The 124,586-nt window shown below is 41.4% G+C and overlaps 5 protein-coding genes and 1 non-coding gene across 6 annotated transcripts; 4 read left to right on the top strand and 2 right to left on the bottom strand.

The window, feature by feature from the left end:
- Positions 1-10,393: 10,393 nt before the first annotated feature.
- On the bottom strand, positions 10,394-53,274 carry LOC139470858 (lisH domain-containing protein ARMC9-like). The gene is made up of 26 exons (XM_071253180.1): positions 53,191-53,274; positions 52,541-52,627; positions 51,094-51,219; positions 50,071-50,238; positions 48,855-49,004; positions 48,071-48,163; positions 46,937-46,967; positions 46,018-46,106; positions 44,198-44,272; positions 42,132-42,146; positions 32,994-33,118; positions 32,179-32,293; positions 31,325-31,420; positions 30,631-30,721; positions 28,933-29,056; positions 28,666-28,805; positions 26,405-26,481; positions 25,288-25,362; positions 24,562-24,652; positions 23,868-23,923; positions 23,357-23,488; positions 22,671-22,756; positions 21,880-22,001; positions 20,195-20,276; positions 19,182-19,354; positions 10,394-12,550 (listed from the first exon to the last, which is right to left on the bottom strand). Exons 2-26 carry the CDS (start codon positions 52,598-52,600, stop codon positions 12,489-12,491), a joined length of 2,454 nt encoding a protein of 817 aa, XP_071109281.1. The 5' UTR covers positions 52,601-52,627; positions 53,191-53,274; the 3' UTR covers positions 10,394-12,488.
- Positions 53,275-53,497: 223 nt separating this feature from the next.
- LOC139470733 (fumarate hydratase class I, aerobic-like) lies at positions 53,498-69,623 on the top strand. The gene is made up of 13 exons (XM_071253006.1): positions 53,498-53,533; positions 57,274-57,457; positions 58,107-58,234; positions 59,308-59,446; positions 60,022-60,122; positions 62,148-62,354; positions 63,303-63,429; positions 64,487-64,677; positions 64,887-64,997; positions 66,097-66,303; positions 67,341-67,460; positions 68,032-68,149; positions 68,851-69,623. Exons 2-13 carry the CDS (start codon positions 57,274-57,276, stop codon positions 68,949-68,951), a joined length of 1,734 nt encoding a protein of 577 aa, XP_071109107.1. The 5' UTR covers positions 53,498-53,533; the 3' UTR covers positions 68,952-69,623.
- Positions 69,624-79,597: 9,974 nt separating this feature from the next.
- LOC139470907 (large ribosomal subunit protein uL29m-like) lies at positions 79,598-90,694 on the bottom strand. The gene is made up of 4 exons (XM_071253234.1): positions 90,556-90,694; positions 85,362-85,471; positions 84,008-84,165; positions 79,598-79,959 (listed from the first exon to the last, which is right to left on the bottom strand). The coding sequence occupies exons 1-4, from the start codon at positions 90,681-90,683 to the stop codon at positions 79,627-79,629; spliced, it is 729 nt and encodes a 242-aa protein (XP_071109335.1). The 5' UTR covers positions 90,684-90,694; the 3' UTR covers positions 79,598-79,626.
- Positions 90,695-91,074: 380 nt separating this feature from the next.
- On the top strand, positions 91,075-102,058 carry LOC139470860 (prohibitin-2-like). Its single transcript, XM_071253182.1, has 8 exons — positions 91,075-91,290; positions 92,823-92,904; positions 93,806-93,885; positions 94,588-94,712; positions 96,162-96,347; positions 97,333-97,440; positions 99,516-99,593; positions 100,736-102,058. Exons 1-8 carry the CDS (start codon positions 91,161-91,163, stop codon positions 100,844-100,846), a joined length of 900 nt encoding a protein of 299 aa, XP_071109283.1. The 5' UTR covers positions 91,075-91,160; the 3' UTR covers positions 100,847-102,058.
- Positions 97,978-98,251, top strand: LOC139471091 (small nucleolar RNA U85). The gene has a single exon (XR_011653817.1). It is a non-coding gene; the product is annotated as a small nucleolar RNA U85 (small nucleolar RNA).
- An 18,425-nt stretch (positions 102,059-120,483) lies between the features above and the next one.
- LOC139470790 (ras-related protein Rap-2a-like) lies at positions 120,484-121,119 on the top strand. The gene has a single exon (XM_071253081.1). It carries the CDS (start codon positions 120,484-120,486, stop codon positions 121,117-121,119), a length of 636 nt encoding a protein of 211 aa, XP_071109182.1.
- The last annotated feature ends 3,467 nt before the right edge of the window (positions 121,120-124,586 follow it).

Here is a 124,586-nt window from a genome sequence, read left to right on the forward strand (position 1 = left end):
TGCAAAGTTACACCTCTTAGGCATGTCAGAAGCCTATGATCAAGGGTTCGAATTCCGTTTCGTCCTTATTATGAGTATTAGGTTTGTCAGCACCATACCCGTTTTCGTGGGTCTAAGACCTGCATCACTTCGGACTTTCCTTACACACCAAGCTGACATGCAGTGATATTAGTAAATGTTGTTAAGATCGGCGTTAAAATAACTCACTCACTTATTCAACTAGTAGTGAGTGAGTGAGTTGGGTTTAACATTATTCCAGTTATATCGCAGCGTGTCAGCTCATTGTGGGAGGAAAGCCCGAAGTGATGCAGGTCTTAGACGTTTAGCACTTCTGTGAAACCCACGAGCACGGGTATGGTGCTGACAAACTTAGAAACATAATCGGGGCGAACCGGGATTCGAACCCATTATCATAGGTTTCTGGTGTGCCCAAGGGACGCACTTCTGCACAGCGAATCGAGGCGCCTTAGGCCACCCGTGCCCCCCTATTCAACGTATGCTATCAGGCATAGACGAAGTGTGGCAGGAGAGTGTGTTGTAAGTTTATTTGTAGCGATTGTCAGTGGCTGCAAAGGGTCAGGAACGCTCCTATAATGCCAAGTGCCACAGCGGCCAGATTATAACAGGACGAGTGATTTACAGTTACCGACCTTGGTCGTTGTTCACAAACATGACAGACTTGATCATTCGAGAAGTTTCGGGATGGGATGTTTCTAGGCTGGCTGAACCTATATAAGAGCGACACGAGAGAGATCGAGGCCTGACTTGCGTCTTATGAACTTGTCAAGAGCGGATTGGATACCTACACTGAATTCTTATAGCTTCAAACACTTTTCCAGATACAAGACCGGAGAACGGGCCTCTTGAAGACATTTCAAAGTGACAAATTCTGGACTTTTGTGAGTGCACTGACATATACTGAGGGAAACAAATAAGGGAACACATGAAAATACAAGTGCTCCTTTATTGTTTTCCAGGTTTGTTCCCAAGCTATGAATGGCAAGTTATGGATGGCAAGCTATGGATGTCACTGTTGGTAAAAATCTGGGAATAAATAAAGGGACACTGCAATGAAATGCTGTTCCCTTATTTGTTTCCCTCAGTATATATTCTAAGTCATGTTAGTTGTTGCTGGTGTCTGTTTCTGATCCAGTGTATTGCCTGATGTGAATGTAAACTTAATAGTGTTCGTTAAACACAATTTGATAATTACACATTGGTGTATATGGTAGGTCCCTTGAGGTGAGGTGTTCCAAAACTGAAATAGGTCATTCACCAGTCTGGTGAAACTTTATGACGTGAACAGATGGGGTATAATAAGCGTGGCGAAATTGGGATTCGAACCCAAGATCAGAGGATACTGGGACGTCTAAGGGACATAACTCTTCAAAACGAATTGCGGTCTCTTATACTATTGGAACACCCATTCCCCTGCACAACTGTCCCTTTAACAAACTGAGACCGGGGGTAGCCTGATGGTTAAGGCGTTCACTCGTCACGCCGAAGACGTGGGTTTGATTCTCTACATAGATACAAAATATGAAGCCCGTTTCTTGTACTTCTTGGGATGTTGCTCGAATATTGCTTTAGGCGGCGTAAAACCAGTCAGTCACTTACTCACTTACTCTTGGGCAAACAAGTGCATCTGATCTAGAAACCTGTCGCCATGCATCCCAATTTCACCCCGCTTATGATACTTGCAATTTGAGTGTACAGTCTGATATATTTAAAATATAAACGTTGATTACTTTCTCTGACATGTTTAATTGTTATTATTATTACTATTATTATTATTATTATTATTACTAATATTGCTTCTACTACTACTACTACTACTACTACTACTACTACTACTACTACTACTACTTGGGGCGGTCGGGTAGCCTTGTGGTTAAAGCGTTTGCTCGTCACGCCGAAGACCCGGGTTCGATTCCCGACCTGGTACAATAAGTGAAGCCCATTTCCTGTGTCCCCCGCCGTGATATTGCTGGAATATTGCTAAAAGCGGCGTAAAACCATACTCACTCACTCACTCACTCACTCACTCACTCACTCACTCACTCACTCACTCACTCACTCACTCACTCACTCACTCACTCACTCACTCACTCACTCACTGCTACTACTACTGCTGCTGCTGCTGCTACTTCTACTACTACGGAAAGTATCTGAATCAGCCACGCCAATTCAAGCCATTCATATCATAAATGTCTTGACCATAGTTTTTTCAGTGAATGAGTGACCCACAATCATAGGTTTCTGGCTTGCCCAAGGGACGCAACTCTATCAGCAGTGGAGACTGATTTGACTTATTGAATACTGTATTGTATGTGGATGTCCCATCAAGGCGTCAACAGTGTATAAAGTGCCCTCGCGAGGTGCGAGCGGTCCCTTCAATGTGTCTGCGTCAACACTTTAGAATACATTTTAAAAATCGGATCCGCCATTAATAGATACCATTGCTGGGATCATCCATACAAAATTTCAGCATCAAATAGTGTTTGTTTCTTTTGCGTGGGCGTGGACGTTGGCGTGGGCGTGGGCGTGGACGTGGGCGTGCATTCGTTTGTTCTAGGCTCTAGGTAACAATCACTTACTTTGTTATGCAAATTGTGGCGGGATATACTTTTTCACGAATACTTTGTGATGTCGCTGATTTTCAGGGATCCATCCATATAATGTTTCCCGCTATTTTGCCTTTCATACCAAATGGGGACGGTCGGGTAGCCTAGTGGTTAAAGCGTTCGCTCGTCACGTCGAAAACCCGGGTTCGATTCCCGACATGGGTACAATGTGTGAAGCCCATTTCTGGTGTCCCCCGCAGTGATATTGCTGGAATATTGCTAAAAGCGGCGTAAAACCATACTCACTCACTCATGCCCAATGGAATCTGTTTCGTCGGAAACTCGAGACTGGTTGTTCTGTCGTTGACCAGTTTGACATACAACTCTTCCTGATGTTTCTATTCAAGAACAAATACAAGTCATATGGTGATAGTTGCCTAGAAATCTGCTTCACTACGCCCAGTGCTGTGGCCGGTGTGCACAGCAACACGACACACATTGTATTACTACTATTCACCGTTCATTTTGATTATTTTCTCTAAAGAGCTTTCCAGTTTACTTCTAAACGTTCGTCAACAAAGAACTCCCAATAATCCTGACCCTTTGAGTGGACAGTCGGCGAATGTGTAATCAAGTATTTACACTGCTTGAAATAGAATGATACGTTTACCCATATCAATACGTTTCACCCATATGATACGTTTACTCATTGCTATCTCCCCGAAGGTCTAACGGTTTAACGCCGATTTTAACAGTATTCCAGTTATATCAGCTTAATGTGGGAGGAAAGACCGAAGTGATGCAGGTCTAAGACGTTTACCACTTCGGTGAAACCCACGAGCACGGGTATGGTGCTGACAAACCTAGAAATATAGTCGGGGCGAACCGGGATTCGAACCCACAATCATAGATTCTAGCGTGCCCAAGGGACGCAACTCTTCACAGCGAATCGCGGCGCCTTAGACGACTGGGCCACCCGTGCCCCATACAGCTTAGAAGAAAAACACACGCACGCACGCACGCACGCACACACACATCAAAAGCATGCTCCCTAGGTTGACAATATCATGAGAGTTGTCTGTCAAACAAATGGATGGGACGGGTGATATTTGATTAGAGGAATGTACCACTGACATAACGACAGCCGAACTCAAACTAACTCATCAATTAGGTAGGTTACCAAAATGAGTGAGTTATGTTTCAGCCTCTCAGCCCAAAGTGATGCAGGCCTTACATGGGTCCAAACTGACAAACAGAAACATAATTAGGGAGGACCTGGGAATCGAACCCACGATTATAGGTTTCTGGTACGTCTAAGGGACGTAACTCTGCACAATAAATGTTGAGACGACTGGGCCACCCGTGTCCTTTGTGAAAGACATGACTGGGATAAGACATATGTATAAAAAGATTGATACTTACAGTACAGAAGAACGGAAAGAGGTGAGGTGAGGTGAAATGGGGTTTAACATACGTCGCGTCCAAGTTTATTGCACATATAGAGCGACGTGCGTGCGAGCGTGCGTGTTTGTACTGGTCGTGACTGAGCCCACTGCATGAGATATCATGTGCAGTTTAACATGAATACCCCACTCAGACACAGTATACTGACCAGTCGTTGTTTTAGCCCCTTTGTGCCGAGTGACAGACAGGGTAACAACAAGTACCATCTTTTAACGACTTTTGGTATGACGCGGCCGGGGATCGAACCCCGGACCTTCCGCTCTCCGGGCAACGCTCTACCAATAGACTACGGAGGCGGTGTGATTCGTAAAGAAACAGAAATATTCATGAGATCTGTTAACCAGAATGAAGGCAGTTATTAATCCGACCATTCGTGCACCCAGGTATCATTCGTAGTCATTGATTTATACTATCGAATACCATATAGTGTGTGTTTGTTCTTAACCATAGGTGGGCACGGGTGACCCAGTCGTATAAGGCGCCACGATTCGCTGTGCAGAAGTGCGTCCCTTGGGCACGCCAGAAACCTATGATTGTGGGTTCGAATCCCGGTTCGCCCCGATTATGTTTCGAGCTTTGTCAGCACCATACCCGTGCTCGTGGGTTTCACCCAAGTGGTAAACGTCTTAGACCTGTATCACTTCGAGCTTTCCTCCCACATTAAGCTGACACGCCGTGATATAACTGGAATACTGTTAAAAGCGGCGTTAAACACAACTCACTCACTCTTAACCATATACTGAAATCGTGAATGCAAATGGTAGAGCGTCCGCCCGGAGAGGAAGGACGGTGCTTCGATCACCGGCCGCGTCATACCAAAATACATTAAAAGATCGGCATTAATGGGCTAAAACAAGGACTGGTTGGCTCGGAGTTAGTATACTGCGTCTGAGAAGGGTATTAATGTTAAACTGTGGCATGGTGTCTCAGTGGGCTAGCACTATAAAATAGACATAAGTCCGGACACACGCACGCGCACACACACACGCACGCGCGCGCGCACACACTCACGCACGCACACACACACACACACACACACACACACACACACACACACACACACACACACACACACACACACACACACACACACGCGCGAGCGCGCGCGCACACACACACACACACACACGTGGCTAGATCAGTGAAATAATCTTGAACGCGACCTAGTACAAGCGCGCGCGCGCACACACACACTCACGTCGCTATATAATAAATGAAATAATCGTGATCGCTACGTTCAAACCCATTTCACCACACCACCATGAAAACCTCTGGAAATAATGTCAGTAAAATATAAGTCAGTGAATAGTCGTCTTCCAGTCTCGCATGTTGAATGATTTCATCGTACTGTTATCTGGTTGGTTTGTTGTTCAACGCCGCACTCAGCAATATTCCAGCTATATGACGGCTGACTGTAAGTAAACGAGTCTGGACTAGTCAATCTAGTGACTGACATCATGAGCATCGATCCACGCAATTGGGATACGATGACATGCATCAACCAAGTCACCGAGCCTGACCATACGATCCCGTCAGTCGCCTCTTACAAGCCTAGTCATCGTACTGTCATCTGAACGACTCCAACTCAAATCCCGAACTCAACGATCAACTATCACCAATTCTCCTTAATCTCACCAATGTTTATTTCCAACACCATCGACAAAACATCCGATAAACACTTTTTAACAAATCTCGACCAGGTCGAACAAGCACCATGCAGACCAATGTCACTGGTGATTTCATATCAACTATTTCCAATAATTGAGGCGACAGGCCGAACTAAAATCAACCACCCCCTTCAATAGGACAAAGGATTAAGAAAGAATTCTCTTAATCCCCCGTGGTCAATGACAATGGATTATACAGGTATTTTAACGTGAAATAAGGCCAACTAGAAGAGGTCATCCCAAAGTTAGCCCTAAGCAAGCTTTGATTTAGAGGTCGCGCATTGTCAACAGTTGGACAAGATCTTGGCACCGTCTGTGAAGCCGAACATTAGATTTATCTGTTTGAGCTTTTGTGGAGATTATTTTAGCAATAATGCGGTTCGCCTGGATTTTTCTTAACTCGTTTTTACCTTTAACAAATGGCAGTATTCCAGGTATGTAATATATCTTTTAATAATTTGGTCACTTTCTCAAATGTTTGCCATGGGTAAAGGAGACTATGGGCTAAGACAACAGGGTTACCTGGGCCCCTGAATTAGGAGATAAACCACGATCACACACATTTATACCAACTGAACACATTTCACCATCAAAGTTGCAGCTTAAAGTTTGGAAGTTTGGAAAAGAAACAAAAATATTCATGTCGTGTTCACCATAAAGAAGTAAATTATTAATTATCAGACCACTAATGTATTCAATATTGATAATTCATATGCATTTATTAATGATATCGGATATTATATATTGTTTCTGAGTTCTTCTCCATCCATTCTACTTTATGTAGTTTATTTTCGCAATAATATGGTTGACCTGGAATCTTATTAGTTCATTCATGCATTTTACATATGGCAATATTGCCATCTAATACATATTTAATGAAATTAATTTATTTGGTAACTTTCTCAAATGTTTAACAGGTGCAAAGGAAACTGTGGTTCTGATTTGATAAATCGAGAATCTCACCCGAGTGTCTTTTCATATCAAATATATCAACACTCGTTGATAGAAGTGTGAAAAATCCGAGGCTCCCCGAGGATTTTTTCCACATTTATCAACGAGTGTTGATATATTTGATATCAAAAGACACGAGGGTGAGATTTTATTTATCAAATCAGAACCACATTTTCCTTTGCACCTGTCAACCATTTGAAAAAGTAATTCTTCCAACTTTTTCAGTTTGTAGACAGTAATTAGCAGTGTCTAGAGTGTAAAAAGTACTGCTTACAGATTCAGTAGCAGAGCCATTAGTGATGTCATATGATTGTGACATCATGGTAACCAATGACGTCACAATGGTCTGCAAAGCATTGTGATGCAATTTCATTGCAGCGATATCTACAGTGTATAGTCATGAAAAAACTGAGTGGTCTTTAACTTCATTTGAGTAGTATAGTGTTTAAAAAGTAGGGCACTTCCGTGTGTTTTTGCTGCACAGCGAAGTAGGCATGCTCAGAAGTTCCTGTTCTGAGCGTGGGTTACTATGGTTAATGCTGAGTCATTGCGGATCTGCAACTCATGGAAGTTAAAGACCACTCAGTTTTTTCATGACTATAGTTAATCTTTAACTTCTTTTGAGTAGCATACATTCAACAGTACTTAGCTGTTTTAGCTTTCACCTATGATTGACACATGTAGTTGTGTAGCAATGTGTTATCATAACTATTTAGTTATTGTTTTCATTTATCATCCAAAACTGGCTCCCATAGAAGATATGGCTTTGGTGAAATCAAGCAATATCTACATTGTAGATATTGCTGCAATGAAATTGAATCACAATGCTTTGCAGACCATTGTGACATCATTGGATACCATGATGTCACAATCAAATGACATCACAATGGCTCTGCCACTGAAGCTGTTAGCAGTACTTTTTACACTTAAGACACTGCTTATTACAGTCTACAAACTAAAAAAAGTTGGAAGAATGATGTTGGATGATAAATAAAATCTTACACTTGTGTCTTTTGATATCAAATATGTCAACACTTGTTGATAAAAGTGCAAAAACTCCTTGGCAAGCCATGAAGTCTTTCCACTTTTATAAACGAGTGTTGATACATTTGATATCAAAAGATAGAGGCTGAGATTCTCTATTTGTCCAAAATCCAGATATCTCATTGACAGCAATATATATTTAGATACAAATCTTGTTACAGGTGAGATGAGGTAAAAGGGGGTTAACAATGTGTTCAAGATTATTGCGCTAATATTGGGATGTGTGTGGTGTAGGTGTCTCTGTACTAGTCCACACAATACTGGTTTTATTGCTAACCTACTGAGATACCCCACTCAGACATGGTATACTGATTCTCTAAGTCGACCAGTCTTTGTTTTCTTCCCTCAATGCTGAGCGCCTAATCTGTCTTACAGACCTTGATACAAATATATAAATCAAACACAGCCCATGCAAGTCTATAATGTTTGGCAAGTCTAGATCACTGCAGTATCTGAAAATGAAGAGAGTCACTGGGCTCCTTTTTATTATATTTTTATTAAGATAACTGAACAACTGTTTTTTTTCTGTACGATATGTTCATTTCAGAGAGAAGATGTTAATCTACTGAGTGCCAGGCAGGGTAACAAAAAGTACCATCATTCAACGACTTATGGTATGAGGATCAAACCACCAACTTTCCATTCCCCGCGCAGGTGCTCTGTACATTTGACCACGAAGCGACTGTTCAGGACCCGTGAAGATTCCGGGGTAGAATGGGTCTTCAGCAACCCATGCTTGCCGTAAAAGGCGACTACTCTTGCCGTAAGATGTGACTAACAGCATCGGGTGGTCAGGCTTGCTGACCTGGTTGATGCATGTCATCGTATCCCAATTGCGTGGATCGATGCTCATGATGTCAATCACTGGATTGTCTGGTCCAGACTTGATTATTTACAGACTGCTGTCATATAGCTGGATTATTGCTGAGTGCGATGTTAAACAACAAAAAAAAAAAACTGTTTCAGAGAGATGAAAATTCTCCATGACTGCTCATGTCACTAGGATTTCCTGCCATTTTTTATCCCCAAAAAGTCTACAAATTAAATAGCAAGATGGAGATAGAACACAGATATGGTAATGTTATTCAATGAATTTATTACATGAATTATAGGCATGATTCATAATCCATCCATTGCTTGAAAATGTTCACACAAAGTCATCAGTGGACAATACAATAACATTATGCAAAATAACAGTCAAAAACACATGGAGATCGGCTGCCAACAGAAGGGGTCCCTGAACAGCTGGAGAAGCCGGTGGCCTTGAAATACATCATATGACACAATACCATTCATGATATCCATAATCAAACTATCTTATATCTCAAACGTGGTGCGCATGTGGCATGGCTTAAGAATATATAAAATAAATTATACAGTAAAATATGTGAATTGTTTGATAGACATTACTTCGAAGTTGACGGATGACAAAGTAGACACAATTTATGGATAACAACTTCTTTAATACTGTGAAGGCGACGTTTTGGTATAGATCCTTATACCATTGTCAAACAAGATCTATACCGAAACGTCGCCTTCGGAAATGGTCGCTACGTTTCGGTATAGATCTTGTTTGACAATGGTATAAGGATCTATACCAAAACGTCGCCTTTACAGAATTAAAGAGGTTGTTTTTTCAAAAATTGTGTCTACTTGGTAAAATATGTTATAAACGAACACGCTTGACAGATATAACAACCATTTTTTTCGGTTCCGGACATTTGCTTATAATGAACTCTGGTTATAACAAACTCAAATGGTCCCTTTCAGTTTGTTATAACCGTAGTTCACTGTAGTTTGAAATAATAGTCAAAACAAAATAAACTGCAAATATAGAGCATGCAAATCTCTAAAACACAGTGTCATGGACAGACTCACAACAGCAAACAATAGTGCTTCTAAATCAGGTCTGGCAAACTTAGAAATCTTGTTAAATAAGAATTTCTTGAACATCCAGACTTTCTGATTTTCAAATTCCCATCTGAGACTTTTCAATTTAATGAGCACAATACTTACATATACCATACCATACTGGCATCACCAAAAAGAAAATAAGATTAAAAAACAGTTGGATGGAATGTTTTGTGACCTCATATACACAGAATGTCCTTCAACAGAGGATACCATATTATCAAATTTCCAATACACCACAAACCCAAGGAACCTAACGCCTGTAGTTCTATCTAGCAGGAGTGCATGTGTGTGTGATCGCTATTGACACTGTCACTCATCGTTCAATCCTGGAGTGAGTGAGTGAGTGTGAGTGAGTGAGTGAGCGAGCGAGCGAGCGAGTTTGGTTTTACGCCGCTTTTAGCAATATTCCAGCAATATCATGGCGGGGGACACCAGAAATGGGCTTCACACATTGTACCCATGTCGGGAATTGAACATCTTTAACCACCAGGCTACCCGACTGCCCTTCTGGAGCCAGATGTTTTGTATTTCATAACATGTATAACAGAAACTGTTATGAGATGGATGTTTAGGTGAGCGTCAACAATTATATTTGGCGTTTATTAGCCCAACAACTGCACTTCGAAGTACAAACAACTGGTAACAGTCAGGCAACAATGTTTCTTATTTTTCTGTTTATGGATTTGAACGTTGAGAGCCAAAATCCACATGCAGAAAAAAACATTGCATATTCTTATTTGACTAAATGCTCTATCATATATGAATTATAAAAAAAAAGAAGTACATTTAAAAAATGAATCAAATAAAAGTGTGCCGGATGGCTGAGTAAAAAGGCACGTACATATCACAACATGCACAATATCACAAATGCCTCTATATTTACACCACATACATAAACATTGATAATGGAATCAGTACTGGCTAGCATTCTATCATGCTAGGACTGTAGTCTCAAGACTGTATCATACTTTACTGACCCCCCATTTTCTGTAACATTATTACAGTCCCTGAATTATGTTCAAATTTACAACTTTATTATTTGAAAAAATATAGAACTGTGTCATGTTTTCAAACTCACCATCCCACTCCTCTCTTAATCTCACCAGCCCCACCTCCCCTTTAATAAATGACCAGTCTCGTACCACGCTTATTCAGTTTCAAATAAAATTATTAATCTTTGCAATATTAATTAGAACATTTGCAGGTTTGGGACTTCTGACAACAGTACATGTATTGGTAGGACTAAAATATGTCCAAGAAGCTGATTATATGTTTTTTCTTAGTTTTCAACATGAACAGAGTCTTTGACCCTTTGACCTTCAAAGAAGATGTATACAGTCATGTTTAATTAAGAAGATTGCCAATATGTCAGCCATATTAGATTTAAAATAAATTTTCACCAATATCTTAAACGTTTCTGTAGATTGATAATTTGATATTGCATATGACCCCAAAAGGTTCTTATCCTTCTTTTTCCTTTTGTTTGTATATTTTGACCAATCGGGCCAAGCTAACATGCAAGCAAAACATCCTTCAACAATAACACACAGAGTGGCCTCAGACAACAAGGCTGGCAAAAGCCATGACAACACACCTTGCCTATGATTTGGAAGCGTAACAGTAGTTATCAATTGACGTTACCATTGCAGTTGGATACAGGCACATGCATCAGAAAATCTTATCCCAATTCCACAAGCACCTACAATATTATTACATACATTTAAAGACAAAAGTATAAGATAAAAATGGCAAAATATTCTCAAAACATTGTCATATTCAACGGCTCTATTAAGTTTCTGGTAGTAACAAATCTTAATGTAAGCTGCATTCCATCTGCCCCGCATAACACTTCTGTTTTGATTGACAATATACGCTTCATTGATATGCAAAAATTGGGTGAAACAGGTAGTGATTTCAAGATAGATCCAGAAGTTTTAAAAGAGGGCTCCAAACTAAAATACTAAACTTTTTTAATGTGTCTGTGTGGTTTTGATGGAGAATTCATGAACAGGTTTACTCGCAACTGGCAAAAACTGGGAGGAACCTCTGATCTGTCTGTCTAAATACCTGTCTGGAAGTAATCCATCGTCAATATTTCATGGGTTTGTACACACCCTTTATGAATACAGCTGCTCTGTGGTGTACTGGTGACACAGGCCGAATCAGCCAAGGGAGAAACTATTTGGTTTTCAATTACCGTATTCGACGTAACAAGCGCCGAGAGCGCTCTAAAAATTAGAAATAGGGGGCTGCTATTAGAATATTATTTTGGTGGAAAAAACAGAGTTGAAAGATAAATTTCGTGGTTTATGCTGACAGCCTGAAATATTTATGTACGACATATATTTTTCCAGAATTAAATGCCCATAATTAAGGGTGCATATAACACACAGGTGCATATTATATGCAAATAAATAAGTCTTGTGTACATTGATCAATGGGAAGGGGTGCTAATTGGGATTGTTCCCTCGTCAATATATTAGCAAATATCGCTGTTGGCGCTTATTAGAGCGGGGCGCTTATTACGTCAAAAATGGTATGATAAGAATGCATCATGTGTTTCCGTTTTGTAAAAATCATATATTAGAAATAAAATAAACACATTTATTACACAATGTATGTATTTAGTTATATTACTTAAACGATACGGATATACAGTTGACCAATAATTTCTAGGTAGCATATTTAGTGTCCAGGCCACCCAGCCCTGGATAAATAAATCTCCTTCCATGAGGATCTGTACGAAGTACATAAAACAGATTGTCACATATCACAGCTGATAACGGTCACTATTTACACAGAACTGATAGATCCTTGACAGCCATGACACGGCGCCATGACACAGAGGCAGCTTGGCGGCAGAGCTACACAATGGTGCAGCGTTTCACCTGTTCTGTAGACTGTTGCTTGGCCGGCCCGTGGATACTTTCCTGGGACTTGAGCCACCTGCAATGCAAGGGAGACAACTCTTACAACATTGCAGTGGGATTACGTGTCCAAACCAATCTCGTGACCTGTAATGGGATGTCCTCAGATCTTTGTTCAGCAATAGCGAGAACTAAGATCTGACTTTAATGAGATTGGTGTTCAGACCAATATTCTTACCTCTCTTATGGATAACCATGGTCAATATGCCAAGAGGTAGGATGAAAAATGATATAAAAATGCTGTCAGGCTTGAGACTAATAAATGTATTCTTTTTAAATAAATGTTTTTCACAAAAACAAACTAATGTTCAAAAAGTCATAGTTTCAATTCAAGACAGCCATTTAAAATTTAATATTGTTGTTTACATTTGTTTAATTAAGGTACATCTATGAAAAAATACAACATTGATGATAAACCTCTTGATCTGACTAAATGCCTGGTATTCATATAAAAATTATATAAAAAGAATATGTCAAATCCACATTGCACCTGACAACAGGCAAACTGAAGCTCTTATTGAATTGTGAAAGTCTGCACCATGGAAGACAAAAGGACATAGCTTTATTGACTGACTGATTACAGTGTTAACATGATGAAAATAATTGCTGAAAGATTCAGTCCAAGTTCCTGCATTGGTTTTACAGAGTCCACCCCATTGAAAGAAGAAACACTGACAAGTGTTGGGAACGGGTTAAAAAATCCTTGGTTTAAAAAAGAAATGATCTTGACTGAGAAGAGAATTGTCATTAAACATTCTTTGTCAGTATATTTCATAACATCAACAAATAATACTCAAATATTTCTAAATTTTGAGGCAGGAAGCATTTCATATATCTTTTTTTATTTGAAACAACTTTTTTACATTTTTCACATGAAGTGTTAATATTTGGTAGACCTAAGAATGTGGAGTCATTCATCAAGATAAGAAGACAGGAAACATATGTAGAATCTCTCTATCTGGAGTGAGAGTATGGTTTTACGCCGCTTCTAGCAATATTCCTGCAATATCACAGCGGGGGACACCAGAAATGGGGTTCACACATTGTACCCATGTGGGGAATCAAACCCGGGTCTTCGGCGTGGCAAGCGAACGCTTTAACCACTAGGCTACCCGACCGCCCCCTCTTTGTCTGGAGAGTTTGGGTAATAATGAACTTATCATATTTATTTCAGCCTTACATATGCTTTTTATGAACCCAAATATGTTTGCCCTTGTAGGTAATAATATAGAAAATGTAGGATATGGAAACACACTCAGCTATTTATTATACTCTGCAAAACAAAACTTCCAGTAAGAAACACTGCAATGACTGTTGTCAGCCTGTTGTGTTTTTATATGTGATACTCAACTTATTATCACAAATAAATTCAATAAAATGAATGAACAAGTATGATAGGAAATTAAATTACAGATTTCATGATATATTCAATAATTGCTTGGTTGGAAACAGTAAACAATCGATCATCAATTAATTTGAACAACACCATCAATATCACTTAATCAAACCTTGCATATATGTCAAGACAAATCTCCTTATTTGCTGAGGGAGAAAAAGCGCTGCTTTGAATAGTATTTCAAGTTTATCACAGCATGTCACAAGAGGTAGCCATTAATGTTTACTCCTTTGATGAAATCCTAAAGCACAGGTATGATGACAGATCAAGAATCACACATAATCGGGGTGAATCTGGGATTCAAACCAATAAACAGAGGATCAGGACATGGCCAAGGGAGGCAACTGTGCCTCCCATCTTGTTGTGAAGAAACCATAGAAACATACATGTGACACCAAAGAGAAGCATTTGTTCAATCTTACAGAGATAGTGAGTGGATGAGTGAGTTGGGTTTAACACCGCTTTTAACTGTATTCCAGTTATATCGTGGCATGTCAGCTTAATGTGGGAGGAAAGCCCGAAGTGATGCAGGTCTCAGACGTTTACCACTACGGTGAAACCCACGAGCACGGGTATTACAGAGATAGGATATGCATACTAAGGGAATGATAGTTCATGTTTTGTTTGTTTGTTGTTTAATGCTGTGATCAGCCAAGTTTTAGCAATATGACTGCTGTCTGTAAATAATTAGCCTGGACCAGACTATCCAGTGATTGACATCATGAGCATCCATCTATGCAATTGGGAGACAATGATACCCATCATCAAGGTGAGACCAGCCAATCCCGTCAGTCGCCTCTTGTGACAAGCATGGGTTGCTGAAGACCAATTCTGGCCTGAAATCCCTCTGGGGCTGATAGTTCATGTACAGTGTCAAAAGAAAGATCGTGTGACAACAATCATAGTCTACAGACACCATAAATTGCTAGAAATGGTGAACAAAATTATCATTATCAAAATTAAAAAAATATACCATAAATGTACAGTAAGTGAATTATGTCAATTTGAAAATGTAAAATGGTGAATCAGAAACAGGTACAGCTAATCTGGGAAGTTGTGGCCCATTAGACCACTGGGTGCCCCAATAATTGCACACACACAAAGAAACCACATATCACTTATAAACTGAAATTTACATTAAGGAAATCAACTGAAAGCACAAAACAGGTTTTTGAAACAAAAGCAATATTGTGGGGAGATAGCGAGATTGATACATGGTGTAAAAACAAAAATATGAATTCAGCTATTAATTTCAAAATATTGTCTTTCAGTTAGGGAGCAAAGGAGTAATTAATACTTTGAGAAATATGGTAGTTCTGTTAACAAAAGATATTCAACCAGAGGCAAGATATTAGGAACAAAACTGCATGGTGAAGGTGAAGGTGAAATTGGGTTTAACGTCACGTCCAAGATTATTGCACTTATATAGCGACGTGCATGCACGTGTATGTGTGTGTGTGTGTGTGTGTGTGGACTGATGCCGATTTATAGTGCCAGCCCACTGAGATACTATGCCCCGGTTTAACATGAATACCCCATTCAGACACAGTATACTGACTCTGAGCCGACCAGTCCTTGTTTTAGCCCCTTAATGCCGAGCGCCAGACAGGGTAACAACAAGTACCATCTTTAAACGTCTTTTGGTATGACGCGGCCGGGGATAGAACCCTGGACCTTCCGCTCTCCGGGCGGACGCTCTACCACTAGACCACGGAGGCAAACAAAACTGCATGCAGTCTGTTTTACTTTATGTTGAATCAGTTCTGTTGTTAATAATATTTGAGGTTGTTACTTCACTGAACAGATTTAGCCAACCAAATATCTCCCATTCCATGTGATATAAGGTCCTGATATTTTACTGAAACACTTTGTTTCATAAGACTGGATGATGTCAAAGCCACACTTTATGACTTGTTCTACGGATCCGCGGCCTGTAAATTTTGTTGAAATTAAAATATTTTTACAGGATAAGCTTTTTTATATCCCGCCGATAAGTTGATAGCATATCGCACCCAAAAATATTTTCTAAACAAGGACCCATTGAGGTTAACATATATTCGGAGTCAAAATAAAGTTTGTTGCTGTTCCTCAAATTTATAGGATGCATAGATGCACAACAATATTCCCAGTTTGACTCGTCAGGTTTGCATTGCTTAAAGGGCGATCGGGTAGCCTAGTGGTTAAAGCGTTAGCTCGTCACACCAAAGACCCGGGTTCGATTTCCGACATGGGTACAATGTGTGAAGCCCATTTCTGGTGTCCCCCGCTGTGATATTGCTGGAATATTGCTAAAAGCGGCGTAAAACTATACTCACTCACTGACACTGCATTCCTACAGCAACAACAGTGTTGCAGGCTCTCGTCCCACATTAAACATTTTATATTTTTTTTTACACCAGACTACCTGTAATGGAGTAGAAAAGTACAAATATATTGAATTGGTTTATCCTCTTTTTCTCTTTTCTAACCTTCCGACAGACATATTTCTGTAAAAAAAACTGTTAGGCCACACTTTTTTAATATTATGTTTCAGTGATTTATTCCAGGTTTTCAACACAAGGCCGGTCAAAATAAAAAGAGTAAAAAAAAACAAAATAGCTATGTCAATCATAATTTTTTTTTTATGAACGTCATATTGCTAAGGAGTCTTCCTGAATCATTAAGAGTGATGTAGACATGGAATTTATATATAATTGTAGGATATTCTTAAAAGGGGCGTTAATCTCTGACAATTCACCAGGACTGGTTCTTGCGTTTGTTATTGTGTTTTTTTCCATGGATACCCGGATGAAATCCCAGAAATCTCAACTAGTTCGTGAACTTTGCTGTGCCAACTGTAAGCGCATTTGTCACTTTTATTGATAGCATAAGGGTGTACCATCACATTGATCAACAAAATGAAATACAGTTTTGTCTTGGAAATAATAAGGAAATGTAGGTAACTTTAGGGTAGCATCGGCAATGGTGACTAAGTTTTGATAAGTCACTTGCTTGGTATCCTTTTCGTTTACACTATTTAGACATGTGACACAATCTAAATATTTCACCTCAGCATTGCTTATTTTATCGGGTTTATATGTTATAGTCAGTGTGCCAAATGACTAAAATTCTACCACTAATTATACCAAATTATGACAAATACACATGTGGGGCTATACTACGAAACATAGGTGACAACAAAGGTGTAGTAATCTTATTATCCATGCAATCCGAAAGGTGAAAATGTTTCACTGCAGGGATACTTTAACAGTCAGGGGTATTTCATAATAACGACAACCAATGAGCTTGCACTTTTTGTTTTGTCTGTTTGTTTAGGTTGAAGAAATTAATCAACATGAGCCCTTTGTAGTATCAAATCTTCATAGATCACGGGTAACCAGTCAGTGTTCAGAAATGCGTGTAGATATTGCCTCAAAGTTTATTTACGCTGTCCTTACAGACGGTAGCCCAGTCTCTTGTCACAATCAGCTGCGTTACCGAGCTAATCGAATCACGGCAGCTAGTGAGCCCTTGTGGGCTGTGTTAGACAGCCGGGAGAAGACAGAGATTAGTGCCCCTGGGGAATGTCCACCTCTTACGAGTATTGAGCCTATTCTTAATAAGGATTCTCAAATCTTCACAGCATACAGTATAGAGGCCTACCGATATTCCTAATGGGAATTCTCAAATATTCACAGCATAGAGTATTGAGGCCTATTCTTAACGGGAATTCCCAAATCTTCACAGCATAGAGTATTGAGGCCTATCATAAATGGGAATTCCCAAATCTTCACAGCATAGAGTATTGAGGTCTATTCTTAAAGGGAATTCCCAAATCTTCACAGTATAGAGTATTGAGGCCTATTCTTAATGACAATTCCCAAATCTTCACAGCATGAAGTATTTAGGCCTATTCTTAATGGTAATTTCCAAATCTTCACAGCATAGAGTATAGAGGCCTATTCTTAATGGCAATTCCCAAACCTTCACAGCATGGAGTATACATGCCTATTTTACCTCAGAATCTCTATGGGTGACCAGCATGGGTTATTGACCTGACAATGTCCTAGGTATTCTACCTCATGGGTTAACCAAGGCCAAGTTCTGTATGGGAATTCCAACCCGAGTTTAAAAAATGCCCAAGATGTGAGAAGCCACCATGGATGTTTGTCTTAAAAGTGTGTGTTCACAGAACCAAGGTTGCAGGGACCATGTATACTAAGACACAAAAAGACTCAGCAGTGTGGACAGCCATCAGTCTCCATACTCACCTTCACACATCCAGTGATAACTATCAGGCTAGGAAACAAACAGGTTGAAATACATGAAGCAAACGTCGCAGTAGAAGGCTTTCTCTAAAGAAACTACTCATAAATATTTGTGCATACACATTTAGGCTTGAAAAATATATTTATTTATATTTATTTTTGCAGATTTTCTCGTTCAATGTACCACGTGACAAAATGCAAAATAAAGCACATACGAGGGCTGGCTGAAAAGTTCTGCACCTAACTACGAAGGAAGTAAAGTGCACCGGTAACAGCTTCAAGCACAAGCTTACACACTATCACAGGGGACATAACAGACCTGACTCTGTATTTAAGGAAGTAAGTAAAACCTGCTTCTACACAGTGTCTGAAATGTTGATACTCCCAACAAGCCAAGCAAGTTAGTGCCCAGTAAATATTATTAACTCATCTTGCAAGTTGGAGGCCATTTTTCTCAAATATACTTTGCTCAATACAAGTTGTTGTATTGTTTGCTTGTTGTTTAATGCCGCACTCAGCAATATTCCAGCTCTATGACGGAAGTCTGTACATAAATCGAGTCTGGACCAGACAATCCAGTGATTGACATCATGAGCATTGATTTATACCATTGGGATATGATGACATGGATCAACCCAGTCAGCGAGCCTGACCACCTGATCCTGCTAGTCGCCTTTTACAACAAGCATAGTCGCTTTTTACGGCCTGCATGGGTTGCTGAAGACCTATTCTACCCCGGATCTTCTCCGGTGACTAAGAGCTTTATATCCACTAAGGTAGCTACTTCACTTGAGTAAATTAGTCACATATTTAAAACTGATTCGAAATTTTCAGTGTAGCAATGAAATTAACCACTAGACAGTTGAGCAGTCAGGAATAAATTTCACCTATCCCTAGAGAATTGTTACTAGCCACGGGATAGCAGGCAGGTTATTTTGGACACCTATTCTACAATTAGATTTTTGTTTTTACCAAACAGGGATGCATATTTAGTTCAAGTGACTTACCAGTTTTCCCTGCCGAACTAGGTCGGGGCCCTGACTCAGAATATTGGGGCTGAGGGGGGTTCTTGGAGATAGAACTTTTACTTGAGCCAGACGAGGGACGCTTCAGGTTGTCGGGGCCCGGTGTCCGTGGTATGCGAGGACGGGAACCAAATGCACTTGCATACTCATTGACACTGAAAACATCATCATCCCATAGTAATCTCACTTGACAAGTTTCTTAGGCTATGTCCAATGTAATCACTTTCACATTTGATCTCATAAACTCAAAAATAAACAATTAATATTTATGATATTACAGGTACGGTATTTGACATAATAAGCGCCCATGGCGATATATGCTAATATATTTACCAGTGAACAATCCCAATTAGCACCCCTTCTGATTGATCAATGTACACAAGACTTATTTATTCTTGTAAAATAAGCACTCGTGTGTTATATGCACAATTAATTTTGGCAATTAAATTTGGGAAAATATATCTGTAGTGTATAATACGGACAGACTTTCTTTTGTATCATTTCAGGCTGTCAGCATAAACCACAAAATTTACGATCTTTCAACTCTATTTCTAATTTTGAGAGCGCCTTGGGTGCTTATTACGTCGTATACGTTATATTTCATTCCATTAACAACAGCCTCCTTTCACAAGTCTCACATAGCCTGATTGTCAATGTTAGCTGTCATGGTCACATCACAGATTACATGATTTAATACAACATACTGACAGAAATTAATAAGGGGACAACCACAGAGAGAAGCATTTGCTTTGCATAACATATTTCTTCCCTAAAGAAAACAAGCGATAGTTTGGCAAATATACCAACAAATCAAACTTCTTTTGAAAATATAACCTATTCTTATTAACAGAGCACAAATCAATATTTTGCTAGAATGCATTATGTTCCCTTATTTTTGTTCATCAGTATATGAACATTTTATGACAACTCATAAATCATAAACATACAATCAACCTAATACATCAATAGGGTGGCATTGTTCCATGTGTACCTACTTTGCACCTGTGCCAAGTTTCTCCATTGCTTTAGTTGATGGCCTGAGGTGTCGGTCACTAGCCTGACTTGATGTACGCCGGCCTGGGAAAACAATCAACGTTTAGAGAAGACTAAATAAGTTTCTTTTGTTTGTTTGTTGTTTAACGCCACACTCAGCAATATTCCAGCTATATGACAGCAGTCTGTTATTAATCGAGTCTGGACCAGACAATCAGGTGATTGACATCATGAGCATCCATCCACACTGGGATACGATGACATGCATCAACAAGTCAGCAAGTCTGACCACCCGATCCTGTCAGTCAGCTCCTCTGACAAGCATAGTCGCCTCTTATAGCAAGCATGGGTTACTGAAGACCTATTCTACCCCTGATCTTCACGGGTAAGTAAGTTTCTGATAGTTTGAATGATTCAAAGCCGTTGCCTGGTTATTATATGATTGGTCAGCCAATATAAATATGTGGTTTATTCATTGTATAATTGTTTCAGTGGCATATTTTTTCAAATAGGAGTCAGGATGGCGTTTTCTCTATTTCTAATACAGGCTAGACGCCATGGGGTTTCCAGGTGAGAATGGATCCCCAACAACGTATGATGTTTATAAATGATGACTTAAATAGATTCGGTGGTCCTGTACAGTAACTGGGTTGATCGTACCCCGACAGCATGGGTGGTTGCTCACAATATCGATCACTGGTTTGTTTGGTCCAGACTCGATTTTATTCATAGGCCGATGTGATATAGCTGGAATATTGCTGAGTGCAGCGTTAAACAACAAACACATACACATATTCAGGCCCGATCAGCTTTTTATCTCATTTACTGGTTTTCTTTGTCAATATGCCATGAGACTTGATGAAAAGTTGTATGATTATTTACCAGCGTGTCATGTCCCTTCTATGTCTTTCCTACTGACCAATCAGAATCCATATCTCATATAACTTGCATTTGCTTCAAACAAAATGGCGGCGCCAAGTCACGACGATCTGATCGATAATCAAAATCTCTATTGTAATGAAACAGGGCTTACCTCGCAAAGTGCATCAAATCACTTTACTTGAGCACCTTGATTAAAAACATGAAAAGATTTCGAAAATATCGGTCGATGACCAATTGACGGAACACATACTCTGCAAATACTGCAGACGACCAAAAATCTGCTGGGCAGTCAGCATGTTGTTTATGAACCTAACGTCAAGTTCATTACACGATTTTGATTGGACTATGCATAGACTCGTTAGTTCAGCCAAAATATAACTCCACAATTCCTGTCTAGTTAAGCAAGGGTGGAAACTGGACTTTTACTGTCAGTTAACTCCCTTGCCTTGGACGATGGCTGTGGATTACGTGTTACAATGTGTGACCTTGGCGATTATGGGTTGTTACTCAAGAAGACAACCATGTGTTTGTCTGACAACACACGATTATTAACCGGGCAGTGAATATGACTTGAATATGATGTATAACACTTTCCTGTCACCTTATTTCTGTTTATTGGTTAACGCGGCACCCAGGAATGTTCCCGTTATATGACAGTGGTCAGTAAATAATGAAGTCTAGACCAGGCAATCCAGTGATTGATATTGGGAGCAACCATCCATGTCATCGGGGTACAATGACACAGCCAGGTCACCGAGTCTGACCACCCGATCTATTCAGTTGTCAGAGTAGATTGTGTACCTACCGCTCTCCTGCGAGTTTGGTCGACTGCCGCTGCGTGTAGGTGGTCGTACTGTGATATCTTTACTTCCTGTGCTCGGCCTGCTGGGATTGTTGCGTGACTGAGGCCTATCACCTCCCCCCGTACTATACCAAGGGAGACAACCACATATTCACAATGACACAACTGTCAGTGGAACATACAAATGCAACTTTATTCAAATTCAGGGAACATGAATTCAATGTATGCTAACAAAAAAAATAATTCTCATATGTTTATGAATTTTTAATAATCATGAGAATCTTATTCTGAAAACAATTTTTGAAATGCACAGCATAACCAACCAAAAGGATAATATTACAAGCTCCAACAGTACCTAAACGAAATGCTTGAGTAAGAGTTATCTAAACTATAAACACAAATCAAATTTACACTGGTACATTCCCTATTTCCTAGCCACAAATCATAGTGAGACTCTAGTCAAACGACAAGTCAACAAAACTATCATAATAGAAATCTTAGGAAACTTTCGCTATATTTGAACAAATATATCACTTATTTACCATATCCATATTTTCGTTAAGATGTTAATTAGCCATTGTTGAAATCCTTATCTTTTCTTCTTTCGATGCAACATTTCAGTGCATACTAGGACCATTATTAAGCAAGCATTAATCAACTTATAGTCTTATAGTTACCCTGTTCTAAAATGCCTTATAATTATGAACCACTTAAATGTCTGATAAAGTCTCGCTTTAGTCTATCAACACATCATGCCACTCTCACACACTTGGTCTACACACTGAGTGACTCACCGTGGTGCAGTGTTTTCCGCAGCTCGTCTCTGACTGGGCGTGGCTGGGCGTGTAAGGGGCTCGTGCATTGATACTCGGTCTGTATGCTGCAGGAACAGATGAGTTGATGAGTTCCCATACATGGTACCTAGTAGGGCTGTTACGATTCACTCTCATATTCGGTGAATCGAACCGTAACCATTCATGAATTGAATTCGTTATTCCTGGCCACTAGAATTGAATATTTATGAATATGCTTTCGTGTATATTTACATACCCTGTACATAAAAATATCCATAACAACATATTATATGCTGGATTTCTTTCAATGACAACACTCTGTCTACCTCTCCCTGGTAGTATCCACACAACATTGACTCCATGGCCTTATACCAGACTACATTATACACCCAACTCACCCTCTTCCTGCTGGAGCTGTCTGCCTCTCCCTGGTAATCGCGACACAACATGGACTCCATGGCCTTATACCTGACTACATTATACACCCAACTCACCCTCTTCCTGCTGGAGCTGTCTGCCTCACCCTGGTAGTCCCCACACAACATGGACTCCATGGCCTTATACCAGACTACATTATACATCCAACTCACCCTCTTCCTGCTGGAGCTGTCTACCTCTCCCTGGTAGTCCCCACACAACATGTACTCCATGGACTCATACCTGACTACATTATACACCTAACTCACCCTCTTCCTGCTGGAGCTGTCTGCCTCTCCCTGGTAATCGCGACACAACATGGACTCCCCGGCCAGTTCACCAGGCTGGGGTCTGATCATCTCCTCCTTGTCCAAATCAGCTTCCAGAGCATCTTGGTCCTCCTGGCAAAATACAATGAATACCATAAGTTAGGTTTGACCATCATTGACTTTACCAGTCTCCGGAAAACACTATTTGTTTTGTTTGTTTGTTTGTTGTTTAACACCACAATATTTCAGAATTATGAAGGGGGTCTGTCAATAATCAGGTCTGGATCAGACAATCCAGTGATTGACATCATGAGCATAGGTCCACGCAATTGGGATACGATGACATGCATCAATCAAGTCAGCGAGCCTGACCACCCAAGACCTGTTAGTCGCCTCTTCCAAGCATAGTCACCTTTTACGGCAAGCATGGGTTGCTGAAGACCTATTCTAACCCGGATCTTCAAGGGTCCCAGAGAACATTATACTTCACAGACTCTACTTTGTTGCTTACCTCCTCATCATCATCTTCTTCCTCATCATCAGACTCATACTCATCACCAGCTTCATCTGTAGTAAGAAACATCAAGAGACTCTGAATCTTATGTTTTGTTGTTGTTTAACACCACTATTCCAGCTATATGATGGTGGCCTCAAAATAATTAGGTCTGGATCAGACAATCCTATGACCACACAGTCTACACAGTGACAATGAGATGTAACTAATATACTGTACAAAAGAGCGTTAAACCGAATTCCTTCTCTACAAAACATTAACACTTGTTACAAAATTGTCAGCTGATCACAAGCTAATAATCAGGGAGAATCTGGGATCCTGGCATTACTAACTGTGTAAAGCATAGTACAGCGACTGGGACACCTATGTCCTGTAAATGGTCCTGTTCCAAACAGTAATATTGGCTAAAAGACAATCGTCGACAAACTTTAACACAGACTTACGACAGTCATAGTTCAAAGATAATCATGACTCCAATACCTTAATATAGACATAGCATTATACTTTAACATAGACAGTAATAGCACAGATATCGCTTTGAGGAATGGAGAACTGGGCTTATCAGGGCCCTGTTCGACAAAGTGATCTTAGCACTAAGATGGTTGTAACTCCCATACTTTAACATATGCTTACGATGCAAAGATTTCTGTTTACGATGTAGAAGACTCCTTGGTAACAAATGGTGACTTACTTGAGTTTAATTGTTTAATGATGAACTCTATCTGCCTGTTCATGTCTTGTTGGCCATCTTTTATAAAACATCTCAGAATTTCTTCCATATCCTGAAACAAATGTGTCTGGGCATGAAGAAAGAGAAACTATCTAGGCATACATATCAGTGCTGATGTCTGTTTGTTCTTTAATACCGCACACAGCAATATTCCAGGCAAATGACACTCGTCTGTTAATAACAGAGTTTGAACAAGACAATCCAGTGACTGACATCATGAGCATCGACCTACTCAATCGGAATACGATGACTTGCATCAACCAGCCACCTGATCCTGCTTGTCGCCTGTTATGACAAGCATAGGTTGCTGAGAACCAATTCTAAGCAGGGCCCACTTGCACAAAGCGATCTTAGCGCTAAGATGATCGTAACTCCCATACTTTAACATAGGCTTACAATAGTCTTAGCGCTAAGATCGCTTTGTGCAATTGGGCCCTAGGCCTTCACAGGGACAACTTAACAATAAACTCAAGTATTCTTAAAGTACTAAATCAATATGTTTTAATGCACTGATTTAAAAAAAAGGACTTTTCAACATCAACTCTTAAATTCAAGTACTTTTCAAGATTTCTGAGAACCATGACAAAACATTGGTTTCTACTCAGCCACTGCATGTCACTAAAATGACATACCATGCTAGGTCTTTTTACAGATAGTAATATACTCCTATTCCTTGCACGGACATACCATAGCTTTAGCTTCTTCTCTGATGGAGGGAATAGCCAGGATGCTGTACAAGGCACCATTCACATAGGGCAGAATCTACAAGGAAACACAAGTTAACACTTACACATTTATATTTATTGGGGGTCAGCTAGAGATTTCACTTATTTTGGTTTACCGGTTAAACAATATTTCAGTTATTCCCCGGCATATCAGTTTGGGGTGGGAAAAGTCCAAAGTGATACAGATATCAGACATTGACCAGTTTGGTGAAACTCGGGGCATGGCTGACGAACATAGAAACACAATCAGGGTAATCGGTAATATGAATCCACGATTCAAGGTTTCTGTCATGTCTAAGGGATGCAAGTCCACACAGCAATTGTGGCACCTTAGGCACCTGGGCTACCATGACTCTTTATCAATTGGTGATGACAAAAGTCAGTGAGTATGGTTTTACGTCGAGAGAGTGACTATGGTTTTACACCGCTTGTAGCAATATTCCAGCAATATCACAGCGGGGCACACCAGAAATGGGCTTCAGATATTCTACTCATGTTGGGAATCGAACCCAGGTCGACGGTGTGACGAGTGAACACCTTAACCACTAGGCTACCCCCACCGCCCGCCATCATGAAAATAAGTGAGCTTATAAAACCTATATGAAAACCATATAATAATGATTCCTGGATTGACAACGTATTGCAGTATGAAGTTACATGTATTTGTGGAGGTCCATGACAAAATGTTGCACTGAGCATGGAAGAAAGTTAATGCAAAAAAGGCACAAATGAATTATAATGATCCTTATTGACTATTTGGATGCGTATTGCTACATAAGATAGTTCTGTGTCTTTACTTCTGCTGGACTCAGACAGACAATCTGAGACTACAAGTACAAGCAACGATCCACGTCATCAGGGCATGGTGACACCCAATCAACCATGAGACCGTACTTGACCACTTAAAGTCTGCTATGAAGACCAGACTAGGTTGTCAGGAACCAATTCTAACCTGGAATGCCCAGTGGGTCAGTCTACACGAGGATCTAGACGACCTTTATAACACACATTCATGTATCATTTCAGACAAAACAACTGAAAATGTAGGCCTAGGTGGTTGCACTATGTATTTATTTCACCTCTGTGTTGTCATGGCCCAGGAGATCACTGAGGACTTTCAGAGTCTGACGAGCATTTTTCGCACATCTCTTCTTTCCTAAAAATATACAAAAATATAAAAAATATCATAAAGAGAGTGTATGTCAGAATTCAAGAACCAAAATTTATTGTTGATTTGAACTGATAATAATGACATGATCTGCTTCCACACATATCACCAAGTCACTTAAAGAGTTTAGGAGTCATACATTGTGTATTTTCAGATTTGCGTTTATTGTTTAATGCTGCAGACATATAAATAGTCAAGCTTGACCACCTGATCCATTTAAATTCATTTTCAATGAGTGGTTTATGTTACCGTATTCGACATAATAAGAGTCCAGGGCGCGCTCAAAATTAGAAAAGGGGGGTTCTTATTAGAATATTATTTTGGTGAAAAACAACAGAGTTGAAAGATCTTCTTACATTTCCTGGTTTCTGCTGACAGCTTGAAATGTTTATATACGACAGATATATTTTTCCAGAATTTAATTTCCCATAATTAAGGGTGCATAAAACATACGTATTATACAAGACTAAAAATGTCTTGTGTACATTGCTCAATCGGAAGGGGTGCTAATTGAGATTGTTCACTAGCCAATATACCAGCAAATATCGCCATGGGCGCTTATTAGAGCGGGGCGCTACATGTCAAATACGGTATGTGCAATGATCATAAGGGTAAATGCAACCAATCCAGTCAGCAAGTCTGACCCCCTGATTCACTGAGTCGCCTCTTACAACCAGCATAGGTTGCTGGGGACCTATTTCAAGCTGGAATCCCCACAGAGCCGATCAGCATATGAAACTTGCTACAAATTCAACCCCTGAGTCACCACAGATCCGGTCAGATAGGGAACTGGGGACCAATTCTACCCCTGAATCATCACAGATCCGGTCAGACAGGAACTGGGGACAAATTCCACCCCTGAAGCACCACAGATCCGGTCAGATAAGGAAGTGGGGACCAATTCTACACCTGAATCACATCAGATCCGGTCAGATTGGACCTGGGGACCAATTCTACCCCTGAATCATCACAGATCCGGTCAGACAGGAACTGGGGACCAATTCTACCCCTGAATCATCACAGATCCGGTCAGACAGGAACTGGGGACCAATTCTACCCCTGAGTCACCACAGATCCGGTCAGACAGGTACTGGGGACCAATTCTACCCCTGAATCATCACAGATCCGGTCAGATAGGAACTGGGAACCAATTCTACCCCTGAAGCACCACAGATCCGGTCAGACAGGGAACGGGGGACCAATTCTTCCCTTGAATCATCACAGATCCGGTCAGACAGGGAACTGGGGACCAATTCTACCCCTGAATCATCACAGATCTGGTCAGACAGGGAACTGGGGACCAATTCTACCCCTGAATCATCCCAGATCCGGTCAGACAGGGAACTGGGGACCAATTCTACCTTGGAATCCCTACAGAACAGATCAGCATAGGAAACTTTGGACCAATTCTACCCCTGAAGCACCATGTGGCCGATCTCAAAGGAAACTTGGGACAAATTCTATCTACCCTGACCAATACTACCTTGGAATCCCCGGAGGGCCGATCAGCATTGGAAACTGGGGAACAATATTCTACCCCTGAAGCACTGTGGGGCCGATCTGCACTGGAAACTTGGGACAAATTCTACCCCTGAATCACCACAGGGCTATCAGATTGGATACAAGAGACAAATTCTATCTATCCTGAATCACCAGAGGGCCTATCAGATTGGATACTTGGGACAAATTCTACCCCTTAATCACCATGTATCTGGTCAGATATGGAACTGGGGACCAATTCTACCAGAGGGCCTATCAGCATAGGAAACTGGGGGTCAAGTCTACCCCTTATTCATCAGGAAGCAGGGTTATGATCCTGGGTCATAATGGTATTGTAGCACTTACATGAACGTAACCCCTATACTTTAACATAGAATTAGAACAGTTGCAGCACTACAATTGCTTTGTGAAATGGGGTTTAGCGTGCCATTGTACAAAGCTATCTTAGCGCTAAGGTGATCGTAACTCTCATACCTTAACAGTCATAGCGCTAAGGTTGTTTTGTACAACGGCACCCAGGTCTTCAAGTTGACCTTCTTGTGTTGATATTTTGCTATTTCCATTCAAGTAGCATTTTGGGGGAAGCAAAATCCAAACAAGCTAAAATAACCATGAGCTGTATTGTATGAGATTTGTATTGTCCAAAATGAATACAACACTTGACGTAAGTACCGGAAGTTCGGAGACAGAGGTTCATGAGCAGGGCCACAGAGTACTCCAGGGTGTAGTCCGACAGGGAGTCGTTGTCCTCCAGCACCCCCACCAGCCACTCGATCACGCCCTTGTCTATCATGGCCGACTGCAGGGCACGCCTGCAGGAAGTACAGCGAAACAAATAAAAATCGCATTTTCGAAATAATGAGAGAGATACGTTAATGTTACCGATGACGTGGAATCAAGGAGGTTTCAGTGTATGAAGGCTGCTGTTACCATGGTTACCTGAGACTGAGTTTCTGCAAGGCTCCGAGAATCATCTCCCGGGTGAGGGAGTCCTTGTCTTCACTTCGCAGGTTGTCCATCAGGGATGGCATGAGTTCACTGTTCAACGCCAGGTACGAGCGTCCTGAAATCACGACAATATTACCTGTTTGGTATTGCTTGATTCCTTTTGTTATATACTTCAGCATGAAAGATTGAGTTTTATGAAGTTGAGAAAAATGATATTTTCATTGCAGTGAACATAACACTTTATATTTCACTGCAGTGAACATAACACTTGATATTTCACTGCAGTGAACATAACACTTTGATGGAACTATTGTCATACAAGAGTAACTTCCCCTTTAATTGTCTCCCTTTGTCATAAGTGACTAGCCCAGTCACAATTGTTCTTTTTACATTAAGTCCACATTCATGAGGCAAAATAACGATGGATGATAAATTTCGCCAAGGCTCGCTAAATACAATGTTTATTCCTAATGCAGGATATTTACCATCCCCAAACACACTCGCACGATAACCTCTATATCCCTGTCCCTCAATCAGAGAAACATGATATTTCACGAGACACATGAAATATCCTCTGTATCTTTCCATTTATCTAAGGCAACAGAGGGTGGATAGAGGCAGGATAGAGGCAGGATAGAAAACTAAGCAAACACATCAACACTACTCCTAGGATATATCAGGACCGTTTCACAGTAATTTAATCATGTGCATGGATTAGCATTAAGCTGAATGTTTGGAATAGTTTGAAACATAAGTCTATTGACATATCCTTCTGAAGTTGGGCATGGGTGGCCCAGTCGTCTAAAGCAACTCACTTCACTGTGCAGAGTTGCATCCCTTGGGCATGCCAGAAACCTATAATTGTGGGTTCTTCGCCCCGATTATGTTTCTGGATTTGTCAGCACGATACCTGTGCTTGTGGGTTTCACAAAGTGGTAAACGTCTGAGACCTGCATCACTTTGATGAGCATTCCTGCCACAATAAGCCTGATATAGCTCACTAACTCCTTGTGGAGCACGTATATTTTGCAGACAAGTATCTTATCTTTAGGTCATGTATCAATACAAAAAGAACATGTATCCTATTATGTATCATATCACAACCTTACTAATGAGTTAGGTATCATATCCTTACGACATGGATCACTACACTGCTAATCAGGGGATTTCAAACTAAGTGCTAGTGGTAAATTGGGAAGAGTGTGAAAAATTGGGATGGTTTGAAAGTTTTTATTTTGTTAAATACAGAGTGAATTTAACGCGTCATTCAATAGTAAAAGTTAGCCTTCAAGGCTTTATAATTTTGTTGATCATGTTATCAGTGAAATAGAAGTCACCTTCACAAGGTTAAACAATTTGGCAAACATGACATTTTTAATTCAGGTTGGGTAAGTTTTACAGACATTTGACCAGAGGCCTAAGATCGATTGATTGTTTGTTAGTTATTGACGCACTCAGAAATAATACAGCTATATGATAGCATTCTGTACCAGACAGTCTAGTGATTGACACCATGAGTATCGATCTATTCAATTAGGATACGAAGACTTACATCAACTAAGTCAGCGAGCATGACCACCAGATCCCGTTAGTCGCCTTTTACGACAAGAATGGACTGCTGTGAAGCAGTTCTAACCTGATCTCTGTTATGAAAGGAACATTGCTAGGAATGATAGAACTACAACTCACCAACTGACAGAGAAGCAAAGGCATTGAAGAGTCGAGCCGTGTACTGCTTCACGCTCTCGTTGTCTGATGTCAGCATATTCTCAACTGCTTGCTGGAATAAATACATGACGATATCATCATCTTCATGTGTCAACAGCAGGATGACATTATAAGTTTCTTTGAAGTCATTCTGCTTATCTTTTATTGATATTCACCATAAACTTAAACCAATTATGTGTGGAACAGTGTTTTTTGGGTGATATCCTTGAAATCTTATTTCTGATTGTAGAAGGTGGGGTTTAACGTTGTGTCCAAGATTATTGCACTTATATGGTGACGTGCATGCGTGTGCGTGTGCGTGTGCATGTGCGTCTGTGTGTGTGGCTGCTTGTACTACTCCAGGCTGATGCCAATTTATAGTGCCAATATATTCCGCTCTCTGCCCAGACGTTCTACCACTATACCATGGAGGCGGTCTCTGATACTAGAATATGCACCAATGGCTGAAAGACTGAAGACAAAATCCTATGATCACTACTGGGAATCTGGAATCAGTAGAATTCTGCTTAAATGTAAAATTGTTGAGCACACAAAGCAAATTTTCAAAATCAGTCAATAACTGCACATTTTTGGAGTTCACTACTGTGATAGTGCTGAAATATTGCTTAAAATCTCACTTAATCGTCATAACCACAATATTTTAGATACTACGTACCCTGTATGGCCCATCTTTAGCACACCCTAACAAGTCATGCTGTATATAGGCTGACATAATTACATCCCTCTGGTCAACTCGAGATCGGGTGAGCCTCTGTAAGAAAATGTAAACAATGTGATACAACAAATCATGGAATAGTATTGAGTGAAACAGTCACAGAGGTTCATGGTGTTACTGCTGTGTACATTATCATGATAATGCAGAGGTTTTTTCAATAAAGCTGTGTCTTTAGGAGAGTATTATATACAGAAAATGACTGAAACTGTACAAAATACTGTTTACATGTTAACCCTGGAAAAAGCATGTCAAACAATTATGTAATGTGACATTACTACTCAATGGAAAATAAAAGTTGTAAATAGCCTCATCTAGTACTCTTCATTTAAAAAACTTTAGCTCCATTGACATTTTGACCAAGTTTGTAAGATCTTGCTCCCCCAGCCAAGACTTAACCTGCAGTGAGACGATGCACGTTTTGTTTATAGCATCCCCCCCATCCCAAATTGCTCTTGTATGCCTCTTCAGAAGCCGATATTAAACCTCAAATCAGAAACTGCAGCAAATGTGTCAGTACAAATTCCGAACTTGGAATTTTTTTTTTCCCCAATTCATATAAAAATAGCTGGAATGATTGGTATGGCTTTGTAGAGCTGACTTGTATGTCACTGATAACAGAACCAATATAGGGGACAAGGCTTTAATGCTAAGTTTACATTAAAGCATTGAATGCAATGGTAAAATACCTCTGAGAAAATATGAATTCTAAAATAATCCCAGTTTTAAACACTATACTAAATTATTTCCCCAATTTGTCTGCAAGGGGGCACTTAGATTGGAATTCTAGTACTGACCCATCGGAGAGCCTGCAGAAGGAGGGCCTTCTTCCTATCGGGGCCGTCCACCAGGTCCTTCTTCAGTCGCTGGTAGTCCAGCCCGGCGTACGTCTCCGCCTCTCTTGCTGCATGTCTGGAATCAAGAAAAACAGGAATATGCATAAGGTGTGAAACCAAACAGGAATCGTTCCTGTGTTTGTCAGCCCTTAAAAACTTTGTGCTAGTCTGCTAACCCGAGAGAACTAAATTGTACCAAGATTGGTTGGTTTGTTGTTTTACAACGCACTCAGCAATATTCCAGCTATATGACAGCGGTCTGTTAATAATCGAGTCGAGTCTAGACCAAACATTCCAGTGATTTATATCATGACCATCGATCCACGCAATTGGGATCGATGACATGCATCAACCAAGTCAGTGAGCCTGACGACCCGATCCAGTTAGTCGCCTTTTACGACAAGCATAGTCACCCTTTACAGCAAACATGGGTTGTTGAAGACCTATTCTACCCTGGAATCTTCATGGATCTGTACCAAGAACAAGTAAATTCCAGTGAAGATAATCCTCACTGACAGGCAGCATTTGAGGGCTATAATTTTGAACCAGTTGTCGGGGCTTCAAATTGCTACAAATTGAAACTGAATAAAACTGATACCAAATGTAAACATAGTACACAGTTTTGTCTCATTTTATCAGGACCATCAACAAACTCTGAGGACTTGGTAAATAATGTTAACACTAGTCCTCTGGACTCGTCTTGATAAAAGTCTTCCTGAATTTCTAATGATGAGGGGTGCATTCCCCTCCCAACCCATCCACACATTCCTAATTACCTTGCTGGAATAACAGAAGCTCTCAACGCCTCGCCCGCTGTTCCTGGCCTGACGAGGTCGACAGAGGTCCTCATGTGAGCGCTGAACAGTCGGGTACACAGCTGCTGGAGGTACTCTGGTGTGATCTGAAACATACAGCGCCGTGACAGGGGGCATAACTCTGTAGTAGGGGGACACGGTGCTGCAGCAAGGGACATAACTCTGTAGTAGGGGGACATAGTACTGCAGCAAGGGACATAACTCTGTAGTAGGGGGACATAGTGCTCAAGCTCCTTCCCAGCGCGTGACACCTTCGTTACACTCTCGGTAACATCGCTGCCACCAGTGTGGGCGCGGCCATTACAAGAATCTTGAAATTTGCCCTCAAACCCCATATGTAGTAACGTTTATACTTTTGTTTATGTCTTTGGGAGTGCCATCATATTTCAATTTGAAAAGGTTTACGACTGACCATGTTTTCCAGATGAATTTACTTTGTTGTTTTGATAATCAGATTGGTTCGAGATTGCAGACTAACGGAAAATCAACCAACTTCTCCCTTACATTCTTACTATATCAATAACACGATAGTTTTAATGAAACAGAAATTCAAATTGACAAACGAAGAAAGTAATTTAGCAGCGATAAGTGTATTCGGCGTCACGACAGTCGTCACTTGTTTGTAAACATAACGGTCATTCGGTTGCGAGTTCAACTCCAAGCATGGTTGTGGCCATCTATTCACAGTGGGGAGTTTTGACTGGTGGCAGCGATAGTATAGAGAGCTCCGGGAACGTACTATCGCTGTGAGGAGCTTGCATAGTGCTGCAGCAAGGGACATAACTCTGTAGTAGGGGACACAAATTCTGTAGTAGAGGATACAACGCTGTCGTAGGGACACAGCCATATAGTAAAGGACACAATAACGTAGCAAAGGTCACATCTCTGTACTTGGGGACACCTCTGAAGTTCCTTTCCAGCATGTGACATCTTTATTACCCTACTGGTAACCTTGCTGCCACCAGTGCGCAAGCTGCCATTGCAAAAATATGAAAATTTCCCTTCTCACCCCAAATGTAGTGACACTGATATTATTGTTTATTACACGTTAATTGAGTTATGCGATTGAGTAAACAGTGTTTTTTCACACGTAGATTGATACAAAACAGCTGATTCTTGAACGGCGAATTTTTTTCCCCCCTTGAAACATGTCTTTAATATGATTATGGGTAATAAACAGAATAACCAACTCGGTACTTATCGCTAAAGCTCGGAACTTAAAACATTAATTTCACTCCTAACATATTGTCCATAATCACTCGTACCGAGTGGGTTATTCTATAAGTATGTCTTCGGAAATACCATTACAGAGAATTGGGAAAAGGTTTACGACTGATTTACCACTTCCCACATGAATTTATGTTCGTTTGTATAATAAGATTAGTACGAGATTGCAGACTTATGGAAAAGCACCATATTATATTCTTACTATACTAATTACATAAAGGTTGAAATAAAGTAGAAATTCAAATTATCAAACAAAGAAAATGATTTAATAATTATTAATGGGGGAAGAGTATTTGGTGTTACATCAGTCATCACTGGTTTGTAAACATAACGGTCAGTCTGTAGCGAGTTCAACTCCCTGCATGGTTGTCGCCACCTATCACACTGGGAAGCTATGACTGGTGGCAGCAATAGTATAGAGATCTCCGAGAATGGGCAATTGCTATGAGTGAGTGAGTTGGTTTTAATGCCGCTTTTAACAGTATTCCAGTTATATCACAGCGTGTCAGCTTAATGTGGGAGGAAAGCCCGAAGTGATGCAGGTCTCAGACGTTTACCACTTCGGTGAAACCCACGAGCATGGGTATGGTGCTGACAAACCTAGAAACATAATTGGGGCGAACCGGGATTCGAACCCACAATCATTTCTGGCGTGTCCAAGGGACGCTACTCTGCACAGCGAATCGCAGCGTCTTAGACGACTGGGCCACCCTTGCCCCTGCAATTGCTATGAGGACATAGGGGCCAAGGTCAAGTGAGGTCATGTGGCTTCATATTTTTCATTAAAAATTCCCCTAACATAAACGTATTGGCGCTTGAAAATCAAAACTTCCTTCCTGACAAATTGATACTATTGACTACAACGACATTAGTAATCACATTTAGGTTCTGCAGAGAAATATCATCCAACACTAGGTTAGCACGTTACATAGGAATATAAAATTAGTACCATGATATTTCGTGTTGATACGAGAGCACAATCTGGCCTCACAGTAATATGGGAATACATTAAACTTTGAAATTCATTGTGGAGAACAGAAAATTCACATACAGATTAATCTTTCAAGTATCCATCATGAAAATATATAAGCAAAAACAACTCCTACAAGAAAACAGTGCAACAGAATGGCTTGAAACTTTGCACTTTTTCAGACCTCATTTAGATTAATTCAATGTTGTTATTCAAAACATATTCCTTTTATGAACCTGAGCATTTTCTGGGACAATATATCTTTAAAACATTCATCCCCTGTCACACACACAAAACTCCACTCACCCACCCGACATCAAATATCTTTCCCTTAACATAAATCCAATGCGATTCTGAGCTACCAATGGGTGAAAGTGATTGGACAAGATGGTCCTCTCATATAATAAATGGAACCAATCACATTGTGTTTTATTAAAGTCTACACATGATTGACAGCTGCTTGAATTAATAAATAGTTGCCAAACCTCCAAACAAGTGAAATTCAAGGGACCATTATTTTGGTGTTTAATAAAATACATTCAAGGGTTTTACAGATGGTTGTTAAAAAATACAAGGGTTTTAAAAGTCATGTTCGAACCCTGATGTATACAGGAAGGCATTTTATGTGTGTATCCCATACTGGTTTTCACTACCATTTTGTAAAAGTATTCAGACTCACTCAAGGTCAGTTAAGTCATTCAAATAAGAGTGAGTGAGTATGGTTTTACGCCGCTTTTAGCAATATTCCAGCAATATCACGGCGGGGAACACCAGAAATGGGCTTCACACATTGTACCCATGTCGGGAATCGAACCCGGGTCTTCGGCGTGACGAGCGAACGCTTTAACCACTAGGCTACCCGACTGCCCCCATTCAAATAAAAGAGCAGCACATTAAATTCTTGATATGACAGTGTCAAGGACATTCTCACTAGGACAAAAGCAGGTTAGAATTGTATATATACATGTGCAACATATACTATCATGAAACCAACATATTCATCTGTTCATAACAAGGCCATTACTTCCATATCTGTTAGTTCACGGATCCACTGATCCTTTCCAAAATAGAGAAAAAATACACACTTGTTCAGTTTGTGGCAAATGTTTTTGAGTCTACCAGACCAAACTTAGCATCATTTCAGGTAGATTTCAGTGTCTTCATACAGACTGATATTAGCTGAGCTGGAGACTGATATTAGCTGAGCTGACTTGACAGAACAGACTTTTACTTGACTCGGTCTTTGAACAGTTGCACCCTGCTTATTTAGTTTGCACCAAAACATAACATATGCAAAATATTTCATAAAATATGAGGCTCAATACGCCAAAAGAAATCAAGGATGATTCTGTTCAGTCCTTGTCCATTAAAAAACACTTTGCCAAAATTTGTTCTCTTAGTCATCTGAGCAAAGCTGATATTTTCCAAACTGAAAGTGATAAAAAATCAAAAGTACATTGGTAGAGGCTGCCGTAAAAAATATGCGATCCTACGAACATAAAAGTAATGGCCAAAACATTCATGTCGCAGAGATAACCAGACGGATGATCTATCAGTAAAACATTTACAGTTTGTGTACAGGAACAGATGTGTCTAGTTACTGTTGACAAGAAGGAAATCGTTACTATGGTTACATCAGCATCTGTTAATGCAGTGACAAGGCAAATGCTAACGTTTGCGAGTTGTTCACAAGTGACTGTCATGTGATTTTTAGGTTGTGTCTGTTTTGACATTCAAAACATAATTTCAGCATGTAAAGCAGGCATAGTTTAAAAACAGGTGCCTAGAAAAACAGCTTTACTGATGTACTACAACAGGGGGATTGGGGAATGTGTGTTGATGTTTTACCAGTCCTGGCGCCACTGCATTCTCGTGGACACTAAGAACAGAACAAACTGTGAACAAACCATGTTCACTTTACGAGGAATGGAGAAAACCACCACTGGACTATACTTTCATACGAGTTAGTGAGTGAGTTGAGTTAGCACTGCTTTAAACAGTATTACAGTTATATAATGACAAGTTAGCATTATGCAGGAGGAAAGTCTGAAGTGATTCAGGTCTTAGACATTAACCATTTTGTTGAAAACCATGAGTATGGTTCAAGCCTAGAAACATAACCAGGGTACATCTGGGATTACCACCCATGATCATAGGATTCTTGCACACGGTGTGGTGTGGTGTTATGTTGTGTTGTGTTGTGGTGGTTGAGGCATGGTGTGGTGGTGTGTATGGTGGTGTGGTGTGGTGTGGTGTGGTGTGGTGTGGTGTGTTGTGGTGTGGCAGTGTGGTGGTGTGTTGTGTTGTGTTGTGTTGTGGTGTGGTGTGTTGTGTTGTGGTGTGGCAGTGTGGTGGTGTGGTGTGGTGTGGTGTGGTGTGGTGTGGTGTGGTGTGGTGTGTTATGGTGTGGTGTGGTGTGGTGTGGTGTGGTGTGGTGTGGTGTGGTGTGGCAGTGGTGTGGTGTGGTGTGGTTTGGTGTGGTGTGGTGTGGTGTGGTGTGGTGTGGTTTGGTGTGGTGTGGCGTGTTTGGTGTGGTGTGGCATGTGTGCTGGGTGTGGTGTGGTGTGGTGTGGTGTGGTGTGGTGTGGAGTGGCGTGTTTGGTGTGGTGTGGCATGTGTGCTGGGTGTGGTGTGGTGTGGTGTGGTTTGGTGTGGTGTGGCGTGTTTGGTGTGGTGTGGCATGTGTGCTGGGTGTGGTGTGGTGTGGTGTGGTGTGGTGTGGTGTGGTGTGGTGTGGTGTGGTGTGGTGTGGTGTGGCCTGGTATGTTGTGGTGTGGTGGTGTTGTGTTATGGTGTGGTGTGGTGTGTGTGGTGTGGTTTGGTGTGTAGTGGTGTGTAGTGGTGTGGTGTGATGTGGTGTGTTGTGGTGTGGTGGTGTGGTGGTGTGGTGGTGTTGTGGTTTTGGCGTGGCGTGGCGTGGTGATGCATCGTGATGCAACATGATGGTGCTGATGTGACGTGATACAATGCTAGTGACGGTGCTGATGTGGTGTCATACAATACTAGTGAATCTACTGATTTAAGACAGACAGCTTGAAATGTGCTGTGATATACACACAAACAACAGGTCTGGTGAGATTCTTCTATCTTCAAATTGTATATGCATAAATGCAGACACACCTTGTTAACTCGAACATCATTAACTCACAATAAGACGTAACATGACTGTCCCAGCACAATACATACCTCAAAAATGTGTCACAATACTCACACCAAAAGAAACGTGAACCATACAAACATATAGAATAGCATGTTCATTAAGAAGAGATGTTTCCAATGTGTACCAATTAATGACAAACCTAACAATCAATCAAGTGTTACCACAGCGTGTCTTTATTCTCATCACGATGTGCTGCACATGATTTCCAAACTTTACAAGCTAATCCTGCACAGGACAAATGGTGTACCTCGAGTCATGGATCACATGTGATACTTTCATGAGTATTGGTTCACACAACATACCAGTATGTTAGTTTGCGCATCAAATCAATCTTATATCGCTTGAATATGAGTAAGTCTTCATATTTCAATCTCATTAAAATCAGATCTTAGTTCTCGCTACCGCTAAACAAAGATCTGAGGACATCCCATTACGGGTCACGTCAGACCGACCTTGCGCGAACTTTGACCGACCATTGGAATGACCAATCAGAAGGCAGCTTTCTCGTGCTTTAAGGCACTAATTTCAAATTGGCGACTATACTTCGAAACATATTTTGACAAATACTCGATTACAAATTTGAAAGCTAAACATAAGAACATTCTGGAATAGCTAATACCGTATTCGACGTAATAAGCGCCCAGGGCGCTCTCAAAATTAGCAATAGGGAGCTCTTATTAGGATATTATTTTGAGTTGAAAGATCGTAACTTTCGTGGTTTATGCTGACAGCCTGAAATGTTTATATACGACAGACATATTTTTCCAGGATTTAATTGCCCATAATTAAGGGTGCATATGACATACGAGTGCGTATTATACACAAATAAATAAGTCTTGTGTACATTAAACAATTGGAAGGGATTCTAACTGAGATTGTTCATTAGCCAATATATTAGCAAATATCGCCGTGGGCGCTTATTAGAGCAGGGCGCTTATTACGTCGAATACGGTAGATGGTCTAGATTGTATGGATTCAGCTGTTAAACCCGTAACCATTGTTCGGAATACCCCGTTTAAAGTTTTTGAAATTGCATGATTAGAAATCACATTCCGACTGTCACTTTCATAATCTGGTAAGCGACGCTCTGATTGGTTGGATGAAAGGTCGTTCTGACGTGACCCCTAATGGGATGTCCTCAGATCTTTGTTTAGCGGCAGCGAGAACTATAAGGTCTGATTTTAATGAGATTGCTTCATATATTAACCAGCATGTAGGGTATTCACGTTTCTTTTGATGGTGAGTATATTACCACTGTGGTCTCAAACCTACAAACTACTGGACACAAATCCTAGCGTCCCCAGGACATTGAGTTAACAAGGCATGACTGTCGTGAAGAACTGACGCTTCAATGTCAAGCAAACAACTGAATGTAGCATTGATAACATGCAACACAATGAATCAATGCATTGAAAAAGCCAAAACATAGCATGCTTACTACATAACCTTCAGAAAAGCCTTCCCACAAGCTTAAAATATATTACAAATCCGTCCGTAGATTTTAAGCTTTGAATGCAAGGTCTATCATTCTATTTACAATTCAAGAAGGAATTTTACATCACAAACAAGAAGCCCCTTTAAAACAGCTTATCCCAGAGCTCCAGATAAGCTTTTGGTGTTGTGGGTATTTTACCCATGCATTTTAAAATCATTGGGTATCAGTAATTCTATCTGGGTATTCAAATTTCTGTTACCCACTAGTTTTTACACATGTGGGTATTTAAGTTAAATATTTAAACACACTATTCATCTAGTCGCTGCAAACTGGTGTTGTGGGTTTGAGAGCTTTATAGGACTAAAAACACACACGATACTTCCACAAGAAAGTGTGATGGCAAATGATCATGATGTAACTGTCATCGTGGAGTTTGGCAAGGTTGACGGAATGTCCGTATTAATTTCAAAATAAGTTGCTGATTTGCTAATAGAATATGCATGGTTACTTCACAATATTTTGATGATAGCCACAAGTTTTATTTTTGTAGCGTATCTGTAATGTTAGTTGCGTATTTGATACACTTGAATTTTATTTCACTGCATATTTCTGCCTTGCTGATGCGTATTTTACGCAGATACGCAGCTTATCTGGAGCTCTGTTATCCATAAATAGATCTCAATGTTGAAGAAGGACATTACGTTCAGTTGTTGAAGGACATTGTAAGAGTGGACAAGGCAATCAGGTCTTGCTGACAAGTCTCTCAGCTAAATACAATGATATATAAATATATATGTATTAGTTACTTCATTATGATTCCCAAACTGAAAGGCAATAGTTTTATTGGCATTACTAAAACATAACTGATCAAAACAATACCAAATCATATCAAACAAACATTTAGCACAATCAAAGAGCTGTAGTCATTTTGCAAAGTAGTTTACAAAATAAAGTACTACCATTTCTACTTGAATACAATTTCTAAAAGCCTATGTACAGCGAGTTAATTGTGCCAATAGATAAATACAATAAACAACAAACGTCATGGTTTGTGTAATTAGTTCCCAGATCCAGGACTGAATATATAGGGCTGGCTATCGATACAGATCATAGAGATCGATAATCGTTAACTTAATATCGATCAATTATCGATAAATAACGTAGAAGTATCTTTGGGCAAATACGCAAAAAAAAAATCCTAAAGAAATCAACATATTTCACTCCACTGGTGAGTTGTGACACATTTATTCAGGGATTACTTTGTGGACATTTGAGACATAACAGAAGGAGTTACTTTCCATCTTCAGCAATAAACAATGTTGACAATAACAAGTCCGTTTAGCTCAATCTAAACTTTATTTCATCACAATAGTTTATGTGAGGTATTATCGATGACACAAATTTTCATATCGATTATCGTTAATATTTCTTCCCTTCGATGATAATTCAGATGATAGATTTTTTTTTGCCAGCCCTACGATTATGAGAAATGTGCAACAAAATCAAAACATGAAAAAACAGCTGAGTTTCTTCCTTGAAAAGTCTGACAATTAACAGTAAATCCTCTGAAGATCAAATAGGAAATATCCAAGAGGCATTTTAGTTTTATTTCAATTTAGTATTTCAACAATACTTTTGAGATTTCTCCAAAATTTCTTTTATTTCTGATGCCTGATACCTTGATGTTTGATGTTTAACTTTATACCCGTGAAGATCTGGGGTAGAATAGCTCTTCAGCAACCCATACTTGCCGTAAAAGGCGACTATGCTTGTCGAAAAGGCGACTAATGGGATCGGGTGGTCAGGCTTGCTGACTTGGTTGATGCATGTCATTGATCCCAATTGTGTAGATCGATGCTCATGATGTCAATCACTGGATTGTCAGGCCCAGACTCCATTATTTATAGACCGCCGTCATATAGCTGGAATATTGGTGGGTGCGGCGTCAAACAAACAAACAAACAAAATTTAAATCTTTTCACCAGTTAAAGAAGGCCTAATGATTGATGACCGTTATAACCTTATACATAAAGAATTCAAATCTAATTGCAAATGAAAAAATACCGAGATCTAAATGCTAAATAACACACAAATATTAGTTCATGCAAAAATATCAATTGAATGTTGCAGAGAACATGAAGAAAGAAAAGATTTGAAATTGATGAGGTAAAAAATCTCAAACACATTCAGATGACAAACTGAAATATTCTGCAACTTTTCATACACACTGATTTTATTTAGTATATAACTGTGAAAGGCTAAGAGAACTAAGATGCTACAGCAGAGGTGTTGAGAGATCATACTTACTGTCTTGGAACTTTCCTGAAGAGTAATATTAGTACAATAGGCTCATCTCAGTCAATAAGTATTGTGCATTGTGTGCAGTTTGGCATAAAACAGGTGTGTCTAGCTGCAGAGTATTATCATAACATACTGGATTCATCCAGGGAACTGACCATTTAATAATTGGTGTCTGGGTGTCTGGGTGCTGGTGGGTAGAGCTGGGGGTGTCTGGGGGCTTGGGCAGGGTGTCTGGGGGTAGGTGGGGCTGGGGCTCGGGTGTCCTGGTGTGTGGGGGTTGGGGCTTGGGCTGGGTTTCTGAGGGCTTGGGCAAGGTGTCTGGGGCAGGTGGGGCTTGGGCTTGGGCTTGGGCTGGGGCTGGGGCAGGGGCAGGGGCAGGGGCAGGGGCAGGGGCAGGGGCAGGGGCAGGGCCCTGTTGGAGCTGTGGCAAGGGCTGGGGCAAGGACAGGGTGTCTGGGAGCTAATCTCATTAAAATCAGACCTTAATTCTCGCTATCGCTAAACAAAGATCTGAAGACATCCCATTAGGGGTCACGTCAGAACGACCTTTCATCTGACCAATCAGTGCGTCGCTTACCAGATCATGAAAGTGACAGTCGGAATGTGTCGGGATTAACGACTGAATCCTTGCAATCTAGACCATCTATTAGCCATTCCAAAACGTTCTTTTGCTTAGGTTTCAAATTTGTAATCGAGAATTTGTCAAAATAAGTTTCGAAGCGTACCGTAGTCGCCAATTTGAAATTAGTGCCGTAAAGCACAAGAAAGCTGCCTTCTGATTGGTCATTCCATTGGTTGGTCAAAGATCACGCAAGGTCGGTCTGACTTGGCCCGAAATGGGATGTCCTCAGATCTTTGTTTAGTGGTAGCGAGAACTAAGATCTGATTTTAATGAGATTGTCTGGGAGCTGGTTGGGCTGGGGCTAGGGCTGGGGCTGGGGCTTGGTCTGGGGCTGGGGCTGGGTGTCTGGGAGCTGGTTGGGCGGGGGTAGGGCTGGGTCTGGGTCTGGGGCTTGGTCTGGTTTTGGGTCTGGGTCTGGGTCTGGGTCTGGGTGTCTGGGAGCTGGTTGGGCGGGGGTAGGGCTGGGGCGAGGACAGGGTGTCTGGGTGCTGGTGGAGCTAGGGCTAGGGCATGTTGTCTGGGGTCGGGGTGCTGTGGGGCTGGATGTCTGATAGCTTGGGCAGGATGTCTGGGGGATGATTGGGCGGGAGTAGGGCTTGGGCGAGGACAGGGTGTCTGGGTGCTGGTGGAGCTAGGGCTAGGGCATGGGGCCGGGGTCTAGGTGCTGGTGGAGCTAGGGCTAGGGCATGGTGTCTGGGGTCTGGGTGCTGGTGGAGCTAGGGTTAGGGCATGGGGCCGGGGTCTTGGTGCTGGTGGAGCTAGGGCTAGGGCATGGTGTCTGGGGTCGGGGTCTGGGTGCTGTGGGGCTGGATGCCTGATAGCTTGGGCAGGATGTCTGGGGTCGGGGTCTTGGTATGGGTGCTGGTGTCTGGGGGTCTGAGAACTGGGGGTCTGGGTGTCTGGAATCTGGGGGCTGGTGGAACTTTTTATTTATATACAAATAATCCAAGACCTCTCCCAGAATATCAAATGGTCTGCTCCTAATCATTTCCATACACAAATTAAACAACTGGCGTCATGCACTTCAAGCTTAGAACATGCAAGCTGCATATGTCTTTTGATAATATTGATACAATCGAATTTATGGTAGAACTATTAAAGTGAATAAAGTTAATTGTTTTTGTTGGAACAAAATATGAAAAGCTTACATACCGTGCTATTCGTAAGTATTAGAATGATAACAATTGAGGCAAAGCATTATGCAATATCTACAAATAAATTCAAATAAATTCCACAACCTCATCTAAATGAACATTATGTTTTCTATTTCAAAATGTTAAAAATAATATCCATGTGCCCAATATGAGTAGTAAAAATCAACAATTAATATAATGCATAAAACAAGTGGTGTGTGTCACTGATCAAACAATTCAAAACATGCACAAGTCGTACTTCATTTGCTTATGAAATTATTTCTTCAATATTAGTCTTAAAGGCAGCAAATACTCACAGGTTTCCCCTGGACAGTTGACTCAAGGGCATCAACCAGATCGGCAGTTATTCCTATCAGGTTATGGTAGTCAGCCTGGAATATAGCATTAGTAGCTGCTGTAAATGATGAAATCAACACACCTCCCCTAACATCTTCCAGAGGCAAGGGAGTCACCTGACTGTAAAAGTCCAGTTTCCACCCTTGCTGAACGAGGCTGGAATTATGAAGTTAAATTTTGGCTGGACTAACGAGTCTATGCATTGTCCAATCAATATCGTGTAACGAAATAGACATCCATTTAGACAAAACATGGATTTCAACGTGTAGATTTCAGTCGACTGCAGGATTCGCAGACAGTTTGTACCGTTAACTGGGCATAGATATTTGATTGGTCATTAGGAGGGGGATAGACGGGATATAACTCATAATAGCCACTGGTGGTGCTATGATGGAGCCCAGAAATTCCAGCCTAGTTCGGCAAGGGTGAAAACTGGACTTTTACAGTCAGTTAACTCCCTTGCCTCTGGAAGGGAAGATGCTCCCTGAATAACCATAGTAACCTACCTCCACTACCACTATAGTGATCCTGACAATTACACATACGATATGTAATACATATAACTGGTACTTCTACTCTACAAAAGTCCCCAAGTTGAACATTGAAATCTCCATCTGAGAGCATGTGTACCCTTTAAATGCAGTAAGAAATAGATCATGGTAGCCTGTATTTAATTCTAGACCAGCCAAACTATTAGTTGTTTAGCCTTAGCAATTTATCCATGCCTTCAGCCTCCAGCAAGAGAAAGATCCATTCCTCTAGCAGAAGCAACTATCCATGCCTCTAGCAGAAGCAACTATCTATGCCTCCAGCAGAAGCAACTATCTATGCCTTCAGCAGAAGCAACTATCTATGCCTCTAGCAAAAGCAACTATCCATGCCTCTAGCAGAAGCAACTATCCATGCCTCTAGCAGAAGCAACTATCCATGCCTCTAGCAGAAGCAACTATCCATGCCTCTAGCAGAAGCAACTATCCATGCCTCCAGCAGAAGCAACTATCCATGCCTCTAGCATTAGCAACTATCCATGCCTCTAGCAGAAGCAACTATCAATGCCACCAGCATTAGCAACTATCAATGCCTCTAGCAGAAGCAACTATCAATGCCTCTAGCAGAAGCAACTATCCATGCCTCCAGCAAAAGCAACTGTCCATGCCTCTAGCAGAAGCAACTATCAATGCCACCAGCATTAGCAACTATCAATGCCTCTAGCAGAAGCAACTGTCCATGTCTCTAGCAGAAGCAACTATCCATGCCTCCAGCATAGGCAACTATCCATGCCACCAGCATTAGCAACTATCAATGCCTCTAGCAGAAGCAACTATCCATGCCTCCAGCAAAAGCAACTGTCCATGCCTCTAGCAGAAGCAACTATCAATGCCACCAGCATTAGCAACTATCCATGCCTCTAGCAGAAGCAACTGTCCACGCCTCCATCAGAAGCAACTATCCATGCCTCCAGCATAAACAACAATCCATTCTTTCAGCATAAGTAACTATCCATGCATTCAGGATAGGCAACTATCCATGCCTCCAGCATAGGCAACTACCCACGCCTCCAGCATAAACAACAATCCTTTCTTTCAGCATAAGCAACTATCCATGCCTCCAGCAAAGGCAACTATCCATGCCTCTAGCAAAGGCAACTATCCATGCCTCCTGCATATGATGACAATGAGATAGGTCACACACTGTTACCACCTGAGTGCTTGCAATAGGGTACTGTCTGTAAATGTGTCTTCCCAACAGGGAGTTAGAAGTTAGACACTGATGGCTTTACCTGAACCCTGCTGTGGCGTCTCATGTACGTGGAGGTCTTCTTCTCCGCATCTATCAGCTTCTGCTGCAGCATTGACATCTGATGTATACCTGCAATAATACACCAAAGCTGTATACTCCCCAAGGAGCTGAGATTTAGAGGTGTTATTTATAAGAAAATTTACTATTGACATGTCAACTCAAAAGAATCATGATATAATGATTAAAATAAAATTAATCACACTTTACACATACAGATAAACATTTAATATACCTATGACATAGACCTGCAATTAATAATTTTTTCTAAATATGAACTGGACTCATCCAAAACATATCTAAACTTGAATTTATGACCTCATTGTAAATCTTACCCAGCGTTAGAAATAGGCACTAGTCCTATAGTCCTTACCAGACTGCCCAATAGTAAAGGTATCCTAAAGACTAGTAGAATTTGGCCCATTTTAAGGGTTTTGCTATATGTTATCATTATAAGGACTAGTGGACAAAAACTGTTAGTTTCTAACCCTGTTACCATGGTAATCTTATTATATACAAACGTTTCTGTGGCAATGGAGTATTAATTCAGCATTCATATTCATGAATTTGTATCAATTCAGCAATGACATTGTGAGTGAGTGAGTGAGTGAGTATGGTTTTACAGTCTTGTAGCAATATTCCAGCAATATCAGGGAAACCAAAAATGGACTTCACATGTGGTCTCCATGTAGCGAATCCAACACGGACCTTCGTTGTGATGCAAGAACACCTTAACCACTAGGCTTAACCAATCCATCCCTGACACCACTAAGGAGTCTTGTGGGTAGAATGTGTGGCTACACGTTTGTGGCATTTCAGCCAGGATTTCAGTCAGTTTCAGCCAGGGTTGCAGCCAGTAAGGTTTAAAGCTACAGGTCTATGAGGAAAATGAGATAACTTACTTTTGCTTGAACCTGGACCACCTCCTCCCCTCTGCGGTATTGTCAAGGAATGGCACTCAATGTATTCTCTATTTCTATATTTCATCCCAAAAAATATCATTAGGGATGACATGTTCATGAATTGATGCAGGCCTCAGAGTGAGTGAGTATGGTTTCACGCCGCTTTAAACAATATTCCAGCAATATCACGGTGGGGGAAAGCAGAAATGGGCTTCACACATTGTACCCATGTCGGGAATCGAACCCAGGTCTTCAGCATGATGAGCGAACACTTTAACCACTAGGCTACCCGACCGCCACTGCAGGCCTCAGATGTTTACCATCTCGGTGTAACCCACAAGCTCGGGTATGGTGCTGACAAACCTAGCCGGTTGATTGGGTGAACTGGGATTTGAACCCACGATCATAGGCTTCTGGTGTCTCAAGGGTTACAACCCTGCACAGCGAATTGTGATGCCTCAGGCGCCCACCCCGCCCCCTCATTCTTGTACAACTTGACACACAGTTGAACCTGTAACTTGTCTATAAAAGAACATACTAAGTATCAACAATGTCCATGACACATGGAGACTCTTGAACAATATTTCTACAAGTCAGTATGTCAACATGACACCCCATAGATGAAACCCTCAAACACAGGCTTAGTTCTGACAGGCCAAGGAATAGGATCAGCGTAATTCTGACAGATCAAGGATTAAGATCAGAGTAATTCCGACAGATCAATGATTATGATAGGATAATTCTGACAGACCAAGGATTAGGATCAGGATAATTCTGACAGATCAAGGATTAGGATCAGGATAATTCTGACAGATCAAGGATTATGATCAGGGTAATTCTAACAAACCAATGATTCTGATCAGGGTAATTCTAACAGACCAAGGATTATGATCAGGGTAATTCTGACAGACCAAGGGTTATAATCAGGGTAATTCTAACAGACCAAGGATTATGATCAGGGTAATTCTGACAGACCAAGGGTTATGATCAGGGTAGTTCTGACAGATCAAGGATTGTGGGATTCAAACACAGAACCAGTGGGGCCAGGGTGCTAGTGGACACAGCTATGCACAGGCTATTGCAGAGTCTTACACAGCTGGCCTCCCATGGTATAGAGGACATTCTTAAGGATACATATAAATCGAACAGCCGTGGTTGTGGTGTGGAGTTTAAAGCTAACGTCAGGAATTTGTCCAGTCGAACTTCAAGGTCCTTCATCCAACTGTCCTGTAATGATAATAGTTGTTTGCTGTTAATAATCTCTTGTCTTAATCATCTGATATAGTAAGTCTTCCCAGCATATATGTAACTTCCTTTATAAACATTCTTTAAATACTTATTCAGTGAGTTTGGTTGGTTGGTTGTTTAACGCCGCACTCAGCAATATTCCAGCTATATGAAGGCGGTCTGTAAATAATCGAGTCTGAACCAGACAATCCATTGACTGATGTCATGAGCTTCGATCCACGCAATTGGGATACGATGACATGCATCAGCCAAGTCTGACCACCCGATCCCATTAGTCACCTTTTAAAGCAAGCATGGGTTGCTGAAGACCTATTCTACCCCGGATCTTCACGGGTCTATGAGTGAGTGAGTGAGAGAGTGAGTATGATTTTACGCAGCTGTTAGCAATATTCCAGCAATATCACAGCAGAGGAATACTGATTCAGACACAAAAATCCTGAACAGCTCAGAAAACAAAATACTCAATATGAGGTTGACTGAAACATAAGAAATGGTCATCAGTGGTCATCAGTGGTCATCAGTGGTTAAATCAAGTCTTATCACAAATCCTTTTATAAAAATCAAGTGAGGTAGATAATAAAATGTGAAATCTTGAACCACAAAAAGATCTATTCATAATCTTTAAAATTTAAAAACAAATATCACCTAAACAATGAAAGTCACAACTCACCGAAAAAAGTTCCTTGTATGAAGGGTGCTCCTTTGGTTTGGGGACAAACGGTAGGGCATAGAATGGCAGGAATTCTGTAGTCTGACTCAGAGTTGATCCTCTTGACTCAAGGTAGGTCTTGAACTCACCCATGTTCATTTCAACTTCAGACTAGGAACACAAACAGGAATTGTAACAATCAGAGAAATCTGGTGATGTAAGGGAGACAACTCTCTACCCCAGAAGTTCTTACTCTGTTGACACATGCATCAGATCGATGTTCTCGTCAGTTGTAAGTATAGTCTAGTTCATTTTCTCGAGGAAAGGGCGTTAACTGACTATAAAAGTCCAGTTTCCACTCTTGCCAAACTTGGCTGGATTCCAGAGCTACCGGACTTACGAGTCTATCCATAGCCCAATCAAAATCGTGTAACAAACTAGACATCCTGTTCATAAACATCATTATTAAGATGCAGATATTGGTCAACTGCAAAGCTTGTGTACTGTCAACTGGGTGTTGACAGACATTTCTCAAATGTTTACATGTTTCTAATCAAGGTGCTCAAGTGATTTGACGCACTTCACGAGGTAAGACCTGTTTTATTACAATATTGATTATCGAACAGATTGTCTTGCCTGGGCGGCACCATTTTGTTTGCAACATGGGATGGAAAAGGTGGAATCTGACTGGTCAGTAGGAGGGGCATAAAAGGGACATCACATGTAATAACCACTGGTGGTGCTACGATTGATAACAAAATTCCAGCCTCGTTTTGCAATGGTGGAAACTGGACTCTTAAAGTGAGTTAACTCCATTGCCTCAGGAAGATGGGTATTGTTACATTGTGGTAGCTATGCATGGTAGGTATGGTACTGTGTGAAAGTCACCGGAATAATCATGTGTCAGTTATATTAATGGATGCTCATGAATAACAGTAACTTCAAGAAGTGAGTTGATGTCCATCACTATCAAAACCGGACTAAGACCAATCCGGTAGCTCTGTCAATTCGGGACCAAATTTGTGGGTCCGAATTTACTATATTCATTTATCATAAAGTATAATCTGTCTAATCTGGACCTCCTTCACTCCAGAGAACAAACTGAAATTTGGGGACAAAGGACAAATTTTTCTCATGAAACTGATGCAACATAATCCAGATTAACTTTTCACACATATCACTTGCATGTCCAGTAAGCTTTTCACGTCTGTACTAACATATTTCAATGAAAGATTACCTGTGGACCTTTGTGCTTCATGGGATACACAGCAAAATAAATATTGAGGTAGAACTCCAATTTCTGGGCCACTGAGTCCTCATCCCGTATGGATGTTGGCAGGAATTCTGTCCACTGCTCAAAGAATATCCTCCGCTTTCCTTGGTGAAAGTGATCCATCATTTCATTCTGCAAAAACAAGTAGATGCAGGGAATTATCTAGACCTGCTCAAAGGCTAATATCTGGCCCCAAGTCTGCAAGATTTGTCAGTAAAAATTCCCAAATGGGCACTAAAGTATTCCTATTTCATGTAAATATACTTAAAAGTATTGTGATGGCTTGGTCGAGGTGACTCGTATTTCACTGATCACAGTAGCAACAAAGAGGAGTGAGTGAGTGAGTTGGGTTGAACGCAGCTTTTAACAGTATTCCAGTCATATCACGGCATGTCAGCTTACTGTGGGAGGAAAGCCCGAAGTGATGCAGGTCTCAGACGTTTACCACCTCGGTGAAACCCACGAGCACGGGTATGGTGCTGACAAACCTAAAAACATAATTGGGGTGAACTGAGAATCGAACCCACAATCATAGGTTTCTGGAGTGCCCAAAGGACGCAACTCTGCACAGCAAATCGCGGCGCCTTAGACGACTAGGCCAACAATGCAACCCCCAACAAAGAGGAAGAGGCTTAAGTTTACATCACCGTATTGAATGCAATGCTAACATACCTCTGAAAACAGGAACTCTAAAACACTTCAATTTTGAACAAAATTAGCCTGCCAAGGGGACTTAATTAGTCTGGAATCCTAGATAAAACCCGGACATTATGGTTTGGATAGTTAGCTACAACCAGCATCAGATATGTGACACATATCTGATGTTGACAAGGACATATATCATGTTCATCTGTGTTATTAAATAACTTGAAAAAATATTCAAGACATTATGGATGACTATCAGGCAATGTCCGAGAAAATGAGCTGATCTGAATCTCCATCCATATATGACAACACTAACACATACAGTTTCTTTCATTGACTTACTTGAACAGTTTGAAGTTTCTTGTTGGTCTTGGGTCTGACATCTTGTGTACTGATTGGTTTTCCCTTCTCACTGCACTCAGCTTCAAATGTGCTGACGGTTCTATCAAAATCTCCAAAACTCAGATACTGAAAGACAGGAGAGTAACAATGTATCTATCGATGTATTGCATTGTTTGCCGGGTTTTGCCTTACAACTGTACCAAATCAATAGTGAGTGAGTGAGTTGGGTTTAATGCCATTTGAGAATAATATTCCAGTTATATCACAGAGTTTCAGCTTGAAGTGGGAGGAAAGCCTTAAGTGATGCTGGTCTTACAATGTTTACAGCTTTGGTGAAACCCACATTGGCTGGCTGACAAACCTATAAATATAACTGGGGCGAACCAGGATTTGAGCCCATGATCAAAGGTTTCTTGCATGTCCAAGGAACTATAATATCTACAGGAAGTTAAAAATGCCAATAGAATTGTCGATTATATGTATAAAAATCGATAGTTTCAATAGTTGCATTATGTTATAAATATATAAAAAGTAATATGATAAGCACTCAATTGGATAACAAATACATACAGAAAAACTAGTGTAAATATTGATATTAACGCGAGCGTGAATTAAATGCAAAAAATGCAAGTGGTGCTTGCTCGCATTATTAAACATCGCGCTCAGCGCTAATAAGTGGTGCTATTTGGTGTGTGATTGGATTAACGTAAGGTTGGATTAAGATGAGGATTCTCCTGTAAACCCGACAGTGGACATTTTGTTTAGATATAAATCCACTGATGCTTGAGAGGAGGGGTTGTCGCATTCACATTTTTATCTAGGGGCCGGCAGTCGCATTCTTTTGGAGACGCATTAATTTCGATAGTTTCAATAGTTGCATTATGTTATAAATATATAAAAAGTAATATGATAAGCACTCAATTGGATAACAAATACATACAGAAAAACTAGTGTAAATATTGATATTAACGCGAGCGTGAATTAAATGCAAAAAATGCAAGTGGTGTTTGCTCGCATTATTAAACATCGCGCTCCGCGCTAATAAGCGGTGCTATTTGGTGTGTGATTGGATTAACGTAAGGTTGGATTAAGATGAGGATTCTCCTGTAAACCCGACAGTGGACATTTTGTTTAGATATAAATCCACTGATGCTTGAGAGGAGGGGTTGTCGCATTCACATTTTTATCTAGGGGCCGGCAGTCGCATTCTTTTGGAGACGCATTAATTTCACGTTTTACAGTATTTAACAAGTTATGAAAATTGAAGTTTCTATTTGTTCTATGGTTGCTGTGGGGGACCAAGGGGGACCAACAGTCAATACAAGACCCTGAAGCACAGTTCTCGGCAACATTTTACACAGGCAGGATGTCTTAAGGAATTACATTCATGATAATAACCCTGAAACAATGCTAAAATTGACATGACAAAGCTTGAAAGCTCCCTCACCTCTCTAATGATACCGTTCAGCTCTCCCTCAAAAGCCACAACTGACAAGTTTCCTGACATGTCTCGTCTGTATAACACGATCAACAGCTGAAATAAACATATTTGACACAGTTTAATGTTATAGTCACACCAAAGCAATATCGCTGTTATTACATTTACGAGATGCACATCCTAGGCATGTCCTTGTTGTATTGATTAATTCTTGATGTTGATACTGTATCAATACAAATAGATTAATATGGATACTATATTCATAATTCACTGCCATAGAAACATTTATTTTTGTTAAGACTACCATATTTAAGAAAGACAATAAGAACGCAGAAAATTCAATTATAAACATAAATGGATCAGACTCGACTAGTTCATATAATTTTAGATGATTAATGGCAGGTCTAGATAGGAAATTTATAGCTATAACAATATATCTTATATAGAAGTTGTGAGCTGATAATTTGGATACAAAAATTTCCAATCTATGACATCCTTAACATACACATAATCAAAAGTCTCATTTTTATTATGCATTCTGTCAGATTATGCGGGTCTGTGCTTGTGGCAACGGTACATTTTAGTATAATGATAAACTTCTGAGATCGTAGGTTCTCCGCGTTGTTTTTTCAATCCGACAACAATATTTGTCCACTTACACTTTACAGCAATTCATGTCAATCTGGTTAAATCCTCGTGATCGGCTTATATATCCGTCTGACAGCTGTTTACAAGAAACGCGCTCTTGGAATCCAATAAACATCATAAGACCGCAGTTAATGTTAATAGGGTCGGGGCAAATGTAATGTTGATTATTTTAATTATGTCATAGTTTAACACTGTCGAATCAGAAACGAAGTATATTATGATGAAATTAATTTTCAATATGTTTTGTATGATCACAATGACTTATTTATTTTTTGACTGACAGATTCCCATTTTGACCTTCACGTGGAGTTGCCTCCCTTCAATCAATTTTCGATCAAGGACAAGTGTGAGAAGGTAGTATGTTCAAGATTAATGTCAATAAGCAGATACGTTTAATGCAATCACAGAGGCGAGGTTTTCGTTGTAATAAGTCCGATGAAATACCATAAGTGCAATATGTTGCTTGTCTAATGACTTTTATAATGTTACAACTTGAAATTAAAAGAATCGGTAACGGCTTCTCTGCGTTATTATTCGCGACGATATTATCACATTAGGCCCTATGTTGTTATTGAAACATGTTTCAGAACCCAATCTTGGCCTACTGTATTCATTCATTTTTTTAGCAATTCAAAATTATTTTTGATTGCATAAGTAATATCACACGAAAGTAGTCCAAACGAACGAATGTCACCAAACAAATTAACTCACTAAGCATGATATGTTTACACCTTTAGAGTTCAAAGGGGGACTAACATTTCCCTTCTAAACCCCTGTCTAACACTGCATGCTAGGGCTTCCTCGCTGCCATGACTCGATTTGCTTGCTAACGCAATATAGCGTGACACATGACTCAGCTGTCATATATCTATACGCATTCCAGAACACTTATTGGTTACCTGTGATCTATGATGATTTTGATATTACAAGGGACGCATGTTAATTAATTTCTTCAACCTAAACACAAACCCCATGGAAGCTCATCGGTTGTTGTTATTTGGAAATAGCCCAGACTGTTATAGATGGATAAAAAAAAAGTATCCCCGCAGTGAAAGCAATTTCAGATTGCTTGGATAAGGGTGCAGGGTAAAACGGCACCTCAGCAAAACATAGTGATTTCTCTGGCGAACACGGCTACTATGTGTTGGGCGAAAACGGCACCTCCATTTTTAATAATGATAAGAAGGATTTTTGTAGTAATATATATGGTTTATTTACATGGTATTTGATGTATTTACATGTTATTGGATGTATGTGATGTATTTACACGGACAGGTAAGAAGTCCTCGGCTATCTGAAAATATGAATAAAAGTTAAAATACAATATTCGTTATGTTACTATATTGCGGTTATTCTGAGAATTTATACAATCGCATTAAGTAGTTTATTTTATTATTATTAGTACCTTGAAGTCCAATGCCTTTGGCTCTTTGGGGCGCAACAGTTCCTGGGTTCAGTTTGCCATGCGAATGAGGGTTGAGTGGTTTTGGCGTCCACCACCCTGGTCGGGGTTGACGAGTCTCTGTTGGGCATCTTCAACGATACTGGTGCCCGATTAGTAGATGTTTTCAACAGCTTGTTCCTTTACCTAAAACATAATACGTTCAAATCGCTATAACGCCTTGGATAATAAGATGACTGTGATTGATTTGGATCATATTTCTGTGTTTCATAGCTTGATATTTAATCATGTCCTGTCAATAGATTGATACTGTTAAAAATAAAAAAATTGATTTATCTGAGGCCCCCATTGCATATAGTTATTGTGTACTAAAAAATATCACATTATCAGATGTAACTGAACAAGAAGATAAAGTCATCAATATCCACCGCCTTTTTAAATATGTGCATATCAAACAATGTATGTCATTACTGTCGTATACATCATTTTACCCCCAAAAAGATTTGTGAATACAACTGACAGTATGACATATGACTAAAATGAAACCCTCATTTGAACCTTTGTTCAACTTGTTAATGCAAAATCTTAAAAAAAATACCTCAATTGCAAAACCCATCATTTCGGCACCTGCATAATTCAAAGAAATGAGAATCATTTTATGAGTTTGAAGTCTAACATGTTGCCATGGAAATGCAAAAGGGGAGTAGTGCACTTTACCGGGTGCACTGTTTCAGATCCAATTAGCGATGTGGGGGCTCGAACGCGCTTCGTTGGCTCACCAGCTTTGCTAATTAATGCGTTAAATAGCTGACCCTCTACCACTGGACCACAGGCACTATCACATGTAATCAGTGCTCGTTTAACGGGTCATTAGAATCCCCATTGACATGCATGCGTAATTCAGTAAACAATGAATTGCGCATGCGTGTGACGTCACGGTCCGCTCTCCCATTCATCTTTTCTTGAAACCACACCCGCAATTGTTTATGTCAACATGACCGACCAATGGGATTAACCGGATTAACGCTTGAAAAGGTAACCCTTGCCCAAAGCAAGCTAACCCTAATGACCGAAAACGGGTGTTGGATCGTAAAGACGTGTAAGTTTCCCTAAGATCGAAAAACTGGTGTTGGATCGTGAAGCGAGAGTCACCAGAGCGTGAGGCACGGTAACGGTATAACGAGACAGCGGTGGCACTATAGCGCGGTAATTGAGCGGATGGTAGAGCTCGGGCTGTGCCCGGTAAACTGCATTGTTGCCTGCAAAAGAAATAATTCCTGAGAACCACATTTGTATACAGCAAATATGTGTCCGCATTATTTTTGAAACAATGAAGTTCAGTTTATATACTCAAAACAGCCTTATTTTTCCGTTTCTAAATTGCATATAATACAACAATTACTTATCCCTTGTTTTCATCCATGTTTCATGATATAATCCTACAGCTGTGTTTTTTCCATCATTCACTTGATGCTCAGTTAATGAATTTATTGCCGGTATAATTTGTGGTAAAGGTTCCCATTTGCCATTTCTTGTGTCTGGGGTAATTTTTTAATCTAAGATTAGCTTATAAATCAAGGTCTGAAGTAGTGAATATATTACTTATTATGTTATATGCACATGGCAGCACAGCAAGAGAGGAATGATCAGTTGAGTTACAAAAAAATAGGATTAACTGAAAATACATTGATTGATTAATCACTGTTATCTTGAATAGTGGATATGTCAAAAGAAAGTGTTTATAGAAGAAGAAGAAAATCTGTTTAGTTGTTTGTCCCACAGTGCACAGTCACAAAGTTATAAAAGTGAATACAATGATGTACACTCCCTGGCCAACATGGCCTATGAGACATAAATTAAAACAGAAAAAAACACATTATAAGCACATAGTGCTAAAATAGCATATCAACACACTATATAACACTACTTTACATACATTTCCACATTCCCATCCACCCACACATCCGATCAGCCATCCATACCTCCACCCACTCACCCCGCCAACCCTACCCCCGCACCCAAACATCTTCCCAAACACCCACTCAGCCAACCACACACTCTCCCACACATCCACCCATACTCCCGCCCATTTACCCACCCTCATGCCTAAGCTCCCATCCATCCACCATTTTTGCAAGCTCCGACATTGATACAGTTTGGCCCTCACTCTATGGGTTCATACTCAAATGAACTCACACATAGTGAAAGTCAGTTACCGTATTCGACGTAATAAGCGTCCCGCTGTAATAAGCGCCCACAGCGATATTTGCTGAGATATTGGCTAGTGAACAATCCCACCCCTTCCGATTGATCAATGTACACAAGACTTATTTATTAGCGTATAATACACTCTCGTGTGTTATATGCACCCTTAATTATGGGCAATTAAATTCTGGATAAATATATCTGTCGTACATAAACATTTCAGGCTGTCACAATAAACCACAAAATATATCTTTCAACTGTTTGTTTTATTCTCACCAAAATAATATTCTGAAAAGAGCCCCCTATTTCCAATTTTGAGAGCGCCCTTGGCGCTTATTACGTCGAATACGGTATTAATAATAGAATGGAGAGACACTTGATAATCGAGGATGCAGTTTGGCCAAAATGTATAACCTGTTATTGAGTCTCATTCTCTCACTGAATTCCTACACTGAACAAGGTTTATCTATGGGCTGTTGGTTACTAGATGCTTGGGTCAGGGATGAGAGGTCGTGCCCTGCAAGGGGCGTGGCAAGTTATTCACAAGCACCTGCGACAGATACAGACAAGTGGCATACAAGCAGCAGCAGCTGCTGATGTCAAGCCATTCTTCTACCAGGACATCTTTGAACATGAGAAGAAAGCAGAAGTCCCGTGGAAAAAATTATCAGGTTTGTCTTTAAAAGTTTAACTGTTTTTATCAAGTTTGGTTAGAATTAATCTGCTTGGTAGTCAAGTTCAAAGAATGATCTGAGATTTGTTCATGAAACCAACACCAGTCCTCCTATGGTACCCAAGGATGGTATCCATTGAACAGGGTGGATTGAATTTATGTAAAATTAGACTAAAACTAAAAATGAATTCATTGTAAAGTTCTAGCAGTTAAAATTAATTAGTTTCTACAAGCTATACCAAATCATAAATACTTACACTTTACTTATATGACATAAACTCGCATTGACTAATTGAACAATTTCTCTTCCAAGTCTCTTTCAATTCCCTCCCTCAATTCCAGCTATATGACGGCAATCTGTAAGTAATCAAGTCTTGACCAGACAATCCAGTGATTAATCTGAAGAGCATTGATCCTTGCAATTGGGATATGATGACATGCTTCAACCAAGTCAGTGAGCCTGACCACCCGATCCCATTTGTCGCCTCTTAGGACAAGCATAGTCACCTTTTACGGCAAGCATGGGTTGCTGAAGACCTATTCTACCCCGGATCTTCAGGAGTCAATTCTCTTCCTGGGACATCTTCCTCTCTTCTTGAACATGTTATGCGAATTTGGTGACAATGCTATTTTTTTCATCTTCATAGGTGACAATGTTTCAACGTTTGATGTGAAGGGAAGAAAGGTTCTTCACGTAGAGCCTGCAGCCTTGACCTTGCTGGCTGAGACCGCCATGATTGACATTTCTCATCTCCTTCGACCCGGACATCTCCAGGTGAAACAGTGACATCAAGTTTCTGTTTCCTAACTTATTCCAATTTCTTTTTACACAGTTTTTAAACATTAGATGTGCAAGATGGGAATAGTGACAGGGAAAATATTAGACATGAGAGATGGATCTAGGAATCCAAACTAAACACGCTTTGTGGGCAAATTTGGAATTAATGTTGTTTTGTTCAACCCTTGGTGGGCCAATTTGGAATTCATGGTGTTTTTGTTCAACCCTTGGTGGGCCAATTTGGAATTAATGTGTGTTTTGTTCAACCCTTGGTGGGCAAATTTGGAATAAATGTTGTTTTGTTCAACCCTTGGTGGGCAAATTTGGAATTAATGGTTAAAGTGTTCAAAATTTGGATTTTTCTAAAGAACTTGTTTTCCTAACTTCATAGATATTTTATCATTGTGATATATTATTACATTAAATGCACTAATGTAAAACTAAGCAGTAAGGCAGCTTCCTTTTTTTGATTGGTCAGTTTACCAGTGAATTCACCTCCACAAAGCCAGAACATTAGTTATAACAATGGCATGAGTAAAGAAATCTTTTTGTTTCAATTGGGGAATTAGTAGCGACATTCGCTGCAGGGAATGAATATTGGTCCCTGAGTAGGCCCAGATAAAGCCCTGGGCAATGTCACTGTTGCAGCTATCTCCATGTTAAAGGTATGACGTGGGTACTTTGTTGTTATGATAGGTAGCCTGTATGTTTCAGTCTACTTATAATTACTGTGTTTTGACATGGGTGAGTGAGCGAGTGAGTTGGGTTTAACACCGCTTTTAACAGTATTCCAGTTATATCACGGCGTGTCAGCTTAATGTGGGAGGAAAGCCCGAAGTGGTGCAGGTCCTAGACATTTACCACTTCGGTGAAACACACGAGCATGGGTATGGTGCTGACAAACCTAGAAACATCATCGGGGCGATGTTTTGACGTGGACTGAAAACATCACTCATCAGCAGTGTACTTGGGCTGTCTGATTAAAATTTGATAGTTTACTCAATTGCTGTGCCTCTCTGCATGAAAATCACATAAACTAATGGTTAATTGTTTTGTTTTTTGTATCCTAGCAACTGTCAAATATCCTGAAAGATCCTGAAGCCTCCAGTAATGACAAGTTTGTAGCTCTTGAATTGTTGAAGAACGCAAATGTTGCTGCTGGGATGGTTCTGCCTGGTTGCCAGGATACGGGAACAGCTATCTGCATCGGTAGGTGAACGCTAAGAGGAACATCAGTTCGGTATCAACGAAAATAGCTGGGGATTCCATTGTGAAGTTTCGAAAAGCAATAACATTTGTTTACTAATGTCCTGACTCTGCTGATACTTTGAATCATTTGAAGATTTGAGTAGTTTGAATTAGTGTACTATTTGACTGTCATGTTTGCTATATACCAATCGAATAAGAGTAGCATTTGGAATGAAGTTGACAAGGTATAGTTGTGAAAGAGTTATCTCCCTTCCACCTGTGAAAGAGTTATCTCCCTTCACCAGTGAAAGAGTTATCTCCCTTCCACCATTGAACCCTCATGTATTTTTTCCTATTCTATGTGTTCTTTTTATTATTATAATTATTGTCGTTTGTATTTCATGATTTGAAAGGGGTTCTTAATTAGGTAAAACAGGTCTTGTAACCATGGTAACAGTAATTGGTAATTTCTATTCCTCTGTCAATCAAGTTGCCCTGTAAGATGAAATGGAACAAAATTGACAAGGTTGTCTTAGGACTTGTAGAAGGTTATGTTAAGGCATGATGCAGTGACATCTTTCAATATTTACCCCCAGGTAAGAAAGGTCAGTACGTGTGGACGGAGGGGAGGGATGAGGATGCTCTCTCCAGGGGAATCTACAACACGTACACCAAGAGGAACCTCAGGTATTCACAGGTAATATTTGTTTGTTTTATTTGTTGTTTAACTCTGCACCCACCAATATTCCAGCTGTAATCAGACAATCCGGTGGAGGATATTGCGAGAAACAGCCCAGGCTGGCAGGGTATGCTGTCACACTATTGACCAAGACACCGAGTCTGACCACCTGATCCTTTAACTCACATCTAACGACCAGCATGGGTTTCTAGGGACTGGTTTTTACCCGGAATCCGAAGGGGTTACATGTATTAACTGGCAGAGTGAGTGAGTTTGGTTTTACGCCGCTTTTAGCAATATTCCAGCAATATCACGGCAGGGGACACCAGAAATGGGCTTCATACATTGAACCCATGTCGGGAATCGAACCTAGGTCTTCGGCGTGACGAGTGAACGCTTTAACCACTAGGCTACCCGACCGCCCCAATAACTGGCAGAGGGATTTCTATGTGTAGGATTCAGGTGTCTGTTGAGTTTCTGTGGTAGAAATGGTTCTATCAAATTCACTTCTTTTGAGAGAGTTGAGCAATGTTTAGTTTGGCACTGCTTGAATAGTTCTGAAGGCAGCCTGATTGTGGATCTCTGACGTTGAGGTGGTACGTGACGATACATGTTCTACATGATAAGGACGTAATACAGTTGATCAACAGGGAAAATGAATTTATTCAGTATGTACAGGCTGTATTCATGTAATAATAATTGATTCAGGGATAAAAAGGTGTTTGTTTCAAGTTTGTCACAGGTGAGCCATAAAAATATTTAAGTGTGCCCTTTGTAAGAATTGTGCCAACAACTAGAATGTGTTGATCCATCTTCAACACAATGAGTGAGTGAGTGAGTGAGTGAGTGAGTGAGTGAGTGAGTGTGGTTTTATGCCGCTTTTAGCAATATTCCAGCAATATCACGGCGGGGGACACCAGAAATGGGCTTCACACATTGTACCTATGTCGGGAATCGAACCTAGGTCTTCGGCGTGACGATCGAACACTTAACCACTAGGCTACCCGACCGCCCCTCAACACAATGAGCTACTGGTTCAAATAAGCAGCCTCATAAAGGTTTTGATGGAATTTAAGCTCTGCTGGAACTGACGATTATATTTCTGTTAGCTAGTACACAGAGATTATTGACATTCAGACTTATTTTTTCAAATGGCCCTGGGGTATTCTTTTGGCAAAATGTCCTGAGAAGGTCAAAGGTCAAGGTCAAACTTTTTCAAAATATATTAAGGAATTTATCATTATGCTTGGTATATACCTTCTCTTGGATGGGGCCCTGTATTGGTCCAAATAAGTCCAAGGTCAAGGTCAGTTTACATGTTTTTGTGGCTGTATCTTTACAAGTCCTATCACAGAAAGTGTTGGTGCCATGTCCATCAAAGGTCAAGGTCATGTTTGAAGTTATCATTCACATGTAATTGTACAATCCTGTGACATGGATACTTGTTGGATCTAAAGAACTTGTCTTGATTAATGTCTGGCAGACATGTTTTGGGACTGGAAATACATGGAGGAACTTTAAGACATCGCAGGCTTTGAGGAAATCAGTGCAATTACTCCAGCTCCTTTCTTTTCCTCAATTTATGAATTAACAGGTTCAGGTTCATTTTCATGACCCGTGAAGATTCCGGGTTAGAATAGGTCTTCCGCAACCCATGCTTGCTGTAAAAGGCAACTATGCTTGTCGTAAAAGGCGACTAACAGGATCGGGTGGTCAGGCTCGCTGACTTGGTTGATGCATGTCATCGTGTCTCAATCGTGTCTAGATCGTTGCTCATGATGTCAGTCCCTGGATTGTCTGGTCCAGACTCCATTATTTATAGATGGCCGTCATATAGCTGGAATATTGCTGAGTGAGGCGTAAAACAACAAACCCACCAACCAATGTACAGAAGTTCATATATGGCACCATTAAGTGATAATTTTGTGTTAAAATCTATTACTTCTCAGTTTGCTATTTAACAGTCCCATTGATTCTGACCATGCTATTGGCACTCTAATACAAGGAATTGCATCCCCTGTACAAACATGAATATCTTCCTAGGTGGCGCCACTGGACATGTTTAACGAGGTCAACACCAAGACAAACCTGCCGGCCCAGATCGAGCTGTACGCCACTGACTCCTCTCAGTACGACTTCCTGTTTATGGCCAAGGGAGGAGGCTCAGCCAACAAGACCTTCCTCTATCAACAAACAAAAGCTTTGCTGAATCCTGAAAGACTTATGAAGTTTGTCGATGAAAAAATTAAGGTTAGTAATAAAAAAATGTAAGAACTGTACATATGCCCCAAGCCATTTTGATGTTGTTTCTCTTTCTTCACTTTTCAATGCATTTTTTTCTTTATTTGTGTGACAGTGTTCAAAGTGAGCAATCATATTTACCGTATTCAACGTTAGAAGCGCCCAGGGCGCTCTCAAAATTATAAGTTGGGGGCTCTTATTAGAATATTATTTTGGTGAAAAAAACAGAGTTGAAAGATAAATTTTGTGGTTTATGCTGACAGCCTGAAATGTTTATAAACGACAGATATAATTTTCCAGAATTTAATTGCCCATAATTAAGGGTGCATATTACACACGAGTGTGTATTATACACAAATAAATAAGTCTTGTGCTAATTGTGATTGTTCACTAGCCAATATATTAGCAAATATAGCTGTGGGCGCTTATCAGAGCAGGGTGCTTATTACGTCGAATATGGTACCTCATTAATTCTCACAAAACTATAAGTTTATGACAGATAATTTGGGTAGCAAAATATCTGGGTTTGGACCTCTACAAGCATGACAGGGGCACAGTGAGTAAAATCTTCTCTCTCTCTCCAGCTTTTGGTGTCTACATTTCACAACATGCCCTTTCTATGAATATTTCAAAGAAGGTCATACCATATTTTTCCAAAAAATTGTTTTATCGGGGTTTCAGCAGTCAAGGCCTTAGTTATGCTTTCAAAATGTTTCATGGTAGACATGTGGAGGACATTTGGGGTGGGTTTGGGTTGTAAAAATTTATTTAAAAGAAAGATTATTAAAGTTTCATGTTGCTTGAAGTGTTTTTCACGGGGTCCCAATTAGTCCCATGCTGATCTGCGTTGCGGGTTGGGCATTTCATCAGAAATTTGATGACAGTGTGTTTAACATGGTAATCCGAGGATTAAAAGACGCCTCCATTGCAAAATGTTATTTGCTATTCTTTGGTCAGACATTAGGTACAGCGGCCTGCCCTCCCTATCATCTGGCCATTGTTATCGGAGGAACGTCAGCAGAACTCACACTGAAAACAGTCAAGCTGGCCTCGACACGCTACCTGGACACACTGCCCTCATCAGGTGACCATACGTTATCCGAGACATTGTTCTGTCTGTCCGTGGGGACCGGGAACTTTGGGCAATAATCTTTTGGGGTTGACAAAAACCTGACTGCAGATTTGTTTTTATTATCAGAATAGAACATGTCAGTTAAATGTAGATGAGTGCAATTGAAGTAGTTTTAATGATTCCAACACCCAATTGTTTTGCTCTAATCTCAGTTTTATGTGTATGGAAGGCAGTATTTTATGTCTGGTATAGGCCTTGCTACAAGACAGAAGTGAACACACTTCCCTCAACAGGTTAATTCATTATCCACACAGGGGCGGTCGGGTAGCCTAGTGGTTAAAGCGTTCGCTCGTCAAGCCGAAGACCCGGGTTCGATTCCCGACATGGGTACAATGTGTGAAGCCCATTTCTGGTGTCCCCCCGCTGTGATATTACTGGAATATTGCTAAAAGCGGCGTAAAACCATACTCACTCACTCACTCATTATCCACACTCTTGGTGGGCTCACAAGTGAGTGAGTGAGTGAGTGGGTGGGTGAGTGAGTGAGTGAGTGATAAAGTGAGTGAGTGAGAGAGTGAGTCAGTGAGTTGAGTTAAATGCTGCTTTGAACAGTATTCAGGATATTTCACGGCATGTCAGCTTAATGTGAGAGGAAAGCCTAAAGCGATGCAGGTCTAGGAAGTTTACCACTTTGGTGAAACCCACGAACATGGGTATAGTGCTGACAAACCTAGAAACATATACGAGGAAAACTGGGATTCGAACCAATCATAGGTTCTGGTGTGCCCAAGGGACGCAACACTGTATTGTGAATTGTAATGCCTCAGACGACGTGGCCATCCGTGCCCCCTACAAATAAGTAAATAATATAACAGGATTAATTATTTCATACTTCATGGGTGTGGTGCTGACAAACCTAGAAAACTGGGATTCGGACCCACCATCATAGTTTTCTGACGTGCCCCAGTGACACAACTCTGCCTTAGACGATTGGTCCATCTGTGCCCCCCCAAATAAGTGAATATCATAACATGATTTATAATTCATTCATTTCCTTCTGATTAATCAGGCAATGACCATGGCCGAGCTTTCCGCGACCTTGAACTTGAGCAGCAAATCCACAAACTGACACAGAAAATGGGGATTGGGGCACAGTTTGGAGGCAAATATTTCTGTCACGATGTCCGAGTCATCCGCCTACCGAGACACGGAGCTTCCTGTCCTGTTGGTATTGGAGTGTCATGTTCAGCAGACAGACAGGTGAGCTTGTTAGTGATGGGGGTGGTTAGGTAGCTTAGTGGTTAAAGTATTTGCTTGTAACAGCTAAGACCTATGTTCAAATCCCCATTATTGTCCCTCCGTCTTGTTGTTGATGAAACCAGATTCAGTCAGATTCACTGAAGTAGCAAGTGATATTTCTCAGAAAGTTACATATATATCCTCTTTAAGAAATATTGTTTCTGCTTTAGGCTCTTGGCAAAATAACAGAAGGGGGAGTGTTTCTAGAACAGCTTGAGACGGATCCCATCAAGTACCTTCCAGAGGTTGAGACAAAGGACCTTGGAGGCGAGGTCGTGCAGGTAAGGTCAAGACATTGTATCAGACAGCTATACTCAAAAACAAAAGTAACTGTGATGACAAAAACCTGACACAACCTGACCTGACAAAAGACATTGCAATTTCCTTCTTCACTTAGGTGGCACGGGTGGCCAAGTCGTCTATGCGCCGTGATTCGCTGTGTATAGTTGCGTCCCTTGGACACGCCAGAAACCTGTGATTGCGGGGTAGCCCAGTGGCCTAAGGCTCCGCAATTCGCTGTGCATAGTTGCGTCCCTTGGGCACGCCAGAAACCTATGATTGTGGGTTCGAATCCCGGTTCGCCTCGATTATGTTTCTAGGTTTGTCAGCACCATGCGCGTGCTCGTGGGTTTCACCAAAGTGGTAAACGTCTGAGACCTGCGTCACTTCGGGCTTTCCTCCCACATTAAGCTGACACGCTGTGATATAACTGGAATACTGTTAAAAGCGGCATTAAACCCAACTCACTCACTCCTTCTTCACTTCGATCATCTAACATAGAACCCAAAACATGCCTACACCTGAAGCCCCTTGCTCTTTGTTACCAATCAGAGTTATCTGCCCTTCATCCCAGAAAGCCTTCTCATATCACAAAATGATACTAACAAAATTACCCCTGAGCCATACATGTACACCAAAACCATGGGACCACACTCTTATTTCACTTATTTAACAAAGAGTGAGTGAGTTGGGGTTAACGCTGCTTTTAACATTATTCCAGTTATATCACAGCGTGTCAGCTTAATGTGGGAGGAAAGCCCGAAGTGATGCAGGTCTAAGTAGTTTACCACTTCGTTGTAACCCAAGAGCGCGGGTATGGTGCTGACAAACCTAGAAACATAATTGGGCCAAACCAGTATTCGAACCCACAATCATAGGTTTCTGGCATGCCCAAGGGGCACAGCTGTTTGTGTGAAAACACAATTAGGAGTTTTTCCATAAATGATAAGATTAGTAGCAGTTTGGAGGATTGTCAAAAGTAATATAATTTTATAATTTTATTGTTTTTATGTTGTTTGGATTTTCATGTAACCAACTAATAACAAATAACTGACCTATTCCCCAATACTACCTTGCCCACATTGAATGCATGTGTTACAGGTGAATCTGAACCGACCAATGAGCGAGGTGCTGCAACAACTTGACCAGTATCCAATCAAAACTCGCCTGACTCTGACGGGGACGCTGGTGGTTGCGCGGGACATCGCCCACGCCAAGCTGCAGGAGAGGTTAGACAAGGGGGAAGAGATGCCGCAGTATATGAAGGATCACCCAGTCTACTACGCCGGTCCTGCCAAAACACCAAAAGTAAGGGGGGCAACTCTGGGATGTAAACCTTGTCAAAATTAGTAGCCATTGCATAGCGATTCTTTCATTGCATGTTGATCTGGGTTTGGAATATTGTGTATGACCCAGACATTTATATTGGATGTGTATGACCCAGGGATGTGCAAGCGGATCATTTGGGCAGACAGCAGCTGGTATACTGTGTATGACCCGGACAATTATATTGTATGTGTATGACCAAGGGATATGCAAGCAGATTGTTTGGGCTGACGATGAATTGTATACTGTGTATGACCCAGACATTTATATTGTATGTGTATGACCAAGGGATATGCAAGCAGATTGTTTGGGCTGACGATGAATTGTATACTGTGTATGACCCGGACATTTATATTGTATGTGTATGACCAAGGGATATGCAAGCAGATTGTTTGGGCTGACGATGAATTGTATACTGTGTATGACCCGGACATTTATATTGTATGTGTATGACCAAGGGATATGCAAGCAGATTGTTTGGGCTGATGATGAATTGTATACTGTGTATGACCCAGACATTTATATTGTATGTGTATGACCAAGGGATATGCAAGCAGATTGTTTGGGCTGACGATGAATTGTATACTGTGTATGACCCAGACATTTATATTGTATGTGTATGACCAAGGGATATGCAAGCAGATTGTTTGGGCTGATGATGAATTGTATACTGTGTATGACCCAGTCATGTATAATGGACTGCAGGATTTGTAAAAGGGGTGTACTGATCTTTTCATGTATTTAATCATGATTTGATGCAGTTCGCGAGGTAAGATGCGTTTTATTACAATATATATCTTGATCATCGATCAGATCGTCTTGATTCGGTGCCACCATTTTGTTTGAAACAAAAAGGGTGAGGGTCATGAAAAAATGTACTATAAATGGGAGGAGGGTCGGCAAAAGTATAATACAGTCCTGAGACCAATCCCAGGTATGTACAAGCAGACTGTTTAGGCTGACGGCAGCTGGAATATTGTGTATGACCAAGACATTTATGTTGTATGTGTTTGACCCAGGGATATGCAAGTGGATCGTTTGGGCCGACGACAGCAGGCAGAATGGACTCGTATGTGAACGCCTTCCAAGCTGCAGGGGGTAGCAAGGTTATGTTGGCCAAGGGCAACCGCAGCCGCCAGGTGAGCTATAGTGATCAACCTTGTTCAGATACTATTATCCTCTGTAAACCTCAAATCTTTAATGCTAAATTCAAAGTTTGATTCATAAAATAAACTTTTAGAAATTGAAAATTTAATCAATTTCAATGGAGATGAAGGGACAAACTCTCTAAGTTAAAACTGCTTTTTATCTAGCTCCTGGAAAAATGTAACAAAACTCCACGTCCACTCAGGTAACCAAACTCCCACGCAGGTAACCAAAATCCACGTCCACGCAGGAAATCAAACTCTACATCCACACAGGTAACCAAACTCCACATCCACACAGGTAACCAAACTCCATGTCCAGACAGGTAACCAAACTCCACATCCACACAGGTAACCAAACTCCACGCCCACACTGGTAACCAATCTCCATGTCCACACAGGGAACCAAACCCCATGTCCACACAGGTAACCAAACCCCCACACAGGTAACCAAACCCCATGTCCAAACAGGTAACCAAACTGCATGTCCACACAGGTAACCAAACTCCACGTCCACACAGGTAACAAACCCCCACACAGGTAACCAAACTCCATGTCCACACAGGTAACCAAAGCATGCAAGAGCCATGGAGGGTTCTACCTGGGATCCATCGGGGGTCCAGCAGCCATCTTGGCCGAGAACTGCATCAAGAATGTTGAAGTCCTGGAATATCCTGAACTTGGTAAGTCACTAACAGGGCCCCCTTCTATAAAACGATAGTCGTAAGTCTTCATAAGTAATAATCATTTTAACTCGATTAATGCTTTGTGGAGCCTTAGGCTTAATTCCACAAACAATCTTGGTGCTATGGGGAATGAAGTCTATGTTAATGTATAGGAGTTACCACATTTCTGCTCAATGACCGATATGTGATGCAACATTAAACTGACATGATGGAACTGAAACAATGTTCAAAATGGCTTTGGACCAAACGCACTAACTAGCTCTTTGGCATTTGATAAAAATTGTCCAAGCTCTTGTCAGTCAAAATGTAGAGAAAATACGAAACTGATACATTGGAAGACTGTGCTGCATGACCTGGTAGCCATTTTTAATCCAGGCCTAGAGGATGCAAACAGTGACATGTGTGAAGCCGACACACTGTCTCTAGGTGGTGAAGATAATCATTAGTTGCTTTCACCGTGAATAGCTGCAAGATTGCTGATGCAGCTTAAGCAATAATTAATCACTAATAAATTGTTGACTTGATATGCATTATAAAATTTGAGTTTTTGAAAGACTTCAGTGCAACTAGATAGGACTACCAACAGGCCAAATACTTTGAGGGCAGCATATTCTTTCTGTCCATGTGACATTTCCGGTCAAAGTTTGAGTGCATGTTTTCTAGTTCTCTGTCAGTGACCCAGCTCCGTTGTGTTGCAGGCATGGAGGCAATATGGCGGGTGGAGGTGGAGGATTTCCCAGCATTCATTGTGGTGGACAATAAAGGAAATGACTTTTTCCAGGAATGGCAGCTGGAGTAATGTGAAGGACACTCTGTGAAGTGGGATACTTTGTGGGTACTTTGTGGCGGATACTTACTTTCTGGAGAAGGCTGCTTCATGAATTCATGCTTCACAAGGAAGGAAAATTAATGAATACTTCACAACTAAGGATACTAAGAAATACTTTGTGAAGCAGGATACTGACTATTTTGAAAAGGATACTTTAAAAATATTTCTTAAAGAATGGTACTTAATGAATACTTCAATGAGGATTCTTCATCTATACTTTGATAAGGATTCTTCATGAAAATCTCGATAAGGATTCTTCATGAAAATCTTGATAAGGATTCTTCATGAATACTTCAATAAGGATTCTTCATCTATACTTTGATAAGGATCCTTCATGAAAATCTCGATAAGGATTCTTCATGAAAATCTCGATAAGGATTCTTCGTCTATACTTTGATAAGGTTTCTTCATGAAAATCTCAATAAGGATTCTTCATGAATACTTTGATAAGGATTCATGAATACTTCAATTTGGATTCTTCATGAATGCTAAAAATAAAGTCTTTGTGAATATTTCATAAGGTATGATGTCAAAAACTGGCCAGGTTTGTGATACTGTTGACTGTTATGTGTGAATGATCAGTGATTGGATCATGTAGAATGAAACATGTATATTGTGGTTCAAATACAAATTGTACCTATCTATTTGCGTTTCACATTTTGTTTCAAACATACCCAAGTGTGAAAGGTGACTCGGTTATGAAACTGTGGTGCAAATTTCAAGTCACTGCTATAAGTTTGAAAGGATTGTTTGTTTGTTGTTATCGCTGTACTCAGCAATATTCCAGCTATATGACGGTGGTCTGAAAATAATCGAATCTGGAGAGACAATTCACTTATCGATATTGTGAGCAACGATCCATGTATGATGACACACTACACACCAGTCACATGTTCTGACCATCCAATCCACAAAGTTGCCTCTTACGACCAACACAGGTTGCTGGGGAGCAAATCTCACCTAGAACCCCCACAGGGTCTGATATTGTGAGCAATGATCTGGGAGGGTTGGGTACAATGACACAATCAACCTAGGGTCTGATATTGTGAGCAATGATCCAGGAGGGTTTGGGACAATGACACAATCGACCTAGGGTCTGATATTGTGAGCAATGATCCAGGAGGGTTGGGTACGATGACACAATCAACCTAGGGTCTGATATTGTGAGCAATGATCCAGGAGGGTTGGGTACAATGACACAATCAACCAAGAGTCTAAATATTGTGAGCAATGATTCAGGAGGCTTGGGTACAATGACACAATCAACCAAGGGGCTGGTATTGTGAGCAATGATCCAGGAGGGTTGGGTACAATGACACAATCAACCAAGAATCTGATATTGTGAGCAATGATCCAGGAGGGTTGGGTACAATGACACAATCAACCAAGGGGCTGGTATTGTGAGCAATGATTCAGGAGGGTTGGGTACAATGACACAATCAACCAAGGGGCTGGTATTGTGAGTAATGATCCAGGAGGGTTGGGTACAATGACACAATCAGCCAAGAATCTGATATTGTGAGCAATGACCCAGGAGGGTTGGGTACAATGACACAATCAACCAAGAATCTGATATTGTGAGCAATGATCCAGGAGGGTTGGGTACAATGACACAATCAACCAAGGGTCTGATATTGTGAGCAATGATTCAGGAGGGTTGGGTACAATGACACAATCAACCAAGGGTCTGATATTGTGAGCAATGATTCAGGAGGGTTGGGTACAATGACATAATCAACTAAGAGTCTAAATATTGTGAGCAATGATTCAGGAGGCTTGGGTACAATGACACAATCAACCAAGGGGCTGGTATTGTGAGCAATGATCCAGGAGGGTTGGGTACAATGACACAATCAACCAAGGGGCTGATATTGTGAGCCATGATCCAGGAGGGTTGGGTACAATGACACAATCAACCAAGGGTCTGATATTGTGAGCCATGATCCAGGAGGGTTGGGTACAATGACTCAATCAACCAAGGGGCTGATATTGTGAGCAATGATCCAGGAGGGTTGGGTACAATGACACAATGCACCAAGAATCTGATATTGTGAGCAATGATCCAGGAGGGTTGGGTACAATGACACAATCAACCAAGGGGCTGATATTGTGAGCCATGATCCAGGAGGGTTGGGTATAATGACACAATCAACCAAGAATCTGATATTGTGAGCCATGATCCAGGAGGGTTGGGTACAATGACACAATCAACCAAGGGTCTGATATTGTGAGCCATGATCCATGGGGGTTGGGTACAATGACTCAATCAACCTAGGGGCTGATATTATGAGCAATGATTCAGGAGGGTGGTATTGTGAGCAATGATCCAGGAGGGTTGGGTACAATGACACAATGCACCAAGAATCTGATATTGTGAGCAATGACCCAGGAGGGTGGGGTACAATGACACAATCAACCAAGGGGCTGGTATTGTGAGCAATGATCCAGGAGGGTTGGGTACAATGACACAATCAACCTAGGGGCTGGTATTGTGAGCAATGATCCAGAAGGGTTGGGTACAATGACACAATCAACCAAAAATCTGATATTGTGAGCAATGATCCAGAAGGGGTGGGTACAATGACACAATCAACCAGGGGTCTGATATTGTGAGCAATGATCCAGGAGGGTGGGGTACAATGACACAATCAACCAAGGGTCTGATATTGTGAGCCATGATCCAGGAGGGTTGGGTACAATGACACAATCAACCAAGGGTCTGATATTGTGAGCAATGATCCAGGAGGGTTGGGTACAATGACACAATCAACCAAGGGTCTGATATTGTGAGCAATGATTCAGGAGGGTTGGGTACAATGACACAATCAACCAAGGGTCTGATATTGTGAGCAATGATCCAGGAGGGTTGGGTACAATGACACAATCAACCAAGGGTCTGATATTGTGAGCAATGATCCAGGAGGGTTGGGTACAATGACACAATCAACCAAGGGTCTGATATTGTGAGCAATGATCCAGGAGGGTTGGGTACAATGACACAATCAACCAAGGGTCTGATATTGTGAGCAATGATCCAGGAGGGTGGGGTACAATGACACAATCAACCAAGGGTCTGATATTGTGAGCAATGATTCAGGAGGGTTGGGTACAATGACACAATCAACAAAGGGGCTGGTATTGTGAGCAATGATTCAGGAGGGTTGGGTACAATGACACAATCAACCAAGGGCCTGATATTGTGAGCAATGATCCAGGAGGGTGGGGTACAATGACACAATCAACCAAGGGTCTGATATTGTGAGCAATGATCCAGGAGGGTTGGGTACAATGACACAATCAACAAAGGGGCTGGTATTGTGAGCACTGATCCAGGAGGGTTGGGTACAATGACACAATCAACCAAGGGTCTGATATTGTGAGCCATGATCCAGGAGGCTTGGGTACAATGACACAATCAACCAAGGGGCTGGTATTGTGAGCCATGATTCAGGAGGGTTGGGTACAATGACACAATCAACCTAGGGGCTGATACTGTGAGCAATGATCCAGGAGGGTTGGGTACAATGACACAATCAACCAAGGGGCTGGTATTGTGAGCCATGATCCAGGAAGGTTGGGTACAATGACACAATCAACGAAGGGGCTGGTATTATGAGCAATGACCCAGGAGGGTTGGGTACAATGACACAATCAACCTAGGGTCTGATATAATGAGCAATGACCCAGGAGGGTTGGGTACAATGACACAATCAACCTAGGGGCTGATATTGTGAGCAATGATCCAGGAGGGTTGGGTACAATGACACAATCAACCAGGAGGCTGATATTGTGAGCAATGACCCAGGAGAGGAGGCTTTGGTACAATGACTCAATCAACAAAGGGGCTGGTATTATGAGGAATGATCCAGGAGGGTTGGGTACGATGACACAATCAACCAAGGGTCTGATATTGTGAGCAATGATCCAGGAGGGTTGGGTACAATGACACAATCAACGTAGGGTCTGATATTGTGAGCAATGATCCAGGAGGGTTGGGTACAATGACACAATCAACCTAGGGGCTGATACTGTGAGCCATGATCCAGGAAGGTTGGGTACAATGACACAATCAACGAAGGGGCTGGTATTATGAGCAATGACCCAGGAGGGTTGGGTACAATGACACAATCAACCTAGGGTCTGATATAATGAGCAATGACCCAGGAGGGTTGGGTACAATGACACAATCAACCTAGGGGCTGATATTGTGAGCAATGATCCAGGAGGGTTGGGTACAATGACACAATCAACCAGGAGGCTGATATTGTGAGCAATGACCCAGGAGAGGAGGCTTTGGTACAATGACTCAATCAACAAAGGGGCTGGTATTATGAGGAATGATCCAGGAGGGTTGGGTACGATGACACAATCAACCAAGGGTCTGATATTGTGAGCAATGATCCAGGAGGGTTGGGTACAATGACACAATCAACGTAGGGTCTGATATTGTGAGCAATGATCCAGGAGGGTTGGGTACAATGACACAATCAACCAAGGGTCTAAATATTGTGAGCAATCATCCAGGAGAGGAGGCTTGGGTACAATGACACAATCAACAAAGGGGCTGGTATTATGAGCAATGATCCAGGAGGGTTGGGTACGATGACACAATCAACCAAGGGTCTGATATTGTGAGCAATGATCCAGGGGGATTGGGTACAATGACACAATCAACCTAGGGTCTGATATTGTGAGCAATGATCCAGGAGGGTTGGGTACAATGACACAATCAACCAAGGGTCTAAATATTGTGAGCAATCATCCAGGAGAGGAGGCTTGGGTACAATGACACAATCAACAAAGGGGCTGGTATTATGAGCAATGATCCAGGAGGGTTGGGTACGATGACACAATCAACCAAGGGTCTGATATTGTGAGCAATGATCCAGGGGGATTGGGTACAATGACACAATCAACCTAGGGTCTGATATTGTGAGCAATGATCCAGGAGGGTTGGGTACAATGACACAATCAACCAAGGGTCTAAATATTGTGAGCAATCATCCAGGAGAGGAGGCTTGGGTACAATGACACAATCAACAAAGGGGCTGGTATTATGAGCAATGATCCAGGAGGGTTGGGTACGATGACACAATCAACCAAAGGTCTGATATTGTGAGCAATGATCCAGGAAGGTTGGGTACAATGACACAATCAACCAAGGGTCTAAATATTGTGAGCAATGATCCAGGAAGTTGGTGGATAATGACACAGTCCACCAAGAGTCTGATATTGTGAGCAATGATCCAGGAGGGTTGGGTACAATGACACAATCAACCTAGGGGCTGGTATGGTGAGCAATGATCCAGGAGGGTTGGGTACAATGACACAATCAACCTAGGGTCTGATATTGTGAGTCATGATCCAGGAGGGTTGGGTACGATGACACAATCAACCTAGGGGCTGGTATGGTGAGCAATGATCCAGGAGGGTTGAGTACGATGACACAATCAACCTAGGGTCTGATATTGTGAGCAATGATCCATGAGGGTTGGGTACAATGACACAATCAACCAAGGGTCTGATATTGTGAGCAATGATCCAGGAGGGTGGGGTACAATGACACAATCAACACAGGGTCTGATATTGTGAGCAATGATTCAGGAGGGTTGGGTACAATGACACAATCAACCTAGGGGCTGATATTGTGAACAATGATCCAGAAGGGTTGGGTACAATGACACAATCAACCAAAGGGCTGATATTGTGAACAATGATCCAGAAGGGTTGGGTACAATGACACAATCAACCAAAGGGCTGATATTGTGAGCAATGACACAATCAACCAAGAATCTGATATTGTGAACAATGATCCAGAAGGGTTGGGTACAATGACACAATCAACCAAAGGGCTGATATTGTGAACAATGATCCAGAAGGGTTAGGTACAATGACACAATCAACCAAAGGGCTGATATTGTGAGCCATGATCCAGGAGGGTTGGGTACAATGACACAATCAACCAAGAATCTGATATTGTGAACAATGATCCAGAAGGGTTGGGTACAATGACACAATCAACCAAAGGGCTGATATTGTGAACAATGATCCAGAAGGGTTGGGTACAATGACACAATCAACCTAGGGTCTGATATTGTGAGCCATGATCCAGGAGGGTTGGGTACAATGACACAATCAACCAAGGGGCTGGTATTGTGAGCAATGATCCAGGAGGGTTGGGTACAATGACACAATCAACCAAGGGGCTGGTATTGTGAGCCATGATTCAGGAGGGTTGGGTACAATGACACAATCAACCTAGGGTCTGATATTGTGAGCAATGATCCAGGAGGGTTGGGTACAATGACACAATCAACCAAGGGGCTGGTATTGTGAGCCATGATCCAGGAAGGTTGGGTACAATGACACAATCAACGAAGGGGCTGGTATTATGAGCAATGACCCAGGAGGGTTGGGTACAATGACACAATCAACCTAGGGTCTGATATAATGAGCAATGACCCAGGAGGGTTGGGTACAATGACACAATCAACCTAGGGGCTGATATTGTGAGCAATGATCCAGGAGGGTTGGGTACAATGACACAATCAACCAGGAGGCTGATATTGTGAGCAATGACCCAGGAGAGGAGGCTTTGGTACAATGACTCAATCAACAAAGGGGCTGGTATTATGAGGAATGATCCAGGAGGGTTGGGTACGATGACACAATCAACCAAGGGTCTGATATTGTGAGCAATGATCCAGGAGGGTTGGGTACAATGACACAATCAACGTAGGGTCTGATATTGTGAGCAATGATCCAGGAGGGTTGGGTACAATGACACAATCAACCAAGGGTCTAAATATTGTGAGCAATCATCCAGGAGAGGAGGCTTGGGTACAATGACACAATCAACAAAGGGGCTGGTATTATGAGCAATGATCCAGGAGGGTTGGGTACGATGACACAATCAACCAAGGGTCTGATATTGTGAGCAATGATCCAGGGGGGTTGGGTACAATGACACAATCAACCTAGGGTCTGATATTGTGAGCAATGATCCAGGAGGGTTGGGTACAATGACACAATCAACCAAGGGTCTAAATATTGTGAGCAATCATCCAGGAGAGGAGGCTTGGGTACAATGACACAATCAACAAAGGGGCTGGTATTATGAGCAATGATCCAGGAGGGTTGGGTACGATGACACAATCAACCAAAGGTCTGATATTGTGAGCAATGATCCAGGAAGGTTGGGTACAATGACACAATCAACCAAGGGTCTAAATATTGTGAGCAATCATCCAGGAAGTTGGTGGATAATGACACAGTCAACCAAGAGTCTGATATTGTGAGCAATGATCCAGGAGGGTTGGGTACAATGACACAATCAACCTAGGGGCTGGTATGGTGAGCAATGATCCAGGAGGGTTGGGTACAATGACACAATCAACCTAGGGTCTGATATTGTGAGTCATGATCCAGGAGGGTTGGGTACGATGACACAATCAACCTAGGGGCTGGTATGGTGAGCAATGATCCAGGAGGGTTGAGTACGATGACACAATCAACCTAGGGTCTGATATTGTGAGCAATGATCCATGAGGGTTGGGTACAATGACACAATCAACCAAGGGTCTGATATTGTGAGCAATGATCCAGGAGGGTGGGGTACAATGACACAATCAACACAGGGTCTGATATTGTGAGCAATGATTCAGGAGGGTTGGGTACAATGACACAATCAACCTAGGGGCTGATATTGTGAACAATGATCCAGAAGGGTTGGGTACAATGACACAATCAACCAAAGGGCTGATATTGTGAACAATGATCCAGAAGGGTTGGGTACAATGACACAATCAACCAAAGGGCTGATATTGTGAGCAATGACACAATCAACCAAGAATCTGATATTGTGAACAATGATCCAGAAGGGTTGGGTACAATGACACAATCAACCAAAGGGCTGATATTGTGAACAATGATCCAGAAGGGTTAGGTACAATGACACAATCAACCAAAGGGCTGATATTGTGAGCCATGATCCAGGAGGGTTGGGTACAATGACACAATCAACCAAGAATCTGATATTGTGAACAATGATCCAGAAGGGTTGGGTACAATGACACAATCAACCAAAGGGCTGATATTGTGAACAATGATCCAGAAGGGTTGGGTACAATGACACAATCAACCTAGGGTCTGATATTGTGAGCCATGATCCAGGAGGGTTGGGTACAATGACACAATCAACCAAGGGGCTGGTATTGTGAGCAATGATCCAGGAGGGTTGGGTACAATGACACAATCAACCAAGGGGCTGGTATTGTGAGCCATGATTCAGGAGGGTTGGGTACAATGACACAATCAACCTAGGGGCTGATATTGTGAGCAATGATCCAGGAGGGTTGGGTACAATGACACAATCAACCAAGGGGCTGGTATTGTGAGCCATGATCCAGGAAGGTTGGGTACAATGACACAATCAACGAAGGGGCTGGTATTATGAGCAATGACCCAGGAGGGTTGGGTACAATGACACAATCAACCTAGGGTCTGATATAATGAGCAATGACCCAGGAGGGTTGGGTACAATGACACAATCAACCTAGGGGCTGATATTGTGAGCAATGATCCAGGAGGGTTGGGTACAATGACACAATCAACCAGGAGGCTGATATTGTGAGCAATGACCCAGGAGAGGAGGCTTTGGTACAATGACTCAATCAACAAAGGGGCTGGTATTATGAGCAATGATCCAGGAGGGTTGGGTACGATGACACAATCAACCAAGGGGCTGGTATTATGAGCAATGATCCAGGAGGGTTGGGTACAATGACACAATCAACGTAGGGTCTGATATTGTGAGCAATGATCCAGGAGGGTTGGGTACAATGACACAATCAACCAAGGGTCTAAATATTGTGAGCAATCATCCAGGAGAGGAGGCTTGGGTACAATGATACAATCAACAAAGGGGCTGGTATTATGAGCAATCATCCAGGAGAGGAGGCTTGGGTACAATGATACAATCAACAAAGGGGCTGGTATTGTGAGCAATGATCCAGGGGGGTTGGGTACAATGACACAATCAACCTAGGGTCTGATATTGTGAGCAATGATCCAGGGGGGTTGGGTACAATGACACAATCAACCTAGGGTCTGATATTGTGAGCAATGATCCAGGAGGGTTGGGTACAATGACACAATCAACCAAGGGTCTAAATATTGTGAGCAATCATCCAGGAGAGGAGGCTTGGGTACAATGACACAATCAACAAAGGGGCTGGTATTATGAGCAATGATCCAGGAGGGTTGGGTACGATGACACAATCAACCAAAGGTCTGATATTGTGAGCAATGATCCAGGAAGGTTGGGTACAATGACACAATCAACCAAGGGTCTAAATATTGTGAGCAATCATCCAGGAAGTTGGTGGATAATGACACAGTCAACCAAGAGTCTGATATTGTGAGCAATGATCCAGGAGGGTTGGGTACAATGACACAATCAACCTAGGGGCTGGTATGGTGAGCAATGATCCAGGAGGGTTGGGTACAATGACACAATCAACCTAGGGTCTGATATTGTGAGTCATGATCCAGGAGGGTTGGGTACGATGACACAATCAACCTAGGGGCTGGTATGGTGAGCAATGATCCAGGAGGGTTGAGTACGATGACACAATCAACCTAGGGTCTGATATTGTGAGCAATGATCCATGAGGGTTGGGTACAATGACACAATCAACCTAGGGGCTGATATTGTGAGCAATGATCCAGGAGGGTTGGGTACAATGACACAATCAACCAAGAATCTGATATTGTGAGCAATGATCCAGGAGGGTTGGGTACAATGACACAATCAACAAAGGGCCAGATATTATGAGCAATGATTAAGGAGGGTTTGGGACAATGACACAATCAACCAAGGGTCTGATATGGTGAGCAATGATCCAGGAGGGTTGGGTACAATGACACAATCAACCAAGGGGCTGATATTGTGAGGAATGATCCAGGAGGGTGGGGTACGATGACACAATCAACCAAGGTTCTGATATGGTGAGCAATGATCCAGGAGGGTTTGGGACAATGACACAATCAACCAAGGGTCTGATATGGTGAGCAATGATCCAGGAGGGTTGGGTACAATGACACAATCAACCAAGGGTCTGATATTGTGGCCAATGATCCAGGAGGGTTGGGTACAATGACACAATCAACCAAGAGAGCTTTATAGGACTCAAAAATTCCACGATACTTCCACAAGAAAGTGTGATGGCAAATGATCGTGATGTAACTGTCATCGTGGAGTTTGGCAAGGTTGACTGAAAGCCCGTTTATAATTTCAAAATAAGTTGCTGATTTGCTAATTGAATATGCAGGGTTACTTCACACTATTTTGATGATACACACTAGTTTTATTTTTGTAGCGTATCTGTAATGTTAGTTGCGTATTTGATACGCTTGAATTTTATTTCACTGCATATTTCTGCATTTCTGATGTGTATTTTACGCAGATACGCAGCTTATCTGGAGCTCTGCAGAGGCAATTGATACTGGTACAAAGGGCTACAACAAGCAAGGTCACAGTGCATGCTGGATGTACCCATTGATAATCACCATTTTGAGTGCTAATAAACAAACCACATGACAAACATAAAGCCAATTTATTCAAATCCAACTACATGTCTAGCTCTCAGTTTTTCCCTAAATGTGGGAACGCTTTCAGCATCCTCTTCCTCTGCAGCCTCTCCCTCCGCAACTTCTTCATCTCCTCTCTCCTCATCTTCTCCTTGTACAGCATAATGTACTTGCCCATCGAGCTCCGGTACGGAGGATGCAGCAAGCGATACGTAGGGTTAAACTCTTTTGGCCAAGGGTGTTCACGGAACTTTTTGAAACCTTTCAGTCCGAAGAAGTTGCGAACATAGCCGCCACGCGGGGCTCCCGTTGTCCCTGTTTCTAGGAGGTTGTATGCTTCATTTCTCTCTTTCACTACGGATAGCAAATTCTCCATGCTTTCTTCGACCTGTTCAGGAAAATAAAAGACACACTTTTTTAAAATAATCAATGTACCTTGCTTTTAACAGTGTTCCAGTTATATCCATGACAGTAAGACATGTTGGCTTAATGTGGAAGGAAAGTGTGAAGTGATGCACTTCGCTGAAATCAGGAACCTTGGTACTGTGCTGACACACCGAGACACAGAATAGAGGCCAACTGGGATTGGAGTGAGTGAGTGAGTTGGGTTTAACACCGCTTTTAACAGTATTCCAGTTATATCACGGCGTGTCAGCCTAATGTGGGAGGAAAGCCCGAAGTGATGCAGGTCTAAGACGTTGACCACTTCGGTAAAACCCACGAGCACGGGTATGATATTGACAAACCTAGAAACATAATCAGGGCGAACCGGGATTCAAACCCACAATCATAGGTTTCTGGCGTGTCCAAGGGACGCAACTCTGCACAGCGAATTGCTGCACCTTAGACAACTGGGCCACCCTTTTCCCCTCTTAAATTAGAAATGAACTCATCTCAGCAGCCTGGGTGATGATCACGTGTCACAAGTGTGAGTTTACGAGCTGTATGGGCTTGTACAGAGTGTGTGAGTGGGTGTTTTTTGATTGGTTGTGAGGGAGGGAGGTTTAACGCCGCTTTGGGACACTTTGAGACTGAGGGTTGCACGTGAACGATCAGCTCGTAAAGTCCCATATCTCCCGCTCATGTCACATGTGGCCCGTGAAGATCCGGGGTAGAAAAGGTCTTCAGCAACCCATCCTTGCCGTAAAAGGCGACTATGCTTGTCGTAAGAGGCGACTAACGGGATCGGGTGGTCAGACTCGCTGACTTTGTTGATGCATGTCATCGATCCCAATTACGTGGACCTATGCCTGTGTTGTCAATCACTGGATTGCCTGGTCCAGACTCGATTATTTACAGACCGCCGTCATATAGCTGGAATATTGCTGAGTGCGGCCTTAAACAACAAACCAATCAACCAAATTATGTATCATTCAATCTCATAAAAATCAGATCTTAGTTCTCACTAGTGCTAAACAAAGATCTGCAGAAAAATACTAAAAAAAAAAAAATACAAACAAAGATGTCAACATTAACCAGTCAGAAAGCAGCTTTCTCAAGCTATACACCGCTAGTTTCGAACATGCGACTTCCGGCTATACTTTGTCAACTATCTTGACAATGTTCACGAATAAATATTTTAGAAATGACCAAATGTACATTGTGAAATGTCTAACAGATGCATGGCCTAGATTATATAGTTGTACTTCCCCAGGGCTCTGCAAAGTCTCTTCGTTCAAATGTTTACCCCATTTAAGCAACAGATTAGACAATGATTTTGATGGATTCAGGCATCATACAGCCTGTTACTGTCGTTAGGAATACCCCATGTTAACCTTATTGAGGTTGCATGATAAGAAAACACAGCCTAACTGTCACTTTTATGATCTGGTAAGCGATTCTCTGATTGGTCTGATGAAAGGTTGTTCTGACGTGACCCAAAATGGGATGTCCTCAAATCCTTGTTTAGCGATACTGAGAACTAAGATCTGATTTTTATGAGATTGCAAGTTACAAAGATTTGTTTTGGTGTTTTTTTGTTTGTCTTTTAACACTGGACAAAGCAATATTCCAACCATATGACTGGGGTCTGTGAATGAATGATCCTGGATAAAACAATCGAATGATTGACATCATGAGCATTGCTATACGCAATTGTGATACGATAACATGAATCAACTAAATCAACGATCCAAATCCCATTAGTCGCCTTTAAAGACAAGCATTGGTTGCTGAAGACCAATTCTAACCAGGATCTTCACGGTGGCCTTTATTTGCAGTAAAACGGATGAGGTATGTGAAAATATATGATCGCCCCACCTTATCGTATGTGAAAATATATGATCGCCCCACCTTATCGTATGTGAAAATATATGATCGCCCCACCTTATCGTATGTGAAAATATATGATCGCCCCACCTTATCGTATGTGAAATATATGATCACCCCACCTTATCGTATGTGAAAATATATGATCACCCCACCTTATCGTATGTGAAAATATATGATCACCCCACCTTATCGTATGTGAAAATATATGATCAACCCACCTTATCGTATGTGAAAATATATGATCACCCCACCTTATCGTATGTGAAAATATATGATCACCCCACCTTATCGTATGTGAAAATATATGATCAACCCACCTTATCGTATGTGAAAATATATGATCACCCCACCTTATCGTATGTGAAAATATATGATCACCCCACCTTATCGTATGTGAAAATATATGATCACCCCACCTTATCGTATGTGAAAATATATGATCACCCCACCTTATCGTATTTGAAAATATATGATCACCCCACCTTATCGTATGTGAAAATATATGATCAACCCACCTTATCGTATGTGAAAATATATGATCACCCCACCTTATCGTATGTGAAAATATATGATCACCCCACCTTATCGTATGTGAAAATATATGATCACCCCACCTTATCGTATGTGAAAATATATGATCACCCCACCTTATCGTATGTGAAAATATATGATCAACCCACCTTATCGTATGTGAAAATATATGATCACCCCACCTTATCGTATGTGAAAATATATGATCGCCCCACCTTATCGTATGTGAAAATATATGATCAACCCACCTTATCGTATGTGAAAATATATGATCACCCCACCTTATCGTATGTGAAAATATATGATCACCCCACCTTATCGTATGTGAAAATATATGATCACCCCACCTTATCGTATGTGAAAATATATGATCACCCCACCTTATCGTATGTGAAAATATATGATCAACCCACCTTATCGTATGTGAAAATATATGATCACCCCACCTTATCGTATGTGAAAATATATGATCCCCCCACCTTATCGTATGTGAAAATATATGATCACCCCACCTTATCGTATGTGAAAATATATGATCACCCCACCTTATCGTATGTGAAAATATATGATCACCCCACCTTATCGTATGTGAAAATATATGATCACCCCACCTTATCGTATGTGAAAATATATGATCACCCCACCTTATCGTATGTGAAAATATATGATCACCCCACCTTATCGTATGTGAAAATATATGATCAACCCACCTTATCGTATGTGAAAATATATGATCACCCCACCTTATCGTATGTGAAAATATATGATCAACCCACCTTATCGTATGTGAAAATATATGATCGCCCCACCTTATCGTATGTGAAAATATATGATCACCCCACCTTATCGTATGTGAAAATATATGATCACCCCACCTTATCGTATGTGAAAATATATGATCACCCCACCTTATCGTATGTGAAAATATATGATCAACCCACCTTATCGTATGTGAAAATATATGATCACCCCACCTTATCGTATGTGAAAATATATGATCAACCCACCTTATCGTATGTGAAAATATATGATCACCCCACCTTATCGTATGTGAAAATATATGATCACCCCACCTTATCGTATGTGAAAATATATGATCACCCCACCTTATCGTATGTGAAAATATATGATCACCCCACCTTATCGTATGTGAAAATATATGATCACCCCACCTTATCGTATGTGAAAATATATGATCACCCCACCTTATCGTATGTGAAAATATATGATCAACCCACCTTATCGTATGTGAAAATATATGATCACCCCACCTTATCGTATGTGAAAATATATGATCACCCCACCTTATCGTATGTGAAAATATATGATCAACCCACCTTATCGTATGTGAAAATATATGATCACCCCACCTTATCGTATGTGAAAATATATGATCACCCCACCTTATCGTATGTGAAAATATATGATCACCCCACCTTATCGTATGTGAAAATATATGATCACCCCACCTTATCGTATGTGAAAATATATGATCACCCCACCTTATCGTATGTGAAAATATATGATCACCCCACCTTATCGTATGTGAAAATATATGATCAACCCACCTTATCGTATGTGAAAATATATGATCACCCCACCTTATCGTATGTGAAAATATATGATCACCCCACCTTATCGATCCTCTCTGGACTTGGAAGCAGGGTACACAGCCTCTTGTATTCAGCCTCCATTGTGAGCAGCACGTTCCTCTCCTTCAACAACACGTACCACAGTTTGTGGAGGTCGTCGTTGCCCTTGATTCGCAACTCATCCTTCTTCCAAGGTCGACCTACAGAGGAGTGAGTGAGTGAGTGAGAGTGGTTTAATGCTGTGTTTAGCAGAATTAAGGAATATCAAGGATGGAGACATCAGTTGGTTGGTTTGTTGTTTTACGCCACACTCAGTAATATTCCAGCAATATGACAGCGGTCTGTAAATAATCGAGTGTGGACCAGACAATACAGTGATTGATATCATGAGCATCGATCTATGCAATTGGGATCCATGACATGCTTCAACCAAGTCAGCAAGCCTGACCACCCGATCCCGTTAGTCGCCTCTTACGATAAACTTAGTCGCCTTTTACTAATGGGTTCACCTATTGTATCACAGTTGGAAATAAAAAGACGTGGGCCTTCTGAATGATGAACAAATCCTTTCCCAGGGAGTAGGTGTGTAATTGATTGGCCATTCATGTATTAATATTTCACTCAAAGATAAGTCTCACTAATCTGTGTGAAAAGAAACAAATTACCAATTTAGACATGCAATTTAATGCTAAATATGACCTCGGCTGATCCATCAAATGGTGATCATAACCATGGTAACAAATGTAAATGTTTCTGTGGCAGTGGATCTCAACTGATCTCAAACTAATTTCCTCCCTTTCACCCCTAATGAAAATCAAACAGTTGCTCCCTTAAGCATGGTTGACACTCACAAACCAAGTAACACACTCCGGCTGAAGCCGGATTTGAACCCATGATCATCGGTACCTGGCATGCCAAAGGGGCGCAACTCTGCACAGCTAATTACATCACCTTAGACGACTGGGCCTCCTGTGCCCTCTCTTGGCATATTGATTAATAAGTGAGTTGGGTTTAACGCTGCTTTTAACATTATTCCAGTTATATCACAGCGTGCCAGCTCAATGTGGGAGGAAAGCCCGAAGTGATGCAGGTCTCAGACGTTTACCACTTTGGTGAAACCCACGAGCACGGGTAAGGTGCTGACAAACCTAGAAACATAATCGGGGCGAACCGGGATTCGAACCCACAATCATAGGTTTCTGGCATGCCCAAGGGACGAAACTCTGTACAGCCAATCGCGGCGCCTTAGACGACTGGGCCACCCATGCCCTCTATTGATTAATAAAAAAAGAACATTGGCCTGGGTCTGGATCACCGGTCAAGAGTCAAGTAGCAAGAGTCTTCACCATGTTTATCAAGCTACATAATCTTGACAACTCCACTGCAAAACTCTTACCAACTTTGACTTTTTCTTCTGCCCAGTGTTTTCTCTCATCGAGAAATTCAGATAGATCTTGACGACGTATACTTGTGTGAAAGCCTGCTAGTTGTGCTGGCTGACTGAATCTGTAACAGAAATAACAACACAACCTCAGTACTTATTTCTTATCTGCTGCTTGATGGAGTGAGTGAGTTGGGTTTAACACCGCTTTTAGAGGCATTCCAGTCATATAATGGCGTGTCAGCTCAATGTGGGAGGAAAGCCCGAAGTGATGCAGGTCTCAGACGTTTACCACTTCGGTGAAACCCACGAGCACAGGTATGGTGCTGACAAACCTAGAAACATAATCAGGTGGAGCGAGGTTCAAACACATGATTATCGGTTTCTGATGTGCCCAAGGGACGCAACTCTGCACAGCAAATTGCACGCCTAAGACGACTCTGCCACCTGTGCCCCTTGATGGGTAATTAGGGAAAACATTTGCCTAGAAACACTTCCAATAGTTCACATAAAAATAAATTCAATGATTACATGAGAATGATAGCTAATCCAGATAATGATTGTTTTTCATACCTGTCGGGGCAGTCGGGTAGCCTAGTGGTTAAAGCGTTCGCTCGTCACGCCGAAGACCAGGGTTCGAATCCCGACATGGGTACAATGTGTGAAGCCCATTTCTGGTGTCCCCCGCCGTGATATTGCTGGAATATTGCTAAAATCGGCGTAAAACCAAACTCACTCACTCACTCACTCATACCTGTCAAGTCTGACACATTCTAATAAAACATCCCCTAGGCTCTATTGAATATGAGTTGTCTAATATTCAAACAATACTTATAAACCTCCGGTGACGTCATCCTATTGTTCTCCAGTCGGGTTAAATCTCATAACGTTGTTATATCCCTGGGATTTTATACAATATCCCCGGGATTTTATAGGATATTCAAGTCATATTTGCTATATAATGTGTTATAATATCCAAAGGATTTTATATAATGTCCTGGGTATTTTATTAATATAACTTCCGTTCAGATTGTAACATGTAATGAAATGTAAAATCAAATGACAAATGTTTTCTTTATATTCCCGAGGATCGAACTCGCAATCTTCATATCTGTAGCCCAGTGAGTGTACCACAAGGCAACAGAGGTGTTGATAAGCCGCACTGCTTTTTAGAATGTCCTTTTCAAGATCAGTACGCCAGCAACAGATATTTTACGCCCGTTTCCTAAGGTTCATGGAAAGTATGTTCGAAACATAAAAATGTTGATAAATGTTGTTTTAAGGTTCAAAATTGGTTTATAAGTATGATAAAACACTTCCCCTCGGGTTATTATGATATTTAAAACCCTTTCTCCCTGCAGGTTTTAAATATCATAACAACCCTCGGACGTGTTTTATCCTATACTTATAAAGTACAGGTTCTATCTCTGACTAAACTACTTGCACAGTGACCCAGATCATATTTTTATCTTCAGATAATAGTGCCACGGCACTGTAGCTCCCCTAGATGTATTCAAAAGAAAAAGTTATAAAAACCCACTGACAACCATTCTTATTCCAATATATTCTGCATGAATACTAAAAATTGACACCAAATTCTAATGTCTTGAATGAGTGAGTGAGTATGGTTTTATGCCGCTTTTAGCAATATTCCAGCAATATCACAGCAGGGGACACCAGAAATGGGCTTCACACATCGTACCCATGTCGAGAATCAAACCCTGGTTTTCGGCGTGACGAGCGAACGCTTTAACCACTAGGCTACCCAACCGCCTCTCTAATGTCTTGAACTTTGACAGATGCAACATATTTATTTTATTATTCTTCAATGTCACGCCGAAGACCAGGGTTCGAATCCCGACATGGGTTTTACAATGTGTGAAGCCCATTTCTGGTGTCCCCCGCCGTGATATTGCTGGAATATTGCTAAAATCGGCGTAAAACCAAACTCACTCACTCACTCACTCACTCATACCTGTCAAGTCTGACACATTCTAATAAAACATCCCCTAGGCTCTATTGAATATGAGTTGTCTAATATTCAAACAATACTTATAAACCTCCGGTGACGTCATCCTATTGTTCTCCAGTCGGGTTAAATCTCATAACGTTGTTATATCCCTGGGATTTTATACAATATCCCCGGGATTTTATAGGATATTCAAGTCATATTTGCTATATAATGTGTTATAATATCCAAAGGATTTTATATAATGTCCTGGGTATTTTATTAATATAACTTCCGTTCAGATTGTAACATGTAATGAAATGTAAAATCAAATGACAAATGTTTTCTTTATATTCCCGAGGATCGAACTCGCAATCTTCATATCTGTAGCCCAGTGAGTGTACCACAAGGCAACAGAGGTGTTGATAAGCCGCACTGCTTTTTAGAATGTCCTTTTCAAGATCAGTACGCCAGCAACAGATATTTTACGCCCGTTTCCTAAGGTTCATGGAAAGTATGTTCGAAACATAAAAATGTTGATAAATGTTGTTTTAAGGTTCAAAATTGGTTTATAAGTATGATAAAACACTTCCCCTCGGGTTATTATGATATTTAAAACCCTTTCTCCCTGCAGGTTTTAAATATCATAACAACCCTCGGACGTGTTTTATCCTATACTTATAAAGTACAGGTTCTATCTCTGACTAAACTACTTGCACAGTGACCCAGATCATATTTTTATCTTCAGATAATAGTGCCACGGCACTGTAGCTCCCCTAGATGTATTCAAAAGAAAAAGTTATAAAAACCCACTGACAACCATTCTTATTCCAATATATTCTGCATGAATACTAAAAATTGACACCAAATTCTAATGTCTTGAATGAGTGAGTGAGTATGGTTTTATGCCGCTTTTAGCAATATTCCAGCAATATCACAGCAGGGGACACCAGAAATGGGCTTCACACATCGTACCCATGTCGAGAATCAAACCCGGGTTTTCGGCGTGACGAGCGAACGCTTTAACCACTAGGCTACCCAACCGCCTCTCTAATGTCTTGAACTTTGACAGATGCAACATATTTATTTTATTATTCTTCAATGTCTTTAGTGTTTGTTATGAGAGACTAGTTGACACCATCTGAATTGGATATCCAGAATAATAATTGGCGGAACTGTGGAATAAAACAATAAAACGTCTCACACCTGTTGGGTGTTTTTTGCCCATATTGCACATTCACGGCCCTGCTACAGAACAATATATAATGCCATCATAGGGAGAAACATGGAGTGTGAGTGAGTGAGTTGGGATTAACGCCGCTTTTAACAGTATTCCAGTTATAGCACAGTGTGTCAGCTTAATGTGGGAGGAAAGCCCTAAGTGATGCATGTCTCGGACATTTACCACTTTGGTGAAACCCACGAGCATGGGTATGGTGCTGACAAACCTAGAAACATAATCGGGGCGAAGCGGGATTCGAACCCACAATCATAATTCTCTGGCGTGTCCAAGGGACACAACTCTGCACAGCGAATCGCGGCGCCTTAGACGACTGGGCCACCCATGCCCCCCCATCATATGGAAAAACATGGAAGCCAAATTTCAGTTTCAAAGATGTTTACTGGGCATGCTGGGGTCCCTTTGCATTTTAATGCTTCATGGCATATCTATCATCTGTATGCAAAGACGAAAAATCTATAGCAATTATAAGAAACAGAAGCCTGAAATGGAAACCATGTGCAGACAACATTTCATAACATATCAAAAGTATCATTATGCGTCTAATTGCCATGTAGCTTAATCTAGCATCTACTGTCCAATTAAAGCTGTTTTTGTGAAGATTTTAAGTGAACTTAAAATCATGGTCAAACAAGGTCAAAATTTAAACAATTTCCAAAAACACCACATTTGTTGAACCCTACAACTTACTAAACATATTCGACCCATGACGATCCGGGGTAGAATAGGTCTTCAGCAGCTCTACTTGCAGTAAAAGGCGACTATGCTAGTCTTAAGAGGCGACTAATGGGATCGGGTGGTCAGGCTCACTGACTTGGTTGATGCATGTCATCGTATCCAAATTGCGTGGATCGATGCTCATGACATTAATCACTGGATTGTCTGGTCCAGACTCGGATTATTTACAGACAGCTGTCATATAGCTGGAATATTGCTGAGTGCTGTGTTATACAACAAACAAAACAAACAAACTACACATATTCCAAATGATACCACATTTTGAACAAAAATGAGTAATGGATATAAATATTGAAATACCTACATATATGTCACTTATGAAGTGGATAAAAAAATTGTAATATTTGTTTATCTGTAGGGCTGTGAGGGGTAACTGTGGTCGGGGGGATCTTGAGTAGGACCCGAGTACCGACAGGACTACCCGCACCAATGGTCAGTCACATGATATTGTTTCATGACCAAAACTCACTGTAGCGCAGTGGTTACACTACACGTCACTAATGTTCACATTCCTTCTGACTTGTACATGTTTGAGTAAAGCTAAAGCTTCAGTCAACTTCAATGAACGCATGGTCTGATTGTTTTATACATGTATCTAAACAGTTCTTGCCAGGGCTGCGGTAAAACAATTCCCAATCAGACATTAGTCTAGGGTTGGGTAAAAGGGGGTCAGGTACCTGGGTAGTAACCTTGGATGTCCCAGCCCTAATTACCTGTTATATTACACAGACTCTTTGCAAAAGACACTACTCCAGACATACACTGATCATGGAAATAGAGCAATGGACTTCATAAAGAATGGCTAGGCTATATGGTGTGGAGCCCATTCCACTGTAGTTCCAGACACTGCTGCACATGAGTGAGTATGCCGAGTGTAGTGAGTGACTATGGTTTTATGCCGCTTTTAGCAATATTCCAGCAATATCACGGCGGGGGACACCAGAAATGGTCGGGAATCGAACCCGGGTCTTCGGAGTGACGAGCGAATGCTTTAACCACTAGGCTACCCGACCGCCTCCTCCGAGTGTAATGTGAGACAATCTCTAACTGTAATTTAAGACACTCAAAAAATATGACAGGCTACATACATGTCAGTTGTGGTTCGAAAAGTTTCCCATTTCTTATAAAGAAATCTTCAGTCGATGTCCTGATAATTATTTGGCCAAAATGAAAGCAATCCATGTAAAATATCATCTGGTACAAAATCAAAATCAAAATCCGATGTTCCATGTTGACTGCTCTTTGCAGTTTACTGACAACATACTTTGGCTAGACACACGCACCTGCTACATTTACATTGGAGAGATGACTGTAGTAAAAGCCTTGTATTTGATTCAGCATTGATCAATAGTGGCTGAAGCCTGACCGACAAAACTCTAATAGCTGAAGACATATTCTTCAGCAGTGCCATGGCTTTCAAGAACCTATATATTACACTTTGACTTAACCTAAATGACTGTTCATATTTTAAGATATAAAGGGGCGTAACTGTCGTGAAACGTGTTATTGATTTTCCTTGTAAAACTCCTTTGCAGGGTATGTCTATTATATCAACTGCATTTTCTTCACAAATGCAACTGTAAGGAGTACCGTGAAGGTCAAGCGTAATGTACTAACTCTTTAAAACTTATGTTATAGTGAAGGTCAGTGACTCGATCTTTTCTTTCTTTAAAAGGATATTTCAATAACAATGGTTTTAAAACCAAATAGAAAGATAGTACATAGACTTATAATGTTTTAATAATACGTCTTGGCGTTATCTCGCAGAATACAAAATGACGAAAACGGTAATTGTTTCATTTGTGTTGAGGAAAATAGTACGTATGTAGCACATGTGTTTCAGCCATTTTCACCGAGTGAGTTAGTTCACATCGGAAAATAAGGGAAAATGGACCCTAAAAAGCTTGGAGATTTGATGGGGAGGTTAAGGGCAGGTGGAAAAGGAGCTGGAGCAGGAATTGGTTTGCTGGCAGCTGCAGGTGGCCTTGCATATGGCGCCACTCAAGCACTTTATACAGGCGAGTTACCTTGACCGCTGGAGGCTCAGCACCGACCTCTTGAAGTTCAATTTTCATTATTAACAATTCTTCAGTTTTATATTTGTTTGTGGCCAGTGGTCTAGCATCGCCTTTTATACTACGTAAGGCTATTACGTTTGCAAAATACGTGTTGTAATGGCAGTGGCAAACATTGGAAACGTGTTGAAGAAATATTAGATGATGAAGTGTTACATCATTCAAACCGTTCAATCCAGAAAGTTATCATATTTCGGGCTAGAGGATTTCCTGAAATAACAATGAAAGTTATGGCTTTTATTAAACTATAGCAAGTAGCCGAATAGTAGGTGTTACAAGTGGTTGGTAGATCTTCATTATCCGTGAAGAACCATCCGTGTTTTCATGATACTTTTCCTATCTAGAGACATTTGTATCGCCTGGGCTCCTATCTACATGATCTAGACAGCACACGCTTTGTTCTGTTTACATTAAAATTCTATATTGATGCCGTAATGGCCTCATTTATCCATACGGTAAATCTGATTGAGCGAAGCTGTACCATTTGAACAGGACTAATATATACCATATTCGACATAGCAGCCATAGCGCTCTCAAAATTAGAAATAGGAGGCTCTTGTTAAAATATTATTTTGGTGAAAAAGAAATAGTTGAAAGGTCGTAAATTTTGTGGTTTATGCTGACAGTCTGAAATGTTTATATACGACAGATACATTTTCCACAATTGAATTGCCCATAATTAAGGATGCATATAACATGTATAACACAAGAGTGCATGTTATACACAAATAGATAAGTCTTATGTACATTGCTCAATCGGCATTGGTGCTAATTGGGTTGATTCACTAGCTAATATATTTGCAAATTTCGCCGTGGGCGCTTATTATAATATTAGAGCGGGGCGCCTATTATGTTGAATACGGTATATATGATTTGGCCTCCAAAACATATCGGTATGTATCCCAAGACCCTCTGCATATGCAACATTTTGCAATGTGATTTATGTGCCAACATGCCAACCCTAATACAGGTCAAAGTAAACACTAGGGCTGGGACGGGTGACTGGGGTACCTGTGTTGGGTGGGTACTGAGTAGGACCCGGGTACCCACATGTCTACCCAGACATGTGGTTAGTCACACGATCTATTGTTTAATAACAAAAATTATCTAGAACTCTATGGTAACACTACACGTCACTAATGTTTGAATTTCTTGACTGTGGAGACATTCCTTCTGATTTTTCATATGGTTGAATAAAGATATAACTTAACACTTTTGAATGACGAGATTGTTTAATACATGTATCTAAATATGTTTTGCCCAGACTTTGCTAAAAATGTTCCCAATCAGACATTTTGAGACATCTCCTAAGACCTACAGCGGGTACCCAGATAGGGTCGGGTAATAGGGGGTAGGGTACCCGGGTAGTAAATTTGGACTCGTCCTAGCCGTAGTAAACACACATTTTAAGTTGTTTTGTGCTGTATGACAGTTTATGAAATTGCCATTTATGGTGTATATTTGTGATGTTTCAGTTGAGGGAGGTCACCGAGCTATCATCTTCAGCAGAATAGGTGGAGTACAGAATGACATTTACCCAGAGGGTCTCCATTTCAGGTACGCATACAGTATTCGACGTAAAAAAATCAAAATATTTAGAAATAGGGGACTCTTATTAGAATATAATTTTGGTGAGAAAGAGATGAAAGATTGTAAATTTCTATTTGATACAAAAGAAAAGTATGTGCGTATCATACATGACAGATATATTTTCCAGAATTTAATTGCCCATAATTAAGGGTGCATATAACACTTGAGTGTATATTATACACGAATAAATAAGTCTTGTGTACATTGATCAATCGGAAGGGGTGCTAATTGGGATTGTTCACTAGCCAATAGCAAATATCGACGTGGCCACTTATTTGAGCGGGGCGCTTATTACGTCGAATACAGTAGTTTAGTTGAGATGTTTTTTATCAGACCTATAGGTATTCACACTCAACAAGCACATTTAACAGGGATCCAACTTAATCACAGGTTTTTGGCGAAATCATGTGCAAAACGTCTTGCTGACTTCATCTCATTTGCTCCAATACAAGTACATCTTCCGTTTGCCTTGTTCCGTAGGGTCCGCTCAACCTATGAACATGGTTAAGGTCTTGGGTAGAATAGGTCTTCAGCAACCCATGCCTTCCCTAAAAGGTGACTATGCTTGTCGTAAGATGCGACCAACGGGATCGGGTGGTCAGGCTTGCTGACTTGGTTGATGCATGTCATTAAATCCCAATTAAAGACCACATCATAAAGCTGGAATATTGCTGTGTCAAACAGCAATCATCAGCAATAAAGGGTTCACTCCACCAATCAATCACGATGAGATAACTTGGTGAAGTCATTAGTCACAGGGGCATGTAACTGTACCTAGGATCAGTTTGTGTTGAAGGTTTTCCTTCATAAGCATGTTGAAATTGATTTTGCTAGGCTATTGTCATAAGAAATGTTCTTGTCCTTTCAGACTGCCGTGGTTTCAGTATCCCATCATCTATGATATTCGTTCACGTCCAAGAAAAATAACATCACCCACTGGCAGCAAAGGTAAGTAACCATGGTAACAGTTGAAGGAAGGGGTAGTACTTTGCTTTGTATTTCACCAGTTATTCGCCGTCAAGGCCGTAGTTGTTGGGTTTGATGTTAGGTTTCAGGCGATTTACGAAGTATTTTCCACCCTCCGCCCACCCCACCATGAACTTTAACACAAGATTTCCAATGAGGAAAAGGTACCCTTTCGCTGTGAAAATACCCTAAAATTAAGAATGGCTGGCGATAATGATTTAAAGGTCCCCGAGATGGATCAATTTAACGAAAAGTGATGCAGTTCACGAAATCATTTTCAGTGATTTATGGTGCAAATGTATGTTTAAGAGTGAGAATTGATGGCGAACTCGCTGGTTGCAAACAGTGCCTCAATTTTGGGATTGCGATATCACCAACATGGTATCCACTCCCATTGATTACAATAGTTTGCGAGAATTTTAACATTGAAAAAACTGACAGCAAAAAAAGCCCTCGACAATCTTTTTGATGAAAAATGTCTTCATGTCCTTCTCCCCTACCCATTTCCTTTTTCCTTTTGACTTCTTATTGAGGGAGTGTAATTTGAGATTGCTACAACCACAGGAGTGGATCCTTGGTTTACTGTAGGTTTACAGAAATGTGATATTCACCTTACCTGAATTGAGTGGCTGCAACTGTCTTTCTGTGTTCATACCAAGTAATTTCTGTCCATCTATTTTTCAGATTTACAGATGGTCAACATTACTTTGAGAGTATTGTCTCGCCCAGATCAGAAAGACTTGCCCCACATATACAGACAGTTAGGATTAGATTTCGATGAGAGAGTGTTGCCATCAATATGCAATGAGGTAAGCATGCTGCCATGTAACTTTCCTCTTAAATCAAGTGATGCGGTCGGGTAGCTCAAGACATTAAAGTTGAAGACATTAGAGGGTCAGTCGGGCAGCCTAGTGGATAAAGCGTTCGCACGTCACTCTGAAGACCCGGGTTTGATTCCCGACATGGGTACAATGTGTGAAGCCCCTTTCTAGTGCCTGTCGTGATATTGCTGGAATATTGCTTAAAGCGGCATAAAATCTCACTCACTCACTCACTCACTCACTCACTCACTCACTCACTCACTCACTCAAAAATCAAGTGTGCTTATGTTGGGGCTTATGTTGTCCTTTTTAAAAATCTTCTCAGAAACCATCTTGACCAAAAAGCTGAAACTCTTTATAGCAGCCATTTTGAAAGTCTTTTTGCATGTTTTGAGGTCATTTGTCATTTTTGTTCAGATTGTTACAAAATCTGTTTCAACACATTTTGTATTTTGCAATATTTGAAATTTTGACGTTGATCATGCTCTTAACTTATCGTATCCCAATTTAGTGGATCGATGCTCATGATGTCAATCACTGGATTGCCAGGCCCAGACTGATTATGTACAGACCACCGTCATATAGCTGGAATATTGCTGAGTCTATCAGCCGAAACTTGTCACTTGACATAATTTTCCGTAGTTTCGTGTTAATATTTACATATTAATAAGCTCAGCTTTCAAGATGGAATTAAAATTTAGAGCAAGGACTAAAGTGTTCCTGGATGTTTATGTAATGTTAAAGTGGTAAATGTCAATAACTTGTGTAATTTTTGGCTTTCCTCCCACATTCACCTGAATTACTGTGATATTGAAATGTTGTTCAAGGCGGTGTTATGCCCCAATTCTCACTTATGAAAGTATGTCCAGCTTTGTAGCAGCCTCTGCTGGTCGTAAGAGGCGACCAAGAACACAGGGACCCGTAAAGATTCCGGGGTAGAATAGGTCTTCAGCAGCAACCCATGCTTGTCGTAAAAGGCGACTAACGGGATCGGTTGGTCAGACTCGCTGACTTGGTTGATGCATGTCATCGATCCTAATTGCGTGGCTCGATGCTCATGATATTAATCACGGGATTGTCTGGTCCAGACTCGTTTATTTACAGACCGCCGTCATATAGCTGGAATATTGCTGAGTGCGGCGTAAAAAAAATATATAAAAAAAACCAAGTACATCGGGTAGTCAGACTTTGTGTTTATAACATGTCAGTGTACCCTTTCTGGGTGGATTGTTACTCATAATATCAATCACTGGATTGTCTGGTCCAGATTATCTACAAGAGTCATATATCGCTGATTACTGTGTTAAGCAGACAAAGAATCTGTATTTGTCTATCAAGCAGTTCGCACACGCACACTTTAACCCTCTTTCACTATCAGCTGTCAGTGGGGCGAAAAGTGCCTGTAAGAATTATTTTTAAAATTAAATTTCTTTCCAGGTGTTAAAAAGTGTAGTAGCCAAGTTCAATGCATCCCAGCTCATCACCCAGCGTCAGCAGGTCAGTTTGTTGATCAGGAAGGAGTTAACGCAGAGAGCAAGGGACTTCAACCTGATCCTCGACGATGTGTCCATCACCGAACTCAGCTTCAGTCGTGAGTACACGGCAGCTGTGGAGGCTAAACAGGTACGTGCGTGGAAGAACGTGTGGGGCTCACATGAAAAATATGGGGCAAGACATGTGACGCTCCTTTGGGGATTCTTAATTCCATGCCCCCAAAACTTATCTTTTTTGTGTGGTTAGAAACTTGCTGTAATATGCGATTTGGGATTATATGGTGAGGTGTGGTGCTTTGGTTGTATGTCTTCATACCTCAAAGGGACCTGTGAAGATCTGGGGTAGAATAGGTCTTCAGCAACCCATGCTTGCCGTAAAAGGCGACTAACGTGATCGGGTGGTCAGGCTCGCTGACTTGGCTGATGCATGTATATTTTTGTAGTGGTTTTGTTGACAGCACAGCAAAGGGTTTTGATCTGATTTTGTTGACATATTGTTCCGTAGCGAAAACCTCTCTCAGTATCCCCATGGAGAGTGGAAGGTCGGTGGTTGAATTCCTGGGGTCATAACAAATGTTAAAATATGGTACTTGTTGGCGTTAGGCATTGAGGGATAAAACAAGGACTGGTATGCTTTGAGTGAGGTATGTATCTTCTTGGACTAGCACTATGTAACAGACATAAGTCCAACGCACACAGGCAGGCAAATACAAAAGTTGCTATGTTCTTTGGACCTCCTCCGTGTTCTAGTGGTAGAGAGTCTGCCTGGAGAGCAGAAAGTCGGGTGTTCGGTCCCTTGCCACGCCATACCAACAGATATTAAAAGATGGTACTTCTTGTTACTCTGCATGGGGCCAAAACAAGGACTAGCATTATTATATAAAACCAGCAATAGTCCGGATTAGTACATGCACACACAGACCTCGATATATAAGTGCAATAATCTTGAATGTGATGTAAAACCCCATCCATCGCGCCTGTGTTGTGTACTCCCAATGGAGCTGAGACTGAAAAGATCCAGGGTAATAGTGCTTTGAGCATGTCCCTGTGTAAAGTGGAAATATAGCGTCATTTCAATGACCTCACCTCACCCCACCTCTTTCACCTTTTGACAGGTAGCCCAGCAAGAGGCCCAGCGTGCTCAGTTTATCGTAGAGAAGGCAAAGCAGGAGAGACAGCAGAAGATCGTCCAATCAGAGGGAGAAGCTGAGGCAGCGAAACTGATATCCTTTGCAACATTGCATGATGTGCCTTATCCAACATGTATATTACCAGAGCTTCGGGGACACGGGTGGCCCAGTCGTCTAAGGAGCCGCGATTGGCTGTGCAGAGTTGTCCCTTGGACATGCCAGAAACCTATGATTGTGGGTTCGAATCCCGGTTCGCCCTGATTATGTTTCTAGGTTTGTCAGCACCATACCCGTGCTCGTGGCTTTCACGGAAGTGGTTAACGTCTGAGACCTGCATCACTTCGGGCTTTCCTCCCACATGAAGCTGACACGCCACGATATAACTGGAATATTGTTAAAAGCGGCGTAAAACCCAACTCACTCACTCACTTTGCATACTTCATTAAGATAGGCTGTGTATCACCTCAGACCTCTGTGTGTTGCTGTAAGTATTGACCACCTCTGTGGTCTAGTGGTAGAACCGCCGCCCAGAGAGTGAAAGGAAAAGGCTTAGAGTACAGATAAGTTTAACATAACCTCCCGAGATACACTTGGTCAAAACAGATGTTGTCTTAAAACTCGATTTCCTCTGCCAGATGATGATAACAAGGTGTAATGTAGAAAACTGCGGGTGCTGACTCAAATCTTTGCGTCAAACCAGAGTAACCATATTGTCTGTAATCTTGGGGCGATGCTGTGAGTACCAGCACGTCCTGTAAGGCCGGACATAGATCTATTGCCTGCACACCTCTCTGTGCCGAGATGTGGTACACGAGACATGCTGGGCACACAGGGAGGGGTTGGGGGGTGGGGACGGGAAAACCTGCAGTTTTCTGTGACCGACATTTTTAGTAATCTGATGACAGAAGGATTAGGGTATGGGACAACATCTTCAACTCGGTGAAGACATTACTTGTCTTCCTAGGAACTCGGTGAAGACAATACTTGTCTTCCTAGGAACTCGGTGAAGACAATACTTGTCTTCCTAGGAACTCGGTGGAGACAATACTTGTCTTCCTAGGAACTCGGTGAAGACAATACTTGTCTTCCTAGGAACTCGGTGGAGACAATACTTGTCTTCCTAGGAACTCGGTGGAGACAATACTTGTCTTCCTAGGAACTCGGTGGAGACAATACTTGTCTTCCTAGGAACTCGGTGAAGACAATACTTGTCTTCCTAGGAACTCGGTGGAGACAATACTTGTCTTCCTAGGAACTCGGTGAAGACAATACTTGTCTTCCTAGGAACTCGGTGGAGACAATACTTGTCTTCCTAGGAACTCGGTGAAGACAATACTTGTCTTCCTAGGAACTCGGTGAAGACAATACTTGTCTTCCTAGGAACTCGGTGAAGACAATACTTGTCTTCCTAGGAACTCGGTGGAGACAATGCTCGTCTACCCAGGAACCTGTGGAACTTGGCACTAGCAGGGTTCATATGCGCTTGAAAAAACCTCGAATTTAAAAATAATGCGATTGACTATTTCTCAGTGCATGAAACATGCTATAATGTACTGACAGTCCTTGAAAAGCGCTGTAATCTTATTAGTGGTAAACAGAATTTGTAAACATTGTTATTCATATCATCCACTAATTTAACTGATACATTCCAATCACTTTCATGCATAACTATAACACATAGCTACCACAATACAACACTTAATGACAATAACATCAAGCTGATCTACATGTAAATGAATAAGCTCTGCTTGGAGAGAGTTGTCTCCCTTACATCAGCAGGCACAAACCTACCATAATCTGCACAATTGGGCACAGTCTTGGGTGAAAGGAAAACATGACTGTTTGCATCTCTTGTTCTTGGTGTTGGATCATGAATGAACTAGAAGTTTAGTTTTTTTTCCATGGAAATGCAACAAAGTTCTGAATTCCTCACTTTTGATATTTTTAGCAGAGAATCAGGTGACATTGTCTGAAATCTTGGGGTGCTCTCGCTAGTATAGATACACCCTGTAAGGCCGGACATATATACAATTGCCATGGCACACTTCTGAGTCATTAAGAAAAGATTCCGGAGTATTTAGTGGCAGACATAAATTGTTTTTGTAAGGTATTTTGCTTGGCTGTTGTGGAAATTTTGATCCATGAGTTATCTCCCTTGACTCGCCTACATCGGTGCAGCTATTCAGTTGAATCCTGGCTATCTGAAGCTGAGGAAAATCCGAGCCTCACAAAATATTGCCAGAACAGTGAGTATTTCCTCTCATTACGTCCATGTTACATTAGGGGGGTACAGGTGGCTCAGTCGTCGCAAGGTGCCGCAATTCACTGCAGAGTTGCGTCCCTTAGGCATGCCAAAAACCTGTGATTGTGGGTTCAAGTCACCTTTCAAAAAAACTCAAAGTGGTAAACATTTAAGACCTGCATGACTTCGCGCTTTACTCCTACATTAAGCTGACGCCATGATATAACTGGAATAATGTTAAAAGCAGCGTTAAACATAACTCACTCACTCCATGTTACATTATTACTTGGGTGGTCCCTTGATCGTCGCCATCCAATAAACTTCCCACATCTCTTCCCTGCATCTGTGCAAGATGTGACCTATGACCTTTGAAACATTCACACTTGCTAGACCATCGCTGGACCATTCTATCCTGTTTGATGTTTTAGGCTGTACTAAGCAATACTCCAGCTGTATGATGGTGGTCTGTAAATAATCAAGTCTGGACCAGACAATCCAGTGATTAATATCATGAGCATCGATCTTGGCAATTGGGATACGATGACATGCATCAACCGAGTCACTGAGTATGACCACCCGATCCCATTAGTCACCCTTATGACAAGCATGTGTTGCTGAAGCCCAATTCTAACCCTTGGGAAGGTATCCTTTGTAACACATCTTAACATCTAGGGCATGGTTGAATGTACCTGGCAGATACAGATTGAATGATCTATTGTCAGTGATTTATCCTGGTATTCAAACCAAGTGCCCTTGGCAGGCAATCATAATATTTTTGATGCTCATACTTTTGTTCTAAGGGAGCCTTTTTAAGTTTTTGAACCATTTTTTTCCCCCTTGAAATTTCAATACATGAACATGAAATTTTGACTGTTTGTTGAATGCTTTTTGTAACATTATTTCATGCCCTACCCCAACAATTTTCCATAACATGCAAATAAGTCCCTAGTTATTGTATTTGAAAGATAGAGCTGTCATCCCTTCTGTCCCCACTGTCATAAATTTTGAAATCCCCCCCTTTTGGTTCTCTTTTCATGGATCACTACCCCCCCCCCCAAAGTAAAGGAACAGTCTGTATATCCAGCGTGTTCGAATCCTTTGAATCATTGCTCATACCTCCCATATATTTTTCCCACTTTGTTTCAGATTGCCGCCTCCACCAACCGTGTATATCTGAACGCAAGTGCGCTGATGATGAACATTAGTGATCCTGAATTCGACATCGCTGCAGATGCTGCTGCTAAAAAGAAGAAATGATAAAATGGCGATATGATTGTAATTGATTGATGCAGAGTTATTTTTCCCCTTGACATGTAGATTTTAATGCCAAATTTGTTATTATTGTTATCATTAGATGACTTCCAATATTGATATCAACCTAAAATAATTTTAGGAGAGATTAGATGATACTGGTAATTTTGTTTCTCCGGTGGTTGAACCCCATATTTACCCTGTTCCCTGGCCTGGAAGCACCATGTCCACGTCATGGGATTCAGAACAGAAAAGGATCCAGAACCTCTTGTGGTTTACCATGTTTACTGGTGGCCTAGTCTGAAGCGCTGCAGTTTTGCTGTGCAGAGTTGCGTCCCTTTTGCATACCTGAAACCTATGATCGTGGGTTCGAATCCCAGTTTGCCCTGATTAATGTTTCTATTTTTGTCAGAAACCGTGCTGTTGGGTTTCACCAAAGTGGTAATTGTCTAAGGCATGCATCACTTCAGGTTTGCTCCCACATCAAGCTGACACACCGTGATGTGATGTAACTGGAATACTGTTCAAAGCGGCGTTAAACCAATTCTCTCAACTCGTGATATAACTGAAAGACATTGTTCATTGCAATTTATACCTAACTCATTCTATCGTTTATGTTGTATTTGAGTGTGGCTTTTTCAGATTTTACTTATAGTATTCAGTTCATTTGTCAGGGTTAAAAGAGTTCTCAACTATGTGTAACTTTCCATTTCAGAAGTACTTTTCATTTTCATCTCATCTGTGATACATGATATACAAGTTTTCCTTTAGTTGTCAAGGGGAGATAACTTATTTGTGTGATCTGTTGTGTACCACTAGTGAGATATTGATTGTCAGAGAAATGTATCATTTTGTACATACATTTATATTCAGGAAAGCAACAATTAGCAAGCTGCGTGAAAATACTAGATGATAGCTGTACATGACTTGGTTTAAACTTCATAATGGATGCGTCGGGACAGATTTGTTAAGGCTATGATAATGCAAAAGTATGCATGCTTGTTATTCATAGTAAAATATTAATAGATACGTTGTTGACATTTCATCATTTCACAATCATGAAAGATTCTTCACCTTTAAAATTATCTAGTGTTGGATGGTAAGACTATACATTTCAGTGCTATTTTTGACATAACTGATATCAACATACAAATCAGTTATGTAGTGCTTGTTTTTAGATATGTGAAAGGATCAAAGATAATAAATAATTATTCATGCTGTTGCTTTTCTATGTGAACATTGTTATCCAATCTTCTAATGGAGCTCGTGTACAGCTTGATGCAAGAATGCCTTCCTAAATTGACTAAGGTTTGTACTATGTTTGCTGTTTGAAAACAACGACGACATGCATAGTTTAACGTTGCACTCAGCAATATTCCAGCTGCATAACGGTGGCCTGAAGATATTAAGTTGGAACAAGGCAATCCAGTGATTGATATTGTAAGCAATGATCCACGTAACCGGTACGATGACAGGCAATAGTCTAGTGGTTAAAGGGTTCGTTGGTCACACCGAAGGCCTAGGTTCGAAGCCCATTTCTGGTATATTACGAAAAGCTGTGTAAAACCGTAGTCAGTCACTCTCGTGGGATGGAGCCTGTCTGGATCTGAACGTCTGGTGTCTGATCCCCGACCGCGTCATCCCAAAGACAAAGTGCAGATTCCTAAAATAAGTGTCTGACAACAAAATAGACTGAAGAATGCCTGAATAGCAAACTAGAAAATAGACTGAGAAATGCCTGAATATCAAACTAGCCTTATAGACTTAAGTCTGTCACTTTGACCGGCCAAGGAAATCCTGAATTACCGTATTCGACGTAATAAGCGCCCCGCTCTAAAAATCACCCACGGCGACTATTGACTAGTGAACAATCCCAATTAGCACCCCTTCCGATGGATCAATGTACACAAGACTTATTTATTCGCGTATAATACACACTCGTGTGTTATATGCACCCTTAATTATGGGCAATGAAATTCTGGAAAAGTATATCTGTCGTACATAAACATTTCAGGCTGTCAGCATAAACCACGAAACTTATCTTTCCACCGAAATAATATTCTAATAAGAGCCTCCTTTTTCTAATTTTGAGAGCGCCCTAGGCGCTTATTACGTCGAATACGGTACTAAAGATTTACAACCAGATTTGTACTATTGAGGTGGCAAAAATGAAAAAATACATGAGAAATATCAAAGTATAAGAAAATCGTGCGGCAGCGCGAAAATCAATCGTACTAAAACATTTCCATACTTAATGAGATAGGAAACATATTACATATTTCAAATCAATACATGATAAAAGTATGCGATTTTCCAGCTGGAGAATAAAATCGGGTCACCAATTCTCAATGAACGTGGTCTGGACAACAAACGACCGCCGGACTTTGCCGAATGGTGACGGAAGCCGGACGATTAAGGGGGAGGGAAGCGGTGCCGTCACTGGACCGTGACACTGGGTTGGTCAAAATAAACTTTCATGCGTACAACTGTTAAGTTGGGAATTAACATGTTTAATGTCTTTTTTTATTCCTCTAGAAGCTGTTTCGGGTGTGGTCGTGGGATCTGCAAACCAAAAACTAAAGAGTCGCTATAGTCAGGAGCGAACATGATGCCCCCTGATAGTATACGCCTCAAAGTTTACAAATGAGCACGACTTTAATATGTATTACGTGCGTCTTTTGAAATAGCCAAAGACCTTATTGTGTGAACAAGCATGTGACCATTTATCAGTCAGCATACCCTCCTCATAATGAGGGTATCTGACCAAAACTGAAACGTGAAAACAAATTCTTGGTACCCCCCTAAAAAACAAAAAAACAAAACAAACAACAAAAAACAACAATAAACAATCAAACAAACAACAAAACGACAAACAACCAGAACAAAAACCAGCTAAAAACACTCAGTAGCGTATGTGATCCACTTGGTGCGATCACAGAATGGCACCCTCGTCTTGTGCTCCCAATAAGTGTCTCGGTGGTTGCCCAACTCTTCAGTAAGGGCATTGCCGAGTTCCTGTAGAGTAGCCGGAAGGACGGCGTTGTGAAAGGGCGATCTGCAGCTCGTTCCACGTGTGTTCGATAGGGTTTAGGTCTGGTGACTGTCTGGTGCTCTATGAAGGCATCACGATGATGTGCTTTGTCGAAGGAATGAATGGATGGATGAATCCCCTCTGATTGCACCAGCATACGGTCTGTCCAGAATGTCATCTCTGTAGCGCACGCACACACCTGCCAACATGCCCCGCCCTAGATTTCAGTTTAGGCATACAATATATCTGGACACATTTCTGAAATCTTTTAAACTTTTTGGGTGAAACAGTTATGTAGAGTTTAAAAATATTTAGCCACAAGTAGTAGATTTTGTTGTTGGAATATACAGAATTCTTTGTTGAAGAGGGGGCCGGTCAGTTAGCCTAGTGGTTAAAGCGTTCGCTCGTCACGCCGAAGACCCGGGTTAGACACCCGACATGGGTACAATGCGTAGAACCATACTCACTGTTGGAGAAGAGCTCCACATCTGAAAAGATCATCCACTGAAAGTGAATCACAGAGCTGACTTTCTTGTCTTCGAATATTCTGTCATCGGCCTGTCTCAGCGGACAAACTAGGATTTGAAGTATATGAGTGAGTTGGGTTTAACGCCGTTTTTAACAGTATTCCAGTTACATCGCGGCGTGTCAGGGAGGAACGCCCGAAGTGATTCATGCAGGTCTCAGACGTTTACCACTTCGGTGAAACCCACGAGCATGGGTATGGTGCTAACAAACCTAGAAATATAATCGGGGCGAACCGGGATTCGAACCCACAATCATATGTTTCTGGCGTGTCCAAGGGACGCAACTCTGCACTGCGAATCGCGGCGCCTCAGACGACTGGGCCACCTGTGCTCCCAAAAGTGGAATGAAGTACACACTCACTCACTCATTCCACTCTTGTATAAACTGACCCTGAAATCTCTGCTCGACCTTTGAGAGCAGCCAATTTGTAGGGCATTTGTATGGTTTATGAAATATTTCAGTTAGTTTAACATCATTTAGTATCTTTTGAACTCTCACGATCCATGGTAAATTATTTTTATGTTCCGTTGGCTTTAAGATAATGTTGCGGTACAAAAAAGTGTTATATTAGTTTTTATGCTATCTGGGCAAATTAGTTCGTGCCAGTAAGTTGTCCTACGTTTAAACAGTTTGATACAAATTGGTTCCCTGTCAAGTCCCCATATACCATATAATTTGGCGTTGATTTTCTTAATCCGACTGAACGGGTCAATAATTATAAGTATATTGTTTCTGAACTAAGCGGCAAAAGAAAGTAGAGGTTGGCAATTTGTAATTTTCCTAAAAAGAGCGACAACTAGTGGAAAGTGGGTATTGGGAATATGACTGCCCAGGAACAGGTACCAAAAAACACCTCACCCGATAGCGCTACCTTTGACGGCGCTCGTGCGGTGACAAAAAAATGATGAAACAGGTTTCCCGCCTATGGCATAAACTGCGCGTGCATGTTAGCTGTATAAATGCGTTCGTCTGCAGGGTATAACCACACGTGATGAAAGCACACAAAAGAAATGCCATGACTGTCACAGAAGCAGAGAGAGAGAGCCATCGGTGTGGCCGAAATGGGGGCAACACAGGTCCAAATTGCCAGAAGGTTTGGTTGTACACCATTGACAGTAGCCAGGCTGATTCAACGGTACAGGCAGACAGGGAGGACACAGGACAGGCCTAGAACCGGACGACCCCGGATGACAACACCACTGGAAGACGGTCAGATACGGCTCATTCACCTGCGAAACAGATTCGTAAAGGCGATGGCGACGGCAGCAACAGCGTTGGGACATCCCATTAGCCAACGTACAGTACTACGACGACTTCGTGCTGCTGGAATCCGAGCGTATCATCCTTTCCGAGGAATGGTACTGACTGTTCAACATTGACGCCTGAGACTGCGATGGGCGAGGCAGGTTCGACGCTGGCAAGTGAGAAATTGGTGTCGAGTGCTGTTTACTGATGAAAGTCAGTTTAACTTGTTTCGAAATGACGACAGAGAACGAGTTTATCGACGCAGAGGGGACCATCTTGACAGACAGATTAGAGCACGCCATCAGCCTCCTGTCAACAGACAAGAATTGCAGCAGGCCCTGAGAAACGAGTGGCAACAGATTCCTGTCCACGTCATCAGAAGACTGACATCATCGATGAGGCCGCGTATCACAGCATGCATTGAGGCAGCTGGAGGCCATACACGCTATTGAAGGCAACTGTGTCGACAATGAACTTGTACTGTGTCTGACAATGTTTTGGTGACATTTCAGACAACTTTTGAAAATGAAATTTCTTACCCCATCATTGTTTACCTTGAGCTTACATTACCTGTGATTGCACAATTTCATTCAAACTGTTGTTTATCAATCATTTGCTACCCCTCCCTAGATTAAATTATAATTCACAACAAAACCTCTTCTTGTTATTTTTTTTATTGATGATGGAACTCGACCTATACTTTCTTTTGCCGCCCAGTTTATTACGTCTAACTTTTCAAACCCCCATACATCTGAAATATACTCAACAACAAAAGTTCCTGTGACACCAATATTTGAGTGTATTTTTCAAACAAGTAAAGTTTGGTTTTCAATATTGTAGTACATGTATGGGATCAAGTCACAAAAACGCAACTACTACAGAAAAGCATGCATTCCATGCAAAAGTTGACGTTTATGCAAGCCCCATGCATTTCACTACCCAAGAATGGGTATAAAAACATGTGCGTTAATGGGATTCAATATGCATTGTTTAGCATCGTGCTAACAACACCCACTCAGAAAAACAACAAAATTACGCAATTATTCAACATTATGAAATGTCACGCCTGTACGAAAATGAGCGTCTGCGAGCCATTGGTATGCTTGAAGCAGGATCGAGTCAACGTGATGTTGCAAGACAATTTAACGTCCACAGAAACACCATTTGGTGTTTATGGCAACGTTGGCAACATACGAATGCAGTCAGAGACCATCCTCGGAGTGGCAGGCCACGCGTAACCAATAATCGACAAGACAACTGGATTCGAACAACACACCTACGAAATCGATTCCAGCCAGCAACAGTGACTGCAAGAAGCATCCCTGGCCTTCGACGAACATCGACACAAACCGTACGTCGTCGCCTGAGGTGTGCAGGGATTGTCGCCAGAAGACCCGCCAGACGTCCCATTTTGACAGGAAACCACCGTCAAGCACGTCTACAGTGGTGCAGACAGCGTCTACGCTGTACGGTCATGCAGCGGGGACAAGTTCTATTCACTGACGAGTCTCGTTTTCAGCTCAGCCACGGCGATGGACGGATTCGAGTGTACCGACGTCGAGGTGAACATTACGTCAATCATTGTGCCATGGAAGAAGATCGGTTCGGAGGCGGCAGCGTTATGGTATGGGGTGGGCTTACAGCAAGACAGGGGACCCGTTTGATAGTGGTAGAGGGAAATCTCAATGGACAGCGCTACCGCGATGAGATCATCGGCCCTGTTGTTCTACCGTTTTTGCGTCGTCACGGCCCAGGCATTACCTTTCAACATGACAACGCCCGGCCTAATATTGCTCGACTTGTTCAGGTATCTCTTCAACAAAACAACGTGAATGTCATCCCCTGGCCGGCTCGCTCCCCTGATCTCTCACCAATCGAGCACATGTGGGATGAGATGGATCGGTGCCTTCGAAGTCAACAACGTGTTCTACAGACACTCCAGGAACTTCGAAACATGCTCCAGCAGATATGGTTGGTTTGTTGTTTGACGCCGCACTCAGCACTTTTACAGCTGTATGACGGCGGTCTGTAAATAATCGAGTCTGGACAAGACAATCCAGTGATTAATATCATGAGCATCGATCCACGCAATTGGGATCGATGACATGCATCAACCGAGTCTGTCCACCCGATCCCGTTAGTCGCCTTTTACTCCAGCAGATAAGGACAGATATCCCAAAGGACTTTGTGCGACGCCTGGTTCATTCCATCAGACGAAGATGTGTTGCTTGCATCGCAACCAGAGGTGGACACACACGCTATTGATTTGTAAATTGAAATTTTGGCATGATCATGTTCTTTATGAAATAACGCATTTTCTGAAATCAGTATGGCAAATTAAACCATTTGAACACTTACAGGAGTCTTTTATCTGTTGTAATTGTTTCAGATTTGGTAAAAAACATAACTTTGCATTAAGTCTTATTCAATGTCACAGGAACTTTTGTTGTTCAGTATATATACTCACACGCAAAAGAAACGCAAGTGGTTTTAAGCAAATAGGTAACAAACACGGAACCATAAATTGATACGAGTTTTAGCCTGATGGTGTTCTCAATATTTTTGATTGCTTTTTTGAAGCGCCGTGTAAAAACGCAACATAAAAAACGAATCGCCAAAACGCACCATTTCATTGAATATGTAGGTATAATGCACCCATTTCTCGCGAAATCGAAAATGCACGAACTGTCACGAACTGTAGTGGGTAACCGATTCTTGGACCTACCACTCCTTGGTCAACAATGCCACGCCTAACTCAAATTCAGAGAAACCAGGCTATCGGACGTTTGGAAGCTGGAGAGTCTGTCAAAGATGTTGCCCGTCATTTCAACGTTAACATAGTCACAATTTACCGTCTCCTGCATCGATACAATGCTACACAGACTACAGATGACCTTCCTCGGAGAGGTTGTCCTAGGGTCACTACACCTCGGCAGATTACCCGTCAACACCAGCGACTTCCGTTCCTAAATGCAAGTGAAAGTGCTCGACAGACCATAGGAACACATAATCGAAACACTAGCCGGAACACTGTGATCCGACGTCTCCGTTTCAACAACCTCAGATGTCGCCGACCAGCACGTCGTCCTGTTCTCCAACCACAGCATCGACAAGCACGACTTCAGTGGGCACAGTGTCATCACAATTGGCGTCATCGTGAGTGGAGGCGTGTCATCTTCTCTGATGAAAGTCGCTTTTGTGTCTCCCATGCAGACGGAAGAGTCAGAATTTGGCGGCGTCGAGGTGATCGTTTCGCTGACAGAAACGTTGTGGAAAGGGATCCATGGGGTGGGCCTAGCGTCATGATATGGGCAGGGATTGGACTTAATGCGAGACTTGGACCAATGTGCTTTCTGAATGTTGGTCAAGGTCGGGGACACGGCGTCAGTGCTCAGCGGTATATCGACCAAGTGATCAGACCCCACGTTGTTCCATTTTTTGCACAACATCAACACATTTTCCAGCAGGACAACGCTCGTCCCCATGTTGCCAGAGCTACCATGCCCTTTGTGCAACAACACAACATCCGTGTTCTACCGTGGTCAGCCCTCAGCCCTGATCTGAACACTTGTTTGATGATATGTCATCGATTATTTACAGACAGCCGTCATATAGCTGGAATATTGCAGAGTCCGGCGTCAAACAACCAGCCAACCAACCAACCAACCAACCTGGTTGTACACCTGATTCACGTGGGAAATACTCGGATAATGTATTATTTGATTTTACCAAATATTTTGTTATTCATATAAAACGCTTCGGTCAGTTGGTTATTATTTTTTCATATGCTGTCGGTAGACACTTAAATTTCTTTCTGTATTATTTTTCTTAAAACGACGTTTGGCTTTGTAACACATAATTTTTCTTGCCTTTTTACATTCATTTTCGAACCATGGTTTATCAGTTTTACTACTGTACACAGCTTTGCCTCTGCAGCTTCTAAAATGCTGCATGCGCAGCGCCAGTTAGCACGTGCGCTATGCTGTCTCCAAGATTGTTGACGGGCTGACTGGGTGAGTTATTTATTTGTTCGACATCAATACCTTAGCGGAATAAGTCAGTTTTGTTGCTATCACTTCTCCATTCCTTATGTATGCTGGTTGGTTGGGTGGGGTCCGGGTTTTCTAAGTTAGGTTTTGTCACAGTGAACGTGAGTGGAAATGTACATCTAAGAATGTCAGGGAGAACTCCTATTTATCAAATGTTATGAAAAGGGGTAGGCACATAGGAGATGCAATGACATAATCAATTAAAGGTTGGTCCTTACATGATGTTTTTCCACTTAGTCCATCTAGTCAATTTAGTCACTGGCCACTGGCGTTCCCATTTTGTTGATTCTTAGCGAGCTTTGATTAGTATATTTGTCTTTATCACCTCCCCAATGACGTTAAACTGCAAATCACACATTGAAGCCCATCCTATACGACATGGTAATATATGACTCGAGACCCGTGAAGATCCAGGCTCGCTGACGTAGTTGATGGAGGTCATCGTATCCCATTTGCGTAGATTGATTCTCATGATGACAATCACTGGGTTGTCTGGTCAGACTCGAATCTTTACAGACCGCCGCTATAGAGCTGGAATATTGCTGAGTGCGGCGTCAAACATCAAAGAACAACAGGTTTAAGAAAACCAGTCAAAGTAAAAGATTTGCTTATGCTCAAAATAAGAAATTGCTTCCTGAAAACAACAAACAAACAAACAACATAACATAGCGACTGGTAGCAACGAAGACCCTGCTTTGACATATTCAGACCATTAAGAAATATTTACAGCATCGTTACGGAAAGGAAAGAAAGTTTATTTTTTTCTAAAATTGATGATCAAATCTATAATAACCGAAGTGAGTGAGTATGGTTTTACGCCACTTTTAGCAATATTCCAGCAATATTGCCTCGAATCTGCGTCTTTGTCATGACGAACGAAAGCTTTAACCACGAGGCTACCCCACCGCCCCAATTACGGAAGTAGTGAAACGTGGTGGCGTCTACTGAAAAAAACCACTATTTAAACAGCTAAAATGGAGCTTAGATGTTTCTTTCCATATTAATAATAGCCATAATATTTATGCCGATAACAAATCCCTCGCAGATGGGATGAATGGATGAACGATACGGTTCCCTGCCCAAGAACGCCAAACAGAAAGAGGCAACCAGGTATACCTAAACGATATTGTCCTTGTCAAATACCATGCGATGAAGTCAAGGAGCTGTTGTACCCGTGTATCAGCAATAAGGTTCTGCGCATCACCATTGTGTTATTCACTTACACACTTTTAAAATAAGTATGTTGTTTCATAGAAACCCTGATATATCCAAAGAGGCCTCCTTCATTCCTATTCACAAAAAGAAGAGTAATAGTGCATTTGAATTACTTCAGAGATAACAACACGCTTCGAAACTTACAGGGGCACGGGTGGCCCGGTCGTCTAAGACTCCGCGATTCGCTGTGCAGTGTTGGGTACATTTGGCCACGCCAGAAACCTATGATTGTGTGTTCGAATCCCGGTTCACCCCAATTATGTCTCTAGGTTTGTCATCACCATACCCGTGCTCGTGGGTTTAACCGAAGTGGTAAAAGTCTGAGACCTGCATCACTTCGGGCTTTCCTCCCCGTTATGAAGTTAACGATGAAGACACATGTGATATGGTAGTCATATTCCATTCTTGCTCCAATGATGTTGTGCTAATGATATGCTGGATAATCTTCCCGAGACAAGGGAGTTAACAGGCTATATTAGTCCAGTTACACTCTACTACTATGCTATGACACACAACCTCAATTCTCAACTCTATGGCAATTCCTTAGACACCACAAAGGTTAATCCAAGAATCTTGACATTCGTTCATAATCATATGAAATAGGCAAAACTATTGATAATTGATCAGTAAACAAGATTTATAATTTATTACTCCGACCAACACACATTCGTCATATCTACAAGTTATTGCTACCTTGAATGTATACCCAACTGTTAAAGAAACGCATAACTGAAAGAAAGGCAAAATTAATGTTTAATACTTTAGCATGATCAATTTTGGTCGTTACTAATAGATTTGTTATATTCAACATTTTAGCTTCAATGACCTACAAACAATATCTTTCTAGCTCATATAGTTTCCAAGATATAACCCTTCCAACTTATCCGGCATGTGCGTTTCTTTTTTAGTTGAGTATATTTGCATTTGTGATGTAGCGGTATTTATAATCGTACGGCTTGTTAACCAATCTAAACCAGCATAATTGACTGAAATCAAAAGATGTTTAACCATATCTGTCCTTGTTTGTTGATGTGAAAACTTAATTAGGGCCTTTGCACAAGTAATGAATGAGGCAGGATGGCCTCAGGTTTTCGCGAACACCCGGTATTTGACAGTTATTTCATTAACAAGTGATTATGATGCAGTGGGAATCATACAATGGATATCTGATTTCTTCTGATTGATGCGACTGTAGTGTACATATATAAAAAGAGTATATACAATTTGTTAATACTGTTCATGAAAGAGGGGCGGTCGGGTAGCCTAGTGGTTAAAGCGTTCGCTCGTCACGCCGAAGACCCGGGTTCGAATCCCGACTTGGGTACAATGTGTGAAGCCCATTTCTGGTGTCCCCTGCCGTGATATTGCTGGAATATTGCTAAAAGCGGCGTAAAACCAAACTCACTCACTCACTCTTCATGAAAAGGGCATAGACGGCCATCTTGTTGAATCTGAAACGCGTAACCTGTATATCTTTTCGATCTGGAGTCCCCATTCAAAGTTCACTTTACGATTTGCTTGTTGGGGGACTCTTTGTTATGATTTCTTGATGTTGTTTACAAATTCATTTGAACTCTGTAGGAGTGTGGCTGAAGAGATGCTAAAAACACGCAATGCCCAAGATGGAACTTCATCGGGAAAGGTTGTAACAAACACCAACATCTCCTGCGTGTATTGGTATCGATGGTAGCTGGTTGCTATGTGATAAGCTAGAGTGATGACAAGATATTTCATCTTGACAAAAACAAACAACTCCATAAAAATTGAAAAAGAGCCCCGGTGAGATGGGAGATTCTTACCTGTGGAACATCTGGGATATTCCTTAAGCTGACTTACTTTGTTTAAGCTACAGCTTTAAGTAAGGTCTGGGTTGAATGGAAAATAATATGGTTCAGGGACTGTAAGACCGACTATGATTGGCCACTGTGCCAGCATTAAACAGAATAGGCGCCGGGCCTCCAATACAGTGAGTGAGTGAGTTGGGTTTAAGGCCGCTTTTAACATTATTCCAGTTATATTGAGACGTGTCAGCTTAATGTGGGAGAAAAGTCCGAAATGATGCAGGTCTTAGACGTTTACTACTTTGGTGAAGCCCAAGAGCACGGGTATGTTGTTGACAAGCCTTGAAACTTAATCGGGGTGAACCAGGATTCGAACCCACAATAGAGGTTTCTGGCGTGCCCAAGGGACGCAACTCTGCACAGCGAATCGTGGCGCCTTAGACGACTGGGCCACCCGTGCTCCCTGGCTCCAGAAGAATATACATGACATAAAAATATGTTTTAATACCCGACTGAACAACTGTTCACAGTCAAACACCGTTGTGTCGAAGTAAAAGCTTGGTCCCTGCATTTTCTTTCTTTATTCATCATTAGTTGTTGTGTCGAACCTCGGAGAGCTCGAAGTATTTATGTAGGTCCTTTCAAGCAACGTTTGCCTGTATATGAAGGTTTATTTCAACCGACCCAGCTATGTGAGATAAGAAAAAGGAAAAAGGAAACGAATTCAAAAAATAAATTACGATAAACCCCAAAAGAGAATTCGAAGAAAAAAACAGCCCAGAAAGCCAAAAAGAAGAGCAATAGTGTATTTGAATTACTTCAGAGATAACAACACGCTTCGAAACTTACGGGGGCACGGGTGGCCCTGTCGTCTAAAACGCCGCGATTCGCTGTGCAGCGTTGGGTACCTTTGGGCACGCCAGAAACCTATGATTGTGTGTTCGAATCCCGGTTCACCCCAATTATGTCTCTAGGTTTGTCCTCACCATACCCGTGCTCGTGGGTTTAACCGAAGTGGTAAAAGTCTGGGACCTGCATCACTTCGGGCTTTCCTCCCCGTTATGAAGTTAACGATGAAGACACATGTGATATGGTAGTCATATTCCATTCTTGCTCCAATGATGTTGTGCTAATGATATGCTGGATAATCTTCCCGAGACAAGGGAGTTAACAGGCTATATTAGTCCAGTTACACTCTACTACTATGCTATGACACACAACCTCAATTCTCAACTCTATGGCAATTCCTTAGACACCACAAAGGTTAAATCCAAGAATCTTGACATTCGTTCATAATCATATGAAATAGGCAAAACTATTGATAATTGATCAGTAAACAAGATTTATAATTTATTACTCCGACCAACACACATTCGTCATATCTACAAGTTATTGCTACCTTGAATGTATACCCAACTGTTAAAGAAACGCATAACTGAAAGAAAGGCAAAATTAATGTTTAATACTTTAGCATGATCAATTTTGGTCGTTACTAATAGATTTGTTATATTCAACATTTTAGCTTCAATGACCTACAAACAATATCTTTCTAGCTCATATAGTTTCCAAGATATAACCCTTCCAACTTATCCGGCATGTGCGTTTCTTTTTTAGTTGAGTATATTTGCATTTGTGATGTAGCGGTATTTATAATCGTACGGCTTGTTAACCAATCTAAACCAGCATAATTGACTGAAATCAAAAGATGTTTAACCATATCTGTCCTTGTTTGTTGATGTGAAAACTTAATTAGGGCCTTTGCACAAGTAATGAATGAGGCAGGATGGCCTCAGGTTTTCGCGAACACCCGGTATTTGACAGTTATTTCATTAACAAGTGATTATGATGCAGTGGGAATCATACAATGGATATCTGATTTCTTCTGATTGATGCGACTGTAGTGTACATATATAAAAAGAGTATATACAATTTGTTAATACTGTTCATGAAAGAGGGGCGGTCGGGTAGCCTAGTGGTTAAAGCGTTCGCTCGTCACGCCGAAGACCCGGGTTCGAATCCCGACTTGCGTACAATGTGTGAAGCCCATTTCTGGTGTCCCCTGCCGTGATATTGCTGGAATATTGCTAAAAGCGGCGTAAAACCAAACTCACTCACTCACTCTTCATGAAAGGGGCATAGACGGCCATCTTGTTGAATCTGAAACGCGTAACCTGTATATCTTTTCGATCTGGAGTCCCCATTCAAAGTTCACTTTACGATTTGCTTGTTGGGGGACTCTTTGTTATGATTTCTTGATGTTGTTTACAAATTCATTTGAACTCTGTAGGAGTGTGGCTGAAGAGATGCTAAAAACACGCAATGCCCAAGATGGAACTTCATCGGGAAAGGTTGTAACAAACACCAACATCTCCTGCGTGTATTGGTATCGATGGTAGCTGGTTGCTATGTGATAAGCTAGAGTGATGACAAGATATTTCATCTTGACAAAAACAAACAACTCCTTATAAATTGAAAAAGAGCCCCGGTGAGATGGGAGATTCATTACCTGTGGAAAATCTGGGATATTCCTTAAGCTGACTTACTTTGTTTAAGCTACAGCTTTAAGTAAGGTCTGGGTTGAATGGAAAATAATATGGTTCAGGGACTGTAAGACCGACTATGATTGGCCACTGTGCCAGCATTAAACAGAATAGGCGCCGGGCCTCCAATACAGTGAGTGAGTGAGTTGGGTTTAAGGCCGCTTTTAACATTATTCCAGTTATATTGAGACGTGTCAGCTTAATGTGGGAGAAAAGTCCGAAATGATGCAGGTCTTAGACGTTTACTACTTTGGTGAAGCCCAAGAGCACGGGTATGTTGTTGACAAGCCTTGAAACTTAATCGGGGTGAACCAGGATTCGAACCCACAATAGAGGTTTCTGGCGTGCCCAAGGGACGCAACTCTGCACAGCGAATCGTGGCGCCTTAGACGACTGGGCCACCCATGACATAAAAATATGTTTTAATACCCGACTGAACAACTGTTCACAGTCAAACACCGTTGTGTCGAAGTAAAAGCTTGGTCCCTGCATTTTCCTTCTTTATTCATCATTAGTTGTTGTGTCGAACCTCGGAGAGCTCGAAGTATTTATGTAGGTCCTTTCAAGCAACGTTTGCCTGTATATGAAGGTTTATTTCAACCGACCCAGCTATGTGAGATAAGAAAAAGGAAAAAGGAAACGAATTCAAAAAATAAATTACGATAAACCCCAAAAGAGAATTCGAAGAAAAAAACAGCCCAGAAAGCTGAATTCTAATCAGGTCTTCAGCAACCCATGCTTGCCGTAAAATGCGACTATACTTGTCGTGAGAGGCGACTAATGGGATCGGGGCACCGTACCACAAAGGGATCTTAGCGCTACAAAGACAGTCAGTGTTAAAGTATGGGAGTTACGATGACCTTAGCGCTAAAATGGCTTTATGGAACGGGGCCCGGGTGGTCAGGCTCGTTGACTTGGTTGATGCATGTCATCGTATCCCAATTGCGTGGATCGATGCTCATGATGTCACTCACTGGATTGTCTGTTCCATACTCGATTATTTACAGGCCACGGTCATAGAGCTGGAATATTGCTGAGTGCGGCGTCAAACATCAAAGAACAACAGGTTTAAGAAAACCAGTCTTTGCTCATGCTCAAAATAAGAAATTGCTTCCTGAAAACAACAAATAAACAACATAGCATGGCAAAAAGTGGCAACAAAGACTCTGCTTTGACATATTCAGACTATTGAGAAATAGTTATAGCCTCGTTTCGGAAAGTTAAGAAAGTTTATTTTTTCTTAAATTGATGATCAAGTCTATAATAACCGAAGTGAGTGAGCGCTTTTAGCAATATTCCAGGAATATCGAATCAAATCTGCGTCTTTGGTGTGACGAACGAAAGCTTCAACCGCGAGGCTACCCCGATTACTGTAGAAGTGAAACGTAGAAGTGTCTACTGAAAAAAACACTATTTAAACAGCTAAAATGGAGCTAAGATAATTCCTTCAATATTGATAATAACCGTAATATTTATGACGATAACAAATCCCTCGCAGATGGGATGAATGGATGAAAGATACGGTTTCCTGCCCAAGAACGCCAAACAGAAAGAGGCAACCAGGTATACCTAAACGATATTGTCCTTGTCAAATACCATGCGATGAAGTCAAGGAGATGTTGTACCCGTGTATCAGCAGTAAGGTTCTGCGCATCACCATTGAGTTATTCACTTACACACTTTTAAAATAAGTATGTTGTTTCATAGAATCCCTGACATATCGAAAGAGGCTTCAGAGAAAAGAACACGCTTCCAAACTTACGGCGGCACGGGTGTTCCAGTCGTCTAAGATAACGCGATTCGCTGTGCAGCGTTGCGTCCCTTGGACACACCAGAAACCTATAATTGTGTGTTCGAATCCCGGTTCGCCCCAATTATGTTTCTAGGTTTGTCAGCACCATACCCTTGCTCGTGGCTTTCACCGATGTGGTAAACGTCTGAGACCTGCATCATTTCTGGCTTTTCTCCCACATGAAGCTGACACGCCACGATATAACTGGAATACTGTTAAAAGCGACGTTAAACCCAACTCACTCACTCACTCAAAACGTGATTTTCAGCCTATTGCTGGTGTAATTCTAGCAAAGCCTGCGTTGATCAACCCTTTGACATGTGTGAGTTTGAATGTTGTTTTATGTCTAAGCCATGAACCCTTCACAGTTTACCCAGATGGGATAAAAAGGGTTGAGCCCACAACGTCTGACTGGCGTACGTAAGACATCTTGAACGTGTTGTGCCCCAAGGACAACTGTTTTATACTTTACTGGTTTCTTATTCAGGCGAATTTTCTCCATGAGTTGAACTTTCGTTTCAGGTGGTTTGAAGTGGACATTGCAAGACGTCAGATATTCCTGCATGGTCTTCAGACTACTCATGGTTGGCACGACAGTATCTGGTTCTCGGAGGTTATGATCATTGGGGGTCTCCATGACAGTGACCCTGGGGTTGTTCGGACCGGGCAGTAGCTGTTGTTCCAACCAATCTATGAAAACTATTCATTTCCATATGATAATAAAGTCCCGAGTGTGTCTTTGGACAACCTCTACATTCTTTGTTATATTTACCGAACAGTAGACTTGTTGGTATGAAAGTCCGGGTAATTCGGTTCGGTAGTTTGGTGATACATCCTACCTAAACTACTAAATAGTTTCTCTCTCTAGTGTGAAGGACTTGTATACATTTCCTACGACAGACTCAGTGTCGTGTACCATGGCTATGTCTGTGCAAGTGTAATGCAAAATGCATCATTGGAAATGATGATGATGATGATGATGATGATGATGTACAGATTAAAATACAGAAATGCAGCAAGGAGGGTTTGGGTGATCAGTAACCAGGTCAGGCTTGTTAGGCTCATCATCAGCTCAGGGCCCTTGCCCCCTCTACACGCAGCCCAGACAGCGAATGGGACTTCTCCCAGGAAGCGCTGCCTGGTCAAACCCACCCAGACCTTTTCGGAGAATGTGAATACTCCCCAACACTGCAGCCTTCTGCATTACCCAGATTGTCAGAATGGCTGTATCTCTGGTAGCAAACCCGTGTACTCTTCCAATGCCAGTCAACAGACTGGGAGGTACCAAACCTAAGGTACCGAGGACAATGAGTCTTATTATTACGGAGTCACATGTGCATATTTCTATAGTTCGTTTCAAACTTCCCTCACTGTTCTAAATCTGAACTTGCTGTTTTCATTCGATTTCTTCAATTTAAATGTGTCGATTGGACTTCCTGTGACTAAAATATTCTGAACCGCAAAAGAAACGTCACCATTGATAGATATTTAAGGAACCTTATTTGTCCAAACACTGTAAACATACTTTGAGACATATTAAAAAGATGAAACTTGGCAAAACTGATCATCAAAGTTGAAATTAAAGTGTCAAATGTTCTTAAAATGAAACACAACACCAGTCTCTGAGAAATTGGCATCACAAGTCAGTATCTCGTGTGTCCGCCATGTGCTTTGATGACTGCCGTGCAACGTCGATACATGGAATGGATGAGGCGGTTGAGCACTTGAGCCCACGCTCTGAGGAACCACTGCATGGTTCTGATGCCATTCTGCTGGAGGAAGTCTCTTGTTGCTCTCGCAGTGTGGGCACGGGCGTTATCATGCTGAAATTCGTGGTTGCGGCGACGTGCCAAATGAGGTACGGCGTGTGCTCTCAAGACTAGACCGGTTCTGGAAGACCACAGGGCCGACCCTCTGTGCAAGACCAATTCCACCCCACACAATGATGCCCGGACCACCCTATTCCTGCACCATGACCGTGGAATAAATTTATTTTATGAAAAACAAATTTTAGGAGTCAAGTAGGATATTGTGTAATATAAGAGAGTCTAGGACCACCCCACGAGTCTCTTTCAACAACACAAGCATCCGAATGACGTTCCCCATGACGTCGCCAGACTCTTTCTCTCTCTCTGCCATCTGCTTGTGAGATACAGTAACTCTTCTCCACTGCTGGTGACGCAAATGCTGGTGATGTGTTGCCCACTGAAGACGGTCCCGGCGATGACGTGGTGTCAGAATGGGTCCTCGGTGTGGCCTGTGACAATCGTCGATGCACGGTGTCCGCACTAATGTGTCGCTGGTGTCCCCATGGTCTGTCGAGCAGTTTCTGCAGCAGTAACAAAGTGATCTTGAAGATGCTGTCGCACATTCTGACGATCGTGGTCGGCCATCTGTAGTGTTGGTGGTCTGGAGCCTGTATATGGTCCTTACGTGGACTTGAAATGCATTGGCTACTTGCCGGGCGGTTTGTCCAGCTTGCAATCGTCCAAGTGCTGATTTCGTGTCAATCTTGGCATGTGGCAGCAATTTAATAACGAATGAATGTTATCCGATCTGGCTGGATTTGTATAGGGCGAGAAATGGAGGAACGCATGCGCATTTCAATTTGCTCGGAATCACGTGCATAGGGTTGCCATGACTGTTGCCGTGATGCGTTTAGGCGATCAGTTTTATTGTCATTTGCTTTGTTTTTTTATCATCAAATTTCATTTCCCCGGACAATGTAACGTTAAATTTTAGAAACTTTGATAAAAGTACCCAGATATTTAACTGACAACTTTTCATATAGTGTTACTTGGGGTGACGTTTCTTTTGCGGTTCAGTATATTTTATACCACAGATAGTTAGATGAATAGCAACAGTCTGCAAAAATGTTTTTCCGTATATATTTTCGACATAGGGTCCTCATTCAAAGTTCACCCATGGCTCCTTGTAATTTAGGAATTTGTTTGAACTCTGTTGGATGGTAATTGAAGAGGTGCTGAAACTTGCAATGCACAAGATGGAATTTTTTCGGGATCGGTTGAAGTAAACATCACCTCCCCCTTCGTGTGTTTGTATCGATGGTAGCTGGTTGCCATGCCACACGTGGAGAAAATTAGAAGGGAGTGACCAACTGGTTGCGCACGGACTGTCTCAAGCGTTGCCCATTGGTGGAGAAAGAACGTCAGCACAGTGGGAGGTGTGAAAAATACACAATTTTATAAACGTTCTATTTCAATCCTCCACGACGTCTTTCACGCTTCAAATATTTATTAGGCATTACGAACAGTGGGGTTTGCCCAAAATAGATATGAAACAGTCTCCCACTGTCAAAGCTCCCTATAAAAGCCCAGACACTCTATGCAACGTTATTTCTGTAGAAGCATCCATTCGATTAGTTTGGTTCCCGGACTCGGAACAGAAGCTCCTGGTAGTTCTATAATAGTACAAGAACGCTTTGTAGCTATAGTCTCGGCCATGGCAGCTGCTCATTCCAACCAAACCTTCAAGATCGTTGTCCTTGGTGCTCCTGGAGTTGGGAAGAGCACCATCATCTCCCAGTTCCTGCATCGGAAGTTCCTTGAGTTACACTGGTTCACCATCGAGCTGGAACAACAGACAACTTTGATCGGTAAGGAAGGACGACAAGTCTCCCTCGAGATCGTGGACACTCCAGGTGGATACTGCTTTGGGGCAAGAAGAAGGTTTGCAATTGAGTCGGGTGATGCATTTATTCTTGTATTCTCTTTGGAAGATGAATGCTCGTTTGAGACAGTAGCCATGATCAGGGAGGATATCCTTCGTATCAAGAGGAAGAATAAAGTTCCGATCCTTTTGGTAGGAAACAAGACTGACATTGAGGATGATAAAAGAATCACGGGGCAAATTGGTGCTGAACTTTTTGCCAAGAAAGAATGGAAAACCAAGTACGTTGAGGCTTGTGGCAAGGACCACAGCAGTGTCACACGGGCGTTTCAGAAGCTGCTCAAACTGGCAAAGATTAAGGTCGAACTAAGCTCCCATGAAGAAGGGGAAACGCGAAGGTTTACCTTCCCTGGAAGCGTGAAGCGAAAACTTAGGGCCATTGGTAAGAGACGAAGTTCTGTTGCATAGTTATTTCATATGTTGAATAAATTGGTATTTTGGTGCATAATTAAATAATTATGATGCTGTAAGACTTGATAAACGACTTAATAAATCTATTTCTATCATTTTGTTGTCTCTTTTCAGTACATGCGATATCGTGTGACTGGATTTCTGGTCCATCACCTGATTATCTGATTATTTTATATGCAGCTGTCGCTTAGCAGGAGAAGGGCTGTGCGGCGTGAGGCAGCAAACGGATACGATATTTCTGCAATTGAGGGAGTGGTGGGTGCTACCGATAGGTCAGGACATGCTCCATATTCCCGAAGACCGCCTCCGTGGTCTAGTGGTAGAGCGTCCGCCCGTAGAGCGGAAGGTCCAGGGTTCGATCCCCGGCCGCGTCATACCAAAAGACGTTAAAAGAAGGTTCTTGTTGTGACCCTGTCATGCGCTCGGCATTAAGGGGCTAAAACAAGGACTGGTCGGCTCTGAGTCAGTATACTGTGTCTGAATGGGGTATTCATGTTAAACTGCGGCATGGTATCTCAGAGAGCTTGCACTATAAATCGGCATACAAGCAGCCACACACATACACACACGTACATGCACGTCGCTATATAAGTGCAACAATCTTGGACGCGACGTTAAATCCCATTTCACCTCACCATATTCCCGAAATGTTTGTGTCATCACTGATTTTTCAGTACGCCTTTTAAGACAAATGGAATCTGTTTTAGCGGATAATCGCGACCCGTTTATCTCTGGATCGATGTATCTGCTGATGGACTGATGTCCCCGAGTTTCAGCTTGAGCTTTGTGTTATTTTATCATTTATACTAAGTCAGCTTCCTAAATTGACTTAGGTTTGTACTATGTTTGCTGTTTGAAACAACGACGACATGCATAGCTTAACGCTGCACTCAGCAATATTCCAGCTGCATAACGGTGGCCTGAAGATATTAAGTCGGAACAAGGCAATCCAGTGATTGATATTGTGAGCAATGATCTACGTAACCGGGTACGATGACAGGCAATAGTCTGGTGGTTAAAGCGTTCGCTCGTCACGCCGAAGGCCTGGGTTCGATTCCCCACATGGATACAATGTGTGAAGCCCATTTCTGGTATATTACGAAAAGCTGTGTAAAACCGTAGTCAGTCACTCTCGTGGATGGCGCCTGTCCGGATCTGAACGTCTGGTGCCTGATCCCCGACCGTGTCATCCCAAAGACAAAGTGCAAATTCCTAAAATAAGTCTGTCGGACAACAAAATAGACTGAAGAATGCCTGAATAGAAAACTAGCCTTATAGACCAAAGTCTGTCACTTTGACCGACCAAGGAAATCCTGAATTACCGTATTCGACGTAATAAGCGTCCCGCTCTAAAAATCACCCACGGCGATAATTGCTAACATATTGACTAGTGAACAATCCCAATTAGCACCCCTTCCGATGGATCAATGTACACAAGACTTATTTATTTGCGTATAATACGCACTCGTGTGTTATATGCACTCTTAATTATGGGCAATGAAATTCTGGAAAAATATATCTGTCGTACATAAACATTTCAGGCTGTCATCAGAAACCTATAACTTATCTTTCCACCAAAATAATATTCTCATAAGAGCCCCCTATATCTAATTTTGAGAGCGCCTTGGGCGCTTATTACGTCGGTACTATACGGTACTCAAGATTTACAACCAGATTTGTACAATTGAGGTGGCAAAAATGAAAAAATACATGAGAAATATCAAAGTATAAGAAATCGTGCGGTAGCGCGAAATTCAATCGTACTAAAACATTTCCATACTTAATGAGATAGCAAACATATGATATAACATATTTCAAATGAATACATGATAAAAGTATGCGATTTTTCAGCTGGAGAATAAAATTCTCGGGTCACCAATTCTCAATGAACGTGAAGGTCTGGACAACAAACGACCGTCGGACTTTGCCGAATGGTGACTGAAGCCGGACGATTAAGGGGGAGGGAAGCGGTGTCGTCACTGGACCATGATTAGACATGTTTCATGTCCCGATGACACTGGGTCGGTCAAAATAAACTTTCATGCGTACAACTGTTAAGTAGGGAATTAACATGTTTTATGTCTTTTTTATTCATCTTTTTATTAAAGAGTCGCCCAAGTGCTATAGTCAGGAGCGAACATGATGCCCCCTGATAGTATACGCCTCAAAGTTTACAAATGAGCACCACTTTAATATGTATTACGTGCGTCTTTTGAAATAGCCAAAGACAATATTTTGTGAACAAAAATCCGTTGTCATGCGCCACACGGTGCCAACAAGCATGTGGCCATTTATCAGTCAGCATACCCTCCTCATAATGAGGGTATCTGACCAAAACTGAAACATGAAAAACCGACGAAAACAAATTCATTGTACACCCCCCCCCCCCCCCCCCCAAACTAAACAACAACCCAACAACAAACCACCAAACAAAACAACAAAAAACACCCCCCCCCAAAAAAAACCAACAAAACAAAACAAAAAACACACACCCCAAAACCCCCAACAACAACAAACAACAAACAACCAAAAACACTCAGTAGCGTATATGATCCACTTGGCGATCACAGAATGGCAGCCTCGTCTCGTGCTTCCAATAAGTGTCTCGGTGGTTGTCAATGGAAGACTGTCCAACCCTTCAGTAAGAGCATTGCCGAGTTCCTGTAGAGTACGTGTGTTCGATAGGGTTTGGTCTGGTGACACTCTGGTGCTCTAAGAAGGCATTACGACTTTGGAACGATGATGTGCTTTGTCAACCATGAGGATGAATCCCCTCTGATTGCACCAGCATACGGTCTGTCCAGAATGTCATCTCTCTAGCGTACACACACCTGCCAATATACCCCGCCCTAGATTTCAGTTTAGACATACAATATATCTGGACACATTTCTGAAATCTTTTAAACTTTTGGGTGAAACAGTTCTGTAGAGTTTAAAAATGTTTAACCACAAGTAGTAGTTTTTATTGTTTTTGGAATATACAGAATTCTTTGTTGAAGAGGGGGCGGTCTGGTAGTCTAGTGGTTAAAGCGTTCGCTCGTCACGCCGAAGACCCGGGTTCGATTCCCGACATAGGTACAATGTGTGAAGCCCATTTCTGGTGTCCCCCACTGTGATATTGCTGGAATATTGCTAAAAGGGGCGTAGAACCATACTCACTGTTGGAGAAGAGCTCCGCATCTGAAAAGATAGTGAAACTCATCTACTGAAAGTGAATCACAGAGCTGACAAAGTCTTTCTTGTCTTCGTATATTCTGTCATCAGCCAGTCTCAGCGGGCAAACTAGGATTTGAAGAACATGAATGAGTTGGGTTTAACGCCGCTTTTAACAGTATTCCAGTTATATTGCGGCGTGTCAGGGAGAAAAGCCCGAAATGATGCATGCAGGTCTCAGACGTTTACCATTTCGGCGAAACCCACAAGCACGGGTATGGTGCTAACAAACCTAGAAATATAATCTTACT

This window comes from Haliotis cracherodii, unplaced genomic scaffold (genome assembly GCF_022045235.1).
Source record: "Haliotis cracherodii isolate W230 unplaced genomic scaffold, xgHalCrac1.p SCAF_21, whole genome shotgun sequence".
Classification (NCBI taxonomy): Eukaryota; Metazoa; Mollusca; class Gastropoda; order Lepetellida; family Haliotidae; genus Haliotis; species Haliotis cracherodii.

Bases quoted from the DNA above. Each gene is read 5' to 3' on its own strand.
- LOC139470790 (XM_071253081.1), top strand. From the start codon at position 120,484: ATGGCAGCTGCTCATTCCAACCAAACCTTCAAGATCGTTGTCCTTGGT.
- LOC139470860 (XM_071253182.1), top strand. From the start codon at position 91,161: ATGGACCCTAAAAAGCTTGGAGATTTGATGGGGAGGTTAAGGGCAGGT. The intron at 91,291-92,822 runs GCGAGTTACCTT...GTGATGTTTCAG, and splicing joins CACTCAAGCACTTTATACAG to TTGAGGGAGGTCACCGAGCT. The intron at 96,348-97,332 runs GTACGTGCGTGG...ACCTTTTGACAG, and splicing joins CAGCTGTGGAGGCTAAACAG to GTAGCCCAGCAAGAGGCCCA.
- LOC139470858 (XM_071253180.1), bottom strand. From the start codon at position 52,600: ATGTCAGGAAACTTGTCAGTTGTGGCTTTTGAGGGAGAGCTGAACGGT. The intron at 22,757-23,356 runs GTGAGTTAGGTG...CTGTTCCTGCAG, and splicing joins ACAGCTCCAGCAGGAAGAGG to CATACAGACCGAGTATCAAT. The intron at 19,355-20,194 runs GTAGGTACACAT...TGATGTTTTCAG, and splicing joins AAACTTGGCACAGGTGCAAA to TGTCAATGAGTATGCAAGTG.
- LOC139470907 (XM_071253234.1), bottom strand. From the start codon at position 90,683: ATGGCACTGCTGAAGAATATGTCTTCAGCTATTAGAGTTTTGTCGGTC. The intron at 84,166-85,361 runs GTAAGAGTTTTG...ACTCCTCTGTAG, and splicing joins AGAAGAAAAAGTCAAAGTTG to GTCGACCTTGGAAGAAGGAT. The intron at 79,960-84,007 runs GTGGGGTGATCA...TTTCCTGAACAG, and splicing joins GTCCAGAGAGGATCGATAAG to GTCGAAGAAAGCATGGAGAA.
- LOC139470733 (XM_071253006.1), top strand. From the start codon at position 57,274: ATGCTTGGGTCAGGGATGAGAGGTCGTGCCCTGCAAGGGGCGTGGCAA. The intron at 62,355-63,302 runs GTTAGTAATAAA...TTCTTTGGTCAG, and splicing joins TTGTCGATGAAAAAATTAAG to ACATTAGGTACAGCGGCCTG. The intron at 64,678-64,886 runs GTGAGCTTGTTA...TTTCTGCTTTAG, and splicing joins CATGTTCAGCAGACAGACAG to GCTCTTGGCAAAATAACAGA.